At 40.7% G+C, this 126,986-nt stretch overlaps 2 protein-coding genes across 6 annotated transcripts; both read right to left on the bottom strand.

Annotated features, from left to right (window-relative positions):
- Positions 1 to 9,442: 9,442 nt before the first annotated feature.
- kiaa1109 (KIAA1109 ortholog) lies at positions 9,443 to 91,298 on the bottom strand. 3 transcript variants are annotated; one of them, XM_069535136.1, is made up of 91 exons: positions 91,149 to 91,295; positions 87,581 to 87,716; positions 86,906 to 87,022; positions 85,931 to 86,009; positions 85,770 to 85,834; positions 84,888 to 85,062; positions 84,227 to 84,308; positions 83,932 to 84,125; positions 82,323 to 82,402; positions 81,954 to 82,104; positions 81,542 to 81,698; positions 80,994 to 81,072; positions 79,460 to 79,551; positions 79,193 to 79,310; positions 78,079 to 78,234; positions 76,732 to 76,829; positions 76,280 to 76,464; positions 74,283 to 74,389; positions 73,964 to 74,193; positions 72,265 to 72,477; positions 71,773 to 71,910; positions 70,970 to 71,146; positions 70,454 to 70,582; positions 69,389 to 69,508; positions 68,936 to 69,267; positions 67,110 to 67,360; positions 66,248 to 66,488; positions 65,579 to 66,070; positions 63,803 to 64,076; positions 62,666 to 62,803; positions 62,464 to 62,534; positions 62,125 to 62,298; positions 60,959 to 61,079; positions 60,622 to 60,771; positions 59,908 to 60,035; positions 59,338 to 59,546; positions 58,912 to 59,112; positions 58,583 to 58,794; positions 56,872 to 57,023; positions 56,141 to 56,291; positions 55,723 to 55,875; positions 55,219 to 55,459; positions 54,751 to 54,899; positions 53,537 to 53,768; positions 52,709 to 52,870; positions 51,196 to 51,371; positions 50,253 to 50,428; positions 49,546 to 50,137; positions 47,316 to 47,514; positions 46,292 to 46,555; positions 45,903 to 45,996; positions 44,400 to 44,450; positions 43,923 to 44,129; positions 42,489 to 42,724; positions 41,106 to 41,350; positions 40,873 to 40,978; positions 40,202 to 40,299; positions 37,440 to 37,628; positions 37,137 to 37,305; positions 36,482 to 36,693; positions 35,621 to 35,704; positions 33,972 to 34,170; positions 33,200 to 33,259; positions 32,809 to 33,035; positions 31,969 to 32,145; positions 31,279 to 31,409; positions 31,023 to 31,146; positions 30,767 to 30,879; positions 30,228 to 30,318; positions 29,390 to 29,455; positions 26,685 to 26,953; positions 26,288 to 26,503; positions 25,841 to 26,021; positions 25,553 to 25,742; positions 25,036 to 25,197; positions 24,806 to 24,945; positions 23,641 to 23,839; positions 22,889 to 23,089; positions 22,341 to 22,517; positions 21,466 to 21,603; positions 20,708 to 20,950; positions 20,363 to 20,516; positions 18,284 to 18,441; positions 16,970 to 17,159; positions 16,096 to 16,313; positions 15,461 to 15,712; positions 15,063 to 15,266; positions 14,339 to 14,533; positions 13,001 to 13,135; positions 11,332 to 11,509; positions 9,443 to 10,671 (listed from the first exon to the last, which is right to left on the bottom strand). In XM_069535136.1, exons 2-91 carry the CDS (start codon positions 87,684 to 87,686, stop codon positions 10,455 to 10,457), a joined length of 15,585 nt encoding a protein of 5,194 aa, XP_069391237.1. In that variant the 5' UTR covers positions 87,687 to 87,716; positions 91,149 to 91,295; the 3' UTR covers positions 9,443 to 10,454. The 3 variants fall into 3 exon arrangements, with proteins under 3 accessions (XP_069391237.1, XP_069391238.1, XP_069391239.1); XM_069535137.1 differs by lacking the exons at positions 31,969 to 32,145; positions 44,400 to 44,450 and having other exon boundaries at positions 91,149 to 91,298; XM_069535138.1 differs by lacking the exons at positions 31,969 to 32,145; positions 44,400 to 44,450 and having other exon boundaries at positions 25,646 to 25,742; positions 54,751 to 54,893; positions 91,149 to 91,298.
- Positions 91,299 to 96,073: 4,775 nt separating this feature from the next.
- c9orf72 (C9orf72-SMCR8 complex subunit) lies at positions 96,074 to 108,168 on the bottom strand. Of its 3 annotated transcripts, none has more exons than XM_069535738.1 (10): positions 107,999 to 108,168; positions 106,713 to 107,206; positions 105,355 to 105,450; positions 104,711 to 104,775; positions 104,064 to 104,136; positions 103,173 to 103,289; positions 102,012 to 102,247; positions 101,838 to 101,895; positions 101,087 to 101,196; positions 96,074 to 97,264 (listed from the first exon to the last, which is right to left on the bottom strand). In XM_069535738.1, the coding sequence occupies exons 2-10, from the start codon at positions 107,157 to 107,159 to the stop codon at positions 97,078 to 97,080; spliced, it is 1,389 nt and encodes a 462-aa protein (XP_069391839.1). In that variant the 5' UTR covers positions 107,160 to 107,206; positions 107,999 to 108,168; the 3' UTR covers positions 96,074 to 97,077. The 3 variants fall into 3 exon arrangements, with proteins under 3 accessions (XP_069391839.1, XP_019940097.1, XP_069391841.1); XM_020084538.2 differs by having other exon boundaries at positions 108,111 to 108,129; XM_069535740.1 differs by having other exon boundaries at positions 107,882 to 108,096.
- Positions 108,169 to 126,986: the final 18,818 nt, after the last annotated feature.

Below are 126,986 nucleotides of genomic sequence, written 5' to 3'. Positions count from 1 at the left end.
CCAGTGTGTAAGATTTATGTTTTCACTGGAGAAATGTTTTTCTCTACCCTAGAATGAACCCTTTATATTTACATCGGGTGCGGGTCCTCTCTATGGAGGCCGCCATTTTTTTAATACAGCAGTCCAAACTAGACAAGCTAAACGACTGAAGCTACCACAGGTTCTCTTTCATGTTGGAAAGGAGAGAGTGAGGTGACAGGTATTCAGCTGCAGCATGCAACGTCACCACTAAATTATACACAGTGAACCTTTAATTATGTAAAACCAGTGTGCAATAAATATATTTTTAGGTATTCTGTAGTTTTTAGCGAAAAAAAGCCTTCAAAGACACTTAATGAAAGAATTACAACTATTCCATCTGTGTTACAGACTGAAAACTTTAAATCCTTATTTACTCAGCTTCACTGCATCTCTAGTAAATGCACTCAGTCTTTGTAGGGCGGCATTTTAATTAAAAATCAACTGAACGTTTCACTGTTCAGAGACAACTGCAACTCCCTGTCTTCAACATCTGGCAGCTGACAGGGCTTTATCTGACGTTAACAGTAGAAATCATCTCTCCGTTTGCCTTTTAGTTTCATTATTGATAGGTGTTTGTCAGCACAGATGGATTTAGTGGCTCGTCGCTGAGCTAAAACGCAATCTTGAACTCATGTTGCTCTCAATTTAGATCTGCCTTGGGATCCTTGTCTTGTGTAATCCCCCCCTCTCTATCCTGACTTTACTTTTCTCCTTTCAACCTAAACTGTTCAATTACACACACACACACACACACACACACAAACTTTAAAAGCACATATCTCTTGTTACTTACCTCACTGGCACTGATAAGCTGGCACAACCCTGAACCTTAATAAATTCAGCCAGAGACGAAAGTGTACAAGATTTTCTTACCCTGTCAAATAATGTCTGAATGCATTCCAAAAGAAGCTCTCTCTATGGATTTTATATAATAAATGACTTCTATTTTTTGCCTCCTTTTCCCTGTGTAATTATATTTGTTTTTACCTTGATTTTCTAAGTGCTGTCCCAATAAAGTTATGACCTACAAATAATGTATAACTTCTCCATCCAAAGCCATGTTGTTCGATTAAAGTTGAATGGAAATCAGGCATAAGCCAAGAAAAAGTTTTCAAAAAGTGTAATAAAATGTGTTATTGTTAAAAGACTAAATTGACTGGACTCCAAGGCAGAGAACACAGACTCTAACAGTGAACTGGATCAGGAGAAGTGGCGGAGCAGTGGTTTGACAGTGAGCAGGTCAAGCAAACAGATTTCCAAGATGTAAATCCAAAGGCAGAGACACCGAGATCTGGCCGTATGTGGCGGATTATCGTCGAAGGTGAAGATGGAGCAAAGGAAAAGCGGCATCAGGCCGGAGCAGACTGAAAACGTCCAACAGGTAAGTTTGTTGTTGTCTTTCCACATTGCCAAGTAGACTTTACAAACTTTTGCGTAATCCTTTGTACAGACAAAGACAAACAGCACTGAAAGAATGGCACATAGTCAAGCACATATCTCCGCCAAGGCCCCTTAAATTCAATCAAGCTGCACCAAAGTACACACTGTTTTGGACATCATTCCCCTAAATAAGCTTCATTGTTTATCTTACAATGCTAGACAAACTGACAAAAAAAATCCTGGGTTCTTCCTTTGCCCATTCAACATCCTTCCATCGAGTTTCTATAAAACGTCTTCAGTGGTTTTGACGTAATCCTGCTAACAGAAAGACAGTGGAGGTAATAAACAGAGATTGGGGACACATAGAGGACAAGTGGACATGAACATCAGTTCCTAACCAACATCGCTTTGGTAATAAGTTGTTCCTCTACCCTGGCGGTCCTCTCATGGCACAGAAATAGTCCAACAACCACATTATTACAAATGACCTTTAAATCCCCAATTAAAAGTAAACTAAAAAGGTCAAAGCAAAAAAAAAGATTTTTTAAAGTCACCCAGTAGCTGCTGCTGCTACTAACTTATAACAGCTTGAATAAATTGGTATTTTCTGTGCATGGAGACACATACAGTTCTGCTTAATAATGGGAGCCTGCACGGTACTGGGGACAAACGGACGGGGACAGGACCTGGAATTGAGCTCTGTGGGATTTTTCCGGCTGTGTGTGGAGATGAATCGTCTCACAGACAATAGTCTATTAGAAAGATGGGACCTGAGACAGCTGAGTGCTGAGCCAGATACCCACCTTAGCGCTTAACTGAGTCGATTAAAGTTTTATGATCATCTGTCAGATGCTGCTGTGAGGTCTAAAACAATTAAGACTAAAAGTAATTTCCCGGCAGCATTTTTTTTCTTCTCTGAGATAGATAGGGACTGTCTGTGAGCTCTCAGGTGGTCGGAAAATCTAAGAATAATTTCCTCACAACTCTTTCTAAAAGCCTGTGAGCTCATGTTGACATGATGTCTGTACTTAGTGTCATTATTTAAGTTCCCAGATTGATCATGAATCAAACAAACACTGTGTTCCTGTATATTTAATACTGATCCTGATTCCTGGCCGAACTCTGAAGACATAAGTCAGAACTGCTTGACTGGAAGGATAATACAGGAGGTAATATTAAAACTGCCAAAAGAGTGTCTATCACTATCTTTAGTCTTAATCAAGTACAATCATCTATCTGTATTTTTATGACCCTTTTAAAAGTGGGGATTAGCCCATGAGGCTTTTACAGCAAATAGTTCTGGGATGAAACACCTCATGTCCTTGTTTACATGCATCTGAATAATCGAGGGGTCAGTGAACAAGCTGTGAAATAGCGGACGTATCTGAAGTTCACATCGTGCCTGGAGAAATGTTTAACTGTAACACTAGTCTGGATGAATTCATCAAGAATAAGAGGGAAAAAAGAGGAACAAGGCTCGGGGAGGTTACAACAGCAGCTAATGTGTGAAGAACTTCATGTTTTGACTTCAGCACTACTTTGATAATGATGCACATGAAACAGAACTGACTCGGCATGTCACTTAACTCCGTATGGCTATGGCAGACCGCATTGTGCAGTGTGTGTGTGTGTGTGTGTGTGTGTGTGTGTGTGTGTGTGTGTGTGTGTGTGTGTGGTCCAGATTTAACTCATGTTATAAGAAACATCATCTGTTTACACAGTCACTTACTGAGGAATTATCCTCCATAGGGAAAAAAGCAAGTCCCATAATGTAAATCACTTGATATAAAAGTGAAGACATGTTTTAAGATTAGGTTAAGTAGTTTCTATAGTTAAGGTTAGAGTAAGTCTCCAGGCAATCAATATAAGGTCCTCTGAAGTCACGGAGACATGACTTTGTGTGCATGTGTGTGTGTGTTTGGTTTGTTTGTGTGAGCCAACACACATTTAATCTCTCGCCGCCTGAGATAAGCCTCACAAGTGCCCAAAGGTGAGAGTGGTCAGTGGTGTGGTGCGCTCTCTGGTCTGGGAGCCGTGGAATTTTCTCAAAGGCCTGACTTGTTGTTGTTTTAATCCTGAGTCTGTGGGGACGCAGAATGATGGGACTCGGTTTAGCGGAGGGTGAATTAGATGGGGTTTGACATTAATTACTCTCATCTGTTTCACAGTATACGCCACAATCCAACTGTTGTGCAGCTCCACAGACAGAGCTGTGGTTCTGGACAGGTCACGTGCATTATCCAACACCAGACATTCAGTGGAGTTCATACCAACTTACCCACACTCCCATAAACGAGCCATGAATTAACCTCTGCGAAGTCAAGAAAAACGCAATGTTGAAGAAAGTGAAAAGACATTCCTGGATCAACCCCCTGATTCAGATCCGCACCAGAATTTCCATCAAGTTTCATGAAAATCTGTCGAGTAGTTTTCCTGTATTCTGCTAACTAGCAAACTAAGTAAGAGGTGATAAGAATCAGCATTCACAGGTCTCTAACTAGCTGATGAGAGCAATGACACTAAAACAAAAACTGTCACTGGCAGTAAAACCCAAACAATTTGGCATGCTCCGAAGAGTGGATGCAGAATTGAGTGGGTTCACTGAGGGTTCAGTGGCACCTAACAAGTGGCAGCTCCTGCTTTATTAAAGAAGACTTGTAATTAGAGATTGCGAAAACTTTATAAACTCGATATAAAAAATATGAGAGGTCAGGTCTTTTGCAACCAGTGGAGTCGCCCTCTGCTGGTGAGGATACAGATATCAGGCTTTTTTCTAATTGGCTTCACTTTGATAATTGGGTGATTTTTGTCCACAACCTATAAACAGACCATTGGCCAATTGCATTTATCACAATGTACGTGGCATAGATAGAAAACATTTGCTTATTCACAGATTCAGAGAACACAAAGCTACATTAGCATTCATCTCGAGTCATGTTTCTGGCATCTTGATGAATGTAAGTTCAATATTCACGGATTTTTTTTCAAGCTCTGACCGGATCTTCACAAAGTCCTCAGGGAATGATCTGCATCTTTGGCTGTTCAATGCTTCACTGTGTTCACCACCTAGTTGTTAACTTTGTCCGACTGTCTGTTACTGCAGGGCAGAGTACAGTAGCCTCATCAGCTCTTCATTAAATCAGCTCCTGGCTCGTGATGAGAGGTGAGAGACTGAACTAAAATTAAAATTCCATGATGACACATTGTTCTAAAAAACCAAACAAAATAAAAGGTCACCGGAAACAGGAATCCAAAGAACGTTTTCTTTCCGTGTGAAAGTGGCACTTTGCAACACATTTCCATGTGCACTGCCACAAGTGGCCAACAAATTAGCTTTGTTAATAACATAAATGCAAATAAAATCCACTATTGAGAAATGAAGCCAAAATATCCAGATCCAGGATCTGCATAGCAAACATTGGAGGATAGAGCTGATGGAGCGAGGACCCGCCAATACACATGCTCGACCAATCACGAGTCAGTCTTACCTGTCAATCGTGACGTTTCACCCGGTTTTTATTGCATCACATTAGTACTGACCGGAAAAATGAGCAGTTTAACACACATCAGTGACTGACAATACAATTTTGTTACATGTCCCATCCAATAAAAAAAAATGAGAGAGGGGTTTATAACCTATACCACAGTCAGCCACCAGGGGGTTATATACAGTCCATGGCTGAGGGATGCTAAAAAGCTCCATGGAACTGCAGAGTTGGATGATATTAACTTCCGCCAAGGAGGTTATGTTTTCACCCCTAACCTTGTTTGATAACACAAAAACAACTGAATGGATTCTGATAAAACATGGTGGAAGGACGGGACATGGGCCAGAGAGGAATGTATCACATTTTGTGTGGATGTGGACAAGAGTCAGATGATCCACTCTGTTTAACATTGATACACTGAGTTTCCATTTGACATTTTCACTTATTTCCTCAAGAATAATTTAAGATCTTGATGAAAACAATCAAGCACATTGAAGGAAAACTTAAATTTAGTGCAGCTCGGTTGAATTCAAAAGAACTGTTGGGGCTTGGCAGAGGTATGTGCCATTCTAGTTCGAGTCGGTTTTTCACAACAAACAACAAGCTTTCACTTTATGGACATTTCATACGTTTCATACACTGTATATATCGACTATATATCTAACCATATAGTCACATCAATTGATATACTGTAAATGCAACATACTCGGAATACAAGTACAATGTAGTGGAAAGAGCTGCTGCTTGTTCTGCACTCATTGAGACTGACAAGCTGTTTCCACAAGGCGTAACCGTCTTTAAACTTCCAGCTAGTCGTCCCACAGGGAGATAAAACTGGCTACCTTGACATTAGTACTGAAGCACCACACTCTCGCATACATAAGAGAGCTGCAGCAGCCACAGATGTTCACGGGAGGTCCTCTTCAAGTGAGAGCAGACTCTAGTCTGTGTGGCGGCGTTACACGGCTCAGCTGGAGGATCTCTAACCGAGTGATTGAGACACAGCCACTTTGAGACCATTAGACTAACCCGCAGCTTCTCCTTTCAACACTCCAGCCATATTGTTACACTCAATTATTAAATCAAGGTAAAGCTGACGAAGTGGAACAAGCAATTAGAAACTCAATCAGAAAGTGGCTCAGATCTCAGCCTGCTCATTTGTATCAAGACCGTTTAGTTGCTGTACGTCATAATGGCACACGTGGTGTTTCATTGAAGGCAGTTCGGTCGTTATCCCACACAGGCACATTTGTTCTGCAGGGCACGATGCAGGAGACGGCTGTGGAGAGCATTCAAACACTGATAAAGGTGTCTCTGCTCTAACATTAGGCTGATGAGGACACTCAGAACAGGCTGATCTTTTGAAAAAGATGGAAAAAAATTGCGCCAGAAAAAGATTTTCAGGAAAGAAATTAAAAACCTGAAATCATCCGGTTTGTTACGATAATAGTTTTTATAGAAACATAATCAGTGTTTCTTGTGCGCCTGTTGCGAGTCTTATTATTTTGTGAAAAATGTTTTTATGTATAGATTAAATAAACAGTAAGTAAAGCCATCACTCATGATACTGTTCATGAACGAGTGGTTTATACCTTTGTGCAAACGCTGTTCTCCTCCAATATGTATTTCTCTACATGTAGTACTATCACCTCCTTATTATGCTCTTATCTCAGTCCAGTTTCAACTTTCAAAGTGGTTGGACTAGAATGGATCATTTACATTTTCAAAATCTAAACAGAGAAAATAGCAGAAACTGGAAAATCTGAATGGCTTCACTAATGCGAATAAACAACTTTTCAATCCTTTATGAATGATTCTGAGCTATTGATGAGAACTATTTTGAGTTTTGAGATCGTGTCATGTTCCTGGTCATGATGTGCTTATAAATGCTTTGCTTACTACAAAGACTGAAAGGGTTCAATAAGAAAACTGACACCACCTTCACATCGATACAGCGAGGGAGTCCGTCAAATGTCTTTTCCTAAAACCTGGAAACTGAGGGAACAAGTTTGTTTAAAGAAAAGAAAAGAAAAAAGTATATTAAAAATGACAACTTGTTACAACTTGTCTATTCTTTTAAAACTAAATAGTCAGCGTTGACAATGATAGCTGTTCATTCATCAAACTAGCAGATACTTTGCGAGTCAAATTCATTTCATAGTTGGGAAAAATATGTTCCTGATGATAGCGTGCTAACAGCTAGCCCCAGCCCGGGTAATGACTCGCTGTAGTGTCGGTCAGAGAGCTTGTCTTAAATAATGATGGCTGCAGTTGTTGGCTGGTGAATCTCACCATCTGCTCCAGGAAGGAACCCAAGTTTGGCAGCAGATTTTTTTCTTACATCCGGCACATTAAAACCCCCGTATGTTTAAAATGTACATATTCTGCAGATAAAGTATTCACGCATATTTCAGCGTGATCTTCTACACTATTTTAACATCTGGCTCATTACAGCTATGGTTTCCCAATGTTTTCCAATCTGAACGCACAACTAATGACACTTCATGCTATCTGTCAGTTTCCCTCGACTGGACGCTGCAGAGCTCAGTGGAAACTGTCCAGTTTGATTCCAGGCCAGGACGACAGGCAATTCAACACATTCAACATGACTGTCACTAGTTTTTAACGTTCTCTCTCCTGTTTCCATTTTATAATTCAGCAGGCGGACGGGATACAGCGAGGAACCTCACTGTATGTCTCATTAGGCCGGGGGTTCAGTTTGTGGGACCTTTGACTCCATCTACTGGTCACTCACCTGGCTCTCGTGTTATTGTGTGTTTACTTTGACAGAACCACACAGAGAAATAAAAAAATAAAATAGAACATCAAAGGCGTGTGAGTGTGCAGCCGGCTGAATATAAATCTGAAATAATGTCCAGCCCAGGCGAGCGAGAGCAGAGACACGCGCTCTCACACTGAGCCGTCTGGGTTTCCTCAGGTGACACGGCTGTAATCTCGCAGCAGACATCACAGAGGGAAGCCGCAGTTCACTTCCTCTCCACTGTGCCACCGCGCTCCCCCTTCACCCGCCAACGCACCATCAAAAATGCAAACCCGTGGCACGGAACCAAAAGTGGAGCATGGCTCGTGGTGCGGTGGGACATCACAGTGGCAGAGATTAGGGGTGGCGGTGAGGTGGGGGTCTGACAGTGAGAGTTCTGTATGAACTAAAGTCTGCGGTGGGCACAGCAAGGATTTTATGGATTCAAGGGGGGCGACAGAAACTGGTGGAGGTTGTTTAAAATGACTGATTTGCACATGCACTAATGAATCTAACTAAAAGCCCAGAACAAAAACAAATTACAGCCCGAGGAAAGAAAATGTATTACTGTCGACGCTATTAAAGCTTTGATTCAAACACTATGAAGCTTTTTCAAAAAAAAAAAAAAAAAACACATTCCCAGTTAATTTGAGTTCCATTTTGAATTCTAAACACCGAGCACACAAAGTAATGCATTTCATGGATTAGAGAATGAGCAACACAAGCCCCAATGGCTCTTAGATAACACACAGTGTTACTGCATGGTGGCTGGATGTCTCCAAACCGTCGAACAGAACAATGATTAGATAATTTCATCCATCACGCATTCGTGTTAACGAATAAATCTGGTGGAATTTAACATGTACAGAGCAAGAAACCATCTGCCTCCTGCCTGGTGGGTTTTTGGATGTGTGAGCTGTCAATCTGTGGGAGGATTTTTTTGGAACAGATTGAGGGAAGATATCGGTCAAAGCAAATATCTCTGACCCCTTTCTGAGAGATACAGAAAACAAGAGGAGTGGAAAACATGTTCCTGATGTACCACCTTCACGAGAATAAGATGGTTTGACATCCCGACATGGAGGCATTAAAAGTGCTTAAAGGTACTTAAAGTCATTTATGGGGATCAGTAACGATTTAGAATTGCACGTCTATACGTGTCACAACAGATCTAAAAGCAGCAGAGTCCGAGATATCAGGATTTTAGTTACTGGTTAGAGTCGAGCTCTTAAACCCATGATGCAATCTATAACACATCTTACAAACTCCATGCATCCGGTTAGTAACATCAACTTCCTTTGCCAGCCGATGCCAAAATAACCCTGATGATGTCACTGTGATGTCATCAGGGTTTGCCGTTTCACAGGAAGAGTAAAAATTACGGTTATGGTGAATTTAAAGTCCCCCCCCCCCCCCCCCCCCCCCCAACCTCGCCAGGCTGCTGTGGTCTACTCTGGTCCTTGTGTTGAAAAATGTCATCATCCACTCATGTCTGGAAGGGTACGCAGGGACCCCTGTGCAGACGTCTGCGTCGACTGCACATGCAGCAGGTACAATACAGTATCTACCTAGAATGGAATGTGGGATCAGGCACCTGTGGAGCGGCAGACCGACGCCAACACTCATTTAGGTATGAATGCAACCGTGGGCACGCACGTGTGACCACAAGTACGCAGCTCACAGTGGACACTGACCGCAGAAAGTAAGGTAGAGTGGCCCATTAACAGATGTTTTACATCACTGTAAACACTTGAGTTACAACTGAACATCACAGAATCACAGATTAAATCTCTTTAAAATTGAATGGCAATATTTTTATTAAGTTAGGAAATCAACACATTTAAGAAATTCATTTATATACACTGGTTCTACTGTATGGATTTAAAAAAAAAAAGAGACAAAAATATGCTTGACACACCAAGCGACATGTTATAGACTTTGCAATTCACAGACCCATAAATAAAAGAATCATTGTTCAAATCATAATTACAAGTTCATGTCATCGTCAATATCTCAAACCTCCCCCTATTCATTTGTTCACCTCAAAAAATAAAATAAAATATAAATCAAGAACACTGTCACTGAACTGTTCTTCCGGTCTTAAAGGACCAGTGTGTGGGAGATTTAGTGACATCTAGTGTAGAAGTTTTATATTGCAAGCAGCTAAATACCCTTCCTGGCGTGCAGGAGAACTGATGGAGCCAGTGTTTGCTTTGTCTCTTCTAGGCACCTGAAGAGACACAGGAGTCGCTGTAGATATAAAGTGTTTGTTCTGAGATATTAAAAGCACTACTGAAAATATAATTATGAAAATGATATTACATTTCTGCTGATAGATCCCCCTAAATCCAACACACTGGAACTTTAACTTTTGCAAAACTAAAAATACATAAAGCTTATCTACCATGTGTTCCATGGGAAACAAAGAAAAGGCAATGGTTTAAGAAATCATTTCTCATGAAATATCGGTAAGCTTTAAAATAAACTTTCAAGCGATTTCAGTAAGGTCATTTACAACAGGTAAAAGAGGCAGGGTTTTACCATTAAAGCAGTCAAATAATACTAACATCTGCTACTTTGTTCAAAATATACAGAGAATAACCGCTGAAAAGTGCTTCAGTTGGAGCTGCTAGTGGCACCACAGTAAACAACTATGCAGAAATTCACAGGGTTCAGCAGCTAGACCGGGCATGTTTGTTCGTTGTTCAGTGGTCACCACTGTCGTACAGTAATCCAGTGTTTGTTACCTGTAGAGGATGAAGAGTTTGCACAGCTTTGATTACAGTGGTTACACCGAGCCGTCCTCAGTGCTCCTCTTTGTCGCGGCCTTTCTTCTCCTTCTCATCCTGCAGAGCCGTGCCCAGCTTCTTAATGAGCACCGACAGCACCTTGTCCAGCGGGTCCATCACACCCCTCTGCAGCCACTTGGGGATGGTGGTCCTGGCGTGGTGGAAGCCGAGTTTCTGCAGGATGTAGTCCACACCCACCGGGTCGATCTTACGTCCCGTCCAGGAGATGAGCCTGGAGAGAGAGAGAGAGAGACAGAGGAGATGTTCAGTTAAGTCAGGATGTTAAAAAACAGCAGATGTTAATAAGAGGATTATTTCAAATTATCTGTCCATATGTTCCCACTCACTGTAGCCAAACACAAATACTCAAGAATACTTAAGTACTTTTTACTCTTGAATTTCGGGATATATTTTTGTTGATAACATATAAAACAATGGCTAATAAAAAAAAGAAGTGCATTGCCATCAACTAATCAGTATTAAAATCTCAATCAGTTGGAACATAAGATGCAGGTTCACATGTTCATGCATCTTGATGAAGGGTGCCCCGATTGATTAAAAATATGATATTGCTGCTATAACATGCTCTGCATAATAAATATATATGCATGGTCATATATATCAAGGGAGAGAGAGACCCAGAAAATGTAACAAAATCATCTCGACACTTGCTTTCTTTCTCTCTAAACCTATTACCCATATATAATGATCCATAACAGCCTTGTTTATCTGGATTTGCACGTTTGCTCCGTGTGTCATTATAAATTTTGGCTTGTCTCCTTTGTTTGTTATGAATGAATGCTCTGACTAAATCTGATTCCGTCATATGAAAGGGCGTGGGCCTCTTGAGAAAACACCAAACATTTCTGCTGTGCGGTGGAGTGACGCTGACCTGAGAGTCGGCTCCAGGTGCCACGTGTTGCACATGAACTCCCTCCAGTCCACGGTGGTGTAGTTAATGCCGTCGTCCTTTTCCTTGTCCTTGTCTCCGGAGCTTGAGCTTTCGTCGTGCAGGGCTGTTGGGCTCTTTTGGCCCGGCCGAGCCGCAAACATCCGTGGGGTAAAAAGCGCTGAGAAAACAAACGATAAGACTGTCGCATCAAACACTCCACTACCCTCATGTAGAGCCCTGCACTGGGTCGGGTTCCCACAGTGAGGACAATTGCGTGATGGGTAAAAATTAAATAAATGTAGCATACGAGAACTGTAGAAATCAAAAAATGAATTACAGAATGTTAAACATCTAAAGCAGCTCATATGAAACCTCGTTAGCCACAAGAATTACTTTTCTTGTAAAAGCCAATGACATCACCACTACACTTCCATCAAACAACTGCCAGTGCCAACACTGAACTAGCTCGAGCACAGTGACAGGAGGTGCTGCTACTTTCCACTGAAGCTTTTGCAAGAACACAACTCCTCCACCATGTGGTTCACAGGTGACAGGTCGGGTCACAGGTCGTATGTTTACGGTTCCGAGTGGATCTGGATTTTACTTGGAGATGATAGTGTGTAATGGGTCGGGCTCGGTGCAGGACTCTGGTGTCAGGTTTTTATTTTAACAAGACAAATACATTCAACAACATGCAGAGGTAAATCACAATGGGTATTCATTAATATCCCTGAAAGCACCCTAAAGGTTTGGACTCAAAGTCTTTGCACACCATTGTTATAAAATAAATACCTCGCATTGTGTCAATCAAGTTTACGCACAGGATCAGAAACTTTTGTCCACATGAAAGATTCAGAACGTGTTTGATTTGCTGTGGTTTTCACATGTGCCAAAGTTGTTGCTTGAGCTGTTCAAGCAACAACTATACTATTACTATTACTACTATACTAATACTATTTACAGAAATGTGTTTTCTTCTTTTTAATATGTGGCCTTAGTTATGGTAATGCAGCAAACTGGACCACTGACATCCTGAAATAGGTTTCAACTGCGTCAGTGTATGATGTTTTAACTGGATGAAGGGAAAAAAAAAACACATGAAAAATATGAACTTGGTTGGCAAAGACCTTTTAACTCTATTAACATTCAAATCTCCATCTGCCTGATTTCATTGATCAGAAATAAATCAAACACAAACATTTTCAGCGGTCGCCTCTTTTCTGTCTCCTCACACCATCAACAGCACAAAGTAGTAGCTCTATTTTAATTGTCATGAAGAATGCATGGACACTGGCATAAAGGGTGGTAATTTGTTCCTTTGTGACAAAAGGAAACCCATTAAAATGCTGCGCACGTCGGGCTCCTTGATCTCCCCACTGTGTGTGAAAATAACACTCAGCTGCCTACTTTTCATGCTGCTCTAATGTTTCCAAGAGCACAGGAGAAGCTCTGCAGGTCCAGAGACAGACAGATGTGCTCCATGTTATTTATATTTTCCTTCGGACGGTGTAATGAGTCATGTTCTTGATGAGCAGGACGATGTTTGGAGCTGTCATTTTGGAATAATATCTTTTTCACTGCCACACCTGTCGCAGGTGACCCATGAATGTGTCCCAGAGCACAGCTGGAAATAACTGAGTAAATGAAAGATTTCGGTAAAGACACAAACCTTTCTCCTTCTCCTTCAGGTAGGCTGACACCAGGTCATGCAGGAACATGATGAGCTCGGCGTCCATGGTGACGCAGATGTGGTCTGTGAATTCTGTCACAACGCTGCACTCCACCTTGGGTTTGCTGTTGGAGTCTGGATAAAAAAACAAAACATCAGGAGCAGAAACTAGTCATCTCTTCTTTTAATGAGCAAATTTTGCTTTGAATGTCTTTCTTTTAAATCTGAACTGCAAAATGAGAGAAAAAAATTAGAAGAAAATAAAAATCGTAAATAAACTTTGTGTTTAAAGTTGCTTCCTTAATTTAAAGAGTTTCGATTTCAGAGTCAACAAGGAGCCTTCATTACCAACTGGCTGAACATGCCCCAGGCTGTCTATCGGACATGATTTGAATATAAGCTTTGAAATGACAATTTACACAATAAGTATTCAAGACCCTGTTTCTGAAGTATGTGGTTTAAAAACACTTGATGTTTAACTACAGACCATGTTTTAAGAAAACTTTCTTTCTTTAAATAAATACAACAACATTTTGCGATTTTAATGTGATCCTGACAAATTCTGCTTATATCTCTGGTAGCTATATATGTTCTGTGTGTGTGCTGGTTTAAATACACATCTCTGGTTCTGTATTTGGGAAACAAAGAAAGCTGGAAAACCTGAACACCAGAACACTGTTCTAACCAAACAGCAACAAGGTTATGTGTTGCTGATTGGCTCATGCTCAGGGGCAGAAGGGGACGGCAGCTATCTCCATGGCCATGAATAGTTTACGCTGACAGTAAGCAAATCCTATTTCTTAAAACAATTTCGATCAAAACATACTGCGTGAACATCGGTGAGGCATATCATTGGTGGAGAGACCACTGGGAGCTGCTGCCACACAGCGCTGGAGGCCACAGAGACCACACACACACACCAGTACACAAGTTCCTTCGAGGGGGCAGTCACTAATGCCAGCAATTGACTGCCTCTGACTGTGATTGACACCCACTCACCTTGCAGCTGATTCTGGTTGTTGAACGTGTAGTTTGAGTAAAAATCAGATTTTGACTACAGATAATGCTGATGTCAGTGGTGGTTAATTCCAATTAGTTGAGATCAGTGGTTGGTCTTAGCAATGCGGGTGCATGAATGTGGGGGGCGGCGCTTCTGAAGGAGCAGCGAAGGGAGGGGTGTGTTTGTTTTCAAACATCAACGGTTATTCCCGAGAATCCGTAACTCCACGTTAGTTACAGACAGACATTTCCACTATGTTTGGTGACTAACACGATAAAGTGATTTAGTTGAAGACTCTTCAGCAGACTGGTTATTGCCTTGCTGTCCTGTTACAGTACCTGATAGAGAAGGCTCCTCTGGATCTTGTACGTGGATGGACTTGAAGTCCAGCTGCATTCTGGGCAGCGCAAATATCGTCTCTGTCTCGTGGTTGTAGCTGGAGGAGCTGCGGAAGCTGCTCAGCAGACTGGAGCTTTTGGCAGCCACTCCGCTCTCTTGGTTGTTGGCTTCCGCGTTCCTGAGCAAGTTCAGCTCTGAAGCGAGAGATAAGACACGTGAAACGTCTTTAGAGTTTAAGGTCATGTTCGCACTCCTCCGCTTCGTTAAATACTATCTGCACCTATTTTACATTTGAGATAACAGGCGGCTGCGAGGAAGAAAGAGAGACGCTCTTAGGAAAAAACTAAAAAAAGCTTTTTGTCAGAGCTGTCTGAAGAGGAGAAAATTCTGAGATACTGAATCCAACCTTTTACACCAAGCTGTCAGTTTATTAACTACATCTAACAAACTAATGCAATCGAATACAACAGCCCTGCAGTAAATCTGCATCATTATATTAATCAGTTTTCATTGATCAGTTTTCATATAAAAATAGGCTATATGAAATGGTGTATATATAGAGAAACACATGCAAGTTCAATATTAACTCAGTCATTAGTGAACAAAGACAAGTATACTTCGGCAGGAGTATTGAACTAAATATTGTGTATCCCTGTGTGTGATGACATTAGGATGCAATGTGGTAACACTGATTTAAAGGTAAATTGAAATAATAATTGTTACCTTCGCTCCTCATGGCAGTAACGTAGTTGAACCATTCTTTGACAGTAGCGACACCATGTGGAGGGTTTTCATGCCGCCGTCGGGTAATTTTGGTTATGGTGGCCATCGGGCTCTCGAGTGCACCACATGGTTTTGTGACCATAGTGTTGTGACCAAGATGGAAATCCAGTGTTTGAACGATGTAAGTCGAAACATCTTTGGAGCCTGGACAAGTGGAAAACAAATGTTAGACATTAAAAACAGATTAAAAAATAAATCTACTCTTCCAATTACAACAGAAACTAATGATGATTTTCTCTATCTTGTTTATTCAGTGGCTATTTCTTCAACGGATTATCAAGTCTGATTAGTACCGCTCAGAAGATGTTAAGTCCCTGGAATAAACAATTCATCCTCACCGTCCTCCCAGATCTTCTGAGCCTCAGTCCAGAAGGCGATGTTGGGCTCTTCCAGGTGGAACAGAGCCCAAGACTTGGAGCGGAAGTTGGGCCCGTGGAAGCAGGCCAGGGTCATGTGATTGCCGTGGAGGCTCATTGAACCGCCCAGCTGCACTGCGTCCTCGGGCAGAGGCATCTGGAAGAGGGAGATGTGGCAGCCCGCGATTACCTTCAGCACCCCGGGCCAGTGGCGGTGATGGGCCGCGTCCATGTCTGTGTAACAAAGACAATGAGAAGAGGCAAAATGAGAAGACAAAGGGCCTCTGACTGGAATAATAAGGCATCTTGCTGGAACTAACAAGATCAGATTTTATGTATTATAGAGTTTTTATCCTCATATAACCTCCTATCTTTTTTTAATCTGTGCTGCTTTGCGTTTAATTATCTCAGGAGCATGTTTGATTACTTTTAGTTGTTGTACAATCTTGTCAACTGTTTGGAAAAGTGGTATACAGATGAAGCTTATTAGAATTTCAAATCATTTTGCTTCCTACAAGCAGCAGGACTGCCTCAGACACTTGCTGCGCATATCTTATTATGCCAGAGTCTGCATTAAATATTTCACACAGCAGTATAGAAGAAGAAGGCAGGCTTACAGAGCTCAGCAGCTCCTTTCTCTATGTTGATGACGGGGGTTTTGGGGGGCAGGTAGGGCCCAGGGCCCCAGGTGGAGAGGGCTCGCTTGCTGGTGTCGAACTGCTGAGTGAAAAACTCCTGCAGCTTCATGCCGATCTTGATGAGGTCCGGTGTCGTGGAGCGTGAAATGATCACCTGGAAAATGTCCCACTGCAAGTCTCCATGGACAAAGATCTCACTGGAAGGAGCAGAGAGAGAAGATGGGGAGGGAAACAGATGAATGAGTGCACGATTAAAACTGCAGGAAACAGAGGGAGGCAAATTAAGCAGCTAGAAATATTATGTGGATTAAACAAAACTGCAGCATGAATGACCGTAAATAATTTGGTCCAAATATAATGTGTGAAACATTCCGAATTGTATGATTGCAGATGTCCACATCAAATCTGTCCATTCTCTGATGTTATGGGTTTTTTTTTTTTACTCCTTAGTTATGTAATTCTGACCATATGCCGACATCAGCAGATATTGTATCTTCTTTCCGATGGTAAAACTTTAACTTCTACTTCACGTGAAAACATTTATTTATTTATTTACAGTACAACAGGTTTGTGTTTGGCATCTAGGCTCCAACTTAATCACTCCAAATACTTAACCGTTGGAGCCTACAGGTGGATGCTGGGTGGTGGAGGGGCTGAAGCAACTGTCAGCAATACTGACGAAGGAGCGGGGCAAGCAAAGAGAGTGATGGGAAATTTTCTTTGCTTAAATAGACCACCTAGGTGGGTGTATTATAGATGATTGTAGAGAGTGCGGTATGTCACATGATTGGAGCAGCGCAGTTAGAGTTGACTGCCTGAACAAGTTTCGCAGGCATCGCTCCATCGCTCATACCTTTTCTCTGATAGGCTGGTGTCAACAGAGCACAGGTTGACCTTCCACTCGTCCTGCAGCTGCAGATCAGCATTACTGAACACTCCCATCAGAATGCTGGAGCCCATATAGTCCACCCGGGCCTCCGTCGAGCCCATGGTGATCTGGATCTTATGGCTGGGCTGTTGGTTTGGGTGTTCAGAAATGTGGGCTAGAAAACAGAAGGTCACTATTTAGCACTGTAGCACTGAGTTGCTGCTTGTACATTAAAATGAAAATCAAACTCGATGAGGAAAATACTGAGACAAAAGTTAATAGGGTTTTATTCCAAATCTATTTTTAGGACCAGAGCATGGTCTTGTTTGTTGTAGCCAATTTATTTAGTCCTAATCTTAATCCTTCGGAGGCTGCATTTCAGACCGATTGCCTTACAGCTGTGTACCATTTTTCAAAGTGGTAATGGCGCTGGCAAGCAATCACAAGATGTCCAGTGCTTGAGGATCATGCTTCAAATCAACTAAACAGTTACATGTTAAAAAGGGACATTAAAACGTTCTTTTGCTACCACTATACAGATTTCTTTTAAAGACATAATTAATGTCACATTGAAATGACACTAAATGTCTGCAAACTGTTGTTATGGTACTAAATTGAAATGAAATTGAAAAACATTAAAAAAAGAAAACACTTTTTTCTGTTTTATAAACTGGAGGTTGCATCATAAAATCAGTAAGAATTTTTTTCCCCGTCTCTCTTATAAAAAAAGGCCAATTTTAAATATGTTAATTGTTGTTTAATTGAGTCGTTTTGCTTCATTTATCTTAATTTTATAAACCTAACTGTGCAGTTATGGCTCACTTGTCTTACTCATGGGCAAAAATTGAAATATTTCATATTCATTAAGTTTTTGCTTCACAAAGCAGTGACAGTCCACAGAGTGCTGTCTGCTACATAAAACACATTTGAATGAATGAGCAGTATCTGATGCAAAGCTGCAGAAAGAGAAATCTGGTCAAATAAATGCTCATATGCATATGTCAGAAGAAACCACTTGAAATATATTCAAATTTACAAATGTGTGCAACATATAAATATGCCTTATATTAGCTTATTTTAGAACTGCATGCAATATGTTAGCGTAGAAAGTGAGAGTAAAGTGTGGAAGTGTTTACATCTATATTTTATTACTATTCTGCTCCAAGTGCTATGTAAGAGCTCAGCACTAAACTCTGGTTCGACCCCATCCTACAGTTTATGCTCTCTGGAGATCAAGAGTCACTAATGAGTTGCAGAAAAACAGCAGATGTCTGAAAAGTTGATGCTTTGTTTACTCACAGACCATCTCCAGGGTGTTCACGTCTATGTTGCCACCCACCACCCCGCCCTTGGAGTCGAGCTTGGAGCGGCCAAGGCCGACAGACATGCTGATCTCTCGGTCCCTGTTACTGCCGACAGACAGTCGGCCCTGACTCTTCAGCCCACTGGTGGTCCAGCTGCGGGAGCAAACACAGCAGTGAGCACATCCTGAAACGCTGCTGAATAATGCAGAGGGGCTCTCTATGAAACATGAATGACTTGCCCGGGAATAAACACATAACTGAAAAGGAAAAGAGAAGTCGACCTCAGGAGCTGGCTCTTACTGACAAATCATTAAGTCATTATATGAATGTCTGTATGACTGCACGCCATTTTCTCATTATCTTACTGTGTCAAATTCAATATATCATGATTAGACTATACTTAATGGTAAAACTTGGTTTGGTTCACCTCTTCTGAATCATAAAGGTTTTCATGTCAGAGGGACACATGATGCAATTAGAGCTGGACAGGCAGGAGGTTTGTGTGTGTGGTCCAGTTATTAATGATGTTGTGGGGACAAAAATCTTCATGGTGACTCGTCTTCCTTATTGTTATGGAAGTTTTGTGGAAGTTGGTGAAAGGAGAACTCATGCTGCAGCTGATGTCTTATGCAGAAGAGATGTCTCCCACAGCATCCCCATAAATCTCCCTCTACTTGTGTCACTTTTTCCTAACAGCACAGAATTGCTGTCACTCTCTTTATTACATGTAAGTGTTTGCATCCTATTGGATAGTTAAGTCTAAATATGCATTCCTAAATCACATTGTGTCCTTAGGTCTTGCCACTGGTGAAATACGCAAAAGAGTTCAAGATGGTGAGAGTTGAAGTTGGTGTCTCTCTGTCTGGGGCATCTGAGTTAGATATGAATGTCTCTAAGCGTAGACACTACAATGCTCTGGGTAATGCTTAGATAGAGAAGAGAGTATTTGTGGAATTAGACAGGCACTCTTCTCTTAATGGTGTACAGATATAATGTAATATAAAGGTCAATGTTAGCTTTAGGGTAAGGTTATCTTAGTTTACGTTAAAGTTAGATTTAGGTGAGTGTTAGGTTTAGGGCCCGGCAAGTAGTGACGTTGGTTGAGGTTAGAGTTAGGGTTAATCAATAATCAATGGATGTCCTCTGCATGGAGACACGGCTGTGTTATGGTCAGTAAAAGTAAAAAAGGCAGCAAAAAGTGATTCCAGGTTATTTTTCAGAGCTTTCCTGAGTGACATGAATTCCTCCTCCACTAATTTGCCACAGTTTTCACTTCCACATTGTAGTTTGAGGCCAATTTGAAGCCACACCCAGAGGATTTAGCTTGACACGACCTGACGGTGGAAATTATACCGATGCCTGTTTTTGTTTAAATATTTATTAACTGTTGCATCATTTGTTTGCAGAGAAAGTCCTGAATGTTTGTTTTCATTCAGGGTAAACTGAGGGGAAAAAAATCTCAATATAGGGTTATATCATATTTGGACTCAAACAGTTCCACGAAAATATAAAATTATATAAATGTCAAAACTTTTTAAAATAAAATAAAATATTTGGCCAACTGGACAACAAAGCATTAATTCAGAGGGACTTTTCCATCAGCCACCATTTAAAAAAACTTGTAGCTGTGTATACAGCTTTTTATTCTATTGTACTTCAATGCTTCGATATAATGGAGCCGCAGAAAAAAACCTACTACAGGTGGGCTGACATCAGAGTTCTCAGCATAATTTGATTCTCCTTCATGTTTACATAGCCTCGTCACTGTTGTATAATCTATTGCATTACCGCCACCTGGTGGACTGCGTGTTGTAGCCGTCGGCAGGATAATCTGCCCCAATCTCGCCTGGTGGAAACGCAGGCAAACAATGGTCTGCAGGAACCTTTTAGTTCCTGGGACTCAAAGCTCCAGGCACATTCGGTTGAAAAGCAGCTGAGATGAAAAGACTGATGCTACTCATGTCTCAATATATCTACAGCTTTTTTGAGTCTCTTTGCTAATCTAAGCTAACCATCTCCTCAACTAACAGGGGGAAAATGATCCACATGAAATAGTTCTGAAAACGTTACTCACGTGTTGTTTCCCATTACATTGCTCATATTCATTTGGACAATGAGCTGCTTCAAGTTAATGGCGAACACCACCAATGTCTCCCACGGCGCCCCCTGCTGACCCGCTGCTTTACCATTTTTACTGAAGGAGGGAGTGGAGGTTTTTGTGACTGAATCTGTAGGAAAATTAATAAAGAGAAAAGGCAATCGAGAGCAGCCCATGACTTCCAGCAGTCCAATTGGTTTTGGACTTTGCTCTTAAACATCTGAGATGTGCTTCTGCATTAAGATTCACACAATTTAATGTACAATCCATTTCTACATCTCATTCTGTATGCAGGAAACACTGAAGAGTGTCGGTAATCACCTCTCCGAGGAGCAGAGGAATCAGACACACTCCTGGTGCGACCGGGTGCGGGGGACTTGAGGTGGCCCAGGCCGCCTGGGGACATGTTGCTTCCGGTGGAGTGCTCTGAAAAGACATTGGGAGACTGGGGAATGTGTGTCCCGGTGCTGCCGTCCCATGTCCTCCAGTAAGCTTTCCGGCTGGACTCTGGGGACAGATGTTGCGTGACGTTTTCAGCCGAGTCTGGAGTGGCGGGGCCAGAGGCTGAAGCAAAGTAAAGGTTGAGGGATGTAAGTAAAGGACAGTCTTGAAAATGTCAACGGGAAACAGAACGAGGAAATGTTGGCTGAGGGAAGGTCAGCGTGATGAGATATTAAAAATTAAAACTAGCTAAACCTGCAGTGGAATGGAGACAATCGAAAGCTAAGGTGTGAAAAATCATGAATTTATACTTGCACAGTTCTGCATTCAACAATGAATGAATAAATGAATATTTAATGCAGGTTTTTTTTTTACAAAGTTGTATCAAGACTCAGAAACAAAAGTCAACAATGAACAGACCGAAAGATTGTGTTGTCAGAAGCATAGAAAAGCTCTTTGTTCATAGAGATGCCAGATGCAACATAAAAGCCTAAATTTAGCCACATAAGTTCTGTTAGTTTTTTGGGACGATGTCGGATAAAGTTCACAAAATGTTCCTCAAAACAGAGACGAGTATAAACATACAATTAACCCACCAACCAACACAGAACAAACCCACTGAGTGGTCAAAAGGTCACCTGGCAGGTTGATTGTCTGGTCTCCGAGGAAGAGGCGCCTGGCGATGCTTCGGCGGTACCAGGCTCTGGGGAAGGCCAGGATCTCACTCAGTCGCCTCATGTCGTACTTAAAGGATGCCGAGCCGATGTCACACACAGCTAAGAGGAGAATATTATATTTGTTCACATACAAGACATTCTTGTAAAAGGTGCAAACAAATGTTTCTTATCACGAATCTATAGGGGGGAAATAATCACTTGCACCTTGAAATTCAAAGATGAGCTTTTTATCAACAGTCTTTTCTGCAATCAAAAAAATATCCCATTTATCTGCTCGAGCATTTACTGCAGGATAAATCTTTCATGTTGTGTTGGATTATTATGATCCTTAAAAGATTCTACACTAAAAGTATTTGGTTCTGTTTTATTTCACTCAAATGTCCTTGTCTCTAATAATGCACTGAATAACACTATGTGAGTTCCAGATTGGAGCAACTTAAAAATAAAAAATTTGTTGGAATGAACATTTCATACTTGTCATCAGCAGATATAAGCTTCGCTTAAACAGTTGTTGACAAATTTCTAAAAAACCAAAATTCCTTCAAAGATCCTGGGAGCAGTGTTAAACCTGTGGCATCATCAACCTTATCGATGCAGCTGAGAAGTAGCTGAGGATGAGAACACGTCAACCAGCTCCTGAATTAAAGTGAATGTTTGAAAAAAAAAGCTAAAATGCCTCCATCCTTAAATTTTTTTTATCAAAGAAACCCTACTCAACAAACCTCTAAAAAATGTGTCATGATAAACATTCTACTATACTAATGAGTGAAATTGTATAATGCTCTGTTCAGGCCTGTCATTAACATCCATCCTCAGAAATCCGTTTGCAAAAGTACCTGAGATGTTGATGAGGGTGGTGTCCATTTTGCCGCCTTTGGCAGGAATGAAGCTTTCGATGAATGTGGGGCATCCTGTTCTCCTCATCCTGGATAAACTAACCTTCACAAACTCCAGGTTGATACTCAAAGAGTCTTTCCTTCCTGTTACAGAGGACGGCTCCTCGTCTACTGTACCTTGAGGAAAAGAGGAGATAATTATGATGCTCTTTAAACTTGAATCTGTTTTTAATCTAAATGTCCTTTCACACATTAATAAGAGTTGAAATTGGAGTGTGATAATGCTTCGCACTAAATATATATATAAGTCAGCTGTCATAGTTATTCTAATTCATACTAGACTCATATATTAATATTTGCAGGTTTATTAAACATGCTTTTTTACACAACTCCTTTCCCACTGAAGATGTAAGTGGGTTTTTCGACCAGTGGAATAGGGGCTTAAGTCTTTATCAGCCATAATATTAGTCACAGACTTTTGTAAGAACCTGTATCCCTGTTTCACAAGCACACAACAACATTACAGCAGGTTTTCCCTCTCCTTGTACCTAATGGCCCCGGGCCTGGAGGCAACCCAGTGACAGCAGATTTCTGCTTTCCGGCACCGTAGGGGTGGAAGACGAACAGGGAGAAGTCAGACATGCAGGCGGTGAAGCTGAGGCCTGAGGAGTTACTTGGGGGGCCGGTGAGGTCCGACTGACTGCTGCTGTGGCGGCTCCTGCCCAGAGGGCTCCCCAATAAAGGAGACGCTGGAGGGAGGTGGAGGAGAGAGAATGCATGACTGAGCAGGAATAAATTAAGTAAAATATGACAATCAGCAGTGGGAGCAGGTCCAACACCACATTAGATAAAAATAAAAATCACATTTTCAGAAAAGTGGAAGCTAATCAGATCACAGGTTGAAATGAACTGCCTGTTGCACACTGCTTCATATTTATGGTATTCTGTAATATTAATTCCCAACCAGTTCCTTCTGGGCTTCAGAGCAAACTGTATATTTACTGTACATGTGACTGGACTAAATCAAAAAATAAGACCCAAGATGCAGCAAAGTAATGAATGCATGAGAACAAGCTGCGAACAACATTAAATCACACAGGGCCCAGACATGGCATGGAGTGACTGCTAATAGATCCGCTCACAGTGTGTGATAGACTGTGTGATAGACTGAGTGAAAGAACAGTAAAGAGGACAAAAAAAAAAAAAAAAAAAAGTATGAAAGAGTTTGTTCTTCACACACCTTTGCTAACATCAGAGCACCATTATTCTATTGAAACTAAATGCCAAGTCATAGTCAGACCTTTGCTTGGAGGTGGTTTAGGGATATGCTGCCCCGGTGGGGTGGAGGATGGGGGTGGGTGTGATCCGTCAGTGGGGTGGCCCCCTGTTGTGGTCTCCAGTTCCCCACGGTTGGAGGAGAAGACCAGGTCTAAAGACGGCAGTTTGAGCATACACTCCACCCTGGACATGGGCAGGCAGCTGAAGCGGATCTGAGAGGGCTGGACGCACAAATGAAAACCAAAGATATGGATTAAGATTACAGTAAAATGGTAAGTAGGTATTTTGCAGTATCCCTGTATTGAAGACAATCATAATATTTATAAAATGAATTATTGATACTGTGTTAATAATAAGAAAACAATAATATTATGACACAATTTCTTTCCGTAATGCTGCTGAAACTATCTGGTTCAACCTACAAAATGCTAGTATTAGTTCTAATAAGTATTTTTACACTGTGTGCTGAGCGTGATGCATCTCTTTGTCACTTCGCCTGGAAAATCAAACAGACTAATAAAACTGATCTTTTTTGTCTCTGATCTCCCTCGCTCTGTTTCTGTATCAGTGGGGCACACAAGCGGCACTTTCAAAGTTGTATGTGCGTGTATATGTGCATGTGATTATCTTGACTAGGAAATGTTTTATGCAGGGAATGTAGACATGAAACAAAGCAAAATTTGACTTCTGATTCTGTAATTCAATGTTACTGCTATGAGTAATAACAATAATTGAATACATGTATGAAAAAATTGGTTAATGCGTGATCGTTCTGACCACCGACAATCAACAAGATCATCATCTATCAGCACAACCATGGTAGGTATTAGAATTTAGTCACATATTGAACATAGATGAAATAAATAAAAAAAACAAATGTTAAAGATGAAATTGACTGATTATTTTGATTATTATTATTCAAACTTTTCTTTAGATACTGCGAAATTAATACAATAGTGAAAATCTAATGCTTAAATGGGAATAAACTCTAACATTAAAATATACACAAAATAAAGTAATAGGTATAGTATATATACAATATAAATGGGATCAGATGAATGATGGAAATGTGTGAACAAGTTACCCAAACTTTTTTGTTGAGGTTATTATCTAGTGCCCCAAATGTTTGTGAAAAACGATACTGTGGAGAAAGCGAACTGTAAGAAATGCAGTCAGGTTGTTCGTACCTGTACTCTAACATAGACGACCACGTCCACAGGGAAAGAGGAGTAGGCTGAAGTGGAGGAGGAAACCAGGGAGGTGGTGGATTCCTCCATCTGTTCCACCGTTTCAAACTGACCAATGTCCTCCTCCTGGGAAGCTACAGCTGAGAGAAGAACACAAACACTAGTAAAGACGTCTTTCAGACACATGTACAATAAGTATCCTTGAAGATCAATTGGTGCAACAAAACAACCTGCATAGCTCCTCTCCACTGGAGTGATAGGAATGGTCTCCAGTGCTTTTTCCAGGAAGTCCAGCAGACAGGGGCTGATGACCATTTCCTCTGGCAGAGTCTGGAGGGCCACCCAGGCATACAGCTTGGCTGTCTTAACCCCTCCACTGCCTTTACCTTTGGCTGCAGAGACACATAAGAGTCACGGCTGAGGTCTAGACCAAACATCTGCAACACTTTCCGAAGTTCATTTCGTAAACTTTAAATTATGTGGAATCACATTAACAGTAGTTTCTGTCTTTCTCTCTGTCTTTGGTGCATTTCCCTCTGTGGTGCACATCAATATGCATGAGCCACTTTGATCAAAGGTGCCCTCTGGATTCATGCCTTAAAAATAAAGGATGTAATCACATGCATTTGATTCGGTGGGTCTATGTGTGGATGTAAATCATCACATCGGAGAGACGTGAGACTCTTAAGTTCGCTGATTACGGATGGTGCTAGGGCATGCAATTAAAAACGAGGGAATGCTCAGTACCTGATGGAATAGGTGGGGGCGGGGGAGGTAGGAGCGAGTTAGTCTTGCTTTGGACAGCATTGGGAGGGTTGGGAGGGCCGATATCTTTCATACCATACAGCTTTGACTCTTTGGAGAGCGTGCGGGGGAGGGACGATCCACGTGAGGCATTGGGCGACTCCGTCTTCAGGGTCTTGGAGTTGTAGTGCAACTGGGGGGGGGGAACACCATCATTTTAAGCACAAAAAATAAATAAACAGAGTGCAGTAGAAACTTGTGGATAACTTGGATACTGAAGGAGAAGCTGACCTTAACGTCTACTCCTGGAATGTAGAAGACAGTGGTCTCCATGTCATTAGATTTGGTCTGCAGAGAGGAGGGACATTTCTTTCCAGCTAGGAGATGGGTGGTGGAGGTGTGGGTGGGCTGCAGCTTCTTCTTTTTGGGGGGAGATTCTTGGTCCAGACTCCTGAGGCTGCGCTCGCAGCTCCTATAAACCCCGCAGGGATAGAGGCTTGTCATATGTAGAAGGAAGGACTTATGCCTTATTCTGTTTGGTTAGCTGAATATAGAAAGTTGTACTTCTTGTTTTACAGGTTGACACCTCTATCTCAGGTACAGCATTAAAACTTTATCTAGCAAACCATTCCAGTGGATTTTATAACGTAGAGTTTGATTTAACTTTTTAAGCAACGTTATTTAAAAAAATGACTCTGTACAGATTTTCAAGAATGAATAACATGAATTTCATTGTACCTCCTTAAGGAAATGTCCTCATGCTCAGGTTGCTGTGTAGTGGGGTGAAGCACACACTTCCCGCTGTCAATCTCCACACGGACATCCAGCTCAAAGTCAATGTTTCTCTCAGTTGCTGGGCCACCGAAGCTGCGGTTGGCAGGGGTGCTCGGCCAGCGCTCGCTGAACAGCTGACTCACAGCAGAAAAGCCAGAGGGCTTCCTGTGAGATGCTTGGCTGTGAACAAACAGTTAAGACAATTGTTAATTGGTTTCTGAAAACCGTGAAGCTGTATTTACGGTTGAAAACATGAATAATAAAAGCGAATCTTTCATGCAATTAGAACATGAGATTAATGGTGCTTTCTTTCAAACCTTATCTTAGTTATCCTTGAGTGGACAAAAACAAGACAACTCACAAAGGCCTTCGGTAGCTCTGTGGTCTCTCACGCTCAAAGTCGTCCTCCTTCTCAGAGTCTTCGGAAGAGGAAGAGGACAGGTCGTCGCGCCGCATGTCGTCATGCTGGAAGGGAAGTGTGGGTGAGAAGACAGCAGGGGTGCCAGGGGCACTGAAAACTGAGTGCTGGCCCTCGCCAGTGTATGGAGAATGAAGATGAGGGTGATGATGAGGATGAGATGGCTCATCAATGGAGACTGACAACAGGTCCACCTCTGTCTCCTCAGGAAACTTCAAAGAAGGGCAGAAAGTCAAACTCACACAAGGGGACAGTTTATACATCTGTATAAAGCTCTTCCTATTTAAAGGCATCAATTAAGAATTTTGCTGATGTAGTTGATGACTTAAGTAGGAAGGTAGTAAAGAGATCATAACTTTGAAGGAGATAGTGTTTTGTAAACTAGACCATGAGGATCACAAGGCTTTTGTTTTCTTCATTTACAGCTATTTAGTGTTTGTTTCAGTTTTATGACTGCATGTTACAAAACACTACCAGCCTGCAACTGTTCAGAGGAGATGAGAGGTTGGATACTTTCAGTGGAAAGAATTGAAACAGAGAGTGTGACAAACAGGAAGATGACGAAAGACATGACACCCCCACAGGAGAAACTGGATATCACACTTTCAAGAGGATGACCATGGAAAAAACACGGGTAGTCCACTGTCCTTAATAGCAGCAGGAGAAAAAGCCCAGCTGTCAGCAGCAGCAACAACAGATGCCCGAGAAAGGTTTTGACAGAGGATGACGGATGCTGGACACTGATAAATGTGTAAAGGGTCAAAATGTTTGACAGAGCAAACAACATCTGAGACCTGAACAGACTCATGACCAGTCTGAGGATCAGCATTGTTTGTCCTGATTTGTTCAGTTATTTCTGTGATTTTTTTAATCCAGGAAACTCTGAGCATATTATTAAAAATGAAAGTTTGTTACTAAATCAGTGACCAAAGGAAGTAGGTGGTTAAGATGACAGAAGAAAGGACAGAACTGAAGCAAACTTGGTCATGCAGCCTTTACCAGAGTCGGTCTAGGTCTGTCTTGATTAAAGAATGATTGGAAGAAGCCGGAGAGATTTGATTATTTCAACTAAACTTAGAAATACCAATGCAGCTAGATTCACTATTCAGTCTGGTTTCATGGGAAATAAAACCTTTTTTTTTTTATTCGCATTTTCACCTTCATGATGGTTTCTGTCTAGTAAAATGTTGGAGTGTAGAACATATTTCTCAAAGTCTTGGATTAAAAGATGCTGCAACTATTGTTTTTAACAGACTCAGACACAAAATATCAATGTGGTCAGTCCCATGAAGAATATCTGTATATCATGTGTAATTTGGAATAATAATTTTCATGCCATGATGGACTTCCCCTTTTTTGTAAAATGACTAATGTCATAAAAATGAATTAAAGGTGATCCGATGTTGCACAGCGTGTGGGCTATATGGGTCCCTCTGGACACTGTCCTGTATGTCAGAGTTTTTACAACATGGTACACACTTCTACACTTCTGTCTCCTATCTGGCAGTAGAACACACACAAGACATTGTGTTTCCTTCAGAAAGACCCAGGCCAGCCGTTTCCCCCTGACTGCAGGGTTTATGCTAAGCTTAACTAAATTAAGCTGAGTAAACTGACTGCTAGCTTTAAATCTAAATTTAACACCAGAATGGCATTTACTCTTTCATAAAGCAGAAAAGGCTAAATTCTCATATTGCTCATACTGTAATCTGCTACACTGTTCAAATCTGCTAAACTGCCACAAAATGCATCTCGGTGGGAACTTCTCTAAGTGTTATAATGTACTTTACAGTACAAAAACAGGAAGGTAACACTGTTTCAGTCTGACGAGTGAATCAGATGTGTACTGGGGGATAAAGGAATTACTAACAATGTATTTTTTCCCATTCTGCTTATGTTAATTATATAAACCATTCATAATTTGTGATGTTAGGCAATTACTGTTATTAGACAACATAATTATACGGCTACATCAGTGGATTTATAAAACCAACATCGACAGCTGACAGACTATGGTTCGGAGGCCACCAATGCATCGCTGTTAGAAATCAGTCCATGTGTTAAGGTTAATAATCAGTTGAATAGGATTTTTTTATGCAGTTTCAAGACAGGATGAGAATATTACCCCTCCATAATTCATTGAGCAGCATGCCAACCATAACCTTGCATCTATAGGGGGGAGCCTTTTATTTTATGGGCAAACTAATATCTGAAAGCACACTTGAGTTTCAGTTATCCAAATAAAGTCAGGGAGGAGCTGCTATGTCATATCTCTGAGGCAGATGAAGCATCATCATCATTTTTTTTTTTTTTTTTTATCAACAGAGGCATAATAAAGAGTGCGGAACTTTAATATTAATTTAATACCACATTTAAATATAAATCAGGGTGATCTCTGTGCACCGAGAAAGAATCATAATGTAACTAGGGACACAAAGTGCAGGGTAACAGTGTGTTATTATGCAAATTAGCACACTGTTGTATATCTATACACCAGAAGATAGTATCTCATCATCCTGTTTTGATTTTGCATATTATAATCCTGTCAGTACCATAACGGTAATCACAGTAGAGAGGAGGAAACAGAAGTAGTATTTGTTGGTTAGGATTTTTAATTAGTTAAATTGAAATGTTTGAACCATATATACCTTGAATATCTCATCTGGACTGACTGGTGAATTTGCAGAGTCGTAGGCCAAGGCCTGATTATTAATCTTCAATTAAACAGAAGAGTTATTAAAAAAGAGCTCATCCAAAAAGGAAAACAAATCCTGGGAGCACAACAGTCTCTCCCTTTAAACCACCTCAAAAATAAACTGTAAAACTGATGATGGTATGACACCATATGAGTCACAGCATCATATAAATATCATGGAGCATGGTGATCGACTACAGCGAGAAACAAACACAAATGAAGGGTGAGATGATAACATTCAAACTGGCACAAAACTGTCACTCATCTTAAAGGAGACATATTATGCTCATATCGTTTGGCTCATATGTTCATCACTTTCCTCATACTGTCCATTGCTGCAGCTCTTCTTTTCAGCCTCTGTCTGGAACACTTGGCTTTAGCTCCTGTCTCTTCAAGACCCCCTTCTGGTAAAGCCCAGTCTGATGTGATTGGCCAACTAGCTTACTCTGGTTTTATTGGTCAACTGCTTCCAGTGCATTTTGGAAATATTGGCCTCTGCTCTCACTTTACTTGGCTTCATTAGGGGTGTACCAGACTAACCGCTAGATACGTACTATGCTAATTTGGGGCATCATGATGCCACATAATGGATTAACAAATGAACAAATGGCTGAGTAGTGTTTTCTGTGGAGCTCCCTTACAGACAGAACCTTTGCATATACAAAAAAATATATACACGCTACAGGAAAAAAAAACATCACAACATGTCTCCTTTTTATATTGTTTCAGTTATAATGATCATAAATCAGTAAAACAATCAGTATAAATGATGCGAAAAAATTAAGCTTTACCGTGTCCTGGATGTTGAAGGTGACCCGGGGTCCAGGAGATGAAGCATCCATTCTGATATCTGGCAAATCATCCACATCACCTATTCTGGAACTACAGACACATGGAAACGCCAAGTGGCATGAGATACAAATAGATAAAAATGTCAAGTTTTAAGTGATATTAGGTTGCTCTTAGTAAGTTTGAGTCCAGACTTTTCTCCTTGTTGTTCGTCATGTTAGGTTCCAGTTGTTTTGATTTATTAATTTTTCTCTAAAGTTAATTAGATAATTAATACAGGTTCTGCGATGCTTGAACTGCTTTAAAGACATATATCTTTGTTATTCTATAACTAATGAAGCAACAACTTCTCTCTTCAACAGAATGTGCTGACTTGCGAGTCACCACAAGCTCTTTGCCAGGGGGTTAATGGTAATTGTGTTGCAGAGGTCACAAACAGCGGTTACGTGGTCTTGTTTGTTTACAGTAAATGCTAGTTGAAGCACCTTTAATGGTATCATTTCTCTGATTATACAGTGCCAAGGCTGCCATCGTTTGTTACCTTTGTCTGTCCATCCTTTTTAGAGGTGGCCTGCCTGCTGCTGCAGAGATGCTTTTGGAGCGGTTGTAGCTTGGTTTGTAGCCAAGACCCCACTTATCCTTTAGCGAGGCCGCCTACAGATCAACAAACACAAAAACAGGTCCGGTAAAAATATATGGCACCCACACTGTCGCTATTTTGTATAATTTCAAGTGGACAGAGGTCAAAGTGCTGAGGTAAATAAAACTCTGACTGGGGATGGAAGTGGAGTGTTTACCCTCATGCTGGAGCGACGCAGTTTCTTCCTGACATCTCTCCTGATGTCATTGACGGCCACAGACTCCAGCTGCTGATAGCGCTGAATCTCCTGGTTGATGGTGCCTTCACTGGCCCCCAGCTTCCTGCAATCATGACAAGAGGATCATAGTTTTAACAAGATAGCAGTGGAACACAAGACTTTTCTGCACCGGTGTAAGCTTTTACAATGATCAATATCAGATCAGAAAGAATTAAGTTGGTAAAACAAATCTTACTTGAGGTCGTCGATGACCTTGGCCTGTTCGTTCAGTTCTCTGATGTCCACCACCCTCTTGGTGAACTTCCTGCCTCTAGCGTCAATCACCTGGTTCCCCATAATCATTTGTCTTCTGGGGTCAATTGTCTCCTGTTGGGTCAGAGCAACGATACACACGAAAACACAATTATCTGATAAAAGTCATGGCACACCTTCTGATCAAACTCCCAAAACCATTTTGTCTCAACGATTTCTGCCAGGCAGCTGCTGTAAGTAAGGAAACATCATTCCCGAACCTGTGATTAAAGGTTATTTTGTTGTTATGATTCGGTTAAAAATGTTATGTGTAGTTTAATCAGACACCACAGTTGACAAAATAAAATATTACAAAACAGAAGACACCACCACCACCCTCACCATTCCATTCAAAGTGAAAGAAAAAAGAATACAGCTCTGATGCCACAGGAATTGTGTAACACCAATTTATTTATTTCCACCTGTCACTGAAGCTCAATGAGGAGGGCAGTGAAAGTAAATGCTAAGCGACACTAGTGTCCATTATCATGATATTTAGCTGAAGCATACCACAGCATTGCTTAGCATTATGGAATCCACAACCTTGATCTGTTAATGGCAGGTGACAGAGATTTGATGCCATCTTGCCAGTGATTTATTCAGCCCAGAGAGAACACTGTGTGATGCTACATACACAGGCCCAGGAGAGAGGTCTTTGGGCCCTGGCACAGCCCGCTTGCAGGCGAGGCGATGCACAATTTGAGTGGTCGGGTGACACAGACACACTCTGAGGCCTGGGGCTGAGGCCCAGGATGTGGTTTACCAGACGCTTCCTTAAGGTCAGCCGAGGGCTGAACTGGCACTCTGGACCCTGTAAACAACGGCAGGGACAGATGGATGGACAGCTGGAAGAGTGGACGACTTTACCCCCTGAAACTTTGAGGGAAGCCAGGTAGGATGTCTTCACATGTATTGATGAAATATTAAAAAGGTATCATTTGAAATTTCAGGAAACACAACTATTCGCTTTCTTACTTTGAATCAATAAAATTCTGATGTCTGTACATTAAATATTAAGTTTTTATTAGCAGCCTCTTAGCTTAGCTTAGCACAAAGACTGGAAACAGGTGGAAACGCCCCGCTCTGTTCTAATGTTACGAAATCTGATTACCAGAACCTCACTATTCAAGACAATGTATACCGTATGATTAATCAATACAAAAACTTAAGAGTAAAACTAACAAAGAGGGTCATGTGAGGGAGTATTTCTTGGTTGGGCACTGACTTCCTGATTATGTAATCAGGATGCTTTGCCAAGATTTTCCATTTCTGCTAAGCTAAGCTAATTGGTTTCTTGCTGTTATCTGATATTTAAAAGGTATTTGCAAGTGGAATTGATCACAAAATATCATCTAATCTAACTGCTGACAAACGAATATTACTTTTAACATCTTATGCACATTTTAATACCATCAGGATTGGTTAAACCTAGCTGTGGTCGAAACAGTGTTGCATGCAGCCTCTATTGACTGACCATGTGAATGGTGGGTGACATGGTGTCAGCCTCGTCCTCATCTGAAAGGTCCGCCATGTTGACAGAGTTTAAGTCGGCGATGTCGTCAGTGTCCTCCTCGCCTGTCAGTGATGTCAGTGTGTTGCCTAGAGCATTAAGGCGCTTGCCAATGTTGGGATCCATGTGCACGTCAATACCGCACATTTTCCAAAGCACGTTGAGAGTCCAGGTACCAGCGCTACTGCTCTCTGTTTTGAGGAGGCCGATACCAAGAGTGAGACAAGAGCACAGCAGAGGATGTGGATGATATTCATGCAAAAATAAAAATTTCAAACAGTTGTCTCATGCTTATTGTGCAGCTGGAGGGTGTGATCCATATTTCATGGACTATGGCTTAGTTAAAAGAACTTGCCTGCGGATGGTTGCCCTGTAGTCCTGGAACATACTTCATATGTACCATCAGGGACTACACCTGCACACGGATCACATACAGAAACAAGCCAGTCAATATTTCTGAGATGCTGCATGAATGGAACGAAACATTATAATTCTGTTCCTTGAAAATGAAGCCAGGTTAACAACCACATAACAGGAACATAGATTCACTACCTACTAATTCCAAAAACATCTGTAGAACGAATATATCTGGGATACGTTCATCTTGTTGGCTTCGCACTTGTATTTAACAAATGGTCTAATGAGGTGCAGTGTCAAATGAAGACTTCGTCAACACAGACGAATACGGGAGTTGCTCTCCATCATCACACATTATTCAAAGAATCACTTTCTCTTGCAATGTATCTATTAAGTAAAAGTGTAACATAGTAACATACTTTTTGTTGCTGTAAAACTTCATATTAAGGTTTACAAAGATTTCCTTTTGAAAAGTTGTGGACTTGAGTCTGAAGACGTGTGTCAAATGCTTAACAGACCTCTAAAATAGCCGACATGCAATGTATAGAAAAATAACAGCATTTCAGTAAAAGCAAATTTAGTTTCATTTAAAAAAAAATTATTGACTATAAAACCTTCATTACAGATAAACCAGGTAAGATGATGTACCCTGAAAAGACTCAATTAATCATTAATCATTTATGGGTGTTAAAAAAGGCTAATTGTAAAATGGAAACAAAATTCCCCATCTCAGTAACATATTTCAAACTTAAATATAATCTGTCACTCACAAGCATTCATGACCAGATCCCCACGGATTTCAGGCTTCCAATCATCCCAGGAGGTCTCAAAGCCCTCTGCGAAGCGGATGCAGAAATTCTTGAAATGGCCTTTGCTCACCAGGGACTCGGAGGAGCAGGCAGTGATTAGCGTGCTCTCGATGGTCAGAACCAGAGCTGAGCCGGCGTCAAAATCAATGCTGTGGTTGGCCTGGTGGAGGGGCAGGGAGAGGGAGATTACATAGGCCCAGGGAACATGGGAAAAGAATCCACTTCCATGTGTTGGGAAAAGGCACATTTACACTAGATGGTAACATTTCATTCTGCTGTTCTGTATAACCATTTCATTGATCAAATAAAGTTAGGATAAATGTAGTAATTTATTTCCATGTGCATTTTAATACTTTAATACAGGATTAAATCTAATCAAAACATGCTAGTTTTGCAAAAAAATTATGCTGTATGCAAAAACATGCACATGAATGACTATAAACAGGGATGGGCTCAGTAAATACAGCTACAGGTGAAATGTTACCAACCTTTGCAGTTTGTTAGATTATGTTTTTGTCCTTTGAAGTGATTTGTCCATATTACCTGAATTTCTGGATATACTCTGCATTGGTACAAAAACAGGAGTCTGATCATAACCTCAGTCATAACTGGAGGCAGAGGGAGGACAATCACCCAGTGAGGAGAGTGTTCGGTTTGGGAGCAGTTGTGGTGAAAAGGGGACTGGAGGGAACTCAAGGCAAAGCTTTTGATTCATCAGTCAATCTTTGGTCCGACCCTCACTCACAAGATCTGGGTAGAATGAGATCCTGAATACAAGAGTTTTCTCTGTTGGGTGTCTGAGCTCAGCTTTACAGATAAAGTGAGTAGTTCAGACATCCGGGGTGAGCTCGGAGTAGAACCACTGCTCCTTCAAGTTAAGAGGGGACTGTTGAGGTGGTTTGGGCCTCTTGTCAGGATATCTCCTGGACGCTTTGCTTTGTAGGTTTACCAGGACGCCAACTGCAAGCAGACCCACCCGGAACTCACTGGAGGGACTACAAATTCGGACCTGGGACCACCTCAGGTTCCCACAGGATGAGCTGGGAAGCATGGCAAGGGATGTATTGGATACCCTGCTTGGACAGCTACCTCAAGCCCGGATAAGCAGAAGACAATGGATGGATAACTGGAGATAAGTAAATGTGTGTCCACCTCCTGACCCTCCATAGAGAATTATTATTATGACTTTGATCAAGATCAGACCATAGTTCTGGGGCAGTTACCACAGGAATCCAGGTAAATCAATACCCACATGCCTTCCCTTACAAAGCCTGCCATGTGAAACACTGCACAGGTATAACATTTCAAACAACTGCATGGTTGTCCCTGCAAAATTATTTAAGCAATAGATAAGCAACAATCTGGACACCACCTGGCATCATCTCTTGTTTTGTAATTACACACCCCAAACACATCAGACACCAGCTCAAGCTTCATTAGTTGTGTTGCCATCTCTGAGGAAGAAATATGATTTTCACAGAGTGGTGTGACCTGATATTGTTAAACAGAGGAGTACTTGAATTGTGCTGTATTTATGAAAGAGAATTGATCACAGTAAGCCATTGTCCCACAACAAGCCATCACAAGAGATGTAAGAAACTGTCGGTTACTTTTCTTGCATTTTTATGGCGGCCTACAGATGTGCTGGCCCCAGCTTCAGAGATGATGCCCTCCGTAGCTGGTGCTTGTCCTCTCTATGGAAATAAGTGTGACATGACAGCTGGTATATTTCGTCACTATGGACTGAAGTATAACAAGACAACTGATATGAACCATTCATTAATATCCAGTGTTTCCCCTAAAAATGTTCTAGAAAGGCTAATGCAGCAGAAAGTGGAGGGATGAACTTATCAGAAATCAAAGATGTATTATGTTGCATCAATAGATTTAACTGTTAGAGAGACTGACGGCAACAATGAGTGGTGTAGCAGATTAGTGGGAAGGTTAAGTTACCAGCCTTTCTACCTACTTTACACCTACTGTAGGGGAAACACTGATATCACAGCTGATAAAAAGAGAACTGCTCTTTTCAGGAACAAAGAACATGGAAGCAATTGTGCTTGGCAAAATGGTCATCAAAGTACCAGAGAGGATAAAAAAAAAAAAAAAACATATTTAAGACTTTTAACTTTTTTGTTCTGAAGTGAGATTCTAAATAAAAGCAAGCAGCAGAAAAAAATTTACCTTAATAACAACCTGCTTTTAAAAGACGCAAACCATGATCTTTGCATGTATGTGGAATACTGAAAAAAACTGCCAAACACAAAGGAAGAAGACAAAACTTTGCTCAAGATTTTAGCCCTTTATATATAACATTAAAATGTATTTGTTACTACTATTGTTTACTACTGTTCATATATCATATTTAAATATAAAGGCGTATAAGTATTCTATATTAAGCTCAACATCTACAGCCACAAGTTTAAATGTAAAAAGATAAAAAAATATAAAAACAATCGTAGCTGGTGTACCTGTGAAGAGCTGGTGATCGGCAGGCAGATGCCCAGGTCGTTGACGGTCAGTTGCAGGAACAGCGTGCTGAAAGCCTGTGCTGAGGTCTGCTGGATGCCTGGCAGCTTGTCCACCACCTCTTTTGTGGCCATGTGGATGTCCTTGTTGAGGGCCAAGCGCTGCTCGTTCCAGTTGTCATAGGCGGCCTTGTAATTCAGCCAGAAGAGCACAGCTGCAGGAGGGAAGACGGGAAGGGTTGAACAGACATTAAATAGGAACATGACTGTCATATGGAGCCCGTTATTGTATTTTTTGTTGTACAATAAATGAATCAGATGCAGCCAGCATTGAAATGGTATATAGTTGAGAGCTATAGTTAGTCCCAAAATGAGGGGTGTGTTCTTGGTGAGTTTGCTGGATTTATAGTTTATTGTTTACATATTCACAACCTTTAGGGCAAAGTCAATGTTTTACAATGAAAGCTGCTTCAAAAGTTGAGAAAGTAAGTTCTTCAGAAAACCCTCAGGTTTTAGGTGGCTGTTAAAAAGCATTGCTTAGGTTTTAGAGTGTGCTTCAATATGGTGTGAGGTTCTGGTGCCTTATAGGTCTTAATGGGTACATAAGTCCAGTTTTAACATTTGACATTATGTTATGTAGACAAAATGTAAACCGAACCTCTGTCAAATGCCACAGGCTGAGCGAAAACAATTGGCCTGTTAAGTGTGATGAGGACGGCCTCCTTGTCTGAGGAGCCACTGATCTCCTCCTGCAGAGCATTCCGAAGACCGATCCGTGTTCTGAAGTACGCCACCTGGTGGAAGTCTGAGCCAGCTTCTTCATACACCTGTAAAGTGAAAGGAGAAATTGGGTCAGGGCGCAACTTAGGGTAAGTGCAAAAGGAACACAATTAGGTGAAAAGCGTCCGAATACGCCCAATAGATTTCGCCACATGTAAACCAGTGTGAGGCTGATTTGTACCTGGTGCTTGACTATCTGTCCCAGGGCCAAGTTGAGATCCACTTGACATTTGCCAAACAGCTTGAGGTAACTGCTGCTGCCGCCAGGCTGAGCTTTGCACTGGATCCTGTTGGACAGCTCCAACTCTATCAGGCCCGTCTCGAAGCGCACTGCTCGCATGGAGGGAGTAGTTGCTGTCATCTGGATTCCCTGTAAATAAGATAAGCGACATTCAGAAAATTCCTCCAAGATTAACTGACACTCAAAATAGAAGGCAAGGTAAATTTCCTATACAAGGCAAGTCCACATGTTTCTGAAGACTCAGAAACATTTAAAAGACTAAAAATAAAAAATAAAAAACAGATACTGATATGGTATTGAAAAGACTAAAAACTATAGCAATACATGAGTGTAAATTGTTAGTTTTACGGTTGAGAGTTAAACTTAGTAAATTGGTAAATAGAGAGGTTATGGTTAGTCTCAGGAAAGGTTAAGTGACAGCTATAATTATCAGCTTTGGAAAACCTCAGGTATGAATGCAATGAGGTTGGCTCAGATTCATAATAACCAATGCATTTAGTCGGAAAGTTACACCCATGTGTCAAGCATCTTTCAGTTACAACAATACAATGTAATGGAAAACTTGCATATGAACTTTGCTTGAACTCTTTCCCACGTCTGATCAATGCTCATGTGCTGTGTTCAACAATAACTTATATAAAACACAATTGTGCTCGCATAAGAGAAACTGTCTGGCATACATGCAGACAGACGATTCGAAACTAGACAGACACGTTTTACTTTTTTACCTTAACTATCAAATGCCCTGACTGTTGCTATGCACTTGGCAGATGTAACCTCCAGGTCATATTCTTTCTTACTGATGATCCTCTTGTTGACCCTGATCTGTGCAGTAGCAAACTTCTTCTTTTATGCAGAAGTAAGCGCAGACAGCCTCCTGTGTTAACCAGACTACAGTTGGCTTCAGTTTTCATGCTCTTACTCAGAAACAGTTGTCTCTTATGTTTCCTGTTTACCTGACTGTAGGAAACCTTCTTCTTTCCCTTTTTGGGATTGTTCCACTTTCATTCATGCTGACTGTGCAACCATCTGCAGAGCTTTCTATTAAATTACCTAAAGAAAACTCCGGTCTGAGAAACTCTTTATTTCACATCTCAAGATAAATTTCCACCACAACGATAATGTTTGATGCGTCACTGAAATTAACACCATTTAAAACTTTAATAAGTAAGTTCTCGGGGTAGTGGTGTGGTCGAAATTCAGTCAAAGCATCGTCCTTCACCAACAAAGACCTTTTCAATGAGCTTTACAAAGAAATGTAGCCTTTCTTAAGCCTATAGTTATTAATTAATGACATGTCCTGTCCAGATTAGACCTTTTATTTGACAGAATAAAGAGAACCATTGACAGGTAGTAGTCCTCAGGTGTTTCAATTTCTGTCCAGGCTGCATAGTGGGGATAATATAACAAAGTCTTATGTGGACCCAGTCACCTTTCCTGAGATGGATTTACAGACTGACTTCGAATTTTATCTGCGAAATATTAATGCAAAGTCAGTGCGTGACATGGTGGATAACATTTGAGGAGAGACTGATGCTGAGGAGTTTGATACTCTGTCAATAACAGTGAATAAGTTGTGTGCACAGAAATAGGACCGTGTGCACAGAAATAGGACCGTGTTGCCCTTTTTGAGTCATAGTATACCTGTTCAGACCTGGTATTAAAATCCGTCCTGAGACATCCGATAACAAGTGGTCATGGTTAAGTACAAGTCTGAATGCACTGACATCCACTTTTTGTATAACTTTCTTTTATCCTGTTCTTTTGCAATTACTTTTTAATGACATTGTATCAATTTGCTTCTCGTCTTTATTCTTGTTTTCTTTGTTCTCTATGTGAAGCTCTTTGTATCAGCTGTTTTAAAAGGTACAATATAAATGTAGTTATTTTTATTATTTTAATAAAGGCATCCTGAGATCCAATCACTTAAACCACATTCAAGGTTGACTGGGACGCAGGTGGTCACATTATTTTCTCTGTATGAATGCAAAGAGCACACTATTTTTATTCTTCTGAATGCCCATATGTTGGTTTGTTTGCAGCTACCGCTACAATAGCAACGCCACCACTCTTTCAGTCAGACCCTCCTGACTCCTCTCTCTCAAACACACAGTGACATTAGCACATCTGCAAACTCAGACTGGGTAAAAAAAATAAATAATACATAATTCGGTCTTTGCAAACACAAATGAAGTATGTGTCCATTTGCATACACCGCGGGGAAGGGATATCCGATCACAAGTGGTAACAGGAGATTATACCAGGTGTGAACACGCATATTTAAAGCTGCCCACTTGTGATTGGATCCCTCAGGGCGGATGTTATTACCAGATCTGAACAGGGCAGTAATTAACCTGAAGTTTTTTTTCAACACTTGATTTCTGACTCTTTTTTTTTTTAGCTTTTACAAGTGGGGCGTTTGTCTATAGTGGGCTATTCTTACCAGAGACAACAATGATCTTCCTGGGGGCAACAGCATTAGAAACATTAAGAACTTTAGCAATGAACCTGTCAACGAGACCTCTGATAAAAGGGTGAGGGCAGATCGGGGTGATTCTTAAAAATCTGGATGAAGAATCACAGAGCAGCTGTTTTCATTGGTAAAAATCCCAAGAGAAGATATGGGCCAAAACCATCCTCTGGTTATTACCCCTGTTGTGACTGATGTGCTGTTTCTTAGTGACAGGTGGAACATGAAATACCTTAAACATGAGGCTGAGTGAATACAGCAGGATTTTTGGCTTGTCTGCATCAGTTGAGGTGTCATGTTCGTTCCACAGTGGGATTGGTTGTTCTCCTCCTGCACGCATAGAAAAGATACAAGTCAACCACACATGCTCTCCTAGACTCTTGAGAAATGCTCGATAACAGGATATCGTGGGACTGTGTTTTCCGTGTATGTCTGAAAATGTGCGAGGTGTAATATCTGATGAAGTGACTCAAGATTTTAAGACTCCTCCTTGATAAGAACACTCGGCTAAAGGCCACACCATTACTCTTTCCGCTAAGATGGCATAAAACTCCCAGTTCTCTCTCCGTTTGGCAATTACATCGATCAAGCTTAGTGAGTTAAACAAATTACTATCAATATCATTGTGGAAATGAACCCCAATGGATTTGTACCACTGCCTTGAACGTTGTTCTGTGTGGAAAACCATTTTTTTTCAGTGCAGCAGCTGTAGGCTACAGAATACTGTGGGGAGCAGTCAGATGTTTAAGATTAGATTAACTTTATTGATCTGAATGGAAACATGGGCTGTTACAACAGCAGGAGAAGTGAAAATGATAGTTCTGTGTAGATTCCATAGATATTTGTGGTTTTTGGCCAAAGACTTTTTTTTTGTAATAAGTGTGTGTGTCTGAGTGACAGTACCTGACACCTTCTGAATAACCTCATTGACCTCCTTCATGAAGACCTTCTGCAGAAAGACCAGGTGGTTGAGCAGATCTGTGGTCAGGTTGTGTTCAAATGAACCAATCTGCACATCAGAGAAGACAAGAGTGTGATTTCTCTTAAGCCCCTTTTCCACACATCCCCCCAACACTCGGTAAGATTGGATGATCAGTTTACTTATTGTCTGGAATATTGCATCAGGATCGTCTTACCTCAGCCACACAACGCAGGTAGTTGCCTTGCAGGTAGTTTCCTTGCTTGGCTGGAAAGTCATCTGGTGCCCAGCCCTGATCTGAGTGGCTCTCGTGGTCCTCCATGATGTACTCTCCTGACATGGTGACTGGAGGCAGGCTGAGGCTCGCTGATGGTGGCATGGTGGACATGTCCACTGGAGACACTTTAGACTGGAAGCAAAGCTTGTGGTTTGGCAACTCAAAAGTGAAACTGGTTTGTGCTCCTAGAGAGAAGACAAGTAAGACATTTTTAATATTTAACTTTTTACCTCAATAATGACATTAAAGATGATACTGCACATTTAAAATCTGTTTTTGAGCTGTAAATTAAATAATATTTGACTGTTTTTAACATCACATTTTTTCATCAAATCTATTTAAAAACATGTCTCCGTTGAACATGTCTTCTGTTCTTCCTGGTATGTGTTCACACATGCTTCTGTTTCGACAGAAGACAATAAGCAGCGATGAAGGTTGACATTAGGGTTGGGTTGAAAGACGATACAATCCTCCGTCACCGGAGGCTGACAGTTCCATGCCATTATCACATTAGGTAATGTTGTTTGAACAAGCTGTTTCTAACTAATTTACAGCTGTGTTATTTCAATGTGTGTATCACCCACAGGATACTGAAGGTCATGGTTTGAGAAAATGAAGTCTGTAGACTATATGAAGTGAAACACTGAGGAGTTTAATTTGTTGAAACTGCAGAAACTCCATGTATATTTGTGGTTGTTCAGAATGATAACAGAGAGCTGGTTCCTGTCTCAGAAATGATCTTTGACAAGCACAGACAGTGACAGCAGCCATGTTTAATTTGAATTTGAATTATTATCAAATTAACCAGTGACAACTGATGACAAACCAGCAGCCATTCAACTCATGATGCTCACCAACAGGTAAGAATGAGAAATGGCACCTTTATGTTTACTACGCTACTGATTTTTGCCAATGACTATTAGTGTCATAGCCTTATTGAACCAGTGCACCCCTGTATCATCCATCAAAAAGTTTCACTATACAAAGTGTTAGACAACGGGTCAGTAAACATTACCCATCCGCACAGAGGACAGTGTTTCAAATATGTATGTTGCTGCAAAGATGCAACAGGTTCTACAATGTGGAGGCACACAACTTCCACCTGACGTGGTGGGATGTAATGAAGGACAATTTCTTTGTTACTGTACTTAAATACATTTTTATCTGTACTAACTTCAGTAGTTTTATTCCCAGGTACTTCCAATTTATTCTTGATGCCTTGTGAACTTTGTGCCCAGTCAAAAGAAATGTCCTTGTGACATTCCTGAGATATTTTGACAAATGGATATACAGAACCAACGTCACGCATTTTCTTGCACACACCTGTCATGCCATGGCTCTTCACTCGGCCCATTTTGTACTCTGCCTTCAGTGAGGGCAGGAGGGCAGCTCCGATTGTGATGCCATCCATCATGGCGCTGAACTTAAGGACAATGGGCTTCTTCTCCAGGCCTTCAGGAAGCTGTGGGAATTCATTGGCCTCCACGGGGGTCTGATTGATACTGGATGCTTTCTCCGAGGGCTGCGGAGTGGGGGTGTCTTCTCTGTTCGGAGGTTGACTGTGAGAGGAGAAAAAAAAGTTCTTTCAGACAGGAACAGCTCATTAACTACTAAAGCAGTAACTTTGCAGTGATGAAGGAAGTGCAGCGTCCACAAATTTTCACTATGATAACAGCTGGACTGGATTTAGCATCGAGTAGGGCAGGCAATTAACCGACGTTTATAACCTCACCAACTTAATCTTGGACATGTCAGTTAATTCCAATTATACTTGGCCCAATGTGTGCATTCACAAACTGTCAGGTTTCGGCTATGTTCCGCAGCGTATTATCCTGCCGCATGTTCTCCCTCCTCACTCCCCTGCTGACCTGCACTCACTTTACACTTTAATTGACAGTAAACACCGACACTGCTCAGAATTGATTAGGATCAGAACAGTACTAAAGTTTACCTTTGTGTTTGTTTGATTTGCCTTAGAGTTTATGAGAAACGTATTTAAAGACAAAAAAAACATGAGATGTAATGTGACTCACACAACCAGGATTCAGACAGACAGACAGACAGACACACTTCTGCAGAAGTTCTTCCCACAGATTATGATGCAACAGATGTTTTAACTTTTAAGTTCGGAAGAAGCGACACCCCTGTTTATCCTGGAATGAGTCCAGGAGGTTTTGATAAAGGCTCTAATTGTGAGTGATTAGAAAAGAGCAGATAAGCAGTCTCTTGTTCACTGGCACGTGAGAGTGATGCATCTCAGTGCATTAATCTAAATCTTGGTTTAAAGTCATATCAACCAGTCCTCGCATCAAGAATCTCAAATTTTTCGTCACATCAATCCAAAAGTTGTTAAACTGTAAACTGAAAAACTTTATGTAGCTGCTTTGATTTAGTTAGGACTGTATTATGCAGAGCTTTAGAGATTCTTCCTTCAAATCCAGTCAATATCAAATTGTAGAAAGTTGTTTTATATCCTAAGCACATCTCAAACTCTATAAATATATTAACATAATTCAGTATTACCATGGAAACATTCCACAGACAGGTTTTGCAGGCAACAGTGAGCGTACACTGTCGTAACCTATCACTTAAACATGGCGTAATGTTCGAATGGCATTAGGTGGTGCATGACAGGTATGAATCTGTCAGGCATGGTTGCCATTTTTTAAATCAATGGAATATGGCTTCAAGTGTAAAACATTTTAGAGGCAGTTTTCATTTGCTTTCAATGCCATAAAAGATGTATATAAGACATACATGTTGGAAGGTTGGCGAATGAGGTCAGAGATCTGTTTTGAGAGCTGGTGTGAGCTGCGGACCATCATGCTGTGTAAAGTAGCCGGGTGCTGGGGGATGTTGATCATGATGGCGCCCACTTTGAAGACAGCTGCATTGTTGGTCTTTAGTCCTCGCTGGGCGCTGTACAAGGCCTGGGACTTAGCAATGTTGCATTTGACCACGGTTCTGAAACACAAGAGGAAGCTGGAATGAGCAATAGCACTTACATTTGTTTTCCTTCCAGTTGACATAAACATATAGATGAATGTGCAACCGAGGTGAAATTACTGAGAGGACGTCAAACAGTGAAACACCATGCACATTGAGGGGAGCGTTCGTTCAGTTTTCGTGGCAGAGGTAGAATGAGAGGTCATGACACTGACACACGTGTTTTGACTGAGTGATGCATGAGGACTCTGGATGGTATTGGTATGGTGGTATGATATAGTAACATACAGAAACTCTTGTTTAGCTGTGCTGGTGGGAGATGTTGGGAAATCCTCCAGTCTATGCAAGCAGTTGGAAGAGAAAGCCAAGGAAAGTAAACAAAATGAGGAAAAAGAGCATAAAAAAGGTGTGAAACACTTCTGATAGGGTGAGAACACAGTTTTCCAGGAGCCAAAAACTGAGGAGGAACATGTGGTCATCTCTGAGGCTTGTGCTCCCTTTTAATTTGTTCTGAATACTTTTAGGTTTTGGATTAGTGCAGTGTTTAAAAGGCTAGGGCAGGGATTTCTGCTTTTTCAGCAGTGCTGTAAATTGTCCTACTGCAATTGATGCTGTTGCTACTGTTTCCTAATCACTTAAGGGTTAGGGTTATTTTTTTGCAATAATTATGACTCATTCCTGTTATTAATTCATCCTAATTACTTAATTTATGGAAATCATCTTGTGACCCCCAAGGGGGTCCCAAACCCTGGGTTGGGAACCACAGGGTTTCGTTGAGCTGAGCCATCACACAGGATTCACATGTTGTTAAATTCAACGTTGGAATTTAAGTACATCTGGAATACTGTTCTGCAAAAAAACTGGTGACAATCTGCTGCTATTTATCACCATTGCTTTAGTTTTGATCCAACTACTTTGTCGTAGGTTACAGTTTAATATATCGCTTTCCGCACATTAGAATCAAAGAGGGAAATATGTGAGGGCCACTGCAAACACTGACTTATACCTAAATGTTTGGGCAACTCTACACATCAGTAATGACTACAAAGTGCCGAGCTGTCTGCCATACACAAATTTAAACACGCACCGTTTAAAGGCATTCTGTATAAAAACAGGATTAAGTTTCAGTTTTATTTCACAGTGGGAGCATCTGTGAAATAAAATGAGATGAGAAAAACACCTCTGTGAAGTTCTAAACTGAATCAAAGTGGTGCAGAGATACATCAGACACTCTCGATGCATGACAACAAAATCTTGTAAGGTGATAAGGGTGGTTATGTTTTAAGGAAATTGCTTTGCATTAAAAACAAGAACTGCTGTTTAAATGATCTGGCAGAAAACGAGTCGTTGAATAACAACACTTTTCTCTTTCAACTCAGGCCTTGTCAAACACAGATGTACCCTCAACATGTAAACATCTCTGCTGCTGTGTTTTCATGCACAGCAGAACAATGGTTTCTATGATGTTTGATACATTTGCAACTACAGTAAAAATCTAAACAAAAGAGTGTTGAATCAAATAACCCAAAATGATTAAAAACCTGTTATTCAAAGGTAAATAAGAAAAACATTAGTACATGCAAACAACTACACCTCAATCAAAAAACCATCATCCAGAGACAGGATTAATTCACTGTTGAAATGTTTGGTAAGGTTGCAATTCAAAGTATAATTAAAACACTTTCTTTTAGAAGGAGACATAACAACCTTCATATTTAATAAGGCTTTGTTTGTATATAATTGTGAAATCCCTTTGTAAACTGGCTGAAGGGAAGAAGAAGGTGTACATACTGGATGTCTGGGGTTATACCCTCCAGGAGGACAATGTTTACCCCTCCTATATGAGCCGACGCACATGTCTCAGTCATTTTCTGGTGCAGGATATCTGTAAAAAAAAAAAGCAACCATAAAACAAACAGAACTAATTGTGCAATATTTTGTGAAATCAACCACAAATTAAATTTTGTGTATTGAAATTTTAAAAAGAAGAAAAGTTAGACAGAATCTTAGAGAGGAAGTTTCAGGGCTGAATATGTTATAATTAAAAACAGAAAGGCTCTGATGCTTGACTCATTTCAGACTAATCTTTTTTTCCCCATGATGAATTAGGGAAATTAAAAAAAAATGAATAAGTAAATTGAATAGCTAACACACACTAACCCATTAAGAACCACCCTCACCTTTCATCTTCTCCTTCAGAGTAAAACTTCCATGGATCTTCTTAAGCTCAGCCTCCATGGTCAGCCCACCGATGTCAGCCTCCAGGTGGGTGCGGTTCACCATGCCGATGCCGAACACTATGAGGGTGACGTGCTGGGGCTCGGAGCTCACCAGGCTACGTCGCCGCCCGCCTGCACCCGGGGGCTTGTTGGGCGTGGTGGGGTCCTGCTGCTCATTCTCGTAAATGACTTTGCAGAGCGGCTCAGAGGGCCGATGTCCACCTTCTGTACAAAATACACATGTAGAAGACACAGATTTACACATTAACACTTTAGACTCAAGACATTATTTGTGGAGAATGATTTAACAATGGCCTTTTTAGATTGACCACAATTTGACTTGTGATAACAACTCTATAAGGCATCTATTCTCTCACTGATCAAAGTGTGTTCTGTTGAAACATTGTCCCAACCCTAACGCAGGACTCAGGCATATGGGAGGCTTTAACGGAAACTGCTTAATCAGTTTAAATGGGGCGACATCATGCAATGCCAAACTGCATTGTAGTTCCATTGCAGCCAACTCTCCCTCTGCAGGGGAGAGTTGGCTGTAAGCAGCAGGTAAGATTAATAAAGGGATATATTTACTGATTTCTGCTGATAGAATTTCAGCAAAAAAATAAGAAGAATAAGAATTGTATAAGAAAAATATGAAAATTAATATTTAAATGTGATTCATTTAACTGTGAGAAAACTGACAAAAAGCTGTGCACTTCAGGTGAGAAGAGAAGAAAGGTAGCTAGGAAAAAAGCTAAGAAATGAAGTGTCAGAAAACAATGTGGGATGTAAGGCTTGTAGGAAGCAGAGAGAAAACGACTGCGAGGAAGGTGGAAAAAATGTAAATTGCCAAGAAGTGAAGAGGACAAAAAGTGCACAGCAAGATCTTGTGAAAATAATGCTAGAAAAAAACATAAAAGAGAAGCAGAGAGTTCAGGCGTATGAACAGAGGACAAAAATAAAGACTTGACTGACGGCTGATTCCCACCTGACAGGCAGTTCTCAGGGGAGCTTTTCTCCAGGATGCCAGTGGGATCGGAGATGAGGGAGTAGAAGTTGAGCAGCTTGTACATGTTCTGCCAACATTCTGCGGATGGCTCGCTCTGCTCCGACACTGTGATGGAGTCAGAGTCATCCATCTGGATTGCCATGTGGTCCGCAACGTCACGGGAGCCCTTCCTCGACACCTGAAAAAAAGTTATGCAATATTGGGCATTATGAAACAAATATAAATGCTGAAATATTTAATATCGACCTGCAGGCTAAACAAGCAGCTTGGCTGACTAGATTGTATTACCCTACTGTTTACTGTAACATTACGGCTTTGAGGCTGTAAACTGTGCAGAAAGTTGGAGGTAACTAGTGCAATACCCTTCCTACACCTGTCTGTTTTGAATGTGCGGTTCTCTTGTCTTGTATTAATGCTCTGAATCTACTTCAGAATTATTCCTTGTCATCAGTGAGTCCTCCTCAATAAGATATTATGTTTTTTCATAGACTGCATGTCGGCTGTTTAAGACAGACTGTTTTCTATTAAGCAGCTAATGCAATGTTAAGACTCAAGCTTAAAACTTTTCAGAATAAAAGCTTTGCAATTCAGCTGGATATAACGCAATGAAAATTGTGCTTTTACTTTGAAGACAAGTTACAAAACAAGTGATTTTATGAATGTTGTTGCTATGACTGGGGTCAGCATCTGCAACACCTTAGAATGTCTCTGTCAATATGGTCAAATCAAAATAATCCAATAATCAAAATAATCTGGCGGGAAAGATATTATGACACAGGCTGTCAGTTGCTGACAACTATTGAAGCTTATCGAGGACGTAGAAGACGCCATGTTCAAGTAGGTCTGTGGACTGAAGGCAAACTACCCTGCCCACACTGCTACTGAGCACTGGTCACCTGTTTAATACTGAACGTATAATGCGTCCAAATCGCACAAAATTTGACACTACACTTCTTCAGGCCATTAATACACAGGCCAAGTGTTAAGCCGACACGATCAATGGTTTGAATGATATGCGAGCCACAGACAGACATCTGTCAAATAAGTAGGTGGATAACATCTGTATGATTCATCTTAACTCTGATGCAGATCAACTTCAGTACACAGGAAGTTAACTCAGCTATGTCAGTACAAAGAGCTTCCTAATAGATTAAGTTTCTATGAAGAACTGTGAAAGGTGATGTCGGTCACAAGTCCCTCTGATACACTTTTAAAAAAAACTCTTCTCTTCACAAAGTTCTGATGTTCCCCCTGCTGAGGCAAAGTAACATTTCTTATAATAACTATCCAATTAGACATGTCTCCAGAGAAGATTCAAGCACATTCTCTAGCATTCTCACAGCTGACACTATGTCTCAGTGAATGGTTCCTGAGCTGAGAGACTTTTGTAATCTACAGGCTCCCTCTAGAGTTTATATGTAGAAAAGGAATCCAACTTGTGATTTTAAGTATATATTTAAATGTCTGGACAAGTAAGACTATGTATTAGACATTTAATAGATTTAATAGTCATCATGATGTCGTGACTGACCACACTCGTTTATCTCTATTTTTCTTTCTCTCTGAGCAACACTGATGTGTTTATGATTTTATCCACGCACCAATGTTTTTTCTATTTACTTACATCCTCCTCTCCATGTTTTATTTGGTTTTAAATGTGCTTAATAAATAAAGATTGACTGAAGTCCTGAAGCAGGGACCAGCTGTTCCATGTCATAGAATAATAAGGTGCCGTTCTAAAGCCAACATCTGGACTTTGAAATGGCATGCTGTGGTTTCTGAGTCTGACAAATAGACTGACCTTTTCAAATGAGAAAACGTAAATATTCTGAATTGATTCCAAGTTTGTTTCCAGTTCGGTGTTTGCCAATATCAATAACTATCAGTATTTATCTTTCAGATTATTTTTCTAATTTATGTTCATAGTACAAATGACCAGTTGAAATGTCAGATTATTAATGTGTCTGTCCATTTTAATGACTGTTCTTTCTTATCTTGTTTTTATTGCTTGTGTTACACTTTATTTGTCTTGTTTGGCGGTTGACATTATGCCCTCAACCAGTTATTTTTGTCTTTCTAAAATAGCTCCCTCAGTAATAGTTCTCTTTCACAACAACACTGCAGAATACAGCCCCCCTGAACTCCCCTAAGTGAGGCAGAGAAGTCACCCAAGTTCTCTGAAATAACTGAAAGTTATAATTGCCATTACCTTGGAGGTGCGTCGCTCTGAGCGTCCGAGGGAGCTGCGTCCTCTGGGCTCTCTCCTCCCCAGTGTGTCCATGCCAGACGGAGGTCCATTAGGTGGTAAAGCCCCAGAGACCCCTGCTCCTCCTCCACCTGCTCCACCCCCAACTCTCTTGCTCTTCAGGGTTTGGGTTCCGCTGCGGCCCGCCCCGTTCAGGCTACCCCGGGAGCTGCGGCTGAAGTCCGACGACCTGAAGTGGCGGTAGGGCCGGGCCTTGAAGGTGGGCGTCGGTGAGGCGGAGCCGGCAGTGTAGCGGCTCAACTTGATGTCGGTCTGCGTGGCCTTGATGTCATCGATCATGGTGCTGAACTGGTGGATGAGGCGCACCAGGGCCATGTCGACACGCTGGCTGATGGCCTGGCAGGCTGTGGTGAAATCACAGTGGAATGTGTTATAATGGCGGCGGTTGAGGTCATGGAAGGAGAGCGGGGCTGCGGTGGGTCCCTGCGGAGCACTGGTCGACTTCTCCATCACCACTGCGTTCAGGCTGAATGTCTCAATCAGCAGTGCTGGCTTGAACTCCAGAGGAGGGAGGTTCACCAAACCTTGTCTATAGCTACAGGGAGGCACAGACAAATGCTTATGTAGTAGACATTTAAAACATCTGTTATGTGAATATGCAACACAAGAAACAAATCAGTTTTGCAATCACTTTTAACTACTTATTTTACCTCTTGGATCTTTTGTTTTTGCGTTCCTTAGAGGTATCAGAGTCGACAATGTCTGCTCTTAGACACTCAAGGTTGCCAGAGAAAGACAGGTGTTCCCCAAAATACATCTTGTAACTAAGAGGAGTGGTGTCTTGAGCCTGGATCCCTGTGTAGCTCAGCAAAGGCTTGAAAACAACCTGAGGGAGGAAAACAGAAAATCAAAGCACGACATGACAACAAGTTTTTCTTTATACAGCAATAATAAAACACAGGCAGTCACCAAAAACAGTCTCCTGTACAGTTTAATCTTCTATTCAAAAATTGATTGATGATGATGACTCAACAATAACTCAGTCTATTTGAATAGACCACCATGAAATATTCCTGCTTCCATTTATTCAACAGATAGTCTAAAAGCACAGATTTACATGTGTAAAAGGCTCCAATCAATGTGACAATTGATAAATCAATCTTATATATTTTAGTTATTTTCAGATAAGATCTATGGACAATGTCCACACAATTAAGTCTGGACTTCCCCAGAGTTTGCCTTTCACATAAGGACACTCTCTGCTCAGCATTCACAACAACACAGAAAGTACTTTCAAGTAAGGGATGGTCCAGCAGAAAGAGGGAGGATGTAACGTATATAAATTCCACTGCAGAGATCACATGTTTTTATTTATTGTTCATCAACACACCGCCATCGGCTCTCAGTGTGTTTTGCATTTGCTAAGTGTTAGAAACGCTGTCAATGTGTCGACCCGCTTATGGTGAATCCTCCAGATAATATCCAGATGCATTCTATTGAGCTTATTTGGACATTATCTGGAGTTTTTACGAGTAGAAACTTCAGAGCAGATTATCCAGAGCTAAGTGCATGTCTGAAAGCAGCTATTTCTCTGCCCAATGACAGTTTAGACCTGAAATAACAAAGAAATACAGACAGATGCAGCGACGGTACCTGAGCATCGGCAAGCTGAACAGCAGCCGGACACTGGTTGCCCTCCTCGATGTCAGCCATGTCGTCCTGGCTGGTGCTGTGCTGGGAGTGGGTGCCATCCAGGGTGTTCTGGTCACTTGACAGTACCGTGTTGAAATCCGACGCAGAGGGGATTGTGGGCAGGTTACACGTCCCACCTGGCGGTGATAAAGAGGTTTTGGGATACATGCGCTGTGAGGTCAGATGGATCCTGGGGGCTGGTGTTGCAGACTCTCCATTGAAATATGTTCTCACCAGAGCATGTGGCAGGGTGTGCGGAATGAGTGAACGCACAAACAGCAGTGAGTGCTGCAGGGTGAAACACTTTACCACTCAGTCCCTCATAACAAAGACGTTAGAGGGAATTAAGCTGAAGGGAACAATCACATTACTGGGATTGTTAAGAGGAACTTTATGGTCATTTTATGCACAGTTAAGAAATTTAAACAGCCTCATCACTTCCATTTAATTTGTTTGTGCTCGGGCTAATTTGCTGTGTTGTCTTTGACTGACACTTGGGTAAGTTGATAATGACAAAGCTAATTGTCTTGGCCACATATCTAGTCTTTAAACACACAGTTAACAGCAGCCACACAGTCTAAAGTGCTCTGCTAAATTGTGAAAATAAGAGACATATCCTTTTTTTATTGATCCATGTGGTTGATTCTTTTGAGTGAAGATGAAATAAATGCAGACTGAGGCTGTTTTTAACCCAGAGGACGAGTGGGAGTACAGAGGAACCGAGCGGGGGAGCAGTGCTGTGACGGATGAAAAAACTTTCAGGTCATTAACTCTGCTAACATGCTTTGGTTTTTCAGTGCGTTGGGCAGGAAGGGATAAGTTAGGAAATAACTGTGGCACAGTTACCTGGGAGTCAAGACAGTCTAACAGAGACCATTCATATCGTGCAGCTAACTTTTGGTAGCGGCTGTCCCAGATGACAACAAATAACCAATAAGGTGGTCAGATTGAAAAAATGGTCAAAGACAAGTTACTCAACAATGTCTTAATTTACCCCAAATTAAAAGAAGGCAATCTAATGCTTCCCACCAACAACAGCTAGAGTGACAGAGTTCTACATGTAGGTGACTAATAAACTAACACAGGCGACAAACAGTTTTGCTCAGCACACTAATAAGTTCACCAGCACCACCAGCACAACACTCTACTCCTGACCTCCATCTGGGCTAGATGTTGCGAGTGGGTGATACTGGTAGCGGTGGACAGGAGAATCCAGTGAGTCTAGTAAAACAACATAATATTGACTTATTGAACTTAACAGCTGTTGCAGCCACTGCAAGAGTGGAGGTGGTGATAATTAGTATGTATTTTAATAAATCAATCATTATAACAAAAAAGCAAAGAAAAAAAATAGCATTATTTTGCCCTTTGGGTTCGGAAGAAATGAATTCATTTTAACCCTGACTAAAAAAAAAATTCTAACTCATTATATTTTAAGATCGCCCTCCACTCCCCTGAGTGCACACTGTCTGACCTGTCTGAAGGCTGTTGTGCTGGGAGCGGTTAACCGCAGACTCCTGGTTTCCAGCCCCGGTCCTGTTGCCGACAGCGTTGGACATCCAGTTGTAAAAACTGACGGAGGAGGGCTCCGTCAGCAGCGGGTGCTCCGTCAGCACGTCTGTCCCTAGGCTGTTTCCTGAGGCAGGGAAGAAAGAGATTGAGAGTATATTTAATTATGATGCAGCTCGGACATCACAGATGATTATTTTCGTCTTGCATCACAGGCGCACGTTTGGTTAAAGTAATTAATATTGTGGATTAGAAAGGTTGTGACAAGGACAGGGTTTGTATTGCTTTCCAGCTCTTACATCAAACACACTCACTCACACACACACACACACTCACACACACACACATCTCTGGTTTTACTTTGAATACACATTAAAAAATAAGTAGGTATTTATCTTTTCACTTTACTTTTTGCTTCCCTCTATTTTTCTCCCACTCCTTTGTGTTTGGTGAAATAGTCAGTGTTGCATTAAAACCTAAATGTAGTATTCCACATTATATGAGGTCAGGTGATATCAGTGGGGTTTACTAAATGTTAGTGCAACAAAGTAAATAGCTCATGGCAAACTGACTCTGCATATTTGTTCACAGTGGGCATGGGCCCGAGGACGGCCCAAGCTGTGAGTCTATTTTGGTTTGCCATTATTCACAGCAACGATCGGTAGAGGTCAGCGTTGCAGCAGAAATGAAAAGTCGACGGTTACGTGTTGTAGTGAGAATCTAGTTCACACCTGTAATCACCGACTGCCAGAACCTTTCACACATTAAACAACAGAGGTTCAGGTGAGGGTACCTGTGCGAGTGAGGGAGCTGCTCTTGGTGGCAGCGGCAGCAGACGGCTCGTTCCTCTGGGGCGTGCCCTCCAGCAGGTTGTGCAGGCTGCGAAAGCTGCCCGTCAGATTGCTCAGGAGACTCTCCTTCCTGGGGCTGTCCTTGGCTGGCAGCCCTGCGCGGCTAACATGAGCGGGTGAGTCAGCTGCTGTGTCACCGCTGGTGTAGCTCAGCGACTGGTATGGATGGGAGCCCTGCGTATGATAAATGTACAGATTACTGAGAGGAGGCCATGTTTCCTGCGTATCACTTCTCACGAACTGCCACTGCCTTTTTTCCCCATTTTTAATAAAACCAGTGGGATGCATTGTGTCTGGAACCATTACGGAAATAGTCCAAAGTTGAGGCGATCCTTTTTGTGACAAAAGAACTAAATAGCCTCAACAGATCATAAAATGGGATAAACACATCAGAATTTAAATTGGCAGAGAGAAGAAAATTGTCATCTCTGCACTCAGCTCTTATTCCTCCTGACGTTCCAGCAGTGAGCTCATCTTCACACCACAGTCATTTTCTTAATGAATCTTAAATAAAATATTCACTATTCACTTCAGTATTTATTTTTTTTTTTTTAAAGAAAGCAACTCATGGGTATTTCCATCACATAGTGCTTTTTCCTTTTGGATACATCTGCAGATTATTGTCTTTATTTATCAATTTGTGTTTTGGTCTGAAGAACATCGGGAGTAAATGAAAAAATATCTTTTACAAATTAAAAGAATCTAAGCTGTTACATTTACTTTCAAAGAAGACAAAAAGAAGAAAAACTTTTCAAGTTATAAGAGCTGAATTGTTGTTATTTTATTGAAACACATATTGACATGATGTGGCCAAAAATTCCATCCAGATTAAAAGATTCCTATCAGTTGATATCAATAATTATCAAGAAAGATGTCATATTATTAATCTTCTTTATGAGGAGAGAATGACAAACAACTGATAGAAAAGCAAAAGATTTTAGAAATCTGAGGGAGATCTTTTATATGTTATACCTCCTCACCGTGCTTACACATATAAATGTTTGCCTTTGTTATGTTGCTGTTGATAAAAATGATATTGCAAGAATTTTTGATGTTGTTTTATTGCCCAGCCCCAGCACACTCGTGTATTAATAACATTTATTAAATGACAGGACAAAACTGAGAAGCACAGTTAAACTGATTCACAAAGTGGTACCTTAATCCTGAGCGCAGACTCGCTGTGTGTGTGGGACTTGGACAGTTTCCTCATGATCTCCACTCCACTGACAGGACCAGTGTTGGCTTCTTTAGGTGGGGGGCGACTGCATGCTCCCTCCAGCAACATGGTGTGTTCACTCACTGTGGCTTCACAAAAATGATATCAAATAAAACTCCAGGGAGACGAATCTGACTGTTATCACAGCAAATACTGAAGCATTTCCTTTGCCAAAGAGGTTAGGCAATCATCTAAGTTTGTTTGTTTGTGTGTCTGGTCATTTTACAGAATCAACTAGAATGGCACTTTACTTAGTGCCATTCTAGTTGATTCTGTCATTCATCTCTACATGTCCTTTCTGCTAACAAGGGCTATTTCAGGCTATTTCTTTCTACAAGTGGGTTTCTCAGTCCTTCTGTGTTTATAACATAATATTATAACATGATATAGAAAGCCGTAAGTTCCCACCTGCGTCAAATTCAAATTCAGCTCCGTCTGCGCTGGTGTCACTCTGCAGCGCAGCTCCGTTGTCCAGGCCCATGATGGTCTCCACCAGACTCTGTTGAGGCTCCTTGGGTTTGGTGAGTTGATTGGGCCTCATCAGACCTATAGCTTTGAAGCCCTGAGTTACCACAATGAATTTCATCCATTGTCGAGCCAAAGCTACCAAACCTTTCTTTAGAGTGACAAGTGCTGGGACTCCATCATTCTGTGGTGGAGAGGAGCAGAGAGAAGTGGATTATTGCTACTGTTTCCAACTGGTAAAGGATTAATCAAATTTGTGAAGGGCAGCCAAGACCACTTCAGAGCACTTACGATAACTGCCACTTGTTGGGTTTTTTTGTACACTTGGGTCCAAGTGAGACAATATAACTTAATTCTATGAGTCATCTAAAGATATATGGCCAAGTTCAAGTGCTTTTTTGCACTGACACTATGATAAAGTGTGATATTCAGAAGCTTTGCACAAACCATGGTCGCCTCCTCAATGACAGAGTAGTCCGCCTGCTGTAGGTAGCGGTGCAGGATATTACAAAGCATACAGGAGGGATTCTCATGCAGGTAGCGAGCTCGCTTCGTCACACGGTTGTACTTGCTTCGGATCGGGATGTGGATGCTCTTTTTCTGTTGGGGGACGTATATAAGACACAAACTATTAGGATATTACAGAGAGTTTTGAACTTATTATCTTACTGACAAGCTTTTAAAAAAAAAAAAGGTTACTTAATTATTTAAGCCAAAGGACACTGAATATTCTTCACATCAGGTCATGGGCGACATGCACACAACATACACACTAGTATCCCGGTTATTATGAATAACCAGATTTCCCAATGTTCCATGTAAACAATCGTAGAGTATTTCTCTTTGTCTACAGATCTATTCTGACCTCAAGAGCTTCGGTCATGATGCAGCCCATAACAGCACACACGCGCAGAGTGCCCTCCATGTCCAGCTTCCGTAGAGATGATTTGAGCTGGTCAATGGGAACCAACCAGGCTCCAATTGCAGGGGTGGCAGTGCTGAGCAGATTTAACTGCCTGTAAACACAAGAGTCAGAGGATCGTTAATCACCTTATAATCTTATAACTGTTCAGTGATACTGATTATTCTGAAACACATTTCATTCCTGCTTTTTCCTCATGTTTTAGATACAATGCTAGGATGTACACTTTTCTATCTCTCACTGTGGTGAAGATAAGATTTTTACCCCTTGTTCTCAGCATGGTGTACATGGTGAACTTGGTTAATTGAGTTGAGTTTCAAGAGAACTCAGATCCACAGTACAAATCTCAGAATGTACCTGCTGGTGGGTGCTAACAGTTTGACAACCTGTGAAGCTGACAGGTCTGACAACCTTTGCCAGAGGCACACACGAGAATGTTTTTCATAAAAACCTCCTTCAACTGATAATATTGTACTTATGATCCTATACTGCTGCACCAACAGTGACGCTAAAAGGAAACTGCTACTGAGCTTACTGTACATCAGCCAGAAGACAGCTTGTTAATGACGGAACGAGGTTTCCTATTCATCTAGTTTAAACACAAATCACTGATATTCTGTAATGATGTTAAGGACCATATGTGAGAAGGTTGATATACATCAGTTGAGTCGTACCTGGATATGGCCTGTGAAGGTGAATGCACATTAGTGGGTGCAGCGAAACTGAACCAGATTTCTCTGATGGTCAGCTTCATGCTGCTGGAGTCAGGTGGTGGCGGCATGAGGGGGAGGTCTTTTTTCAGGTCATCTGACTCGACTCCTTCGTCCTGCAAAGTAGAAGAAAGCTGCATCATGACTTGGTTTTAAAATGGGTCTAGTTCCCGGCTTAAAGGTTGAGTGTGTAGAATTTAGTGCCATTAGTGGTGAAGTTGCATGTTGCAGCTGAATACCCCTCACCTCACCATCCCCTTCCAAACATGACAGAGAACCTGTGGAAACCTTCAGTGGTCATAAAAACCCAAAAGGTGTTTAGTTAGGGCTACTGTAAAACAACATGGTGGCCTCCATGGAGAGGACCCGCTCCCAATGTAAATATAAAGTATTTAAATGAAGCACAGATGAAACACACTACTTAAAACATGACTAGGATTATTTTATATTCAATTTCTGCCAATAGAGCCCTTACACCTAAATCTTACACACTGGACCTTTAAGTGTCTGGATATTCAAGAAAAAACAGAGCTAAGACACAACTAGCCCAGCCAACACACAAATATAACATACCAATTGTTTGCTACAACAAAGTTGTCTAGGTTGTCCTAGCTTTGAGCTCCAGTGACTCAAATAGCACCACACACACTTTTCCACAGAAACTTAGTATTAAGAAGAGGCTCCAGACTTTACTGACGGCCAAGACCACGGCTGTCCCAAGCTTGAACTTCTAGCACAGGCTGCTGTCTCAGCCCTCAGCCAGTGATTGAAATGGTGTGTGTGTGTGCGTGGATGTGTGTAAGTGTGTGTGTGAGAGAGAGAGAGCCAACTGAGGTTTAGTTTCTGCATAGATTTGAAAATGAGCAAAGCTTTCCAGATTCCACTCACGAGCAGTCACAAGGGACGTAGATACATCCCAATCAGCTGACTCTGAACATTTTGAACCCATAAATGTAGATTAAAAAAAAATGGGATTAATGTTGTATTAAAACCAGCACTGATGTGTTTCATCAAAGCCATATAATTTAGTTTACAGCTAAAAAACACATTTAAGTGTGCAGTATCACTTTAATGTCTTTCTTCTCTCTATGATCAGGCTAAAGCTGATCTTTTAAAATTAGTAAATCTTTTATAAACTTATCTGTAGTGTAATATTTTAGTGTGAAGACAATAATTACTTCAACCAGAATCAAACAGTTGCTATAAACAGTGACATTTGTATGTTCAGAGAAAATGGAAGAATATCTAATGAATATTTCATGATTTCAGGCCGAGACTGACCCAACCAACCAATCAACCTTTTGTTTCTAATTTGAGTCTATGCACAAATCCATCTGCACTTGATTTGACATTTAGGAGCTTGTTAGCTTACCTTTGATTCATTTTAATACAGTAAGCTATTGGCTATAAATATTTTTCATTAGGGAAATTCTGAGACAAAGGACAACATGGCTGCCATCACTGTCAGAAAGATACAGTATACATAGGCTGACCTTATGAAAAACTGATAAAAGAAGAACACTTTCACTGGGTTATAGCATTCGAACACCATGGTTGAATATGGACATTACTTGAGTTGGAGCACATGAAAAAACATTTGTTTGTTAAAAAAATCTGAGGGAAAGATTCATTTTTTGAATCTCTTCCCAGAATTAGCATCTTCTAAAAATCTTACCTGGTCGTCTGAGTCTGAGTTTTCATTGACATCAGAAGCAGGGCTCATAGGATCATGTGTCAGGTTGTCATCAGAGACGTCAGTGCTGTAACCACTTCCTGTTTGAGACCCAGTCGACCCATTGGACTTGGATATTCCAGTCTTCCCTCCAGTGTCCGACTGTCCCATTACACCAAATGCATTGTAAAGAATGGCTCCCGACTGGCGGCCCCCTGTAAAATTAAGTTTAATAAATTCAATTTTCCTACTTTCTTGATAAGAGTCATCTTTAAATCTTTCAGGACAAAAAGCAGCAATGACTGCTGCTCAAAGAGTTTAGCATGTTTCACCTTTGACTGTGAGGTTCTCGATGCCGCATTCAAACATGATCCAGCCCCATTTCTCAAGGGATGTTGTGGAACGGCCCAGATCGCCTGAGGTGCCCTGTGCATCCGTCTCATCCACCAGGGAAAACTCCTCCATCTCCTCTAGGCCAAACAGCACTTTGGACTTCTCGAAGGGGATGGCTGTGATGGCACAAGTGCCGATGTCTGTGGAGGGATAATGAATAAATAGAATGTACATTTCCTTGCAATCTACTTTGCACAGTTAAACACAAATGTCACAACAAATGTACGAAAAGGTCTCAATGGTCTTAGGTCAAATAAGGGGACATTGTTTATGGGACAGTTAATACCCACAACAAAAAGGTCATGTGAAAGTCCAGCTGCACAAGGGGTCAAACAGGGACAAAAGGGACATTTTTCAGAACCAACCTGTCAAGGTTGAGTCAAGGCCCCGCAGCTGACTGTGGATACGGTGGACGTTGAGCCTGGCAGCGATCTCTTTGCCTTTCTCGATGCCAGCGTTGGAGCGCAGCGAGCCAGATGACTGAGGCTGCATCTTCGTGGCCGAGGCGTATTTCTCCAGCATGACAGAGGGTCGGCCGTGTTCGGTGGTGTTCGGAGTCTCTTCTACGATTCCCCTGAAAGAAGCAGAAAGAAAATGACTGATTGTTTCTCAGTTTGACAGCAACAGACACAAGTTTTGGATTATTTTCATCTTATTGCAATTATTGAACTCTGATCACTTGTGCAGAAATAAACTACTGATATTAATCTTACACCCCTACAGGATCTGAAATCAATAGATGAATAGGAGCATATGACAACCAATCAGCTAAAACTGAATCTCCCTGCAGGCAGTTTAAAGCATTAATAAATCAAAATTAACAGCAAGTCTAATAACTCTGTGAACATGACCCAAAAAGTTTAGTCAGTGTACACACACACAAACAAACACACACACACACACATATACAATGACAGGAGTAGTGTAGGTATTACCTGTTCATCCTGAACTGGGTGGCGATCCTGTCAAAGCACAGTGCCACAAGTGACACATGCGTGACACTCTTACTGGAGCAGGAGGGGGACCCCTCCTCTACGGAGGCCTGCAGGAGGCAGAGGTTCACCTGCAAGGAAACACAACAAAACAAACAGACAACTGAACCAAGCTGAACTAAACTCCACTGTGCTGTGTTGTATTCGTCTTTATATTAAGTTTTGGTCGACAGTAGTTGAAGATATACAAGTAGTGTTGTCAAAATAGCAAAATATTGGAATATCTCAATACTGAAACAATATCTTTTTTATGCAGCAATTCTCAAAACAAAGTTATAAATTGCAACAAAACACTTTAGTTCCTTAAGTTTTGATATTAGTAAAATACAGTATTGTACAGTTTTTAATGGAAAGGTATTGTGATATCTGGTAGAAGCAGATTTTAATGATCACTCAGTGGAAAAGAAAAATATTACATTTTAACTGTGGCATCATTGATAGTATATACAGTATATTCAGATATTTTACCTGTTGTGTTTTACACTTAATCTTAAACTTAACTTTGAAGAATTAAAAAAATATGGCTGCATAAGCCAACCTTACACACTGCAGTGAGTGTGTATTAACCATCAAAAAGTTATGTGCAGCTACGCTCATGCTGCTCTTGAAAGTCTCGGTCAGAGTTGGCCTCTCATTATTCAGGGTCATGGCTCTCACCTTAGGGATGGAGACGTTGGCTTGAAGGCCCTTGATTTTCACATTATCTGGTTTGACGGACAAGTCAGTCTGCCCGTTGGGGATGTTGATGGAGCCAGGTGTCGTGCCCTCTGTCTTGGACACCTTGTGCTCCTGCTTGCCTGTTTGGCTCTGAGTGGATCCAGATTCAAAACAGTGAGACATCAGTAAATGGGCAGAAAAGTGGGTGTCTATGAAAGTATTTAAGTGAAATCTCACAACAATTAGAGTAAAAACAGTTATTTCACACAGTAGAAAACACAGAGGGAAATGGTTTTCTGTTTTTTAAGTCTGGTTTGGATTAAATCATTTTACTCACGGACTCAGTGACTGTGGACTTGCTGATCTGATAGGCTTCATTGAGGACTTTCCCGTGCAGGTCGTCCAAAATTGTTGCAGGATGTCGAATACTGGCAAAGTGAACCATGGACTCAATGTACCTATAACACAGAAATTACACAGACACAGTTTAACACTGATGATTCTATAAAATGGCAAAGAGGAGAATTGTCATAAATAATTTCAAGAATAATCACAACGCTAGCTGCTTTCACAGATGTCCAGATGTTTTCCTGAAATGTTCTAGAGGGGCTAGATGTATGTCTGAGTCAGTTGCTGCAGAAAAACCTTTCCTGCCAGAGCCCCGTGAAATGTCAATAAAATACAACAGTATGTGAATACAGCAGGAAAATTTCAAGGAAATTCCCAGCGAGCATGTGTTTGTGTCGATGATGTTTCTAATATAAATATCTCAGAATGATAATAGAAAAAAAAAAAAAGTAAGTACACATATAAGACACTGATTAAGTTGTCAACCTGGAAAGATGACGTAATTCGAGGACTTTTGGTGCTCAGGGCCGACACTACCATTAATGTGCTGCAAACAAATACACTGAAATTTATACCAGCAGCCCTGCCTCCTGTGTGCTCTTCCCAGGCGCCACCTCTCGCCTGAATTTTATGTAAAGTCTCTTGAACACGTCAGACTCAAACAATCTCCTGCTGCATTCTTCATATGTTAACTTGGAAAACGCCCAATTTTCCAGATCTCATGTTTGAAAAAAGCTTATGTAACTACTTGAATTCTTGCCAGTCTTTAACCTCCTGGCTACAGTTTAACCATCAACCAGGAGCTCCATGTATATACTTTGTTGTAACCCAGAAGTGATTCACACCGGTAGACAGCCAAGCACGAGATCAGACTCTGAAGCACTGTCAGCAGAATTTAAGGGCCAAGATGCAGTGTGCATGGGGATTAAAAAGACTTAAGGTCAGATCACAGCATCAGATTAAAAATATGTGCGGTGTGAGAAAGACTGGGAAAGACAGATTCTCATTTTTCAATCATGATTTTTGAGCTGAGTTAAAAAAATTGTTTTTCCGGAATGTTGTGGAGAAACAGAACACTTGTGGAAAAAAGACGAATAATATTTTATGAGAGCTGAAAGAACACACACAAAAAAAACACTGAGGAGTGGTTGCTACCTGTCCAGGGATTCAGCCACAAGGGGTGTGAGAACCACATTGACGGCCCCCTTCACCTCCACAATGGCGGTGGTCCTGGTCTGAGCTAAAGGCTGCTCTAGAGTCCAGTCGTCTGTTGTTGTGTCCTCGTCTGTGTTCTCCATGGCTCTCTTATCCAGGGGGGTGTATGGTGTACTGTGGACGAACAAAGACACAATCTCTGATTCTGGAGCACATTTAAAGAATCAGTCACAGCTGCTAGAAAGAAGTAATTCATCATTCAGATGACACTTTAAATGGTTTTATTGTAAATTTAAAAAAGGTGAGATGATGAAAAGGAGAATGATGTGTTTTAAATACCTGTTATTCTCTCCCATGAGCTGAATTCCTCTGTCCAGTAGGGAACTGGCTGACAGGCCCTGCTTTATCACCTGACATGTAGAAAAAATATAATGTATTGAAGATGAATAGGCTTTTAATAGCTATTATTAACAGACAATTCTAAAGTTTGTAATAAATGTCAACATAAAATACCAAATACTTTCAATCATTAGTCACAGACCTTAAAACTGGGTACGGAAAGCTGGTCAAAGGAGGTGGAGCTCTCTTCACTGGTGGGTGTGTCCAGATCTAAGGGGCGGTGAAGAGAAGACTTGGAGGTCCTTTTATTGGTGGGTTGCTTGACAGACCAATTTGTGACCTGGCAGCGAAAAAAAAGTAGAAAATAAAGTCAACACAGTGACAATTAACTGGTTATATGTATTTAATTTTACTGGACTGATATAAATGGATGTCATCTTTCAGTGTACACTTCTCTTTAGAGCTGAGCAATTACTTCTTGGTAGGACACAGCAGCCACACTCTCGATAAACTGATAAGTATCTCTTTAAAATCCAAAGAGCAGCGGCTCTCAAGCAGATAAAAAGAATATGGCTGAAACCAGAGGCACCTCAAGTTAGTAAATCAACCGAGAGGTGAAATCTAAAAGGTGGAGTGAGTTTATCACAAAAGTAGAAACTTGGCCAAACTGTTTGAAAGAAATTGGTAGAGGCACAGAAAACAAAAATTGTACAAAAATAAAAAGCAAAACAAAATAGCTTATTCTTTATTTGAGGACACTCCCTGAGCCAAACCTACTACACATGTGTCTAATAACTTGTCTTTCCCTCTACCTTTTCTTTTTTTTAACTCCCTCTTTTCAATTCCTTCTCTCACCTAGTTTCACTTTGCTTAATTACTTTTTTATCAATATCATTATTATTAATATATTCTATTTTCTTTTTATGTCTACTTTTCTGAATTCAGACAGTTTATTGTTATTATTTATTGTCCTCAATCTTTAGCGTGATCGTTGTTAAGTGGCACATTATTTTTCAGTTTTCTCTCTTTTGGAGAAGTAAATATTGTAGGGATCATATTTTAAGAAATAAAGATTGTAAAAACAATATGTTTATTTTATAATCAAACAAAGATGTTAAGGAGTGGAGCAGTGACAAATTTCCGCTCAACTGTCCCTCGGTGCAGTGAATATTGCAAATCAACATAACAATCGAACATAGATACAACTAATGAGATGACGGAAGCTGTGAGAGGAACACTGCAAAGTGATGGATTCTCTGATTATAAAAAAAAACAAAGATTCATTAAAGATGAACATTTCTCATTTGCACAGATATGGACCAGAAGTCGAACAATTTACCTGGTAGTGGGCCAGGTAGTTCTGGTAGCACGCCATGACGTGTGGCTGTCGGGTGACTAGACCGGGTTCAGACGTCTTCTCCGCCTCCACCGAGCTCTCCTCCTCCATGGCCAGGGCTGAGACAAAAGAGGCCTGCGACATGTGGCTGGGCAGGGGCTGGGGAGGGAGCGGTGGCAGCATTGGGGGCAGCGGCAGGGGACGTGGCTCAGTGATCAACTCTCCATTGAGAACATACGTGAGGGGACCCTCAACGCTGTGGTAGATGGAGCTCCGGCTAGGGGAGGTCAGAACATTTATCAGTTAAGTATGTCAAAATACTTGTTCTGTTGAATAATGTTACACATTCCCACTTTGGCACAATATATCAGAGATGATTTAATAATGCTGAAACTAAGCGTGCTTGAGAAATAATTTTAAAAAATTCTGTAACATTGCAGCCAATATCAAAATCTGCTCTGTTTATGCTCATTGTAGCACAAGCTTGTGGCAGCAGAAACTTTCCATGAGGCTTTGTGTTTGGCGGAGGCCGTATCAATCAAAAGGCGTGCTGAAATCAACGTGAGATCATTTAGGGGTAATATTAAAAATGACAAGGTAGCTGCATAACAACACTGAAATCCAATTTGCGAAACACACCAGCAGTAAGTGGCTGCCCAAGGATCAAACATCTAATTTGCTGCAGCCCTTCTGCATCATACTCATGATCAAATTAAAGCAATAAATGAAAACTGCAGCGTGTATCACTTGGGGCAAGTTGCTTTACACGATAAAAATGTAAAACCTGTTGGGTATTAAACATAAAAATCTCATGACTCCGTTAATGTATTCATGTATTATGTGTCATCAAGACATTTTTACAGTCAATGCAAAATTATCAGCCTGAGTCATCAAACTTTATTTGACCCATGTGTTTACTGTTTTTTTAATTCATTCCAACCTGCAATGGTTTCTAACACCAGTGCATGAGGTTTCTGTAATATTTGCTTATAAACCCAGTTATAATGAAACATTGAGAAAACATAAAAATAAAATAGAACAGTAATTGTTTTTGTTAAATCTTTTTCACGAAACTAAAGATGGCTTGAAATTTCACAGCAATAGCCCTACATTTGAACTGCAAAAGTGAAAAAAATCAAATGTGTGCACTCATCACAATCTTAAAATGTAAATCATGCAGGGCCGTTTCACATTATTAAGGGGTAAGGCCTAAAGCAACCTGGCAGGGTCAGAGCAAAACAGGTCATTAAATCATCTGCTGTTACACAGAAGAGGTAGGAGACTCTCTGATGTTACTGTGATGTCACCTTATCTTTATATATAACTTGCAAGGTTTCACTGTATGCCATGGTATGGAAATCAATGGTTATCATACCATGTACATGTGTTTATTATAGCATTGAAAAAAAAGAAGCAAAACATTTTTTTTCACATTTCAGATGGGGCCAGTGTTCCCCTGGCCCTGCCCCTGGATTCCACCCTTTGATTGATCTGAAAATCTTACCTTATCAGTAGATTTGCCTACAATGAAAATAATCATTGTTTGCAGTGTGATACACAATAGCTTAAAAGAGCTGGAGGAGAAATTGAACCCATAATAAAGTATTATGATAAACCAATAATCTATTTTAGGGTTGATGTATTATTACAACTCTACATTGTGACATTTTCTAAGACAGGCCATTCAACAAGTCGCATCTACGAAATTGAAACTAACTTTTGTGAGCTCCATTGGCAAAATATTTATCACTTATTTAATATGTTATCGTCTCAGCTGACCTGTAGGTCTCCATGTGATAGGGGGGCTGCTGTGGCTGCTGCATCTGCTGCCTCCTCTTCTTCTTGCGGCCTGGGTACGTGCCTGGACCCTCATCAGCGCTGCTGATTGGCTCGAAGTCCTCAGCGGCAGAGAAGTAGGCCTCACTGTCAGCCACGGACATGCTAGAGTCGGCAGAGCGGTACTGATGGAAAGTGTTGGAGTCTGCTGAGGGCGTGAAGGGAAAGGAGCCATAGCTTCTGCGCTGCCGGGGTGAATCCAGGACGTTCTCATCACTGCGGGAAACCTCGCTGCTGAACTGGACGCCTCCAGACAGCACTGGAGGGGGCTTGTCAGTGAAGACGGCGGCTGAGAGGCTTTTGGTGCTGCCCAGCCGACTGGAGTGTACAGAGGACTGACGCTTGAGAGGAGAGCAGAGGGGGGAACGTACGGAGGAGCGATCCTGGGAGCTGTTGGGGGAGACTGGTGAGGCTTCTGGTACTTCCCCGAGGGTGCTGCAAGTAACAGGAACAAAAACAACATTTAGAAATAAAAAACTGAAAATGAAAAAACAATCAAGCCATATAGTGGCTCCAATACACTGTCCTCCAATGTGCTTTCCCCTAGAACAATTTTTATGTTGAAATTCATCACATCACAGACAAAAAACAATGAGATACTACGCTACTCACTCAGCAGGGCTTTTGCCGTTCATGGGGAACATGCGCTCCTCTGTGCTCGGTGAGGGTGTGTCCCTCTCTCCGGCCAGCAGGGGCAACGCAGCACTGGACGAACTATTTTCTTCAGATGATGAGGCGGAGCTGTGGGAGCGCTGAGGTACCTGGAGACTGAGTTGCTGCTGACCACGCCTCTCAGGCAGCTCAGGAGGCAGGCATGGCGAGTGTGTGTCCGTTTTCAGTCCGACAACTCTCCCTGAGAAAATATGGAGAGAGCTCTCTTTAAAAAAATGCTATCACATGCTGCATGTTGGTTTATCTAGACACATTGGGAAGTATGACAAAAATAAAAAGCGTAGTGTAATAATGCATTTATTTTTCATGTAATAAACCCAGAGATAGAAAAGAATCAATAAATCTACTCTTAAAACTAAACCATTGTGGATTTTAAAGGTTCAGTGTGTGGAATTTAGTGACATCTAGAGGTGAAGGTGCACGTTGCAGTTGAATACTCCTCATTTCACCCTCCTCTTCCAAACATGAGAGAGAACCTGATCAGTTGTCATGAGAACTCAAAAGGTTTTAGTTTGTCCAGTTTGGGTGACAGTAAAAAACATGGCAGCCTCCACAGAGAGGACCCCCCCCTCCATAAAGTTTTTAGATATAAAAGTACCATTATATGATAAATAAAACAGCAACAATTTACATGAAACACACCAGTGAAAACATCACTAGGATTATTTTATATTCAATTTCTGCACACTGGACCTTAAGTATTATTCATTTTCCATAAGAAACCCCTACAGCAAATCCGAGAGGAGAACCACTGCTCTCGAGGAAATCAGGAGCTGTAGAAGAAATCAGAGCGAATACGTACCGTCCACTTTGGGTGTTTCCTTTGTAATGATCCACTCCCCAGGCTGTAGCAAGGACTGGCCATAACACATGTCTGACTCAGAGCTGGAGGAGTAGAAGGCAGAGGAGGATGATGGCGTCAGCTCCTCCAGCCTGAAGAAGTCCAGGCCCATATTGGTGCCTCCGAAGAACCTGCAGCCTCCGAGGCAGCCGCAGCGGTTCCTACTGCGCTTGTTGCGAATGCCGGCTTCTTCTGGCCACAAGAACCAGAGTCTGAGGAGACAAGGGGAGGAAAAAAAGGAAGAAAAAGCACAAAGAATAAAATAGGGCTGCAAGACTGAATCGATTAAGCTATCAGTTGTCAACTACTTAATGTATCGCCAATCATTTGATAAACAAATTTTCAGTTTGAGTGACATCATCAAAATTTGAACATTTTCTGGTTTCTTTGCTCCTAATGACAGTAAAGAGAATATCTCTGGTTTGTGGACAAAACCATGCAATTTAGGATCTTGGGGTTTGGGAAACAGATCAGCACATGCAGAGGAGCTGCTGTGAGGGGCTGGGTCTTTGTAGATGTAGTCTCTCTGTAAGATTTAACAACTTATAATATTTTATATGTAAAATACCTGGTATGTCTGTGTTACTCTCATTGATAAAAAACAGCACAACTGGCTTTTAAAGGGATAGTTCACAGAAAAATGAAAATTCACTCCTTATCCACTCACCGAAATGCGGATGGAGGGGTGGGTGAAGTGTTTGAGTCCAAAAAACACTTTAAGAGTCTCAAGGGTAAATAGTGTTTCAGCTAAAGTGGCCTCTTCTTCAGATGTAAAAAACAACAGAAAAAAACATAACATGCCTCCATACTGCTCGTGTGGAATCATCCAAGTGTCAACAAGCCCTGACATTCATATTTGACAATCGATACAGCTTCCTTCACACCAAGTTTTTAGCCTTAATGTCTGATATCCTCCTCTGAGCTGCGTTCATGTTCTCACAGACACGCTGGAAAAAAGCTCTCGAGCAAGGGCACGTGTGGAGTGCGTGTTAGCATCCCTACATCTGCTAGCTGTGTGGACTTTTAGGCTTAAGACATGGTGTAAATGACCTAGTTTGAATCACATATGAATGTCGGGGCTTGCTGTCACTTGGATGACACCACACGAGCAGTATGGAGGCATGTTGTTTTTTCAGTTTTTTTATTACATCTGAAGAAGGGGTCCAACTTGACTGTATCACTGTTTACACCTGAGACTCCTAAAGTGTTTTCTGGACTCAAACACTTCACCCACCCCTCCATCGGCATGTGGTGAGTAGATGATGAGCAAATTTTGTTTTTAATGGTGAAATATCCCTTTAGGTTTCCCTCTCTCATAATCCACATTCATTTAGCTACAATAATAAGAGAAGTCATGTCCAACTACAAGCTAGAAAAGAACATCTATACTGAAAATGGCCCCCTGTGGACCTTTTATGAGTTTCTAATTTATCATGTTAAATTCATTATCCAGAAGATGTCAAATATCCAAGCTAATTATAACATATCATGAGCTGAATCTGTATATGACAGGGAAAAAATGTTGACTTAATTATGATGTGAACCTCTCAATTGGTGACTCATTCTACAGAGGTCTACTGTCCGCTGTAAAAAATAATTATCTGCACTGACAAATGAAATGTTGTGAAAACCTAAAGGCGAATAAAAAGCTGAAGTAAAGATGAGCAAAAGTGACTGATGAGCCAAACAAAGAATACCACAATGCTGCAAAGATGCTCTGGGGTAGTTCACATAATGTGAGAGGTGTTTGGACAAGCAAAAAACAGATGATGGTGTGTGCTTTCTACCTTTTGGACTGAGCATCGTGTAGTTCCAGAAAATGCCTCTGGACTTCACATTTGGCTGGGTGGTCAGCGGCCAAGGCAATGTCTGCCGTGATGAGGTTCAGGTTGACTGACCCTGCCTCCAGCCAGACAGAGCGTCGCAGCAAAGGGGGCTGACCGAGACCTAACGGTTGTCCCGGACCTTGACCCTGTCCGGCCGGCTGCAGCCTGGTCGCCTCACTGTGCTGCTGCTGCTCGATGTACTGCCGGATGTTGACGTCCTGCACCACAGCACTGATGCCCTCTCCCACTGCCTGGTTGTGCAGGTTGCAGTTGGCCACGCGAATAATACCCGTCTATGGAGGAAGAGGGAAATTAAAGTTAAAACAGCTGAACACATACCAAAAATTAAACACATATTTTTAATGGACAAATAAAAATCAATTAGCTTTAAAATAACTAGTTGGTCATATTTACTTTGACACTGGCAGCACAGCCGTGTTCCACAATGAAGAGATCAACTCCGTCCACAGCCAGTCGTGTCATGGTGTACTTGAGCTCCTCTGATGTGCGACAGTGACCTGGCAGGCAGCTCAGCTGAAAGACAACCACTGTTTAGAAACAGTAACTTTTCTGTTCTTACAAAGACGCCATCATCAATTTATTCTGCCTAGCCTTCAGCCAACTCACAAACTAATGAGGGCACTAAGGCAGGGGTTTTAAAAATATCCTTGTTAGTATTCACATACAAACAAGTCATTTTGTGACTTGTTTTCTCTCAACTTCATTTTAAACATCATGGTGTGGTATGTTGTGCTGCGTTGTGTATTGCTGCTGTGAGTAGATCAATAGTCTTGTGTTCAAGGCTGTTGTTCCATTTCTTCCACTGTATAAAAAGTGCATTCTGAGTCCTGCATCATTAGAGAAAGGCTCCCAATGGTCTGTTTATTATCTGAAGTCATTTGCACATTCATATTTCACACTGGACACTTCTGACTGACATTTAAATATGACTTTCAAAAAAGCCTTTCAGCCATAATGAGCTAATTTAGTAGCTTGCAGAGTGAAATTCAGTTGACTTATTAATAGCAAAGCTGGACAGTTACATCGGAGGAAGTGCAAATGAGTCAAGAGATTCGGCTCAAACTCAAGACAGATGTGTTCTCTCAGCCCTGAGAAATGAAGGCTCCTATGGGTGGATCCTTCTCATCCCACTGCACTTTTTCCTATAAGTTTTTCATCAGGTAATGTTGTCACCAAGCAACGAGACGTCTGATGTTTGAATATTAAGCTTCAACTGAACAGAACGGCTAATGGCACACGCGATAAAACCAATGGGCATTAAAACGTTCTCCTTGTGTCCAACTGCAGCTTTGTTGCTAAGCAACAGCAATAAGGATGGGACAAATTGGTGACGCTGATCAAGAAAATCCTCTGTGCACCAGACTGTCTCATTTCGGTTCAGCCTTTGTCTACCTCCCCTGGACCGTGTCCTCTGAAGGAGGCGGCCCCTGAATTGGGACACAGATTGTGTGTTTGTACCTTGGCATCACAGATGCGACGGTCAGCTCCATGCTGGCAGATCACAGAGGGTTTGGGTTGTTCGAGCTGGAACTCTCGGGACACCACGTGGAAAACAAAGGTTTCACCCCACTCTACTATACTGGCCAGCTAATAATCATAAAGACAGAAAGATACATTAGTGCTCCAAAAAAAATCAATGTACACTTCCAAACTAAAATGCATGAAATAATAAGTTTAAAAAAGGAGGAAAAGAAGAAAAACCTACAATAAAATCAAATATAATACAACACTAGAATAAGTAAGATAAAACAATCAAAAAATAAAAATAAATAAAATTATAACAAGTCTTGTGAACACTATTAAACACTAAAGTAGCATTGGTGGCAGCATGTTTCTTGGATAGAATTATATTGTACAGGTGATTCATACAAGAAAGCTTTAGACACATGTTGTCTTGTGACCTATTGGTTAATTGACATAATCATACCAAAAGGCTGCAAATGCATGCATCATCTTTTTTACACACACACGCACCTGTGGAATAGTGACCCTGCCGGTGAGCCCCCCAGCCTGCATGTCAATGAGCCAGGCGTACTCCAACGTGTCACTGCCCAAAGGAAGGCCCTGAGCAGAGAACATGGCATGGGCCCTCATCTGCAGTCCAGACAGACTTAGGTGGCCGTCCCTCAGGACACCGTCTGCTGTGGGACGCTGTGGGCAACAGAGCATTTAGACACACTCACATTTTTAGTTTAATCATTTGCCTTGTAAAGTGTGGGCAAAATAGCAAAAACTGAAAAAGGGTCATCTGCAGTCAGTCTTTAACTGAGGTAAAATATGATATTTTATTTCCATAATAGTTCTCCACGTGGCATAAATTGAGATTGTTATTCCACTAGAGGACTGAGATGAGGGCCACAGGTTCTTTGACAGGGATTAGAGAAAGTTATTCACTCAGAGCAGAAAACAGGATGCAGAATTTCCCCTAGGATTGTTTTAAGCAGCTGGCCATCTGATTCTGTGAGGTTATACAATGTCCAGCTGCTTATGCAAACGTGGCTGGTGCAAGCATAGGTCACATTATGCAACACAGCTTTATTCAGGGTGTTTTCCAAGGACTGGTTCACCCTTTGAGTTATTGTTTGCATGATAATTATTTAGTCTAATAATACCTCAAAGGCCTCTGTATTACTGCTTGTCATTGTCTTGTGTTGTGTGTTCCTGTACTGCTGTCCGAAAGCTAAGACGTACAAACAACATTTAATAGTAAAAAAAATTCTCCACCCTAAAAACACAAAACCAGCAGCATTAGGCTGCTGTGTAGTTGTGTTTCATACCTGGTAGTTGTCACTGATGAATATGTGAATGGGAGACAGGAGCAGCTGAAGCATTGTCTCCTTGTAACCTTTTTTCATCTCAAAACACAGCCGCTCCAAGAAGCCCGATGGACCCTCGGGACCCTCGCTGCTGCAGTGCTAGAGGCAACCGAGAATGTTAACAAACAGAGTCATGCATCAAACTGTTTTCATAAACATAAATTCACATCGATGCAAACATTACTGGCTGTTTTTTTTAATTTAAACCTACAATTAGATATCCTTCATCTGTTTATGTATTTCAAACTCATACTATACAAATTAATTTTGTGTCTATGTAGCAACAGCTTGTTTGGCATGCACACAGTGCACATATCCATAATTTTTATTTGACTCTGTAGTGATGGAACTGTTTCATTATATGTGACAGAACCCTAACATGCTGTGCCTCTACACTGATCTCTCCGACTCTGCCAACCCATTAAACTGATCATTGGCAGTCATCCGTCTTACAATTGGAAGTCGGCCATGGACTTTGTAGAGGTTGATGAGCACAGTGATGTCCCAGGGTCGCAGGTCCAGGGGGTGGAGGTTGTCTTTCCGTTCGCCGTCCTCCATGCCCAGAGGAGACCAGCCGAGGCCCGAGGAGGTTGAGGTGGATAACACAGGGCTGGACACCGCCTCCTCAAAGTCTGTATACATGTCATCCTCACCAAAATAGTTCTCCTGTGGGAACAGCAGCAGGGGGAGGTTTGAGGGCTTTTTGATGGATTTTTGGAAACACCAAAGAAATTTCCACTTACTCGAGTGGATTATTACTAAACAAAAAAGACGCTCTGTGAGTGTGTACCTTAGCAAGGCTAATGCCATATTTCACCATGTCAATGCAGTTTCCCATTAAATATCTCGGCTTAATAGCAATGGGCCTCATTTAAGAAGAAATTAAAACCCGCTAACGCCGTTTTAATACGATTCGGACATTCACCAATGTTTTGTTATCAGGGATTTATTCTTATGTAAGAACAGAAGCTATGCACTGAAGAGCACTCATACGCTCACACTTGACAACTGAGATGCTTGTGTAAAATAATCATCAGTTATCGTGTTTTTTAATTTAATTCAACAGATAAACATTTACATAATATTTTATCATTTTTATCTTCACAAAAGACAGACAAATTTCAGTGCATATTATAAGTGTCACAAATGCTCTTGTGGTGATTTTCTGGCATTCCACAATATAAGAACACAGATGCAAACAATTCTACAGTTTAAGAACACCTCATGAATCTGACGTAAAATTTCCAAAGAAAACTTCTGAAGAACACATTTAAGAAAGTTCTTAAGATGATATCGGTGAATGAATTTTTGATTTTGTGTGTGTGCTCCAGCATCCCTATTACAGCCAAAGATTCAATAAATTCTGTGGGAAATGCTGCAGAGTGAATCTCAACTATTGGATCCGCCTATTTATTTTTGGATCTGGATGTTTTGGGTATTGGTATTTTCCTAACCCATAAGAGATCCTTCCACTCCAAGTGCCATGGTAATCACTGCAGTAGTTTTTGCGTATCTGCATAATCCTGCTAACTAAAGCAGTTTTCAGACATGACCTGCGGGTACAATCTGGAGGATTGACTACGGATTTACCCATAGTTTTCCTTTCACACAAACACAACGCAGCAGGAGGTTCTCTGCAAAGACGTGTTCACAACAGCAACCGATCAAATGGAGCAGCCGGGTGCAGCAGGCAGAGGCAGGAAGTGACGTATTAACTACGCTGCATCACGCGATTTCTTGACAACACCAATGTCAGCTCTTATCGTCAGAAACTATCTTGACATCTTTGTCTTCTACTTGTATTACACCACTTTTTTACCTGGAGACATTTGTTTTCTTTTTAATTTTTGACTCTGTCGCATTTTAGAAGCGTCATCAACCCCCCCACTCTCTTGCGGTGAATCCCCTACAGTGTTCACATGTCAAATTCTCCTGGATTTCTAAGGACATTATGCTAGGAGGCCAGGCGGCAAAAGTCAGGAGAAAGTCCAGAGAAACTGCACCTCACCATTTTTAAACCGTCCCACTTTTGTGTTCACATATTGCATCTCCTCCAGAGAAAGGTGCTTGTCTAAAAGCAGCTTAACAGACAGACAAACAAAATGAGAATATACCCTCAATGACGGAGGTAATAATTCAAGTATTTCTTTACCTTGATGGAAATCAGTGCTCGGAGCAAAGGTCCGTAGAGGATGATTTGAGAATCTGGAGACATTTCCATCTCCACATGAAGTCTGTCAGGGGGAAGCTCGCATGGGTCAGTGGGCATCCGGCTGTGAGCAGCCGAGGAAGCTGTTGCGAAGCGTGGCGGGACTTTGTGGGGTATGGATGTTTGTTCTGGGGGACGCATAGCTGACAGCATGGATTCTTCCATCTCAGACACTAGATAACAAAGCAAGCAAGTAGTGGTAAGATTATGAAAAACTATAGTTTGTACAGTACAAAACTGATACAAAAAGCAGCGCACGTACATGACTGTTTGAGTTGTTCATCAGCCTTCTGGGGATAGATGGGGTGCCAGGTGTAGTCAATGATGAGCAAGAAGTTGGGTACACTCCAGCAATCCACCCAGCCAGCTCTGGAGTATGGAAGAAAAAAACATATGGACTCAGTACACCGTCATAGTGCTGAATTTCTCATCATTTCAAATAGATTTTCCAGTTCATCATTTGCTTTATGAACCGTTCAGCTCGTAGACCTACAGTAGAGGCAACAGAAGCTAAATGGGCTGCAGTGACAGAGTGCGCCCGCCCACACAGTGTTCGATCGTAACCTCCCAGGAGGGTAAGCAGGTCTCGGCAGCGTTATATCAGTATGGTCTGTCTCTGGGCTATATACATAATAAATGATCTGGATGTTGAGTTAGTTCAGACTACTGCACAGTGTATGCATCTTCAGCATCTCTACACTCTCACTGACCTTCAGGGTGGTGCTTACAAAGTGGCACAAGGTTTTCCAAAACGGTTGCAGACTAAGATGGATGTTGACTTGTGTTATACATTATTAAAGGTATGAATGGAAAATGACCAGTTTAATACTGGTGCCATCTTCAAGGATAGACAGAGTTTATGTCTCTTATCTACACCTAGAATGAGGGAAACTTAACAATTAAACATTTGGTCAAACATGTAACAATTTTCAAAAAATTGAGAAAACTCAATATGATAAAAATAAATTAACCGATTATAACATCTAACAAGTTGTCTGATGTAACAAAGTAGTAAATTATAATTACTGAACTTGAGTACATTTTCTACTTGCATACAATTTTAAAAAGCTTTGCATTACATGTTCGCATTGTTTTTTAGAAGAATTCAGTAACGAGAAGGGAATTGGTCCACTGAGCCAATCAAACCAGGCGGGTAACATTAGACCCCGCCTCCTTCAACTTGATTAAAGTGCACCTGCAGCAGCAGCATCACACAGCTACACTGGATTCAGAAGTCTCACTGCCAAGACTCGGCCATAATGCAGTTTTTCCTGTTCATTATCTAGATGGGGGTAGCCCGATATATTATAATATAAGAGATTACTAACTTGTTGTGTGCGGCGCTATTTACCATGTGTTAACTCTCTGTGTTGCGCTACCGCAACCAGTGCTATGGTCCATAACATTTTTACAGTCCACCCAGACAGTCAGAGCTCACAGTTACAGCTACAGTTGTGTCAAGCAATGCAGGTCTTTGTCTCACTTGAGAACTAATCTTTCACTCTTTAGTGTGAAACTGTCACCTGGAATCTTTTGCACACAAGAGTGACATTCATGCATTTGCACCCCTGTTACCACCACAGATTTAACCAATTCTGTGGGAAAAATATGAATATATGAAATCACATCAGGGCTCCAGACTAACATTTTACAATGATTGCACTGGTGCACCACCAGCACATTATTAAGATGACCCAAAATTGTGCACTGTGCCTTTTCAGGACGCAACAATACACCTATTAAAACTTTCTTGACAGTTCCCATAACATTGGTGATTTCCTAATTAGGGCAGGGTTTTGCCACTGATTTCCGACGTCTATATGTGCAAGGAAATTTGGAGCATTATTAAAAATATTATGATAGGCCCAGAGGTCGGACTTTTCCCACCCCTGCATTAGGGTTAAGACTACTTTTACTACTTTAAAATTAAATATTTATCAGAAAAAACTTACTTACTATTATCCAGGTATATAAGTTAATGTGGCACTTTTACCTGAATACATTTGTCAATTTATTTGTACTTTTACTAAAGCACGCATCTAACTTAAAACCAGCAGACAGCTACTACTGAACCAACCAAAGCAAGAAAAGAGAAGGTCAGCGGTGCATTTTCTTGAAATTACCACCTACTACCTTGGGAACATTTCCTTCCTACCCAAGCATTGATGTGAGCCAGTGTTGCGATGGTGAGTCACCCTGCTCTTTGCTAACATGCTCTGGTCCACAACTAGAAAGAGGTGTTTTGTAGGTTAAACTCACTCTGCGTGGGTGATGTTCCTCCAGCGAGACTTGTTGAGTTTAGGAGGAGGAGCACTGTGTGTCTCTCCTGGCATGAACATGTCTGGGGGCAGCTTGATGTTCTGGTAGTCTTTGGCCAGGGTGAGGAGGGGGTAGCGGCTTGGGTGGCACTCTGGCAATGACAGTCGCATGTCTGTGTCCTCCGCCTGAGGTGGACAAAGCACGTACACATTTAAGCACCCACATATATTCAGAGTTGGCGTCAGTTTTAACATCTGTGGGCGTATGGAAAAAGCACCTGTAGTAAAAAAAAATCTGCATTTAACCAATATTAAAAATATAGCGTCTGCACAGCCATCTGTAGAAATATTTTCCAAACAGGAAAAAACATTGCAAATACACTCAAATGAAACATGGACATTTGACAGATATCTATTTTTGGACATATCACTGTCATTTCAGGAATGATTTACCTTCAAGCTGAAGCGGGTACGGCAGGTGGTTGGAACAAATTCATTGAAAGGCAAAGTGAAGTCTATATTGAGCGTCTCACCGCAGGCTGCCAGGTATACTGTAAAAGAACAATCACGCAACTAATTAGTCTGCTCCGCTTTGGGACTGCATGAAGTAAAAACTGTACGACACATCATGACAGATGAAGAGCAACAGAGTCAAAGAGTCCTGTCGAGGGATTCAGCATTCAGTGTTTAAGACACATTATGACTGCCTTCATGGCTGGATTTGAATTGTTAGTATTTTTTTGGGCTTTGTTTTGATTTGCATTAGTGCTAACGCTCTACTAAATGCGAAACACTAACCACATAACATTTCACACTGCAAAACTACTGTGTTACTCATTATATTAGTACAAAGGATTTTTATATTTTATTTGTTTTACAATACATGTATGCTTTAAAAATCAATAATTTAAATTTAAATTTAAGTTTCTAAGTGGCTTGTTCTGGGGAAAAAGATGCTGTAAATGTAAGATATCTTTCTTTTTATCCTTTACTCTTAACTATGCAATTGATAATCAGTTTTGTAATTGATAATCAGTTAAACATGGCATTTCTAGGGCTTTAACACAGGACACATCTGCTTTACTTGTAGCCCCGATAAATTACTGAACCAATGTCAAATATATTCCAGGGAAGTGCAGTGTTACATTCCGTTTAATTTGGACACGTGATATGGTCAATATTAGCAAGCAGTTAATAAACAGGTAGTGCTGTGTAGTGTGGGGAAGGCAGCTGGCCTTCAGTCTGCAGACTGAGTTAAACATGTCTTCTTCTACGTCCTTGGATAAACGACAGCAGCAATCGGCAAGTCGCAGCCTGCGGCCAATAATATCTGGCTGCCTGATTATTTTGAAACAGACCTCTCAAATAGCAGTAAATCAGTACTATCTTACAATCGTACATAAAAGCCATACAGGTGAACAGTGACAAAGCAAATTCAATTTCATTTTAGGAATAACATAGACAATAAAATCTTCATTGCAGATAAACCAAGCAGGATGATCACAAACTTTTCTAACTTCATTATGCATTATCAACTTATATAAAAAACTCTGCACACAACATCCAGCACACATGAAAAAGTGGCAGTACATTGTAGAACTGTTTGAGGACTCACTAGGACAAGGAATAATTTTAAAGCAGGCAGATTTAAAACAGGCACAGCACTAGTTATTTAATACCTTTTTAAATTGTGCAATTTTGGCAAACATATCTTAATCATCTTGTTCTTGAGTAAAAATATGAATCTTTTCTTCAATGCACAGTAGAAAGTAACTGCATCTAAAGGAGCATCGTTTTTACCATTCTCTTGCTGCTTGGTGGAACAGTCAATCCAGTTGTGCTGGTTTGCCGCCCAGATCATCTCAAACTGGTGGAAAAGGATCTTGAATTTCCAGGAATAGGGCACAAAGGAGTAGATGTCTGGGGCACTGTCACTCGCCCAGTCCTGGATCAAATCTAAAAAGAAAGAGAGATCAGTCTAGAGATGATTTTCCTTTAAGTTTCATGCCTCTACCAGTAATTCCACAAACTGTCTGTATGTCTGTCTTTCTTTTGGTTGGTGTGTGGATTGCATAACTATATAGAAGTGCAGTGCCGAGTTTAGTGCAATATCGTGCTTTCTAGCTGACAAACTTTTCTCACTTCTCTATGCACCGAAGACTGTTCACAATAAGCTTTGCACACAATGTCCAGCACAACAGAAATAAAAAGTGACGGTATATAGTAGAACTGTTTGAGGAGGACTCACTGGCTGCATCACCGCCTGGTATGGCAGCTGCACCACCCTGAGCTGTAAGGCTCTGCAGAGGGTGGTGAGGTCTGACCCCGATCACCCCAGCCATAAACTGTTCTGCCTGCTGCCATCTGGCCGACGGTACCACAGCATCCGAGCCTACACCTCGAGGCTCAGAGACAGTTTCATCCCCCAGGCCATAAGACTTTTAAACTCCTCCAATCTGCCCAGAGTCTGCCACTCCTCTAAAGTCTACACATTGCAATATTTGTACTACCTTAACGGTATTACTTATTTCATTGATTTATTCAGTATTCTCAGTAGTAACTGAAAAAAATATATATATTTAGGTGTATTTTTTATTTTAATAATTTTGTTTTATTTTATACTCTATTTTTATTACTTTGCTTGTGTAAGATTTTTTAAGCATGGCTAGAAGGGAGCCTGTGACCCAAGCATTTTATTGCCAGCAACTGCCGTATTTAATTGTTGTGCACATGATAAATAAAGTCTTTAATTTTGAATCTAATGACAAGGAATAATTCTGAAGTCGTTCCAGAGCATTAACAAACATTCTAACAGGTGCTTCACTAGTTCTACTATGGTAATAATCTGATTATATCAGAATTTGAGGCTTAACATATGCTGTCATGTGTCCCGTGTGTTTGCTAGAGGACTCACCTGTGAAGAAGTTTTTCTGTGCGTAGATGAAGTGGTAAGTGGCCTTGTACACCTCGATCTCACAGTGCCACGACTGAGGCATGTTCCACACCCGAGGGTAACTTGCTATCACATGGAACTGAATTTAAGGCAGAGACAGGACTTGATTTCACAACTGGCGAAGCGATTTCTATGTGTATACAACAAGTTTGATATTGCACCTGCACTGAGGCAATAGTTTCAAATTTGTTTCCACAAAAAAAAAAAGATAAATTGCCTGCTACTTACAGCTAACATCTCAGCTTCCAGCAGAGTCCTGTACTGCATGCTGCTGGTGGTGTCTATGTGAAGCAGCTGACCTTTGATAGTGGGAGAGTAGCCTGAGGCCAGAAAAGCAGAGACATCATTCTCAGAAAATGTGGAAGAATTCTTGGAAATAATGTCAATTACCAGCAAAACCTCAAAAGCTGCTTTGTGTTAACTACATTTCTGGGGACAGAGGAGAGCGTTGACTGATGTCTGATAAAATATAATTTGCTCTATATGATGAATTATTACACATATCTCAACATCAGAGATTGGCTGTTCCCTGGGTTCAGCTGTGTTATTATGATATGGCTTTAAATGTAATGATGTTTCTGGGGATTTTATGTGATCTTTGGTCTAGAACACTGTACAATTTGGGCAATACTTAAATATTGAATTCAAGCTCACTTGACCCACCGAAAAGAATCTCATACAGCAACTTTTTTGTTAAGTCATAGCATTAAGAGTTTCCACCAGCTTTACAAAGTACAAACATGGTTTTACAGCAACAGCAAAGAAAGACATTTCCTCTGTGCGACTAGTTTTGTGTTTCAGTCTCATGCCAGTTCTCTATCAAGCTTACCTCAGCCTCCACAGTAATATTTTAACCATTCAATCATGACCTTGTATAAATGAATTAATGAATGTTTTTCTTACTTTTGTGTCACTCCATGAAAATGGTCCACTTCACATGGGATTACATGAGACACAATAATATGATATAACAGCTTCTGGTTATTGACATTTATGTTCTTTTGAACAATTCTAAATGTTGGAAGCTCTGGGATCAAAGGAACATGTATAAAATCTTTTTTCCAGTTTTGGATCAATTAAGTACATCCACCCACCCATCTATGGTGATGGTCGCCTGCCAAGAGCTTTACCATTTGTTGCATTTGAATGATAAGAAGTTAAAATTCTTCTACTTCTTCCGAGTGGACTGCATGCTACAGTACTGAACCCTGAATGGCCCCTCATAGAAAAAAGTGCTGCCCATAGATGCAATGTGTAAATGGGTGGATGGCAAACTGTACTGTAAAGAGCTTTGAGTGTTCTTCAAGATTAGAAAAGTGCTATATAAATACAGACCATTTACCATTTACAATGATTTACTATGTGAAATTAGCAATTGACTGAGTTGGGAATAGTAGGAGAAGAAGAAACAAACAAATGATTGAAGATAGACGATCAAATTGTCTCTGTAGCAAAAGAAAGATGTACTCTTAGCCCCTTTAATGGAGATTCCAGCACATTTTACAGGATGATATATTAAATTGTGAATGGCAAATGCATTAACTCCAAAAGTGTATTAATTCATTTTCAATCTAAATAGTGAGCTTGGCTTATCATAATAATATTATTATGATTATTGTAATAACCTTAATAATTAGCTGACGTTTGCTTCTACGTTAAAAGGATTTGTCCTTGAGCCTGTGGAACATCTGCTGTGGCAATGATTTTTTTCCTGACATTTTGTTCCACTGATCTCATTTCTGTGAAACACACGTACACGTACCGTTCTCTCCTACAGTCATGGGAATGTTGACTTCCAAGTAAGATCCTGCACCTACATTCACATGGATGGCATTGGTTTCCTAGTAACAGAGATGAAGACAGAGCAGGGGGGGGAGAGAGAGCAAACAGATAAATCATAGATGCTGTCAGATTATTAGAGAGGGTGGCTTACTGACTTAAAAATCAAAGAAAGGCACCTAATCTGAACAAAACTAGGTTCAAAAGAGGTAATAAAACGATGCTCCTTCCCTGACTCAACCTGTTTTATGTGTTTATTGAATAATAATTTGTGTTGTTATTTATTATGCACTCCACATACTTAGCTTTGTGAAAATCCCTGCACTGCTATGGAATGAAAATATGAAAAAGCATAAAACATGAACCAATATCAATATCAATATCTAAAAACACGGTGAGGCATAAAGACAAGGAGGGCAGCAGGGAGAGGAAGAGAGATCAAAGAGGGAGACAAGAAAGAGGTAGGGGGGGGGGGGGGGTGGAAGGAAAAAGAGAGAGAGAGAAGCACAAAATAGAGAAAGAAAGATTCACCCTATTTTTGGTAAAAAGCAGATCGATGGTGGCGTCAGCGATGATGTTCATACGTAGCTCAAAGGCCTGGATCTGCCTGGGTTTTCCTGGCTGGGCGACTTCGGTCACTTTCATGGCCTGATAATCAGCCGGAATGAAGAACTTCCACAGAGCGTCCCTGAGGAACGTAGATACAGTATGTGGAGGTAAATCTAGGGCCATGTTTGTAAAGGCCAAATCTGAAGCCTTAAAAGTGTGAGCTCTTAACTTTCAACAAAAAAGACTCAAAATGGAAAAAACAACAATTAAAAGTGTTTTATTTGTATTTTGCTGAACATTAAGATTTCCCCACACATTATTGTCAGTTTATGCTGCCTGTGTATAATGCTGAGATTGACTGATACATTTTGAATTTCTGTGTTTTTCTTCTCACCTCTGACGATCGGCCCAAGGTCCATAGTTGAAGTCAGTTCCTTTTCCGCAGACGATATCCAGACCCCAACATGGAGGCAAATCCTGGAGCTTATCCTCCTCGCTGCATGTTTCCACCTCCTCCCCACTCTCCTGCTCCACAGGGACCAGACCTGCAAATACACACACACAGAGAAACACAGAAACACAGACACAAGCAGATGTCAAAGCCTTGCTAACCAACCTAAAACAAAAGAACTCCTTTATTAATAACGGTTTGCTGGTTGACATGTAGGCTACATTCTGTATTCATGTTGTCATCAGCAAACAGCCACCACCAATATGTCACATTCATTTTCCTCCAATTGTGTGTGTGTGTGTGTGTGCATACCTGGTTCATCTTGGTAGTAATAAATGTCAACATCATTGGACTGCAGCACCACAAACCCTTCCCCCATCAGTCTGGGAGGTCTACAAAAGAAATCCAGAGTCAAACATCACAGACAAAATGTAATTAAATATAAACACATCCATAAATAAAAAAGCAGTGACGTCTTTAGCCTATTCTAAATAATTACATCAATGTGGACCAAGCAGATCAACAGGCGTCTAAATTATTAATTCAATAATTTAATTATATTATTGAAAATTCAGTTCATATTGATCCTGGCATTAAGACGCTGAATTAGACCTTTATGAAGCACAGTAGGTTTCTCCTGAAATATTTCACTGGACAATTACAATAAAGCTTCAAGAGATGTCAGGGACTGCTTGAGGTTTAAATCACTGATGGCTTTTTAAAAAGGTGGAATGGTTTTATAGAGTGGCAAACTTAAATGCAATTTTACTTTCAAACTCATTAAATTTTAAGTGGGGTTAACCGTTTATGACTTCAGTGCATTACTTAGCCTGTGGCTGAAGGGGTATAGCGAGGTCGACCTCTAACCAAAGGCAGTTCGATCCCTGTCATTCCCATCTGCATGCTGAAGTGTCATTGGGCAAGATACTGAAACCCCAATTGCCCCTCATAGAAAAAGTGCTACCCTTAGATGCACTGTGTGAATGTGTGAGTGAGGTATATGTGTGTGTGGGTAAATGCTAAAAAACTGTACTGTAAAGCACTTTGAGTGGTCATCAAGACTAGAAAAGCGCCATACAAAATACAGACCATTTACTTGGAACCGTTAAATTTGCCAGTTTCAAAATCCAGCCCAAAGATCTTTGTCACTAAAATTGCCCAGTTCAGGTACATCAACCCAAACTGGTATTTCCATATCCAATAGCCTGAAGCTTTAAGAAGCGCAGCAGCTGCTACTCTCAGCAACGTAAAAGCAGAAGTAAACTGTCGCAGTTGCCCCATAAGATTCCCCCAATAGACACTGCTGCCGTGTCACAACTGCCGGCATAAACAATCTACTAATATGGAAGTATCATTCATTTACACCCCCACAATTGTAAACACAGGGCTCAGGTTGAAAATAAAGGAATTCATCACACATTCACATTGATTATTTGAACTTTAACATCTTAATAATGTGCCATAAAAACGTTGTACAAACAAGCAGTGAAATATAGAGTGAGTCCTGTGCCTGGTTGTGTTTAAGATTCATACCATGCTATTCATATTATAATGTAAATAGGGAAAAACAGAGAGAGAGCGGTGCAAAGAGCTATCCATTTTAAACTGTATAATGAGCTCATTATGTTACACCTAAAACATGTCTGGCAAAGCATATTTTGAAGTTAACATTCATCAGCCAAGAACTTAAGCAATAAAAACATTTTGGAGGAAATACAAACACATAATTTGAAAAATGATGATGGCAACATGTTGCAGAAACTGCTTTGAATAAATAAATAGTAAATACTCCGAATGTGTTACATTATTTAGTTAATGTTTTTGGTATTACTTTTACATGAACTCCAACTCAATTTTAAACAGTAAACCCTCTGGAACTACGAGTCTTTGAAATTAGGTGATTTCACAGAGTTGTACTTACTCGTCATTCTGCATGCCCAGGTAGCGAGGACTAGGAACCAGCATGACACGCACATTTTCCAGCGAGCCTTTGACAATGTGCATGTACTGGTCCAGGTGGCTGGATGGAGGCTTGGTGGCGTACGTCAGGAAGGCGTCCTCAAAGTTCACACAAAGAGTCTGCGGGAGGTAGTGGTTCCCGAACGCCAAGCGACCCTACAGGAACAAAAACACACATGCAGTAAAAGAAGTGTCTTTTTTTTTTTTACCCCTGACCAAAGTCCATGCAGTTTTTGTCAAATTTCTGAGGTACTCACAGTGCTGATGTTAACTTTGATGACAGGGATGAGGGAGCGCCACGACGACGTGGAGTCTGGACTCTCTGCTTTGATGTTCACGCTGCACGAGGACCACAACACATTCAGTCTTACAACAGTTTAATAGCTCACTTCTGTGCCTCCACTCTCAATGCAGATAACAGAGGAGACAGGTGATGTCAGATAATGTGCGTTCAGATTATTCAGATAGCTTGTTATCGAATCTCCACACTTCAATCTTGTCTGTTGGAAGGCTGCTGGCTTTTTTTCAGCTTTGTCTTTACATTCTCAACCACGAAAATGAAGTATCACGCTCATTCTACGTTTTATTACCAATGTCAGTTCATCTTCTTTTCCACTTTAAGAGGATTTTATGATAATCACGTCACGTAAATAAATAGAATACATCAATCAACCTCTACTTTTGTTTACTGCTCAGATTTGTGGATCATTAATCAGAAAACAGGCGAATCATCCAGCAACATTTTTGTAGCATGCTAAAGTGAGTGAATAAAATACTTCAATTACTCTGCTATTAGGGACGTACATGTATTTAAATATTATGTTTCAAGTTTGAACTCAATGTAATGCAAGCAATACTTCATTTTACATAAACAAGCCAAAAACTTAATACAGTTCAAATCTAAGGCCTTGCTTGTACCTCTCCAGGGTCTTGTTTCTTTCTTCTCGTCCCCTCTCTTCATCTTTTTTAGGCGTTAAGAGCGTGGGTTCAAGTCCGAAGGTCTCCTGTAGGCGGGCGTAGAGGTCGGTGCGGTTGTAGACGTGAAACTCAAACCCGTTAACTGTTACGTATAGCCTGGTCTCTGCCTTGGGGTCTGATGACAAAAAGACAAGAGAGAAACCTCAAAACTCATCCATCCAACATATCCATCATTCTGTTCATGTTTGTTAATGAAACTATTCTCTCTTAAACAAGGATCAGGGATATTTTGTAATATACAGTGTATCTACAGAACTAAATTGAATCTATAAAAAGTGTACACTGGGACTGCAGCTAAGAATTATTGTCATAATCTGATGGTTACTTTCTTGTTTGAATTGTTTCATTGTTTAGTTTTTGTGTCTGAAAATAATGAGAAATGCTCTGCTTTTAATATCTCAAAGCCCACATTTGCATAATATAACTTAGTTTAAACAGTTTAAACACTAAACATATTCATGTTATTATCTTAGAAGCATACAAAATACAGCAATTATTTGTCTGTGACAAACTGAAAATAATTAACTTCACTACTTGTGCTTTTAAAGATCCTCAAAAACAATTACCGAAATAGCTGCAGCTCTAATTTACACTATTTTCTGCAGGTGACTGATAAAATTATTTAATGATCCACAGACAAAAACACACATTACCCAAGCAGAGATCATTAAGGCTTTTCCTAAACTGAAGGGTAATTACAAACTCATCAGTTGAGTTCATCAGCAACCAAATTATATAACAATCTGCATGAATCTAATAACAACACAACATTTTATTCCAGATTTTTTTTTATTTTCTGGAGGATAATCACAGATAGCTCACCGTGCTGTTTCTGTTTGGGGTTATACATTTTCCACCAGCGAAAGATGACAAAGCCGTCCTGTATCCTATTACACAGACCACAAAAATATTGAGTAAAAATGTAAGATTACAGGACAGAAAAAAGAAAGAAGGAGCAAACCCTGCAGCTCAGGTCAGGTTACCTGATTGACATGTCCTGGTTGATGTAGTAGACGTCTCTGAACATGACTTTTCCTGACAGCACAGAAAAGGAAAAGGAGCCTGTGGAGAATATGTCACATAATATCATCATTAAAATCTATATTAGCGTTCATCATACTGCCTGAAAAATACAATATTTAAAGATACATGCTTGAACCGGTTTGAATTTGATAAGTGCTTTGAATCCTCACAACTCAGCTAATTTAAATGTTGGGTAAAAAGATGGAAATAGATGGTTGTGTAAGTAAGATCCTGGTGATAATAAAAACTGTCTGTGTGTTGCTGGGATCTCATCTCTCTCACATCATTCAGGAAAAAAATTCTTAATTAGCATCTAATTGTACAACAAGTAGGTCACAGACGGTGGCGGAGAAAGAGCAGAAAAACATGATTTCCTTTCATGAAGACAACACATCTCCCTCCGATTTAATTATTTCATGTCAAAAGAATGACAACGCCTGAGTGATTTCGCTCTAATCACCTCAGCTGACACTTCCTCCTGTTTGTGGTTTTATTGACTTTTCCACTGTCAGACTAAAGACAGGATATGTAACTCGGCCAAAGCCAGTCTCATGAGAGAAGCTTGTTTTGTTTTTTGTTTAGTGATTCCTATGTAAATCTATGCAGGAATTATTTTACTCAGTTCAAGCCTGACCATGAAAAGACACAGGTTAAAGCATGAACACATTCAATCTATTAAGTGATTCAGAACTTTGCTGTTTGTTATGAAGGTTTGTGCCCTCACATTTTTTCTACATTCCTCCACTGAATTTGTGGCCTCAAGGTGCTTTAGAAATTAATTCCTGTGTCTTTGTGTAGAGAAATTCAATATGCTGTTGGTTGCAGTGTGTTATGTAGTTTGGGCCTATTGGAGATAATCACTGAGAGAACCTGGCTCATTATGAAATATTCAGCAGTCTGAGTTAACTGTGTGACGGCGCTCCTGGTGAACACACCGATGTGAATGTAGCCATCCTTGTAGAGTCGGTTTATGATGAGGGTGAGAATGAGGCCGATGTTGCGGGAGTTGTAGTAAGTTAAATAGATGATCCATCCACAGGACAGAATGGTGGCTGAAAGAGAAAAAAAACACGGCCATTGTCAGTTAAACATGATCAATCCTGACGTTAATTGAAACAAAAAGGTCTCATTATATTCCTGCCATCCTTCTCAGATGAATAAAGGAGATAAAGCTAGGGTTGGTAATCCTGGGAATGCTAGCAAGAGCAGGCTACACTTTGAAAATGTGCAACAGATACAGCGTACCCCCTTAACAATGTTGTTAAGACTTGTTTTCCAGGTTTAAGGTGATGCAATGATACACAAGAAAATAGCTCCTGTGAGATATGTAGTGTCATTGTCTTACTGTGAGTCATTTGTCATATTTCAATTGAAATATACTGGCAGGATAACTGCATGATTAAACATGAATAGAGTTAAACATCTTTAAAACTTTAAACCAGCCAATGTAGCTTTTGTCTTTTTATCTGATTACTAATCGATTAATCAAAAAGGAATCGTCAGATTAATAGATTGTCAAAATAATCGTTAGTTGCCTCTAGACAGATTATTTGAAGTCTCATTAAAACATCCATTGATCTGGATTGTTTTTCACAGCGCAGATTTCTTACCAACGAGGAGCCAGATGAAGTTGGAGTTGTGCTTGGTGAGAAAGTCATCCAGGTCCCCAAAGGTGGGGAAGGTGCTTTCATTGTTTTTGGCAACATACCCATCCATGGCTACAGGCTCTCCGTCTGATGTCTACAACTAAAACAGACAAATGTCAGAGTGCTGTAAAAGGCACAGGAAGAAAATGCAGTGGAAAAACAAAAACACAAAAAGAACTAGTGCAAAATAGCAAAGAAATACAAGAAGGGAAAGTTTCATAATGCAATGTATTTCATCGCTCACGCTGTATTTCCAGGAAAATAATCACAAGAACTATAAATCCAGGGTTTCTGCAGGGTTCCCATAATTAATGATCTTTTTAAATCCACATATAAACAATTTAGCTGTTTCACCATCACATAAGTTTAAAAGATATCCCTGACAAACAAAAGACGCGCGTTAATTTACTGATCACTGATCACTTTTTTTTTAATTAACATGAATTCTTTTTAAATAATCTGGATAAGCAGCTAAAATTAATGGATAAATGCACAAACCACTTTTATATTGTACATTTATGTAGTTGTTGTTTAACATAGTTCATTTGTAAAGTGCTCGCACACCTGAGCAGTGGCAACTTAAGCAACAATGTCTGCTATGTGTAACACATGATCCGAACCAGCTCCAGGGAATATGTGCAGCTACTTTACATGTCATGAGGACATGCATTTAGTTATGTGAACTTTGCTTCTATGGAAAGGATTATTTCATATTGTTTGTGTGTGTTAGGGGGCTGATGAATGTAGCGTGTGTGTGTGTGTGTGTGTGTGTGTGTGTGTGTGTGTGTGTGTGTGTGTGTGTGTGTGTGTGTGTGTGTGTGTGTGTGTGTGTGTGTGTGTGTGTGTGTGTGTGTGTGTGTGTGTACAGCTGCATGCTCGTGCTTAGGAGTGTCAAACAAGCTTGAACACAGTTTAGGACACCGACTAACACACACTAGCACAAATCCTCATCTAATCCACTGTAAATAACGTTGGCAGTAAAACCCCTGAGATGGAACCAAACCCAGCTCTCTCTCTCTCACTTACAAGAAACAAACAACAAACATTTTAATAGTTCAGTTTTTAAAGTTATGTGTTACACAAAGATTATCTATTTATTTTCTGTAATTTAACACAGAATCCTTGTCTCATAAGGGATTTAACACCAGCTACCTGCCAGATACTAATCCAGTTCTGTTACCCACTACCCAGGTCTGATTCACTCCATCTGAGAGAGTGATAATAAAGATCCTGCTTTTAAACTCAGCTTCAAAGTGATACCTGTCCAACATGAGTTATGAGAGCACAGATGATGCTGCCATCCCAGAATGATCACTGCTGACAGTGACTCATCACAGGTAGCAGAGAGTTTTCAGTTTGGTTTAAAAGCAGAGAGTGTATAGGGTCAGTGTCAGCCACAGGGACCATCAGTTTAATCTGGCTACTGACCTAACTGGACATAAACCAAATCACTTCATGTGAGCCGACCAACAGATACTGAACACATCAGACTACAGACAACACCAGTCTTCAAACTTACATGAGGACAGTTTGGAGAGGTTAGAAATGTATTATAACTACAGACACTAGATAATAACTACAGACACTACACTAATGTATTATAACTACAGACACTAGATAATAACTACAGACACTATACTAATGTATTATAACTACAGACAGTAGATAATAACTACAGACACTACACTAATGTATTATAACTACAGACACTAGATAATAACTACAGACACTATACTAATGTATTATAACTACAGACATTAGATATAACTACAGACACTACACTAATGTATAAGATTTACACTAGACAATTACTACAGACACTATACTAATGTATTATAACTACAGACACTAGATAATAACTACAGACACTACACTAATGTATTATAACTACAGACACTAGATAATAACTACAGACACTACACTAATGTATTATAACTACAGACACTAGATAATAACTACAGACACTATACTAATGTATTATAACTACAGACAGTAGATAATAACTACAGACACTACACTAATGTATTATAACTACAGACACTAGATAATAACTACAGACACTATACTAATGTATTATAACTACAGACATTAGATATAACTACAGACACTAGATAATAACTACAGACACTATACTAATGTATTATAACTACAGACATTAGATATAACTACAGACACTACACTAATGTATAAGATTTACACTAGACAATTACTACAGACACTATACTAATGTATTATAACTACAGACACTAGATAATAACTACAGACACTACACTAATGTATTATAACTACAGACATTAGATATAACTACAGACACTACACTAATGTATAAGATTTACACTAGACAATTACTACAGACACTAGATAATAACAACAGACACTACACTAATGTATAATAACTACAGACAGTGCATAATAACTACAGACACTAATGAATAAGATGTACAGACACTAGACAATTATTACAGACACTAGACAATTACTACAGACACTACACTAATGTATAATAACAACAGACACTACACCAATGTATAATAACAACAGACACTACACTAATAAATATGATTATTAGTGTATAATAACTAGAGACACAATACAGAAACCACACATTTGTACACTACAAATGTACAATAATTAAAGACACCACACTAATGTGCAATAACTACAGACACTCTAGTGATGTATAATAACTACATATACTACACTAGTAGGTCTAAACAGTCTTTCTGTTTTATCATCATACGATCATGGCTTTAGCTGTTGTGAGTACATCTGTGTTGAAAACAACAAAGCAGAACTAAGTGACAGGACTAGAAAGTAGCACTGGTCTGAGGCAAACACAGATTTAACTGTGCTAACCTGCACTGAACATATGTCAGCTTACTCAATCATCAGCAAAATATGCGCCCTGCTCTAAATGACCTGAGACCTTTCCAGAACGTACTGAGCACAGAGGAGATACACAAAGCACCAGCTTCAACATTTAATCCAAAACTCAACTTCCGGGGCTGTTTGACCGATGAGGATGACAAGAGCACAGAGAGCTGGAGCCTAACTTGACAGTATGCGGCTTTGTTTACATACTCCAGTGGTGCTGCCATCATCGCCACACGTCTCTATCTTGAACAAGCCTCACTTCAACAGGTCCAGTCGAACGTGTTTAGCTAAATTAATAACCCACTGGTCTTTAGATTTGATCTGGAAGCCACAGCTACACCTGAATCTAACCACACACCTAGCTAATCCCAGGTCTTGAGTCATTTCCTGAGCATTATCCTCAACACTAGTAACAAAGGCTAATTGTTGCCTGTCGTGCTTTATTCCGTCGGTATGTGTCTCGGTGCAAGAAGCAGCTGTTGACCCGTCCAGTGGCTGGTGGCGCTTTAGCTTGTGGATAATGCGGTTATTAAGCTAACCGCTAACTATCAAAACGTTAGCCCAGTGCTTCGCTAGCAAGCTAATGACAACAGGCCGCGCCCTGTAACTTCTCCAGATTCAAACAGTGAAAGCAGGTCTCTGCACGGCAGTCAAATACCTCAGAGTCCTCGATAAACTGTGTGGTTTCATCTTTGCCCCGGTTCTTCAGGAGTTGTCGTCCCTTTGTCGCGTCGGACGTGAGCACTGCTAGCATCCTCTGGAATATTTACCTGGCAGACGGCCAGTTCACATCTCTTCCTGTTCTGGGGAGAGCGGTCGTAGAAATCGACCAATGGGGGAACACGGATAGAAGAGACTGACCAATCAGAGGAGAGCGTGAGCGAGGCTACGCGCACGGACTGACAGGCAGTGGAAACCAATCGACACGACAGGTTTGACAGCAGCGGCTCTGTCGTCATCGTTTAGGTGTGTGGGTGATCAGTGTGCGATTGTTTTGGTGTCAAACTGAAAGTGTAAAGCAAAGAAAGACTTTCAGCCAGGTACGTTTGCACATGCAAGGAATTTGCATTGTGTGCAAATTAAATCACACAAGTAAATTCAGGAGGAAGTACTGTGAGGAACAGGAGAACGATAAAGAGTGGTGCTTAAGAACAAGAGCAGAATCATGAGTTAAAGCTTAAAGGTTCAGTGTGTAGAATTTAATGACACCTAGTGGGGAAGTTGTATGTTGCAGCTGAATACCCCTCACCTTACCTTCCCCTTCCAAACATGAAGTAAGGCGCGAAGGCCTACGTAGAAAGAGGACCCAGTCCCAATGTAAATATAAAGTATTTGAATATAAAGGGCTCTTTCTAGGGTAAAGAAAACAACAGTTAGTACAATTTAGATGAAACACACTGGGATTATTTTATTTTCAAATTCTGCTAATAGATCTATTTCACCTAAATCTTACACACTAGACCTTCAACAATAAAAATTTAAAATATAATAATAATAATAATAATGTATATATTTCTATATATTATCTTCCATTTGTATTATATATAATGTGCAATCTGAAGATATGTGCAATAGGTCAAGAGATTAAGATTTATCAAGATGGGTTTCATCTTCAGAGTGGGACATATTTTTACAGGGTAACATTCTGAAATATTTCCCATGGTAAGTAAATATGAAACAGAAGGGTTATTTACATCTTTGTCCATCTTAAGACAATAAGGCCTTTGGTCAGTAGGTTCATAAGGACAACAGGATCAGTGTCTGCAGCAGTGAAATGTGGTGCTGGAAGGACCAGCCCATGCATCCATGTCTGAAAATAGAGACCATATCCTGGTAATTATGGTTGGTAAGCCATTGTTCATTGAACTGTCAAAATTTCAATTGTTTAAATGTGATTTTGCGGTGTGTCTTCTCCAAGGTGACCTTTATAGTGTTCTTTATTACTGTAACTGAAACTGTGAAATGCAAGCTGGTCACGTGCTGTTGTAGGTTAAGATTTTTACATCCTGCTGAAACAAAATAAAGGTGCACAATGCTAAGACACCTTAGTGCTTTGAGCTTAATGCAAGGCAACATGCTCATTCATAGGGTTCTTCAACGCAAGGATCAAGAATCAAAATATACAAATATACAAATATTCATTCACAAAGAAAGGAAATACTTTGGATATTTGCTTGATATTTATTTTTGTTTATTACTATTAGATGTTTGCCAGAACGCCTAATTATCAGTTGAGTCCAAAATATATCTCAAAAATAAAAGCTGATCGAAAAAATTTAAGATTGAGAGGACAGTGCGAACATCCTGATAATCAGTCGTCATGTTTCATGTTCACTATTTTAGTTTATCATATTAACCTTCTAAAATTGGCCTTAAACCCAAAGCACAGGAGGTTTATAGGATTATTCTAGTCAGTTATTGTACTGTACTGAATAAAACTTTGACATGATCATTGCACTAAATGCAAAGTAGAGGACCACAGTGATTACATTTTGTACTGAAAGGAGCAAGAATGTCTGCATCAAACTACATGACATTCCACCCAATACTTGTTGAGGGATTTAACTTAATAGCACATGTCAAGTGTTTTACCTGACAATGATGCGACAGGAAAAATACTGTGTTTACCAAGGTTGTTGGGATTCATCCTCTGCCATGGATATCTGGTACCCCAGTAATCAGTGTATTTTTTAAAGTGAACAAATGTCAGTCTCACTGCAACTCAAGAGGTAATTGTTCCACTAGGGACAATGAATGTCGGTGAAATATCTAATGGCCTCAAAAAGTTAATGAGGAGTTTCAGTGGGCCTAAGTGGCTGTGACACTAGCCTGGCTAAAAATGCTTTCACTGGAGTTGGAGCTCTGCTTTGTCTGTTATCTGGAGCCAAACAGCATCACCTCTGATATTGTGTTTCTGTGAATGTTTAGCAGCTTCAGTAGCACTCCTAAAATCCTCAACTTTACACAATTTGCTCTCATGCCTTTTTACTGAAAACATCCAAAATATCAGGCTTGCTTTTCAATTAAAGTTACAGTGTGTAGAATTTTGTGATATCTAGTGTTGAAATTTCATGTTGCAGCTGAACACCCCTCACCTCACCCTCTCCTTCCAAACATGAAAAAGAAACTGTGGTAGCTTCAGTTGTCATAAAAACTCAAAAGGTGTTTAGTTTGTCCAGTCTGGACTGATGTAAAAAACATGGCGGCCTCTGTAGAGAGGGTCCCCTCGATGTAAATATAAAGTATTTAAATATAAAGGGCCTTTTCTGGGGTACAGAAAACTATAATTCATACAATTTAGATGAAACGAACTAGTGAAAACATCATGAGGATTATTCGACATTAAATTTCTGCCAATAGTTCCCTTTCACCTAAATCTTACACACTGGACCTTTAATGCATTTGCCTCAAGATCTATATATTTTGAGTGTGACTCTAAAAAACATGTCTCATGTGAATTATTAGTTTTGTTTTCTTAATATTGTTTCAACAACATTCCTTATAGAGGTTCTTTATACGTTCCTTTTTTTCTGAACGCTGTAATTTTGCACAGAATTATTATGCACTAATACTCAGGTGGACTGTCAGGTTGACTGTCCTACTGTAAAAATTGCACTGTTATTATGCTGTTACACTTTACTTATGTTTATTCTCTTTCACTGTGTTTTTATAAAAAAAATTACATTTAGATTTTGACTTCTCGATTCTTGTTATGATTTCTAAAAGTCAGATAAATGCTGCTGTAACAAGAAGAGCTGCTAAAACAATTTTCACTGTTTTAATATTGGTGACAATGTTGAACATTGACATTGAAGGATTCTGATTCTGATTCTGAGGTGCTTGAGTGCAGTCAAAACTGATTGCCTTCTATTAAGATAATATAAGATAATATTTTATTCGTCCTGCACTGGGGAATTTTTTAACATTACATCAGTAAGAGGGTGGTCAAATTAATTATTAATAATAAGAAGCATGCAATACGAATAAATGTGGGGAAATATAAACGGAATAAAAACAAATATATACAATTGTAAACAGAATATGTACTGTGTGAACATATGTACAGTGAAATGGATTGCACATTAGCCATTGAGTGTCACAGACAGAAATGAATATTGCACAGTTAAAAAGTGAAAAACCTGAGATAAAGTGCAGAAGTCCATAGAAGGTGCTTGTGGTCTACTGGGAGCAGAGCTGATGGTACAGTCTTACTGCTGCAGGAAGAAAGGACCTTGAATCAGTCTGTCGCTGAAGGAGCTGCCCGGTGCTGTGATGGTGTCCTGCAGGGGGTGGGACTGGTCGTCCATCAGAGAAGACAGCTTCGACATCATCCTCCTCTGTCCCACCACCTGCACTGGGTCAAGCGGGTATCTCAGGAGCAAACTGGCCCTCCATATCAATTTTTCCAATCTCTTCCTGTCAGCAGTGGAAATGGATGATAGTCCAAAGAAAATGGCCGATGCCAACACAGAGTATAAGTAATCAACACCTCTCTCCCTTTCGCTTCATTCCACTCTTGTTTTAAATATGCAGCAGTGCAGGGCCCTCTAGAGGATATTATATATTTGTTGCTCAAGGCAATCAAAACCTGACTAAAATCTTTAAGCTGCCTTTTTCACCCGGAAGACAGATTTTTCTAGGTGATGCCATTTGTGCGTGGCCACATCTCTGAGAAACTGCTGAAAAATGCTGCAGTGAAGTCTCTTATCATTTCTGCCTCACTGATCAATTTACTGCTTCGATTTATCGAAAGCTTTAAATCAAGACATTGAGAAACACCTAAAAAAACTTCCTGTATTAAAATAAAAAGGATATTTGGCACACCCAGTTCCATTAACCTTCAGGTGCTGACTTGCCAAAACTGAGCTTGCCAGAAATCTGGGTGTTTGAGTAAGATTTCAATTTTTATCGGCAGTGCTGTCAGAGCTAGTGTTGAATCAGAGGGTCCAGCAAAGTACAGTTCTATAGACGTGCTAGGAGCTGTAGCATGTCAGTGTTTTAAGCTGAGTGCTAATGACTCTGCTCACATGTTAATGTGAAGTAAGTTTCATGCTTTCCATGGTCACCATCGTGGTGTTAGCATGCAAACATTTTCTCAAAACACAGTTTGAAGGAATTTATTTATAAATCAAAGTATTGGATGGACTATTGACCTAATGGAGATAAAGAGGTCAGGCGTTTCAAACTAGGGAACTTAATGTGTGAACCAAACATGACATCTATCCAATCCAGTTGTTGAGATGTAATGTAGACCACATAAGGCAACCTCCTGGAAGTGCTGGAAGGAAAGTCAATGGATCGCCACAATCATTGAAATTCACCTAATCTCATATTGACTACATTTGGTTTGCATTCCTGGAAACATTTCACAGTTTTTTAACAAGTTAAAAGATGTGCTTCTTATCTGTAAGGGACCAAATCTATAGAGCTTGCTGTTTAGGAAGTCAAAATGAAATTATTGTGTCAGCTCTCAATATTTTTTGCAATTCTATTCTTACTTCATTCATGCGGAGGCTTCCTCAATCCAAATCGTGTCTGTCTTTACAGACTCTAAAGAAATTGAAGGCAGTGTAAAAGATGAGATGTTTGTTAGTACAGTGTTTATTATTGATTGCCCCATCTGAACACTAAGACAAACGGTCACTGTTGAATCAGTCTATTAAGAAAAAGAAGGAGCAGATAAATCAAGAAACATGGTTTGCTAAAGATATGCAAGTGGAAAAAAAATGCAAATTGTACATGCTGTAAAATTGTGTATGGCACATTATCGACTCAACATATTACAATCTTAGAATAATGAGCATTTTTGGAAGCATATTTTAAAAGCAAATAACCGAAACAGATCTACTTTAAGACACAAATGTCCTAATAATACTGACAGCAAAGTTGTGTTGCTGTGGGAGGACAATAAACCAGTGCAAATCCATTTACTGGTCAACCATAGTAATTTATATAGACACTCTATAATAAGAGATCTGCTTTTTAAGGACAGATTGTGTTAAAATTGTATGAACAGACCCTCTGTTTTTTTCCCCCACATGCTTAAATTAGTCAGAACCTTTTTTAATGTCACCAGATCTGTTCACATTCCGTACACATAATTAGATTTATTCTAAAAGGCAATCCACAGGTTCAAAGGCCAATCGAGGTTGTTGTGTAACACAGGCTGTGAAGAAACAAATAACTTGCTTTCATTAATATCATTTAAATTAAATTGCAAGCATCCTGGTGGGCACCTCAGCCAATTTTAGCACCATAAATTAACACAGACCCTTTGTTAGCAGAAGGCATAGAACACATGAATAATTCATTCAGCAGAAAATAATTTATGTCGTCTAAAAATATTAAACTCACATTACGCTTACGGTTGATCAAGGCAATACATCAGAACTTCAATTGCAATGGCTCATTACAGCGGCAACAATCACTCTTGGGTTGATCGACACACAAATATTCAGGCTAACGTTTATCTCACAGATCTGCATGCTTTAAAGTAACATTGATACAACAACAACAAAAAAACAATATAACAAAACATCGGTTTTCATTAACCGTCCAATAAATAAAGTGCACGTGAAAAATAAGAGTCACAAGGTCATGAGTACGTCTCGCTCCTGCATGCTGGTGTAGAATGGCTTCCCAAACACGAACGAGTGCAGTCCCGCCCTGAGCTTCTCAGCGAAGGCCATTACAATGCTCAGGTCTCCCTCCACCGTCAGATCCAGGTCCGTCTTTAAATTGCGCAAGGATCTAAATGGCTTCTTCCCTTTTTGCCTGGGGAGGAAGGTGAGGAAATATTTATACTGTGGTGTAAGCGTTAACAACCTACAATACTCAGGGTCAGAAGATTTGCATTGGTTTGCAGCTGTGCACAGGAATGCCGTGCCACGATGAATTATGTATGCTGCTACAGCATGCGGGTGAGCATAAACCATCTTGTCAAGACACCTGGAAAATTGCACGATAACACTATAAACCAGAGCGCTTATATGTTTTCACCAGAGATAATAATTGTGTGGTTAGTGTTTACAGTAAGACATTTTCATGTTTCTCTGTACATATGGAAACATCTCATTTGGAACCATTTAAATCATTTTAAAGAAGGAAAAAAATAAATCTAATCAGTAATGCTTTGAGGCCACGTTTAGTTTAACAAAATTTGTGATTTCTGTATAATTATATATTAATAAATCCAAAACATTACAAAGGATCACTCTGATGTGTTGGTTCTAAGGTGCAACCGTGTTGCACTGGTTCTCCATTTTCTTTTTCCTCATGAATTTTTACTCTCTCTTTAAAACTGTGCTTCGACTCTTGATGCTCAACCACCGTTCTTGAGCCTTCCTTAAAAGTTTTGAGCTTCATATCCACTGACCCTAGAAATTTGCATGTCTTAAATGTAGCAGGATGTAAAGAGAAATTTGGAGCAATGAATGTGCAGTTTTGAAAGTACAGGATAGAAAAACTGATTTCTTTCTTGATTGTGTGTGTTTGCTGTCTAAGCATTTTGCTTGCACATATTTTCGCAAGCCAAACACATTGTTTCTATATAACTAATTAAGTACTGTGCAGTGTTAGAAGAAATTAATTTAGAGTGCATTTAAAGTGTAAAATAATTTTTGGTTTGGTTTTCTTAGAGCCAGGGTGTTAAGACACTGACAAATGAGCACTAACATATAAATAAGGTAATATTTTTCTAAAGTTAGAGTAAGTAAAACAATAGTCTGAAACTTTATCACTGATAATAAGTAATTTAAGCCTGGGTCAGGAGGTTACAGATAGTCAGGTCTGACTAAATACTACTGTACCATAAAGAAACACTTGCTGAAAGATTTAAAACATCTTTTGCACTCAGTAGCAAAGCAAGATGTGTAAAACTAGATTAAATATGTGACTGCTGTCCTAAAAGGAGCAGGAAGGTCATTCCACTGATGGCGAGTACACAAGGATGCGTCAAGCCCAGATGGAGCCTTGACCAAGTCACCACAGGGAGGATGGCATGAAAAAATGCAGACTTGACGGACTGCAAAGTCTCAGATGAGTTTTCTGGAATAAAGAAGGTGCTTCTGGAGCAGAGCCAGAAGGTGGTTACTGTAACCGTGATGGGGCCAGAGCGTGACTTGAGACACAATTATTCCTCTTTCTTTTAGGTACTGAACGGGGTCTCCGGAGAGCAGGGGAAGTCGATGGAGTTAGTCGAGTGTAAAGCTAAAGTAACAGTTTTTAACTCGTTTTATCGCTGAGTGAATGTTCTGGTAACTGCCTAAATGAACGGTGAATTAATGTACGATGTGGTGTGAGGACAGGTCACCTTACAACCTGGCATAGTCTCCATTTGTCAGCCTGGGGGGGGGGGGGGCAGAGAAATGAGAATTTCTTGTCAGTGATTAAAATGATGATCATAAAAACATAATTTGGTGTTTTGTTGATGATGGCTGGCTCCACTCCAGAGTCTCTCAGGGTTGTGTGGCTGGGAAGCGATGGCATGTCCTTTGCATCATTATGACTCAACACAATATTCTCTTCATTCGGCTCATAAAAGGGGAAGCAGTCGGTGCTGAGGATTCATCGTCCTGTGTTGCTAGACAACCGGCCACTTCTTTCTGTTTCTTCCCAACATGAATTATTTGGCCTGAGTCCAACAAACCAGTGCTGCTCTGTGATGTACGACTCAGCTGTTTATTTTTTTATTTATTGTCTATAAAATTACAGAAATTGCCAGTCGTAGGTTACCACACCTCAAAGTAACGTCCTTCCACTACTCCAGTAACAAATCTATTCAATTTAAAATAATATGAAACAGAAATGTAGCATATGCTAATATTGGAATTGCAGCCAGTATTTGAAATATTTAATTAATGATTTGATTTTAATTTGATTTCATTTGATTTTATCTGTAACACCTGCAACTGCAGGGGGCAGCTCAAGTCAGGCCAATAAACCAAGTATTGTCACACCATGCAGAATCCTCTCATGTGCACCGTGTCCCATAAACAGAGAGGCCTGGTGTTCTGCCGAGTTCTGCCTGCCTACAGGACCGATGCCCATTTAGCTGGTGCTAAACTCAAGGACAGACTTTGTATTCTCTTCTCTACATACATATACATCATTTGGATCGTCGCTTTTGAAGGACAAAACTTGAAGCAGGGGAATACAAAAATTATTCAAATGACTTGGGTGAAAGGGATCCATTGGCAGAAATTGATAATAAATAAAACCAATGTTTTCACTAGTGTGTTTCATCCAAATTTTGTTTCTTTACCCCAGAATGGACCCTTTATATTTAAAAACTCTAGATTTACATGGAGGGGGTCCTCTCTATGGCGGCAGCCATTGTTTTGCTTTTTTTTACAGTTGTCCAAACTGGATAAACTAAAACCTTTTGAGTTTTCATCACGGCTACCACAGGTTTTTTTTTTAATGTTTGGGAGGGTGAGGTGCGGGGTATTCAGCTGCAACATGCAAATTCACCACTAAATTCCACAAACTGAACCTTTAATAGGTTAGATGTGTTTGGTGAGCTGTTAAAGGAGGGATGCATTCCCCAGTTCTCTACTGCAGGTGAGAAGCACTGCTGAGAAAGATTCACTGAGAAAGTTTCACACAGAGTATTTAAACTTCCCCCCTGGTAAGAATTATTATAACTAAGTGCATTTATGTGAGCTTATATTCACTATGGACATAATGGACAGAAAGTGCAAGTCACACTGAATTTGAACCTCAAATATCTTCACTTGTCTTATATTTGTCTATGCAAATTGAGATATATATGCAAATACATAGCAAATGATTCTTGATATTTCTTGTGCTACACATCACGACTCGCCGAGCGATGACTCATCTGATCACACGAGTTACCTCTGCTGCTCAGCAGACAGGTGCCTGTGTTCTTTGCACTTCCCCTGAATGGTAACCTGACCACGTGTTCCTTCTCCTCTGTATCATCAAGTGTCTGTTTTACACCTCCGGTGAACTAAATCACCACTTCACCGTGTTCACATGCATTTCAAAGCAATACACAGCTATTGCAGGTAAGTGACAACCCTCTCTACACTCTACGCTCTGAGAGTGTGTTCCTCTCCTCCATTTACCTCATGGTGTTTGAGATCTGGCTCAGCTGGGTCCTCACCCAGGACTAACAGCTGTTCCACAGCTGGAGTCAGTGTTGTCTGGTCCCTTTCACCATGTTCTTAGTCATTTGTGACTAGGGGGTTGCCATATCCTCACCCCTGTACAGCAAAACCTCAGGGATAAGTGAACAGATGCAAAAAACCGCTGACCTGCCTATTTTGACTCTAAGCTGCAGAACAGTACATGTGTTACATCAGGCTGCAGATGACAGGGCTTAAAGTTATTTCTGGCTGTGTGTCCTGTGGGGGGCCAGCGTTGATCAGTGATGATGTTGCTGTCTAACAAGGACCATGGCCACAGTGCATTGTAGTAAAAACAGAGACAGAAAGCAAGTGAACTATAAGTTCTGGTACTTGTGATTGTTTTTGGTTCTTATTGTTGCAGCCTGTGTGAGTGCAGTGTCTACAGCCACATGTTAATCACATTCGTCAGTTGAATTGTAGTTGTATTAGTGAGAGCTCTTACGTTTCGTCCTCAATGTACTTGAGCAGCGTGAGGGCTTTCCTGTGGAGCAGCAGCAGGAACTGGGCCAGATAGGTGCTCCGCAGGGACAGGCCCGGCTTCAGCATGAACACCTGGGTGCAACACAGGATGTCAATTAGACGTCCGAGCTACAACTCAGCTAGAAAAGATTAGAATATTCCGCACGCCCCTTTTCCTTCTTTGTGCTAACCTTGAGAAAAAAAACATATTGCTGTTGTCATGAAAAAAAAACATGTAAGCGCAACTCTGGGGGCACTTTCATGGGAACAGATGACGGGTTGCGACCCTTGGGAATCAATTCGTATGTTTTGAACCTATGGGCCCTAGAGATTACGTCGGTGTTACGGAGGCTCATGTTTCAAGTACGAGCTGCAGCCAGAACAAAACTTTTAGGCAATTTCAAACAATAGACTGAAGTAAATACACTAGTTCTTACATGTATAACATTTATATACCTGTATACAATAAGTAGACTAGAATTACTGCACTGCGGTTGTATGCCTCCGCTAACCAGTGCAGTTTCCAGTTTACTTTATCACATTATCACAGTGACGTTTTATAAGTCTGGAAAAACAATAAATAGAAATATGTCCATGAAAGCTGCACTGGTTGGCGGAGGCATACAACCGCAGTGTGGTAATTCTACTTTCCTCTTGACTTGATTAAAATGACTTATTTCCCCTTTTTAGAGGGACAATAAAAAAGCATATGAAAAATGTTGCTGTAGACTTACCTCGTCTATAAATGACTTCACCAAAGTGTCATTATGCATTACGTCCTGAAATATATTCCTGGAAATAAAGACAAAGAAGTGACGATGTTTAATTTGAGCGGGAGAAAAGTACACATCGCGTAAAAAAGTGCAAATAAAATAGCATACGATGCAAGGGATGTGTTTATGTCTTACAGGTCAGGTGTGAAGGTTTCATCCGTGTGAATGACTGTGTCTGGGGGTATGTCCTCCTCGCTGTCCGTCTTCCAGAGCGTGCTCAGCTCTGACCGCATGTAGCGTCGCTGGTTGTACATGTGCTCGTGGCACGGTGGCATCTGCTTCACAGTGTTGATGTCGACGTCGATGTGAGTGGTTGGGTACGGTGAGTAAAGCACTTGGCGGAAGGGCAGGACAAAGCTGCCTGTGGAGTCCTGGGAATTCAAAAAAAAACAGTTATGAAACCTGTATCGACAACCTGCCAACTCTGGACTAATCTTACAACCTGCTATGATTCTTTTTTAATGTGATGTGTGACAACATGTTATTATTATTCATATCTGGCCCAAATTTAAAGAGCACAGGGCACATTTATAAAAGAGGAAACAACAACAATAGAGAGAAAAGCAAAAAGGAAGCAGACGCATATAGAAATGCAATAAACAAAGGGTGAATATCAGAGCAGCTATTCAAAAACATTCTTTATCTATGTCACATATGTGCGAAGAAGCTTTAATAAATAATTTCACATTCTGCAAGCAGCAAGATTCCAATATCCTGACTAATCCTGTTGTTTCTCCCCGGGCTGGTTTTTCTTGTTTCTCACTGTATTTTACATAAAATTGTAAAATAAGATCCGCAACACAGCCAGCATGTACTATGCCGACTGATATGATGGAACAAACAAACTCTACCAAGCTTTGTGGTGAATGTTTTCGTGTTCTCATTCCTGCTGACTTCCTATATAGCAGTATTCCCAAGTGGCAACCCTATAGTTATACCCCACCTGCCTCACAGAACAGGGTTAATAGAGTGTCAACTTTTCTAAAACCACAAACTTACTGAACTAGAACAAACCAAGAAATAAACTACACGTGCTATTATCTTACTTTGCATATTGCAGTTGCCCGAGTAAAACTAAAAACCTTATGGAGGCCACGTTAAAAAAAGCTCCATGAGTTAAGACAGATCTGAATCTTGTGCAGTGTTGTAATAAAAATATCTTACTGCAACTATTGACTACTAAAAAAAGCAAACAAATCAGAAGATGGACTGGGCGAGATAACACAAGCAGACAAAAGAAAGCACCAGGCTCTAATTCAAACCACATCATACTAATGAGAGGGAACTGGTGACTACCTTGAGCAGACCCTGTACAAACAGGCCCGTGTCATATTTAAAGGATGAATCCGCCCTGCAGAGGCGAGAGCACTTCCTCTCGGCTGGGGTGAGGAAGACACAGAGAGTTCGCACAATCTGCAAGAAAACACAGAGGCACCTTCAGAAAAATCCTGGTTTTGATTATTAACACAATAGAGGAAAACAGGTTTGGACATTTCAGAACAATACAGAAATGAAACTGTGACACAATAAGGGTTATGTAAGGTTATGCAATCATTTTCCAAATATGGGCAGAAAATAAAACAAAGATGAAGGCGAAAATCAGAACAGAAATGACCAAAGACCTTAATCTGGCTTGAGGCTACCTGGTAGATACAAATAAAGAACGTGGTTTAATTAGTGCTCAGTTCAGGCCTCAAGCCAAATAAACTACAGTTAAGACTGTGCAGGCCTTTGCTATTCATTGGGGAAAGGAATGGTGATACTGTAGCTACTAATGAAACTGTTAATGGTTTCAACTTGTTTTGTTTTTAAATTTGACAAATGGCTTCTTTACATATGGTTGTATTGTTCTTACATGCACATACTTTGTTTATCATGGTTGTGTTTGGTGCCATATGATTTTTTATTTGAACATTTTCAGCACATTTACAATACCATGATACCATGATGATATTCTTGTTCACTATAATCGTGACACAACATTTCACCTTTACCTCTACATACCTTCTACTGACGCCTGCTGAGAACACTATATAGTGTGCATTATTAACTTTCCTTCTCATTTATTGTGCCCAACTTGTCTTGTTTTAATTCAGACATCCTCCCTTTAAACATTTCCGTTGCAGCAGTAACTGTGTTTCAAATGCTGAGGTTTTTCTGTGTGCAGCACTTAGCCAGCGAACTTACCTTATTTACTTTCTCTGGGTTGCTTCCAACTACTATTGAACAGCCGCAAGTCTGCAGATGAGAGCTGATGGCCCTGAACCAAAGAGACCAAAACATGCAAATTAGAATCAATTCGCTTCATTAGTGCTACTCTAATTCTTAATGGCAGCTTTTAAACCTTTACAAGGAAGAATTAAGAAAGCAACTGGCTCTGGGTTCGAGTTACTTTAATAATTGTGTTTAACAAAGTTTACATATTTACTTAAATAGTTTGGTTGAGATCTGGTCTTTTGACCATATTTCAAGGAAATAAATGGTTTGATTGGTCTGAAAAAGAACTCAAGTTCAGCTTGAATGAAGTTTTTTCCAACTAAATATCTTAATAAATCAGAAACAAATACGTTTTAGATGCAGGTAAATAAGTTCCAGTTTCCAGATACTTTATCATGTCCACAGGAGGTAGAACCAATCCTGTGCAGCTCGGAGAAATCGGGGGAGTGTCATAATCAGAATGGCCTCTCAACACTTTACTGCTATTTAGCTTTCATTCTTTCTCTGGAGGAAACTTTGGTAAAGGGGAGGGCCCTTCCTCATCATGGGTAGGTTGATGGGTGTTAAATGGGCACCGTTCATCATCTGTATCCATTTGCCTGTATGGGAGTGCTTACTTGTGGAGGAAATCCTCGTGGCAGCTGTCCCCGATGTCATCATCATTTAGCACCGTGTCTTTTATCTGCTCAGCAGGAGCAAAAAACAAACGTGTCAATTTTGACAATGAAAATCGCTCTCAACAAAAACAAAAGTGCTGATGGGCACATTTGCAGGATCATGAAAACAAGAAACACCAAAACAACAGTGGGGGAATGATTGTGGGAAGTTTCTTTGAGCTACTATTTTCTGTCACAGTACAGGAGCAAATGTGTGGAGCCACACTGGGTGGTAATCTTGGCAGAGAACCTGGATATTTCAAGGCTCTTGGAAGTAGAGGCCATTTACACAAGTGTAAGAATGAAACTGGAAATTTGCCAAAATTAGAGACAAAATGTCTTCTTCAGAATTTCATGTGTGTTTCAACAGCTCCTTTCAGTTCCTGCCACCATGATGTTGACATCATAACCTGTTAAGTCCCTCTTCACTTTAAAACATTTAGGCGGCAAGATTTATAAAGGCCTTCAGATGAAATAATCAATGTTAAAAATATGAGCCATCCTTAATTTATTTCACATCCATTACTCTGGTGTGTGTGTGTGTGTGTGTGTGTATGTGTGTGTGTGCGTGTGTGCACGTGTGTGTGCGCTTGAGTGTTGCTCACATCTATATGCTCTGGCGCGCTGTGTGACTTCATAGAGGCCAACAACTCCATGATAGGGACAATCTCCATGCTCAACACAGAGATGATGTTGTAGCCCTGAAGATGAAGGAGAGATGAAAACAGTAAACGTTAACTCTGCACAAATACTGAAGCTGCAGTGGAGTGAGAACACAGCTTATGACTCGTTTTATTATTTTGGATTTCATAACTAATTTGTGTACCTGCTCAGCACTGTGCTTGAAATTTGGACGCATCATTCTCAAAATAAGGAAAAAGACAACAACAGATAAAGGGGTATTTTTGGAATTAACTTTGCATGTTTGATATGCATGGGGTGGACAAAATAAAAAACATTATAAATAGAGCAGCCTGGTCGATTTCACACAGTGTGTCCTCCAAAGAGAAATGATCACTGTAAAATATCACACTGTACATTCATTGGTAATAATCAAGAAAAAAAGGAGCTTCATATCTTCATGATGCATTTATGTGAGAAGAAATAAATATATAAATTGAATTTAGATTGTACTTCAGCTCTTATGTAAATGATTAATTATCATTACAACTTCAAACACCGAAAAATCAGGGTTGGATAAATGTCAATACATTATATGAATGATGTAACACTTAAACTAGTACCAAAATAATTAATACCGGTGTTTATTAAAGAGAAGTCCAGTTTCTCAGCCATTAAAACAAGCAGCAGTACAAGAACTGACTTGTTGTGTCAGTTTAGTGACTGTACCAAAAAAACGTACAGCTCTAAAGCCAGTGAGCCACGTTTGCTTGCTATGTGAGCCCTGGAAACCAAAACTGTAATTTATATAGTTTCTCAACGCGACACAACAAAACTAACAGAGCAGTAAACAGGCCAAACTGTAGGTGCATCAGGCAAAAAAAACAAAAACCTGCTGCAATATTTATATCAGGAGGAGCAGTCTGACAAGAGGGACGCAGTAAAACTAACAATAGTGATAAACATGCACAACACAGGAGATTGATAAATAGGCCTATACAGCAGTATCTGCGGTGGTGATATATTTTGAAGCGTAGTGTCTCAGGATGGTTTGTCTGCCCTTATTATTACCTACTCACTTGCTGTCTCTGCAGGAGCTCTCAGACCTAATTAGCTAACCTACTCCTTTGTGTTGGGAGACAGCAACTTTATTATTCTGCCAATGTTGTTGCTGTCCCAAACGGATGAAACAGCTGATAGATGTCTTAATACCCATATAAAATAAGGACGAAAGGTTGGATAATGATTTAAAGTAAATTTGACAAGCACAAAGGGTAAATCTTTGTTAACTATTGTGTGAATATTAATGTCGAGGAGTGAGAGGTTAAAGGACCAGCGTTACCTTCTGCATCCAAATGCGCCCCTTGCGGATGACGTGTTTTAGTCTCTCCACGCAGATGGTGTGCAGGGGCAGGTAGAAGGCCAGCTCTGTCTGCGGCAGGATAATGGACAAGGCACATGTGTTCTTGTCCCCCTTCAGCTCCCCGTCAAAGATGAGGGACACGATGATGACGCCCTTTTCTGCCAGGACGAAGAACTTCACATCCACGGCGCCACACTCGGCACTGCGGAGAATCTCCCCGTTAAGGGTGTGATTGGCCAGGAAGGTGACCTCTCCATCGCTGAGGAACATCAGCTGGTCGCCCTTCGGTGACCAGATGTGTCGCACACGGGGACCCAGGATGTTGTCCCAGTAGGCGAAGGTGGCCGCCAGCAATGGACATTCTCCCTCTACTGCGACTTCAGACTTTGCCACAGCAGGTGACTGGGGTGGACAGCCGGAAGACATTGGAGTGGTTTGAAGACGTCGCTCTCTAAGTCCTGATGAAGTTCAACCTATGGCAACACAAGGAACAACAGATGTATTTCTGGTATTTAGTTTAGATTGTGGGCTAACAGTTTGATGATCAGAACTAAACGCTTTCAAGCTTTATAAAATCACGTAGAACATCTAATCATACTTCTCTGTAAAAATAAAAGTGATTTGTTTTGCTACTATAAGACCCACAACTTCTCTTGTCTCCAACAATGTCCAGAGCATGGATAAATGAATGCAAGCTTTCTCTAAGGTTAGACCAAACTCTGTGCAAAGAAACTGCATTTTTAAATTGATTCAAATTTCTACAATTTAAACAAAAAAGAAAGATACTCAACAAATATCCTACGCTAACCAGTCAGGTGTTCTTCTGAATTCGGCACATGTAACTAAAACATTAGCATTTTCTTACTGTAAGATATTTCAATTAATTGTTTACTTTTCTATCCATGTCCTTGATTGATAGTAGAGAGTTTTACCAGAATACTCGAGAGATCAAACTCCTGTGTGACTGAACATGTGTTTGATGAGTTGTCAGGTTCATTAGTGATCAAATATCTGTAGCTTGTCTGTCACCAGGTAGCTACGTTTGTCCACAGCGAGCGATGCAGCTCTGTTTTCACACTTTACGAGTGTTTTATTACATGTCACCACAGATGAGACAACGCGTGATCAGGCGATCGCCCCACACTTACTTTGTGAAGCAACAATTCAGGCTGGTTGACCAGTTCTGTTGCAGTGCTAACTCAGGGCTAGCTCGCTAACTAGCATTAGCAGAGCAGTGACAGAGGATTTACATCGCTTTCTCTTACTTTGTTCGTTTTCTTCAGCTCCGCGCGAAGATCTTCAAAGTGTCACTGCGCGTTCATTATTTCATTTCTGCGACTTCCACGGCACGTGACACTTGAATGCTCATTAACCCACCGTGCACTCTGTTGTCTTCCAAACACTTCCGCGAACGTCACTCCAACGCAGGCGCACGTCAGCAGCTGACAAGGCCGCACAGCGCCCTCTGGCGAACGAGACGGGGAAATGACCAGTGAGTCAATGATGTCATTTTTTTTTTTTTTATTCCGGGCGCCCACCTGCAGAAACACGAGTTATTTTAATTCCTTCACACGGAGCCTGCACGTTTCAGCGGTTTATCTGCGGACAGAAGCCTTTACACATCACATTTCTCAGGCTTCTGTAGTAACAGCACCGTACTTTAGTCCTGGGAACCTCATACTGCTGTCTCTATTTTATTCCCCCCCCTAAATCACACGTCTGTAAATTGCAATCACGACAGCATCATGGCTGCAGATCTCTATAACATTAAGAGTCAACAGATATGCTCATGTGATTGCGCTTCTTCCTTCAGCAGATACCTGACTTTGTCTAATGTGTGAGAATATCAAACACCCTTCAGGCTCGGGATTAGTGGATCATTTGCAGTTGTCAGGAGAGCAACTCCTCAAACAGGAACAATCGAGAATCAATACAAGCACCAAACTTTCACACCTAGTCTCAGCTCTGTATTTTCAACTACATATTGTACACACACCTAATTTGCAGTGTTGGACCCACTGGCCTCAGCAGGACGCTAATGAGACGACCGACGCTGTGGGCTCTAAAAGGCTCGTCAGCAATTAAGAGGCTGAACTGCTTCTGCAAACAGTGACTCTTAATTTTATAACACAATTACACGTTGCCGGTGAAAAATGTGCACTCAGCTGTGCTGCCATCTCCGCTTGTCGTTTCTATACTTTGTCCTGCAGCTGGTGTCTCATCAGTCCATCTTTGGCTGCTGTTTTCAATTTCTTCTGAGGCCCCTTGTGGCCTGTGGCAATCCAGGACTGCAATTCTCACTGAGTAAACTATAATGGGGGGGGGGGGGGGGGGCACAAATACCATGCAGCTGTTCTCCACAGGTTCTGCAGCCTCTTCCTTTTTCCTTTTCAGCTTAATTCCAATCATAAACCTCCTCTAGATTAAAATAACATGTACTCTTTTAGACTCTATTTCTTGCACACATAAACTTCACCAGATTAAATATGTTAATCAGTGAACTTTAGAATCAATCAGTCAATCAGGCTTCATTTATCCAACCCTTTCCATACACCCCCATGCACACACACACACACACACAATATTGAATAAAGAACAAAAAATATCAAAACATTAGACACATTTTCTTCTAATAATAGCAAAATATAGAATGAATGAATTAAAAAATGTATCAAAGGGAGTACAATCTAAAATAAAATGTTATGTATTAAAAGGAAAAGAATCTGGAAATAATAAAATAAGTTAAAATTCAAAGGATACACCAAAAAGTCCAACAGGCTCACTTATATAAATGAGTCGAAGTACTAGTGGTCAGATTTTGTCACCTTGAACAGAACTGGTCCAGTCTTTAGCTTCGCATGAAGACTGGACCAGTCTTGGTGTGTCTCTAGCTTTAAATGTCATGGGAAAACAGAACTCGTCAAACAGGGCTAATTTTATATCCAGACAGGAGCAGTTATGATGTTGCTGTCTCTGAGTATACATGACAATATGTAAAACATTCTCTCACACCTCTCTCCTTCCATGCTATCCTATTGCTGACATTATTTATTCTCATCTTGAGTAGCTCTGCTTCCTTTCCTGGGGCCTGTCAGAGTTGCTGCTTCTGAACCACATGAACAACAAGCCGAGCTGAATTCTTTCGTGCGTGTGTTTGTTCTATGAGCTCAGCAGCAGCAAACCTCGACTGTGGACGGTCAGCACGAGCCAGTGCGCTGAAAGAAGTTAGCTGAAGTTTTCAAGGTCACCGACTGTCAACAGTCATTCACAACAAACTGTGTAGCTGCTGGCCACCGCACTGATGTGACTGCACTGTGAGAACAGCCTTGATGCTGCAGCAGAGGTGAGGGGCTGACTTCACTGGAGTCTAACCACCCTCTGAATTTTACAAAGACCAAACAGTCATCATCTGCAAAATATTCCAGGAGAACATTTGTCGAGATATTTAAATATTAATCCAACACGTTATTTTGATGATTTTTCAGTTTTTGCGGATTGTCTATTCGTGGAACCACCTCTTACTTATGCATCTCCTTATCCCTGCACTGATGAAGACCGTGCAACGTAGAAATAGGTCTTTATTTTAAACAATTATAATACCACACTAAAGGGACGTCATTATACCTCGTGCCCTTGCTTTACATAAATGTGCCTGAAGATTTATTCCCCTCCTCTTACAATTCTTTTCATCTTCAAAGGCACCTTTAGGTTCCTAGATCACAATCCTTGAGAAACGCATCGAGCGCTGGGCTTTTTGTGTCCCCTTCTAATCCTCACACATGACATTTGGAAAAAAATTACCTTCATTATTTGGAATAAGGAAAAGATAACAATAAATTCTATTTGTTCTGTCTATTCGGGATTTATGCTTCCATATTAGCTCTTGCCAGCCACCCACTGTGTGTTGGAATAATGATGTAACATGATGATCTCATAGCAAAAATACATTACGTAGATTACATACTTCCAGCCACAGAGTACTTGAACAGACCACAACAAAGATACAATCAGATTCCAGACTAACCACCCACAGTCACAACAGGCTCCACTGATAAGCAGTTTAATGGCACTGTCACTGCCCTGTAATAGTGTTACTTGCGGCTTGCAGGTTTTCTTTGCACCAGGGCCAATGGGCTTGGACAATCATGTACGTCTCTACAATATCCTTGTGTCTTTAAGAACCAAGTCGGTGAAGAGGAAATACAGTAAAACCCCCTGAAAAGTACCTGTTCTTCTGTTACTCCTCAGAATTAAAACATAGACTGTAGAATGGACAACATAACACCCCCAAAGTGAAGCCAAAGCATCTTGATTGCCCCCTGGTGACGGGCAGCAGTATAGGTCATAAACTTCCTCCAGTTGGTTAATTGATGCTTTAGAAACTGGGTGAAACCTCATGATTGATGACTGACATGCAATTGGTCGATCGCCTGTATCTGTGAGTGCTCGTTACTGCAGCTCCATCCCCCGGTTGTTATTGCACAGACTCTGTCTCCAAATGTGCAAGATGGCAGTGTTGGTGTCCAGGATATTTTGGCTTCAATTCTGGATCATAGGAAGATGTGGAGACTCGTCATCTATCTTTAGATACAGTCTCTCTATTCAAGTCACAAATTTTAATCTTGATCGTCATGTTAAACAAATGCAAAACAAGTAGGCTACAGATTTGTATGTGCCAACAGCTGTTGTGTTCAATACTGAAGATAGTTTCACTCCAAATGTGTTTTTGTTGTCATCCAGATTTATGGGTGGAGAAATTTGCCCAGAGTTAGATGAGATAAATCAATATCACTCTTTTATCTGTTGATAATATGAAGCTCACTAATTATATATTTATATATATATTATAATTTTTTTAAATCCATGTCGCAATTTCATAAACCCATTCAAAAACAGCATAACAATTATTCTTTATTTAATTTTTTTAAATCTTTGTAGCTATAGTACAAAGATAGTGAAGCTATAGCTGTTTTTCCAGTTTTCTGTATTTATGTTAGGCTAAGCTAACTCCTGGCTGTAGCTACTGTCTAAACATCAACCTAATCTGATTCTCACAAGCAAAGGGAGTCCAGTGTTTCCAGAGACGTTAATAGGTTCTGCATTTTGATAGCTTGAGTAAACAATGGTATTTATTAGCATCAGCCAATATTTCTTGCAGTAAAAATAAGTATTCTCAATATCACACTAGATGATTACAGTGTATAATGTTTGTTTAAGAACCTCTAATGTGTTATTACAAGTAAATAAACTCTAATCAATATATTAGTTTGAAATAAAAAAGGTTTGCATTCCCCCACCTTCTCTTCTCAGCCTCTGATTTTGTCAGACATGTGCCTCTGCAAACGTAGACTCTGCTCGCTTTGACAGCACAGAGGCCACTTTTAAAATGTCCATGAGTTAGCTTTGGTCCCAGCTCATCACTCAGCATGGTGAGCAGGCGTTTTGTGCACTGTTGTCTTCAGTGGGTGGAAAATGTGTCTGTGCTGTCTCTTTTACCACGGCCTCCTTTTATGAGTGTGAAAAATTACTGGTCATTTATTTAACCTTGATTAGCCCTGCTCCACATTCGCCACTTTTTGGTCTGAATAACTTCTCACTTCATGAAGCTTTTTTTTTTTTTTTCACGGTTTCACACATTATTCGCCAGTGGCAAATTGTCTGACCTGCATGCTAATGACAGTAAGAAGCTTGTTTCAGCCTGCAGATCACTTTCTTGTTACACGGGCAGCATGACTCTCTCAATCGTTATGTCTGTCTCTTGGTCTGGATGTCTAGACTGAAATATCTCAACAACTCAAACTTTTGTTTGTACTGACATTCATGATCCCCTGAGGATAGAGTGATTTTGGTGTTCCCCTGACATTTCCTCCAGCACCACCATAAGGTTCTTATTTTTGGTTTGGAGTAAAATATGGCAACACATATTGGATATATCTCCATGACATGTGATTGACTGATTTTCCTCGGGTGTACTTCACCAACACTGGTATTCATCAACCTGGTAAATACAGCATAATATTATACCTGCTAAACAGATGCATGTACCTCGTTTACACTGAAATTTACATTTTTTAAAACTAACAAATGTGATTGACTCCTGTCCTTGTTTCCAACTGTGCTCAGAAAACTAAAGGAGCCCTCGCTGTCTTTAGCCCGTTCACCTGGGTGTCATCACTGCCGATCGGAGCTTTAGCAGATAAAAACCAGTGTCTACTGCAGAGTCATTTGACCCGGGAGTGAATGCTGATTATATCTATTCCCATTGCAGTTAAAAGCCAGGTGTTATAGTGTTAGTGGGGGGCGGGGGGTTGACCAGTGGAAAAGGCAGCTTTAATATCTTCTACTTTAGCTTTAGTTTAAAATCATCTCCGTGCCTCATAAAGTTATAAACACGGTTGTGGACGTTGAGGGCAAAATGTTAAAATTGTAATTTTTCAAATGATTACAACAAGTGCCTTTTTTTTCTAAATCTGAAAAAAGGCACTCATGGTAATGATGTGATATCTCTTTAACTGGCACCCTGCTTCTTTCTTTTGACTTCAAGGCCTTGTCATAGTGTTTCAAATTCATTTTCATTAATCGTTTTAAATTGAAATAAATTACATCTCATTATTGTCAACTGTGCTTTAAGGTAATAATATTAATTGTATTGCCTTGATGAGGACATTCTGGTCGAGTCACTCAATAGCATCTCAGTAACTTATTTCAAATGAATCTGTAATGTGTTGGCACAGTAAACACCTTATGAATTGCTAATACAATTAATTGGGGATTTCAAGTACAAATGCCAAATTGGATGACTAAGCCGTGATCTCTACTTCGCTCTGAGGTTATTGAGTCTGTGACTGTGTCTCTGTATCTTTGGCTCACTTCATTAGTGTCACCGTTTTTTGCTAAGGGAGATGTGATTGAGAGTAGTGGCAGGACATCATCTTTTTTCATCTGCCACTAGACAAGCAGGCGGGCTCCTGTTTCCGCCCAGGCCGCCGCAGCCTGATGCCCACCACCAGCATCCATTAGGATCGGTTTAACTTCAGTCAATTCCCTGCTAACCCACATGGCCACAAGAAATGGGGCAAAACCACCCTCGCAGCAGCCTCCGGGGCCTCGATGGATCTTAGCTTCCCTTATTCTGCCACCCAACTCTGCTCCCTTTGTGAAAAAAAACCTGTTTCCTTACACCTGAAAATATCACATGCACTCACAGTAACACTAGACATGATGCTCATTGCAAATGGAGTGGCAAGAAGAAAAGAAAAACGCTACAAAAGAATCATATAAGGATCACAAAGATCCAAAGGACGTCACGCTCGTGGTCAGACTCAGCAAAGGCTGATCCTGCCAATTCCATTTACTCGTCAGTTTTTAAAAAGGGCAACGTGTGGACAGGCTACTGGGCCCGATCCCTTTGTGTGCGCTCGAAGCCGGCTCCAGGTTTGAAACGTGGCACAACAACAACGATCTGTGATGCCATTCAAAAGAGGGAACTTCAAAGAACCTCCTTTTCTCCTGCCCAGCTGCACTGTGGCTCGCTGCCACAGGCCAATCATTATAATGAGTGAAAAAAAAAAAAAGTACTTTGGAGTAGACGACTCACGCTGAAAGCAACTGTACAGAATGATTCCAGTTCCCTTTCAAAGACTGATCATCAGATGTTATGATCAACGAGAAGAGCTTTCATGTACTTGCTGTCTGAGCAGCGATACTTGTAGCTTTCACTGAGCGTTAAGAGGTTATAATACAAAAGCTAGAATAGCACTCAGTCAGAACTCCGCCAGAGCCCAGCAGTCCCCTTATGGAAAACGTTTGTGATTGTCCAACCAGTAATGTTTCTGTAATCCTGTAAACCAGGGGTCACCAACCTTTGTGAAACTGAGAGCTACTTCATGGGTACTGAGTCACACGAAGGCCTACCAGTTTCATACACTCTCCTGACATAACACATTTGCTCAGTTTGCCTGTAGTTATATAGTATTATTAATGTTAAATGATACTCATCTATGTGAAGACACTGATCACGTTAATGATTCCTCACAATAATTATCAACAATGACTTAACAAGGTGGGAAACAGATAATATCAATATTCAACACTTATTTCTATTAATCTCAGCAATTGTTTAAATTTTCAGAGGATCACTTCGACAACATTTCATAAGAAAAATGTCCCATTTTCACGAGCCACTGATAAAACCTTTTAACAAATCATAGTCAATAGTCAACTTCAATAGGAGAATACAAATTTGACAATATAAAAAGTAAATAATTGCATTTAATTAGAAATGCATATCAAATTTTAGACGCAGCTGGTGAATTGTTATTTTTAGAACAGGCCTGCGGGCGACTCATGTGGTCCTTGGGGGCTACCTGGTGCCCGCGGGCACCGTGTTGGTGACCCCTGCTGTAAACTAACAAACAGACTAGGGAGTCATGAATGCTATAATTTAACACAGTATTAGGCGCATGCGTAAACAATATAAAGACTCCTTACTGTCCCGAATGTGTTAGTGTGAACACATTTCAGGCACATAATAAATTATTTTATAATATCTGATGATTTAATTTGATATTGAATGAACACAAAAAATCTCTAGACTCTGTGAATTCCTGAAAATCAGCCAAAACCCATAGTTTGTCTGATTAAATACAAATGACCTGGGTTTTTCTAAAAGATCAATAACTGCTCAATAGACCTTCCCCAACACAATTTGAGAGCATAAATGAAAAAAAGCCTTTACTCTGCACTGACAATCTGAATAGTTAAAACACATCACCTTCAGCAAGCCTTGATCAGGGCGACGGGCGTTGACAACACTGTAGCTCGGACCCTCTTTGATTTTTAATACATCACTTCAGGTTTGATCAGTCTCCACTTTACATGCACACAGAGTTCTTACACACACCTCTGACAGAGAGGGGCACTACCATGATGTAAAACATAATTGTCTGTCTTTATATGTTGCCTGCTATCTTGTCTTTTTATATCAGCATTTGTTGTAGTCGTCGTGAACCTAGTGAGTGTGCGTTTCTGGCTCAGAGGCACCAGTTGTCCTGTCCAGGCCTGCGGGCTGTGTTTGTGCAGGGATTTCATGCCTCACATGTGCTCATCATGCTTTATCTGTCATGTCATGAGCTGTGAGCCCTTTGAACACCTGACGCTGCGCCACCATTTTACCACCATTATATCATTTGTTGATGCCGGTGTTTTCTGTTCACCCTCTTGTGCAAATATCCATTTATATGCCAAGTCTAGCGTCTGCAGCAAACATTTGTGAGGTCCTTGTGACTTAATGTAATAATGCATGACGCACATGCTCTGGTCAGATGATTAAGAAGCTGCCATATTTGGCAATAAATCCCAAACTCAGCTCTGTAAATTACACATTTCATGCAAAAACTCATTAGGACATATTCTGCATTTACAGCCTTCCAGCAACAGCTGCTACAGTAGCTGAGAGTACTGTATGGAAGCCCTTTCATGTGTCATTGAATGTGTCTTCCCCGACACACAGAGCTCTACAACAAAGCTCCTCTCTCCATGTTTTCCCCAGCCGCCTCCGCAGCAGGTGATGGCATCATCCACCTCATCTCAGATAACGCATGATGCCGTCATCCACCCGCAACGGAGAGCTCACTCGCAACCGGTAACACTGCGAGAATCACATTCAATAGATTGAACACTGTGCGACCACTGCTGCCGAGGGAGAAGCTACGAGCAGTGAAGGTAAACATGTCAGCCATGTCCTGGATTATTGAATACCTGAAACACCATTTGCAGTTGGACTAAGCAGTGCTGTAGCACACCACTACTTGTACTGGAGCTCACAGGGGACAGTGCTGTCTCTTTTCCTGTTGAGTCTGTCCACCTCAGACTTTGAGTACAACTCTGGGGCTCACACCTCTTGCAGAAGTTCTCTCATGACTTGGTGGCAGTGGTTGGGTGAATAAGTGATGGGCTGGAAGAGCAGCACGGAGCGATGCTGTTGTGCATTGGTCTGGAAAATAATCATCTGTATCCGAACATGGCCAAGACCGGGGGGGATAGTGATCGACGTCAGAAGGAAGTGGACGGTGACACCGGCCATGTGTATTCTGGGAGAGGATGTTGAAGTGATGAAGGAAAGAAATACACGTGCGTCCATGTTGACGCAAGACTGAAGTGGAAGAGCAGGAAGACATTATATAAGAAAGAAGAATAGAAGAATATCTGTAGAATGTAGAATATCTCCCAAGGAATGTATATATATATATATTTCTAGTTTTCTTTTTTTATCCTTTTAATTTAATAACTGACGGCACCAGGCAGAGACAAGAGAACTAAGAATTTCATTGCATTGATAACTTGTTTATTTCTGCAGATGACAATAAAGCCTGCAAACTTTGAACTTGAAATCTTAAAGAAGCTGGAATCTTTCAACAGCAGGATGTTGGAAATATTCAACCAGTCTGTTGTGGCCAGTGGACTGTACTCGTAGGGAGCTTTAGTCTGCTGAGGGGGCAGGACACCAACAGACTGAATGAACTGACCAAGAAGAAAGGATCTATAATTGGCTGCAAACCATACACTTTTGAAGTGGTGTTACTGAGGAGGACACTGAACAAACTGTTATCCATTATGAATAATCCTGAACACCCTCTTCTACACCTTCTGGACAGGCTGTCCCAAGAACAGATAGAGGAAACCTCTCCTGCCCAGAGCCATAACTCTTTACAACGCTACACTTCTGTTTTACAGAGAACTTTCAGAACTCTCAGCTTTGTAGTTTCTGGGTCAACCAAAGTCCACTTCATGTGCAAAACCTTCCACTCTTGCATCGGCAATTTAGGACCCGAACATTGAACTCAAGACACAAAGAGGGGGTAAAAGTGCAGGTAAGTTTATTTAAGGGCTTTTTTACACATGAAACATCCTGTTGTCATCACCTGCACTGGCTGTGTCTTTTTTGAATGAAGTCCGTAGAAAAGAAATAGCCTTTCCATTTGAATGGAGAAAATGAAAGAACTTGTTGGTCCAACATTATATCCTTGGAAGTGAAGACCATAGGCAATTCTTTGAGCCGCTTCTGCTTCTTTTTCACCCTCTATCATTCAATCGTGCCTCAACTTCCAGCAATTGATCCGAAAGTCCGAGTGATAGAGCAGGACAGGCTGCGACACAGGCAGCGGAGCCACGACGGGTAATGGTGTGTGGCAGGCTGGGGTCTTCTGCTCGTCAGTCAGAGGAGACTAAATGTGGAGTGAAGCGTGGCAAACCAGGAAACCAGGAACAGCAGGCTGGGGCTAAGGGAAGCAGAGGATTAGATGGATAGATGGATGGATGGATGGGCAGACAGACAGTCAGACAGACAGATAGATAGATCTGTGCTTGAGAATCCATTTATACACATGCTGTCATGTTCTTTTTTCAGTCTACCTCCTCCACTAGTGAGATGCTGTTTTCTGAGTGTTTCTTTGTCAAACAGGTTTTCTTGGGTCAAGACCAAAGCTGCTCCACAATCCCTTTGAACTTGTTTTCCAATTCCCTGCGCACAGGTGCCAGTGGTAACTGGTGGGTCTGCTTCACTCCGCCCTGTCAACCACAGAATTCACTGCAGTTCTCTATGACTTATCTATTTTATTCTCTATCTGTAGTTTTTCTTTCCATCACTAATTGCATGGCTATACACAACAACACAGAGCAGCCCTGTCTCACATATAGGCTTTCATCAGAACATTTACATTCAATGCCAACACCCAGTGCATGAAACAGAGCTTTTTATAAAGCAAGGCAGAAAGTGAAATTGTGTTTCAGGCCCTGTGCACACATAATGCAGACACACATGCAAACACTGTTTGGTCCTTAAAAGAGAGATCTTTACAAACGCCTCCCGAATAGATTTTCAAAAACTGATTTGTCTGTATCGGGGGCCGTATCCTTCAGAGGATCTGGTCTATGTTGCCTAGCAACAGAGGTAGGGATGAGAAAGTTCTACAGTTGATTAAAACACTGAAACAGGTGTTTTTGTTGTTACCGGTTTGGATTTGTAAGTACTTATAAGAATACATTCTTCTGATGTTTTCGCCTCGCTTACTGCTGCCATTACTTCATTGAGAAACAGTTTTTCACTGCAGCACAATGAATCATGGGATATGTTGGGTTGGGAATGATCCACCTGGTGGAGCCTGCGTTGCTTCCAGGACGTATTTGAAGCAGCATTGCTGTGAAGCAATCTGTCTTCAGATGCAGCCTCCAGAGGATGCAAACCACAGAATTGAGACACAGATGTTGTGTTCTCATCTGGACAGAGGAACTTTGTAACATGAAGGTAGTAGACGGAGATTTCTTTTTTAAACAGGGTGGAAAATATCAGTTAAAAAAATATCTGCGGTGGTTTCGACACTAGGCATCTGTCCGTGGACAGGTGTGTCGCATGACAAATCTGAAAATAAAACATGCCTTTAAATTTTACATTGAATTTTTCTCTAGCCTTAATGATACTGTGATGCTGCACACATGAGAAAGCAAGAACTTCAGAAGATCTGGTATTAGTGTCGAAGGATTGTCTCATGTCAACATTCTTGTTTGGCTTGGTATCCTGAGTTTTGTCACTTCATCGCCTGTTTGTCAGTAAGCTTCATATCACAAACACCATCAGCTGCTCTTGATTTACTGTGTGTGTTGGGTTTTTTTCTTCCGTGGTTCGTCTGTACCCTGTTGCTCTTGTTAACACTGCGCCTTCAGACACTGCTGAGACTCAGCCCCAGTCTTATTTCTGCAGATTTAAATTCCTCCAGACATCCTTCCTATACACTGCCAACACATTAAGGGACTCCCAGTGGCTTCCAGACGGTGACAGTCATTGGAAGCGGGCCAGGTGGAGACAGCCGTGTGGGATCCCCATGCATCTTTTATCCTGGATCAAACAATCAAACAGACAACATGAAACATGCAGCGCTGCTACTTCTTCTGCTTATTCTTCCCTTTTTTGTGGATAAGAGCTGAACAAGCTATAATCATTATTCAGGCTGCCTTTTTCTTTTCAGATGTGCCTGAAGTGACTCTCCGCCGTCTGCAGGCTCCCAGCGACTCACCTGCTGAGACAGGGATGTATATGTATTTAGAAGCAGGTGAATCGCGATACACCACAGCTTTTTAGCTCAGCATTTCATTTGGCAGGCGGGCGGATTTTTACATAGTCATGGTAGTTGTCAAATTGTCCGCTAATTCCCTGACAGACGGGAGGCACATTCATCCCTGTAACCGACTGATGCATTAATGATTGTGAGTGTGTGCGCCGTGTGGTAATGAGCCAGAAGCTGTTTGTGTGCCGGGCCTCCTGCTATCTCAGAGCAGCGCCCACGTACAGTAGCAGCGCCACGTATATTCAATTTTAATTTCAGGTATTCCAGGGGCTTAAAGTTGAGAAAATTCAAAGTTTCATCAGTGGATATCTCATGGGTTTTTCTCCTCTACTTATGCCTTTCATTCTGTTAGTAATTGCGTTAAGCCCCTCAGGTCCCCATCATTCATTCCGTCTAATTAGCTCTCCTGACCCTCTCAACGTGGCTGTGACCTCTTCATCCGGTAAAGGAGCTGACTTCTGCCTTATCCCTTTGACTGCTTGCTGACATGTAACCAGTGCCAACAGAGGGAAATTCCATTCCAAATAAACCTGCCTAAATATGGGTATTTGTTGCACTCGAAAAGGAGTTTTAATTGTTCTTAAGTTAATTAATTACAAGCAGTTATCAAGTTATCAAATCCATGCCGATCGCACATTGTCGTGTTGAAACAGACGTGTAATTCATGTGACTGTAGTAAAACAAACTGCCTTCGGCCGGTCCTCCAGAATGCACCAGATTAATTGGTGACACGCTGACAGGAACAGAGCCACGAAAAGACGACTGTGCCTTATGAGAGCAAATTTCAGTTGAACAATGGGCCTATTTAAAGCTGACTGGGAGGCTTGTTGTATGGAGAATTAATGTTTGAATTAATCAGCACCTAGCTTTGCTTTTTCTCCCTCGGTGAATTAGTGTCTGCGGGAGGAAACGGGGCACAGAGTCATAACTCACAAATGAATCATTCATAATCATTGATGTCGATTGCTGACGAACTGCGGTGCAACGGTGAAAAGTGAATTACCCTGCACTGATGAGATACATTGACATGTACATGACATGTTTCTTTGTAGGCTTTATCCTTCAAAGTAAAGTTAGTGCTGTGCGTTTCTGTTTAAGCAGAATACTGCAGTGCTGTTGGGTATTAAGCCTGAACACTTAGCTGCCTACAGGGCCAGTGTTCACACAGCGTGCCAGTGAAGCCCAGAGGACATCTCTAATGTGACTGTAATTCTCCATGGTCTCTGCACAAATCACACTGCGTGCCTCCAGGCAGCCAGCTGTAATGTAACGTCCTGCAGGCGAGGGCGTCTTCAAGAGCTCAGACTAACGTAACTTGGGGTCTACAATGACGTCACATCGGAGCTTTTCTCCCCCCTGAGCTTTGGATGACATATCAATTCAATCCGCGCCCCGGGGGTCGGCCACTGGTGTAATGTGATATGCTTCTTTTCTGTTATTGTGCTCATCTTTCATGTTGCACCACCCCCCCCCCTCGCGGACAGTTGCCACAACTTGTGTTTTAATGGGGCACATCCGCAGAGGTGAGATGAGAGGTGCTCGACTTGGACCAGTGCAGGGTTAAATGGGGGGCGCTGGTGGCACTGACACTGACAGTGCTCATGAAACACAATTCAGTTTCCACTCAAAAAGAAAATATCTGTACTAATGTCACAGAGTATGTTTACGTACCTGTTTTAATGTGTATCTTCTACTTCCATGTAAAAACTAACTGAAAATGCTGGGGAAGGTTTTTAATGCTTGGCTGAGGTGGAAAATTCACTTCCCATTTGGCAGAGGTGAGTATGAAGAACAAATATTTTGTTGCGATGCTTTAAATTTTTCAGGTATCTGTTCTTTACTTGAGTATTTGCTACTTTTTATTTTTGCTTGCTTAAAGGTCCAGTGCTTAAGATTTAGGTGAAGGGATCTATTTGCAGAAATTGAATATAAAATAACCCTAGTGATGTTTTCACTATAGTGTGTTTAATCTAAATTGTATGAGTTGTTGTTTTCTTTACCCTAGAATGGGCCTTTTGTATATAAATACTTTATATTTACATCTGGAGCAAGTCCGCTCTACAGACAGTTTTCCAAACTGGACAAACAAAACAACGTTTTTATGACAACTGTTTTTGGTCTTGCAACTATAATAATGTGACCTGAGTCTGACTTGCACTTTGCACCGATTTATACTGTGCTTTTATACTTTTTACAAAAGTAGCTGTACTTCTACTTGGGTAAAGTCACCTCTGCTATTTGGTGTGAACACTCATCAAATAAACAGGTAAAGACGTCTCAGAACATAAGAAGGTTGGCCACAATTAGATATACTCTTGCCCTCTGACATACTGGAAATACTTGCTGTCCAAGTGAAATCCTTGTGTTATATTGTGTGTAAAACTAACTTTGTTATATGTAAGGTGGATGTTGCCTTATTTCTTTGAAAAGCCACATAAAAGCAGCGTGAATATTTTCATCTTCCTCACAAAGCGATAAGCTACTTGCTTCCTTCTGATATTTCACTGCTGCAGACATTAATCAGTGGAGGCTTCACATGAAGAAACTTCCAACACAGTGAAAGATGCCAGGCTACAGTTTTATGAGCTGTAAACACAATTATGAGACTCGGTAACCATCTGTTTTACTGGTCCGTGTTTTGCACCATTAAGTGGATGATTACGTTGGGTATGAAAAATATGTTCATATTCTCCAAAATGGCAACAAAATAAATCGATGAAATTAATGCTTTTTCTTGTCTTTTTATTTCTTAGTTGTAAGTGATCATACAAGCCAATGACTGCAGTATTCAATCTCTTAATTCTTTTCATGAGCTAGGAGATGAGTGCAGATGGAGGGCTCCCGTGCTGATTTGTGGTCTGAGGAGAATTAGATCAACTATGTGGCTTTTGAGCAGCAGCCTCTAGTATAACAGTACAACACCAGCACCATCAAACCCAACAGGCAATAACACTTTTACAGCTCCTCCCTGAGGGCCTTCAGGGGTCCCGCGTGGTGTGAACCTGTTCTCGGCTGCAGGCCAGCTCGATTAGTGACTGACCTTTCATTATCGTCTGTACATCATTGGCCTGTCCCAGGGCACCGGGAAGAGCCACTGCACCAAACTCCAATATTTTTTATCGATCTGGGTCAAAGTGAAGTGCACATCAAACCGGCAACAACGTGTGCAGGAGACACAAAGTGAAATGTAGCCGTGATAATGATTGGTAACACATCTAAGGCTCAGGAAGTTTAGAAGAAGGTCAGTATCTTTATAAGTTTGGTTCCAAGGTTGAAAGTTGTGATGAAAGTCTGGATTAAAATAGATTTAATATGAAATTGAATCTCTTGAGGGCAAACTCCTCTCTACATGGTGGACATGTAAAAGAATCTGTAAAAGTTTAATAGATGTTCATTTCCCACAATTTGAATCTACTATTTTACTATCTTGCCTAATTTTCTGTAAACAGGAATTTCCTCCATTACAGTCTAAAGCTAAATGCAACGACTTCTGGCTATCATCTCTTCTTTGGCAGTGTTTGTGTATATGTAGGCAGGGAGGTCGATAAGTGACAGACATGTTTGGCCATTTCTTCATTTCATTTGGTCATAATAAAATGATTGGTTGTGTTGTGTGCCTAAGACATGCAAAAAAGTAGTTTTTCCTGACAGTGTTTCAGAATCAACTTACCTCTAAATGTACTATAGGTTGGACATCTAAGCCCCCCCACGCCTGTAGCCTTGCCTTGATGTTGGGGTTCGGTGCGGCTGAACAATAAAGGCTATAAACATTTGATAGTCATTTACAGGGTGCTCACACATGTCATCAGGCTAAACAAGCTAGCTGCAACAACAACTGTGTGATATAGTTACACAATTTCAGTGTTTAAAGTTACATTAACTGTTTCAGGCTCAGGTAAGGTTAGGACATAAAACACAGAATGTTAGTTGGGTTCTGGTTGCACTAGAATTGAGCTTTGAAACTCATTAAGGTTTGATCTAAAATATTTATTATTTAACTTTTCATGAACAAATGTGCAAAAAGATAAGTCATCAATAAACATCTTTTTTATCACGTTCAGGGGCAGATTCAGGGGTGTGGCCAAGGGCGATGGCACCAGCTCAAATCTGATTGGTAACACTAACAGTAAATATAAACATTTGCTCAGAATTTTTTAATTTCTAAGCTTTTTTGTAGTGCACAATGTGTTTGAACAAGGAATAATATACAAATTATATTCAATGATGAGTGAGAATGACGGAGATGTGACACCATCTTATTCCAACAATGTCTTGCCCACTTAACCAGAGAGCAAAATGCAGATAAAAACACAGATACAGAAACACAAAAAACTGTTTAAAAATCTCCAAATATGCTGCTTTTAATTTTAATTCCTTTCCAAGGTCTTTAAATCATCAGAACAGAGATGGAACCCCCCTCGATTTGATCAGAAGGTATAAGTCTAAAACAGGCAGCTACACGCAGAATATCATATCTCTCTTGGACTCACAATTAATATGTAGCATAATCATTTTCTGTCCGCTGGGGGTTGTGTGGGTAGAAAGTGCAAAAGTTGACTTTGGAGTAGAGATAAAATGAAAGCTCTCACTGCAAAATCACCAAACCCAGCCAGAAAAACTCTTTTAATAGCAATCAGTGGTCGGCAATTCCCGTGTTGTGAAAGCATGGAAACCTGGATGTCAAGTGTGATGAAGCATCTTTTTAACAGCCAAGTTAAACTCAACACTGATGCTGCATTCAGGCGCCTCCACTCAGAGTTACTTTGATTCATTCTCTTTGATGGAGCAGCGAGGTTAGTGTCAGATTCTTTAGATTCTTTGAAGATCCTATATGATTATAATAATTATTCATTTAGGTGTGCATGAGTGTATTTACTGCAGTAAGTGATGGTTCAAGTGTAAAAACGAAGCTAATAACAGGGTGTCTCTTTGCCAAATCACTGAGCTGAAGGATTGTTTTCATTCTAATAGAAATCACACATGTTAACCACTCGTGTAAGCTCCTGTCATTAGAGAAGCGATTCAGAAATCCTCCGTCTTTGAGATACAGTGCAGAGGAAACTCGACAGTAATGGATTCATTACATTTCCTCTCGATTGTTTACAGCGTCGTCTACAGCTGCAACAAAAATAATAAAAGCCTTTTGGAGGCCCTTTGATCTTGTCTTCGTATAACGCTTGATTAGCAGCCGGAATATTCTGAGTGAGCGTTCACGCACAAAGACGGAAATTCTTTTTACAACTTGCAACGATAACATAAAAAAAATAGAAGCTTTCTGTTGGAGCAGGAAGCCAATTAGCATTTATCTGATTGTCAGCTGAGGAAGTGAGGAAGGCAGCTTTTCAGAGCTGTTTTCCCTGATGCATGTGGCCTGGCTGAGGATACACTGATTTGGCCTCAGGGAGGTCATAGGTTTAACACTTTAACCATGTGTGAGGTCATATAAAATGGCATTTGTCACTTGCTGTCAGGCTATTTGGACGAGATATACTTTGCAGAATAAAGCGTTCCAATTCTGATTCTTTTTATCCACACCTGTCCCAGTTTTGACGTCCTCTGATCATCATAAAAAGCAGTAGAATCGCAGTTTGCCCAATTCCCACCTGGACCACATGAAAGCGCGGTGCACAGTCAGGTTTCAGAATGTGCAACCACTTAGCAGATTGTACAAGATTTCACACGATAGAAGTTGTCAGCAATTCCACAACCCTGTTGCTGTGTGAGGAGACCTGCCGATTACAGGAAATCCAAACCAGAGCTGTTTTCAGGCATCAGCTCTGGGGGATGTCTGAATATTTTGTCCGGACTTTCTCCGGAGGTTGCCTGTCACACATGAAAAAATGCAGCACTGAGACGTGTTCCAGCAGCACAGACATCTCTGGAGAGGGGTGGTGCAGCATGCAGAGGAAGAGTTCTGTTGTGGAGATCACAGGTTTTTTGCACTCCCACCCCAGCGTTGGACCTTATCACCAAAAGCTCTTCGTCTATGGTGTCGACGTGCATGGCACCGCTTTTTCATCTTGAGATATTTGTATTCTTTTAGTTTTATTCAGTTTTGCGTCTGTTGCGTGTTGGAGACATCATGCGCTCCACTGCGGTGAATCCTGTGGATGAGCTCATTCGGACGTTCTCTGGAGTTTTCAAGAGGCTGGCAGGAGGAACTGGGGAGAGAATCCGGAGCGTCTCACTCTGACATTCGTGTTCTCACATACAGCCTCTCCAGAGAATGTCCCGAGATTATCTAGAGTTCAGTGCATGTCTGAAAGCAGCAATGTGAGAGGTAGAGTGTGGGGGTGCAGGGGAGGGGGGTTTCTATCTATAGCCACATGAGTGACTCTGTGAGCCTGCTCCTCAGCAGCAGACCGCTCAGGCTGCGGATATGACAATGTTGTTTTGTGAACGTATTTTTTTCAGTTGGACTTGATGATTGTAAATGATTTTTGTTGCCTCTTTAAATTACAGGGGCACTGACTGTGTCCTCTTTTATATTAGATATTGGATATTTGTCCAGACACAATAGATACAAATACAGCTCAAGTGGGCGACCAACACTTTGAGGAATTGGAGGGAAAATCCTGTTTTAATACTTCTTTCACACGGCCAATAATTTATGTAATATGGTTTATAAATAAATGGGATTAACTATAAATTATGTTTGCATTAATAAACATGGATTATTTTATCCTCTACTATAATACAAGTTAAGTTTATCCCCGTTTTTACATCTAATTTTTGTTATAATCACAATTTATCATGGCTGCAGTAGAAAGAATTAGGAACGCCTGATTATCAAGCTTTAACAATGTGTCATTTTTAAATTTCTGTTCAGTGGCAGATCCAGGGGTGGGGCCAGGAGGATACTGGCTTTTTCTGAAGTTCAAAATGTGCTTGAAGAAAGAATATTTTCAAAATATATTCAGAGATGTGTTTGCTCAAAGCTATTCAGTTCACAGTAAACAAGGGATGACCTGCACCTTACTGAATCAGAAATTGAGTATGGAGGAGGAACATAAATTGTGTCCCCTTTATAGTCCTGATTTAGAAAAAAAATAATGCTAATTAGCACTGAGCTACAAGGTAGAGCTGAGGCTGATGGGAATGTCGTAAATTGTGTTGCTACCTGTTCATAAAC

This window comes from Paralichthys olivaceus, chromosome 12 (genome assembly GCF_024713975.1).
Source record: "Paralichthys olivaceus isolate ysfri-2021 chromosome 12, ASM2471397v2, whole genome shotgun sequence".
NCBI lineage: Eukaryota > Metazoa > Chordata > Actinopteri > Pleuronectiformes > Paralichthyidae > Paralichthys > Paralichthys olivaceus.
The sequence above is the reverse complement of the archived record's forward strand: the minus strand, read 5'-3'. Positions and strand labels throughout refer to the sequence as shown.

What these genes read in the sequence shown, in the direction of transcription:
- kiaa1109 (XM_069535136.1), bottom strand. Translation starts at nt 87,686, where the DNA reads ATGGATGGGTATGTTGCCAAAAACAATGAAAGCACCTTCCCCACCTTT. An exon ending in ACCAGCCTATCAGAGAAAAG is followed by an intron (nt 16,314 to 16,969) that starts GTATGAGCGATG and finishes TGCTCCTTCCAG; the next exon opens with TGAGATCTTTGTCCATGGAG. An exon ending in AGAGGAGCCTTCTCTATCAG is followed by an intron (nt 13,136 to 14,338) that starts GTACTGTAACAG and finishes TTTTTTATCCAG; the next exon opens with ACTCCAACAGCAAACCCAAG.
- c9orf72 (XM_069535738.1), bottom strand. Translation starts at nt 107,159, where the DNA reads ATGTCTTCCGGCTGTCCACCCCAGTCACCTGCTGTGGCAAAGTCTGAA. An exon ending in ACCCAGAGAAAGTAAATAAG is followed by an intron (nt 103,290 to 104,063) that starts GTAAGTTCGCTG and finishes GTTTTCTTGCAG; the next exon opens with ATTGTGCGAACTCTCTGTGT. An exon ending in AAGTACATTGAGGACGAAAC is followed by an intron (nt 97,265 to 101,086) that starts GTAAGAGCTCTC and finishes CTTCCTCCCCAG; the next exon opens with GCAAAAAGGGAAGAAGCCAT.